Source organism: Saccopteryx bilineata, chromosome 3 (genome assembly GCF_036850765.1).
Source record: "Saccopteryx bilineata isolate mSacBil1 chromosome 3, mSacBil1_pri_phased_curated, whole genome shotgun sequence".
Classification (NCBI taxonomy): Eukaryota; Metazoa; Chordata; class Mammalia; order Chiroptera; family Emballonuridae; genus Saccopteryx; species Saccopteryx bilineata.
The window spans coordinates 281,865,996-281,991,059 of NC_089492.1; the positions used below are offsets into that span (position 1 = coordinate 281,865,996).

Genomic DNA, 125,064 nt, shown 5'->3' on the forward strand with positions numbered 1-125,064 from the left:
CCAGAAAAGGAAATATGCGAGGTGATGGATGTGTTAACTGGATGGGGGGAACCCTCTCAGGGCACAGAGATATAATCAAATCACCCTGTCATCCACTTTAAATAGCTTACAGTTTTGTCAATTATATGTCAATAAAACTGAAAATTTTTTTAATAAACTTGGTCCTGGCCGGTTGGCTCAGCAGTAGAAAGAACATCGGCCTGGCCTGTGGAAGTCTCGGATTCGATTAGGGCACACAGGAGAAACAACCATCTGCTTCTCCACCCCTCCCGTTCCCCCTCCTCTCTCTCTCTCTCTCTTTCTCTCATCCTCCCACAGCCATGGCTCGATTGATTTGAGCATGTCAGCCCTGGTGCTGAGGATAGCTCCATGCAGCCTCTGCCTCAGGCACTAAAAATAGCTTAATTACGAGCATGGCCCCAGATGGGCAGAGCATCGGCCTAAGACAGGGGTTGCCAGGGAGGTCCTGGTTGGGCACATGTGGGAGTCTGTCTCTATCTTCCTCTTCTCACTTAAAAAAATAAATACTTAACATATATTAATTTTCAAAAAAAATATGAAAAGCATCCAACTTGCAGCAGAGCAAACACTCCATAAACTCAATTTAGCTGACTCATCTCTACTACCTACTACATGAAAGGCCTCCTGCTGCAGGCTGCAGGGGTGACCGAGGTGATTAATTCCCAGGCCTCTGGACTTGACATTTTGGCACATTTCTGGCACAACTGGCCAGGGTGAGAGATATCCTGTTCAGAGGATGGTTTTTCTGTGCAAGGCTAATGGTCTTGATTTTCAGCCCTCACGTCATATCTGGCCTCTTCCTCTTTTTGCCCAGGAAAACCCGAGATGAATTGCTGAATCTCCACTCTCTGTGTCTAGACAACCAGAATCTTGTCATGGGGTTTGTCACTAGGTAAGAAAATTCCTTTTGTTGCAAAAATTTAGTGAAATTTTTGAAAAATAGGAAAGTGTGGTAATGCTCTAGAATAAAACAATCCAAATTAGTGAGTTCTCAAGCCTTTTGCCAAGTGTATTGTGGACCCCCAAGACAGCAGCAGCCCCAGAAAGAAAGCCCCTCCCTCGGTCCTAGCCCACAGGTGACCGAAACCCAGCCCACAGACCGCCCAGCGACCACACGGTGAAAGTCACTTCCCCAAAAGTAAATTTGGACAGACAGCAGGGCCTCCCATATCCTCTGTGGTTTGGAAGGAAGCTCTCTCTGGCCTCTTGCCCAGTCAAGGTGACAGCCAGAGGGGTAGGTCCTTCCCAGACGGCTCAGAGGATGGAGCCTCTTCAATGCCAAGCAGCAGTAACAATACCAAGCATGAGGGGACCAGTCATACAATGGAGTCCCCAAGTCCCCTCTTCCATGAAGCCTCTCGCCTAGCGCCCGGACCTAAAGAAAGTAACTGGCTCAATCAGGCACCTGCCACCTTGTGTCATCCTCTCAAAAGCTCTTGTTTCACCAGCGAGGGGAGAGGCGAGGGGAGGAAAAGCGCCTTCACAAGCTGTCACAGGCAGCAAGCCACTGAGGCACACAGACCCGGTCCTGTCTTGGCAAGGCCACCTGAGCAAGCCATTGTTCTAAGGCCAGCCGTCCCGCCTGCCATGGGGTCTGGGTCCTCCTGGTTAAGTAAGTGGTCTGCCAGGGATTGGGCTAAGCCCTGGGGGAGGAAATGGGGACTCTGAGAAAGTATATTCCGCTTTTGTCCTCACTGGAAATGTCATCGGCAGGTGAAACAGTCACCTTACCTAAACCGATTGAGGCCAGTTCATGCCATTCCCCCTGCTGGTCAGCCTACTCCCCCAGCAGCCTGCCCCAGCTCAGTAAGTAGTTACACTGTCCCAAGGCTACTCAGCCCAGAACACCGGGGTGCGGCGGGGGTGCATCCTGACTCCGTGCATTCCTGTACCTCTTTACCCCAGCCATCAGCAAGTCCTGTCAATATTTACTGCTTTACCAAATGTATTTATTGGTCTTTGGTATGTACGGTCAAGGACCTCCCTGCTTCCCTTTCTGCAGTCTGTCCCCACCATTACTCTCCATCACAGCTCTGTCTCCTTCCAGATCTTTCCACAGTAGGTTATTGTGGGAGTTTTCCTCTGCTTGCCTCAGGCTGCTCCATGTGTTTTGTTCACACTCATGTTCACAGCTTTCAGAACAGTACTGAGCAGTACAGAAATTCATACTGGGTGAAGGATGATGGATTGGAACCAGTCCTGTCTTTGGTCCTCACCTGATCCTTCCCTGGTTTGCCCCGGTTCCTGGGGTCTCTGATCCATCCTCCACCCTTTGAAGTCCTTATATTACCACTAGGAAGGAGACCTGGCCCAGAGCGGGTCTGCCTAGGACCAGCCGGTAGTGTGCGGGTTCCTGAGTTCACACAGGAAAGATTTCACAAATCCAGGTGATTTTGAGATTCCATTTACTAAAGCTGGGGACAGTGAGACTAGGATGGGCTTAGGATAAAAGAAGCAGCAGGAAAGAGAGCCTGGGTGGGGCGGCTTTGGTTCTCTAGAAATGTTATAGGAAAGAAATGAGTCCTGGCCTGTGGTGGCGCAGTGAGTAAAGTGTCAACCTGGAATGCTGAGGTCACCAGTTTGAAACCCTGGGCTTGTCCGGTCAAGGCACATATGGGAATTGATGCTTCCTCCTCTTCCCCCCTTCTCTCTCTCTCCTCTCTGTAAAATCAATAAATAAAAAATCTTAAAAAGAAAAATAAGAAATAAAAGAAATGAACCTCAGAAGGGCTGCTCTGGTTCACTGGGTATCAGAAAGGCCTTGGAGACAAGAGTGTGCAGTGGGGGAAGGCCAGGATGAGCTGCTATTGCCCGTCACTCTGCTGGCTGCAAGTCTCATGTGGACCCTTACAGTTAGGAGATGCAGCCTGTCCCGGAAGATAACCGGGAAGGGAAAGGAGCCGGCATACTCCTGGGAGGCAGAGCGAGACTTGGGTCCATTGTTTTGAAGTTTTCGGAAGGAGAGCGGGACCTGGGTTTTTGGAGTTTTTTCGTTTATTTTTTCTTTTTCTTTTCTTTCTTTCTTTTTTTTTTTTTTTTTTTTTTTTTTTACAGAGACAGAGAGTCAGAGAGAGGGATAGACATGGACAGACAGACAGGAACGGAAAGAGATGAGAAGCATCAATCATCAGTTTTTCATTGCGAGACCTTAGTTGTTCATTGATTGTTTTCTCATATGTGCCTTGACCGTGGGGCTACAGCAGACTGAGTAACCCCTTGCTCGAGCCAGCGACCTTGGGTCCAAGCTGGTGAGCTTTGCTCAAACCAGATGAGCCCGCGCTCAAGCTGGTGACCTCGGGGTCTTGAACCTGGGTCCTCCGCATCCCAGTCCGACATTCTATCCACTGCGCCATCACGTGGTCAGGTTGTTTTGAAGTTTTTTAAGACTGGAAGTTTGGGGGAAATCTAAAGGGATATCTCTAGAATATTTGTCAGCTTTTCCAGGCGTACCCTTTCAGGGTTGTGTGGTCTCTACTGATTGGTCAGTGCCAGAGCAGGGGATCCTTAGTCACTGCAGCTGGTGCTGGAGTCACCCTCCTGGATTTGCTACTTTTCTGGACCTGGAGCTGAAAGACAACTGAGCCCTAGATGCAATTGCTAGGAGGTGACCTTCGGTGTCTGGCTGTAAATTGTTCAGCCGGTTTGTCCAGCTCTGTCTCACTTTCCCTGTTCCACTGACCAAGGGGTTTTCCTAGCTTCTTACTGTCCTGCCTCATTCCAGAGGCCACTGACCACGACGTCAGAGCACTGGGTCCGTGCTGTCAGGGCTACACGCATCTGTGTGTAGGTGTGTCTGTGGGTCATGCTGTGAGGCTTCCCGGGCCTGGGTTATGCCTTTGCCATTTCTCTGGCAGTTTAGAGGCTATTTGTGCATCACTGTAGAGTCTCCCTGTATCCACACATATCTCTGCGGGGCATATCTGACCACATTGCTCTGGGCAGGTGTGTCTTCCATCTTTGACATATACTAAACAGTGCCAGGCACTGTCCCAAGTGCTTTACATGCTTTTTCTTTCCCTTTTCTTTCTTTTTTTTTTTTTTAACATTTTTTTTATTCATTGATTGAGGGGGTTTTTTTTTGGTTGTTTTTTTTGTTTGTTTGTTTGTTTGTTTGTTTGTTTTACAGGGACAGAGATTGAGTCAGAGAGTGGGATAGATATGGACAGACAGACTGGAATGGAGAAAAATGAGAAGCATCAATCATCAGTTTTTTGTTGCGATACCTTAGTTGTTCTTTGATTGCTTTCTCATACGCGCCTTGACCATGGGCCTTCAGCAGACTGAGTAACCCCTTGCTCAAGCCAGCGACCTTGGGTCCAAGCTGGTGAGCTTTTGCTCAAGCCAGATGAGCCCGTGCTCAAGCTGGCGACCTTGGGGTCTTGAACCTGGGTCCTCCGCACCCCAGTCCGATGCTCTATCCACTGTGCCACCGCCTGGTCAGGGCATTGATTGAGTTTTAAGTGAGAGAGTAAGGGGGAGAGAGAGAGAGAGAGAGAGAGAGAGAGAGAGAGAGAAACAGGAACATTGATCTGTTCTTGTATGTGCCCTGACCAGGGATCAAACATATTGATGTTTTCTTTTTTTTAATATATTTATTTTATTGATTTTTTTTAGAGAAAGGGAGGGAGAGAACAGGAAAGAGACAGGAACATCTGTTCCTGTATGTGCACTGACCAGGGATTGAACTGGCAACCTCTGTACTTTTGAATGATGTTCTAACCTACTGAGCTATCCAGCCAGGGCTTAACATGCTTTTTCATATGTGATCCTCAGAACAACTCTATGAAGTAGGCATTGCTAATGTCATTGATATCCTATAGGTTAAGAAATGAGCCCTGCACCCCCATAAAAGAAAAAGAAATAATGCCCAGAGAGGTTAACTGACTTGCCCAAGGTCACACAGCCTGGAAGAGATTGAGGCCACCTTGCACCAGCATGCATAGTCTATAACCACTATGATAGACAGCTGGGGCTGACTCCAAGTGTGCAGCGTGTAGTGGGTGGGTGGGTGGGGGGTTTGCTGTATCTGTGTTTCTAAGTGTCACACCTCTTCTGTTTGTGAATTGGTATGGAGTGGGAGGCGTGTTGCGTACTTGCTTTGTGTGTCTCAGGATTTCCCTGTATGTGTCTGTATGTTCGTATGTCTGAGGGTTGTCGGGTCGGATTCCCTGAGTGTTTGTCCGAGAACTGTCGCGGCTCTGTCTCTGCGCATGCGTTGAAGGAAGCTCAGACTACAAGTCCCGGCAGCCCCGGCGGCGCGGCGGGTGGACGTGCGGCCGCAGTGGGCGGGCGGGGTTTGGTTTCTCTCAGAACTCGACTGCGGCACCTTCCCGAGCGCTCGCTGCTGCAGGTGTCTGGGCCGCTCGCCGCGCCTCAGCCGTCCGCCTCGTGCCTCCGCCGCGGGGCGTTGCGACGCCCGGGTCCAGGCCACGGGCCGCAGCTCCGGGGCCGGCGATGAGCGCGAGGAGCCAAAATGAGCGCAGGTGAGTGCGCGGCCCTGGCCAACCATAAACCGGGCGCGATCCCCGGGCCGCCCGTCGTCACAGTCGCCATTGGGGCAACATCCCACCGCGGAGTCACGAGCCAGGCGAGCGACTCCAGGGACATCCCCGTGCCCGTCAAAGGTAGTCAGCCCTGGGGCCCTTTCCACACAGGGCAGGAGCCTGGGGATGGCGCCGCGCAGAGCCGTCTCCTCCCTGTCTACCGGCAGCCCTGGGATATGAAGCTCCCGGTGCCTGTGCAAGGGTTCATTGGAGACCCGCTCCGGGACCTCGGGCTGTCTTTTCTCTTGTCTGAAATAATGAATGGGGTCGGAGAAGCCTTGGCTCCTGAATTCCTAGATCAGCGTCCTGAGGCACAAAACGCCTCTCCCGTCCCCTGCCTCAGGCCCCCAGAGGAAGCCTGTCAACACCCAGGTCCAAGAACCACACCTTTCATATTACTCAACACCGGCATGGAGACCCATCCTTTCCAGAGTCTAATTTAAATCCCTCCTGCTGAGAAGGAGGCCAATAGACCTTTCCTGTTCAGAGGGGTCTCATCTCCATGTGAGTCACGCATCCCCCATACCTCAGCAAAAGGCCCACCAGGGCTTGAGCACCCTCTCTGCAGCTGCAGACCCTTGGGTTCAGGTCTCTCCTTCCCCATCATCTGCCCCCTCAGTCCCCATCCCCAAAGTCGAGTGCAGTGGTACCCAACCCCCCGGGGCCGTGGACCTCTATCGGTCCGCAGAGAAAGGATAAATAACTTACATTATTATCGTTTTATTTATATTTAAGTCTGGATGATGTTTTATTTTTTTTTATATATATATATTTTTTTGCATTTTTCTGAAGCTGGAAACAGGGAGAGACAGTCAGACAGACTCCCGCATGCGCCCGACCAGGATCCACCCGGCACGCCCACCAGGGGGCGACGCTCTGCCCATCCTGGGCGTCGCCATGTTGCGACCAGAGCCACTCTAGCGCCTGGGGCAGAGGCCACAGAGCCATCCCTGGCCATCTTTGCTCCAATGGAGCCTTGGCTGCGGGAGGGGAAGAGAGAGACAGAGAGGAAGGCGCGGCGGAGGGGTGGAGAAGCAAATGGGCGCTTCTCCTGTGTGCCCTGGCCGGGAATCGAACCCGGGTCCTCCTCACGCTAGGCCGACGCTCTACCACTGAGCCAACCGGCCAGGGCCGATGTTTTATTTTAAAAAAATGACCAGATTCCCTCGTTACATCCATCTAAGACTCACTCTTGACGCTTGTCTCATAAGTTCGACAATTATATTTTAAAATACCACAGTTTTTACGCCGGTCGCATAATTTTATTTTATGCATTTATCTGTCCCACCCTAAAGGCCGGTCCGTGAAAATATTTTCTGACATTAAACCGGTCCGTGGCCCAAAAAAGGTTGGGGACCACTGGTCTACTGTGCACCCACCATGAGGGAGGGGAAAGGCTGAGGAAAGATGGCCCCTGGCCTCCAGATCCAAGGATGGGGCGCTACTGACTGATTATCCCTCATCCTCCTAGCCTAGCAGAGGAGAGGAGCCCCTGGCTTAGGGGAACCACCGCGAGGGAGGAGGCAGCACTGCCTCCCTGGGCAGCTGCTAGGTCACCAGCGGAAGCTGGGGGCTTCCGCAGGAAACAAGAGGTTCCCAGATGGCTTTGCCTCCAGCCTCTGTTCTACAGTGCCAGTAGCATTGCCCCGGAGCTGTGGAGTCAAGCTGGGTTCAAGTCCAGTCTCAGCTGCAAAAAGCTGTGTGGCTTTGGACATGTAAATCAACCTGTTTGGGCCTCATTTTAAATGGGGATTCTAATCCATGCTTTTCACGGGTGGCTGTGAAGAAAGTGTTCATTCAGACCCACTCATTTCCAGCTTCTCCCATTTCAAGGTGCCTGACCCTGGACAAGGGACATGGAAGCTTTTGTTCCTCAGTTCTGTCAGCTCTGAAATGGGGATAGTAGTCCTTTCCTCGGAGGGTTGTGCACGCAGAGCAGTTGCTTTTATTCAGAAGAGCAATATAATCATCACGAAAGTATTCTCGTTCCACTCAGCCTGCGTGAACCTGCTCGGGGCTTGCCTGAACTGGCCATACCAGAGAGATCAGACACTGCTCTGCCCATCCTGTGACATCCTTGGGGACACTGAGATGTGAAGAGAGATAAATAAGCACATCAGAGTGTTTGTGTCATACAGGAGAGAATGCCCTGGGCTTGACTTTGTGGGGGACTAGGGTGTCCCACAGATGTGACTTCCTCCTCCTAGCTCCTCTCCTTTCCTGGTTCCCAAGGTTGACTGGGAGAGCATCCATGTAAAATGACAATGGCTGCTGTGTGATAGATCCTGGGGGCAGTGAGCAAGTGAGGGTGGCACAGGATGGTCACCGGCAGAGCCCTGAAGGCCTGACCCAGAGGCAGGAGATGGACATAGTGATGCCTAGTCCCATCACATCCGTGCTGTTGTGTCAGTGAGATAGATGTGCAGGAATTTATTCACTCATCCAGCAAGTGGTTCCAGAGCCCCAGCCATGTGTCGGGCACGCTGAGCAGGGTGGCCAGTTACACCCATGCAAGCCTGATGTTGCTGGGTTAGATCAGATCAGCGCCAGCAAAGTGACAGTTCGGGTCGGCCCAGCATGCTGCCGATGTCCTCTTCCCCAGTGAGCTAGCTCTGTCTGGTCTGAGGGCTTTGAGGCGTTGGGTGCACATGGGAACAGTGGCCCAGCTGTGAGTTTTCAGGCTGAGTGACAGGAAAGTGGAGGGGAGCCTGAGAAATGGGTCAGAGCAGAGTTACGCCTCCCTGGCAGGGGAACTGGCAGCCAGCAGCCTGTGTATGCCCAGGCATCCAGAATCTCCTATGCCCCGGGTGGCTCACACTTCCTCCTGTGCCAGCTGCTTCCGGATTATGATCCTAGACTTGGGAAGTGGAAGCCCAGAGAGACTAAGGCACTTACCTTGCAAAAAAACAAACAAACAAAAAAACTACAGCTTACTTGTAAGAGAGCCAGGAGCCTAATTACTATGTAGATCAGGGGTCCCCAAACTACAGCCCGTGGGCCACATGCAGCCCCCTAAGGCCATTTATCCGGCCCGCAGCACTTCTGGAAGTGACCTCTTTCATTGGTGGTCAGTGAGAGGAGCATAGTTCCCATTGAAATACTGGTCAGTTTGTTGATTTAAATTTACTTGTTCTTTATTTTAAATATTGTATTTGTTCCCGTTTTGTTTTTTAACTTTAAAATAAGATAAGTGCAGGCCCTGGCCGGTTGGCTCAGCGGTAGAGCGTCGGCCTGGCGTGCGGGGAACCCAGGTTCGATTCCCGGCCAGGGCACACAGGAGAAGCGCCCATTTGCTTCTCCACCCCCACCCCCTCTTTCCTCTCTGTCTCTCTTTCTTCCCCTCCCGCAGCCAAGGCTCCATTGGAGCAAAGATGGCCCGGGCGCTGGGGATGGCTCCTTGGCCTCTGCCCCAGGCGCTAGAGTGGCTCTGGTCGCGGCAGAGCGACGCTCCGGAGGGGCAGAGCATCGCCCCCTGGTGGGCTTTGCCCCTGGTGGGCGTGCTGGGTTGATCCCAGTCGGGCTCATGCGGGAGTCTGTCTGACTGTCTTTCCCCATTTCCAGCTTCAGAAAAGTACAAAAAAAAAAAATAATAATAAGATAAGTGCAGTGTGCATAGGAATTTGTTCATAGTTTTTTTTTTACAGGCCGGCCCTCCAGTGGTCTGAGGGGCAGTGAACTGGCCCCCTGTGTAAAAAGTTTGGGGACCCCTGATGTAGATGATGACGTGATGGAGGAACTCTGGTTAGGAGCATGGACCCTGGAGTCAGTCACACTGCCTAGCTCCAAATCCCACCACTTGCTGGCTGCATGGCCTTTGGGCCACTTACTGCACCTCCCTGGGTCTCAGTTTCCTAGTTTGTAAAATAGGGATAAAATTAGTACCTGCTTCAGGGGAATAAATGAATTAACAGCTATAAAGCCCTTGGAGCAGGGCCTAGGGCCAGGCGTCCCCAAACTACGGCCTGCACATGCAGCCCCCTGAGGCCGTTTTTCCAGTCCCCATCGCACATCTAGAAGGGGCACCTCTTTCATTGGTGGTCAGTGAGAGGAGCACTGTATGTGGCGGCCCTCCAACGGTCTGAGGGACAGTGAACTGGCCCCTTGTGTAAAAGTTTGGGGACCCCTGGCCTAGGCTATGTCAGCCCCTTATAACCTGAGGAGCTCTTTCCCCCTGTACTCCAGAAACATCCAGACAACAGCTGCAGGGCATGAGAAATTACCCATCCTGCCCCACTCAGAGAGCTGGTCTCCAGGGTGGGTGAGGGACTCTGGCACAAAAGACAGAAAGGACTCCAGGAGCAGATGGGGCTGCACCTTTGAAGTGAGGCAAGAAAAGGGCTGTGGCTTGTTGGTGGCCAAGGACCTGAGAATTCAGGTTGCCAGAAATACTGTGTCAGTTGTCCTGAATGTCTGCTCCTCTGCGTCTGGGCCAGGAGCCAGTCTGAGTCCCCTCTCCGCTCCTGGGCTACACCAGGGGGTAAGGAGCCTCAGCTCTTGGCTATGTGCTGTCCTCAGCAAAGGAGGGAAATGAAGCCTCAGCAAGCTTCACTCGCAGGCTGGACTTGGCCAGGTCTAGAGATGGAAAGGGACCACCGCAGCTACCCGGGCTGGGTACTCAGTGAGCCCCAGGGAAGAAGAGCCTCTGGCTTTGAGCGTTGCAGGCTGTGTGTGTGCATACACGTGTCTGTGTCTCTGTCTTTCTAGAGCTGGTGTCTCCATTTCTTTTCTGAGTCACCTAAGTGGACAGAGCAGTGATGGGCTGTAGGTGGGGCTTGGGCTAATTTGGTTTTTGAGTTACCAGGGTGAGAGAGGTTTCAGGGGGTATAGGGCATGTGTACTCTTCTCTGAAAGTACCCACATGGGCCCCAAAAGCACAGGATCCTGGGCTCCAAGTTCCTGGCTTCACGAGATACTTATAGGTCTTTGTGTCTCTGAGCCTCAGCTCCTGCATTTGTATAATGGGAAAAATGAGCCCTATCACCATGTTCCAGAGGCTTAAAAGAGTTACTTTGTGTGCAGGCTTAGAGTGGCTCTCATCACCTGGGAAGTGCTTAATGGATGTTGGCTGCTCTTATTATGGTCATTACCATAGTAATTATTATCACCATCATGAGGCAAGGAGATGTGGGGAGCTGGGATAGGAGACAACTACTTGGGGATGCATGACCCCAATCCTCAAGGTATTCCCAGGTGGTAAAGCAGAGGGATTAAAACCCTCCCTGGAGTCTGCCTACCAGGGTTGGCATCTCTGCACTACTGTGTATTTGTTGTGTGATCTTGGGCAAGTTACTTGACCTCTCCAAACTTCATTTTCTTCTATAAAAAGGGGATAAACCGCCTGACCTGTGGTGGCACAGTGGGATAAAGCGTCGACCTGGAAGTGCTGAGGTCGCTGGTTCGAAACCCTGGGCTTGCCTGGTCAAGGCACATATGAGAGTTGATGCTTTCAGCTCCTCCCCCCTTCTCTCTCTCTCTCTGTCTCTCCTCTCTGTCTCTCTGTCTCTGTCTCTCTCTCGTCTCTTCCTCTCCTCTCTAAAATGAATAAATAGCCCTAGCCGGTTGGCTCAGTGGTAGAGCGTCGGCCTGGCGTGTGGGGGACCCGGGTTCGATTTCCGGCCAGGGCACATAGGAGAAGCGCCCATTTGCTTCTCCACCCCCACCCCCTCCTTCCTCTCTGTCTCTCTCTTCCCCTCCCGCAGCTGAGGCTCCATTGGAGCAAAGATGGCCCGGGCGCTGGGGATGGCTCCTTGGCCTCTGCCCCAGGCGCTAGAGTGGCTCTGGTCGCGGCAGAGCGACGCTCCGGAGGGGCAGAGCATCGCCCCCTGGTGGGCAGAGCGTCGCCCCTGGTGGGCGTGCTGGGTGGATCCCGGTCAGGCGCATGCGGGATTCTGTCTGACTGTCTCTCCCCGTTTCTAGCTTCAGAAAAATTAAAAAAAAAAAAAAAAAAAAAAAAGCTCACCAGCTTGGACCAAAGGTCGCTGGCTCGAGCATGGGGTTACTTGGTCTGCTGAAGGCCCGCGGTCAAGGCACATATGAGAAAGCAATAAACAACTAAGGTGTCGCAACGAAAAACTAATGATTAATATTTCTCCTCTCTCTCCGTTCCTGTCTGTCTGTCCCTATCTATCCCTCTTTCTGACTCTCTCTCTGTCTCTGAAAAATAAAAGGGGGGATAAACCTGACCAGGCACTAGCACAGTGGATAGAGCGTTGGACTGGGATGCAGAGGACCCAGGTTCAAAACCCTGACCTCACTGGCTTGAGTGGGGGCTCATCCAGTTTGAGCACGGGGTCGCTGGCTTGAGCCCAGAGGTCACTGGCTTGAGCCCAAGGTTGCTGGCTTGAGCAAAGGGTCACTTGCTCAAGTGTAAACACCCCCACCACCCCCGTCAAGGCACATATGAGAAAGCAATCGATAAACAACTAAGAAACTGCAGCAAAGAATTGATGCTTCTCATCTCTCTCCCTTCCTGCCAGTCTGTCCCTATCTGTCCCTCTCTCTCTGTCAAAAAAAAGGGGGGGGGTAATATTTATGCTTACTTGGCAGGGTTGTTGTGTTACTCATGTAAAAAGAGCCAGGAGCAGAGCTTGCACAAGCCCTCAGGAAAGGTTGACTTTTACGGGCTGCTGTTGGGCTCAGGGAAGCTGCGAAGCCCAAGTGTTTGGGAACAGAGTAGCTGAGAGGCTGGGATGTTGTGACAGTGGCAGCTGCCTGGGACACCCTGGGCTTGTTGGGTGGAAACTTTTAGGCCATTCAGGCCTCTGCAGGGCTATCTTTGGGGAAGGAGAGAGAGGGAACCCAGAAAACCAGCAAGCTGTCCCCCCGCCCAGCTGTCCTACCCCCCACCCTTCATAGTGAAATGTGCAGCACTTCGGCCATTGCTCCAGCTGGGCTGGAAGGGGAGGGTACCGTTTTGTCTAACAAGTGCTCAGGCAGTCTGAGGATCACAATTGGAGGAACCCCATCAGAGGCAGCCCAGGGGTAGGAACAGTGAGCCCAGCCCCTTCAGGTTCCCAGAACACCCACTATCGGCCACCCTGCTAGGCCACAGCTGCCCAAGCAGGGAGGCAGGAGAAAAACAAAATTTCTTCCAGCCCACCCCCAGTGGCTGGGTTCCTCCTCTCCTGGCCCATTCTACCTTTGGAGCGGGGCTGCCCTCAAAGGCAGGCCTGACATTTGATCAGTCCCAACTGGACTTCTCACCATCTCCTGGCTGCCAGGCCTGTGCTGGGCTGGAACGAGGATAAACAGTTGATCCTGCCCTCAGGGTGGGGACAGATGAACAGGTGGGACACAGAGCTCCCAGGAGGCTAACAGCTGATTGTGTGAGCATTGTGGAAGCTCAGGGTATTCTCCAGGCCCCGTTCCCCCAATTTTGCACCCACACCTGGTCAGAAATACCAGACACACAGGAAGCAGGACACTGGGAGTGAGAACAAGCAGACCAGCCAGATAAGAAGTCCAGGAAGACTGGAACTATAGGTTGTATCACACCAGCTTATAAGAGGATGGTGCTCAGCCTGACCTGTGATGGCGCAGTGGATGAAGCATCGACCTGGAACGCTGAGATCACTGGTTCAAAGCCCTAGGCTTGCTCGGTCAAGGCACATATGGGAATTGATGCTTCCTTTGCCTCCTCCCGTCCCCCCCCCCTCTTCTTTCCTCTCTAAAATAAATAAATAAAAGAAAAAGATGGGCCTGACCAGGTGGTGGCGCAGTGGATGGAGCGTCGGACTGGGATGCAGAAGGACCCAGGTTCGAGACCCCGAGGTCACCAGCTTGAGTGCAGACTCATCTGGTTTGAGCAAACAGCTCACCAGCTTGGACCCAAGGTTGCTGGCTCCAGTTGCTGGCTCCAGCAGGGGGTTGCTCGGTCTGCTGAAGGCCCACGGTCAAGGCACATGTGAGAGAGCAATCAATGAACAACTAAGAAGTCGCAACGCACAACGAGAAACTGATGATTGATGCTTCTCATCTCTCTCCGTTCCTGTCTGTCTGTCCCTGTCTATCTCTGCCTCTGAAAAAATAAATAAATAAAAAGATTTCCTTCTTTAAAAAAAAAAAAAAGGCCCTGGCCGGTTGGCTCAGCGGTAGAGCGTCGGCCTGGCGTGTGGGGGACCCGGGTTCGATTCCCGGCCAGGGCACATAGGAGAAGCACCCATTTGCTTCTCCGCCCCCCCCCCTTCCTCTCTGTCTCTCTCTTCCCCTCCCGCAGCCAAGGCTCCATTGGAGCAAGGATGGCCCGGGCGCTGGGGATGGCTCCTTGGCCTCTGCCCCGGGTGCTGGAGTGGCTCTGGTCTCAGCAGGGACGCCCCGGAGGGGCAGATCATTGCCCCCTGGTGGGCGTGCCGGGTGGATCCCGGTCGGGCGCATGCGGGAGTCTGTCTGACTGTCTCTCCCCGTTTCCAGCTTCAGAAAAATACAAAAAAAAAAAAAAAAAAAAAAAAAAAAGATGGTGCTTGTTATGTTTAAAGAAATATGAGAAGGAAGAGCCCCCTGCCCCCAAATGACCTTTTTTTCTTCTGTCCACAGACAGCAGCCCTCTCATGGGCAGCACGCCTTCCAGCTATGGGACCATGACTATAGAGACATCCATAGATCCCCTCAGCTCCTCGGTTTCATCCGTGGTATGTGAGCAAGAGGGGGGCAGTGGGACTCACACGGGAGCCCACCCAGACCCTTGGCTCCCCTCCTCACGCCGCCCCTCCCTGGGCCCTGTCTCCCCTGCATCCACAGAGGCTCAGCGGCTACTGTTGGAGTCCATGGAGAGTTATAGGCTATCACGTCGTGATCTGGATGATGGCTGGGGTCCCCTTGTTGGTCTTCCGCTGGAAGCCGGCATGGGAGGTTTGGCTGCGATTCCGGCCGTGCAGCCTGGCCCGCGCCGAAACACTCGTCATCGAAATAAGAGACAAAGAGGTGAGAGGCCCAGCCAGGGCAGCCTGGGGCTGGAGAATGGTGGTATTGATTGGCTCAGAGTTGGCAGGTGGAAGGTACTCAGGTTCTCAGGCCAGCCTAGCCGCTAATTTTCTGTGGGACCTTGCACAGCTTATTCTCTTCAGACCTCAGCTTCCCATCTGAGCAGGGAGGAGAGGGGCAGGTCGGATGGCTCCTGAGGAAGTCATCTATATTCTTGGTCCCTTCCTCCTCTGGCAGGGGCTACCTGGCTGTGGGGAGGAACCTGGGAGGGGAGGGGTATCTTCCAAGACTGAGGCCACACCTCCATGTTCCAGGATAGTTCGTGGCAGCGCTACACTGTCCGGGTGCAGACTGAGGCCATCGGCGAGGGCAGGCAAGGCAGCCCCATCGCTCCTTCCCAGAAGCCCGTTCCCGGCCTGCCACCAATGGAGGCTCTGGCCCTGGTGCCTCCCATCCCAGGGACAGAGGGTGGCTCTGTGGGGAGGGGGAGGTGCTGGGGCAGCTCCCAGAGCCCTATGGTAACTCCCATGGCCCTCTGCAGCCTGGAGCCGCCCCCACCGGCCCAGGCAGAAGACGGCCGGAGCCAGGCTGCTGTGGGGGCGGTACCAGAGGGTGCATGGAAGGACACCGCCCAGCTCTGCAGGCCTGAGGAAGCAGTGAGTGGACAGGTAGGTTCTGCCGTGGTCTTGCCCCTTTCTGGGCCTCCCTTTCACCATTCTGTATGGTGGGAGTTGGGGCGTGGGCTCCATGTTTTCCAGACACCTTTGGTTCTGTTGTCCCAAATGTCTGGGATGCTGACTGACCACCTTTACGCTCCTGTCCTGTGGCTCCTGTGACACTGGTCCCGGCCCCGCCCCACACGAGCACTCCCCTGCGTCCCCTTGAGCCCAGCCTCTCCTCTCCATCCAGCAGCGGGTTCTGCGGTACTACGTCTTCCAGGGCCAGCGCTACATCTGGATCGAGACCCAGCAGGCCTTCTGCCAAGTCAGGTAGGGGCAGAGCTGCGGCTCACGCCACCACCCACAGCGGTGCCACATCAACCTCAGGTGGTAGGGATGGCAGGAAGCTGCCCAGCCTGGGCTTCCTTTCAGCTCTGCGCCTTGGCCTCCTGTAGTCACGGGCATGTTACTGGGTCTCTGTAAACAGGGCGTGAAGAGACTCCCTGCCTCCTGGGGTTATTTCGAGGGAAGTATGTAAGCGTTGTGTAAAGCTCGGCACAGCTTCTAGCCCCGGAGGGAGCACTACGCCCTAGGCTCAGACCATCTGTTCGGGGTCTGCTCCCAGCTGCGCCACCTCCAAAGAGCCTGAGAAATGGGAGCTCACACACGATTCTGAGCCTCAAGAAGCCGACCCTTCTCAGGGACTCAAGTGCAGAGAGTTTACATGGAAAGTGATCACAGGAAACATTGGGGAAGTGAGGTGGGACAAGCAGGCTGCCAGGGTGGTGGTTTTCATTAGCACCTGGAGCTCAGCTCACTCGGGTGCCCTCGCCCACAGAGTGAGGGGCCAGGTGTGCATCACCTCCCCACCACTGTTGGCTGTGGGCTACTCCCGGGGACACGGCCTCTTCTGTGCTTTGTGGGCAGAGCGGGCTCCTGCAGCCAGGAGAAGCCACAGGTAAAGACGTGTTCGCAGCAAACCTGCGTCGTGCAGAGGCAAGGCCAGGGGATGTGTGGATGGCGCCAGCAGCCTCTGCTACATAAGAACAGCAAAAATCACTGAACTTTACACGGCTTACCTCATTTAATATACCTGTTGCCCTGTGAGATAGGCACTGTCACCATCCCCATGCTGCAGATGAGAAAACTGAGGCACAGAGAGAAGTGACTTACCTAAGCAGTGGGCAGCAAACTGCTGCTCGCGAGCCACATGCGGCTCTTTGGCCCCTTGAGTGTGGCTCTTCCACAAAATACCACGTGCGGGCGCTACCTCGATAAGGAATGTACCTACCTATATAGTTTAAGTGTAAAAAAATTGGCTCTTAAAAGAAATTTCAGTCGTAGTACTGTTGATATTTGGCTCTGGACTAATCAGTTAGCCACCACTGTGTCCTAAGGCATCATTGTGGCTGCTGTCACTATTAAATGTTATCAGCTCTCATTGTTCTCTTGCTGAGATGGTTTGGGCCCAGTCAGAGGAACCAAAGGAGAAAGTTAAGGCCAGAGTTAGTGAGGGACCTGCTTGTTCCTGGGAGCTTAGAGTGGCAAAAGTGGGCCAAAAGGGCTAAGGGGTGCAGAACTCGGGCCCCATCACCGACACACGTCCCCTTCCCACCCTTCCCAGCCTGCTGGATCACGGCCGCACATGTGACGACATCCACCACTCCCGCTCCGGCCTTGGCCTCCAGGACCAAACTGTGAGGTGTGTGCTGCCCTGGGCCGGAAGTGCCCTGAGAGCTGGGGGCGCCTGTATTGCCCCCCTCCCCGGCTGTTGCCATCTTTCAGTCACCTGCCTACTCTGGGCCTTGATTTCCTCAGCTGTGAAATGGGGAGCTCTCCAGAGGGTCCTGCTGCCACAGCCCCCTTTGTCTGATGGCTTTGCCCCTTCTCCTCCTACAGGAAGAAGATCTACGGCCCCAATGTGATCAGTGTTCCGGTCAAGTCCTACCCCCAGCTGCTGGTGGATGAGGTAGGCTGTCCCTGGGCTGCATCCCAGCTCTGGCCTGGGCTAGCTATCTCACCTTGTCTTCTCTGGGCGCTTTACAACAGCAGGCCACAGTAGTCATCCTAGACCCAGCCCCAGTCAGCTCAGAGTGAGGATTGGAGGTTCTGGTCCAGACTGGGGCCTGGGGGCCAAGAGGTGAACCCGCACGGCCTGGGCCCTGCTCTGTGCCAAGAGCCTTGTTCCAGAGTCCAGGTCCTTCCCATGCAGTGTCCCCTTCATTCTCCCACAGCCCCGTGAGTAGGGACTAGGAGTGGGGACCCTTTGTTCACATATAAGGAACCCAGGCTTCTGATGGGGTGTGGCATGGCCAAGGCCCCACAGGGATGAAGCCAGTGGCCCTGACACACCCAGAGTGAGTGCACTGTTACCATCCAGCCCTCTGAGCCACGGCGGACACTTCTGAGAAGCAGAGGGGTCTTGGAGTCTGGTCCAATATAAACCCTATCGGCCACTTGGCAACTCTGTGGTTTTAGGCAAGTGATTTAACCTTCCTGTTAAATCATCTGTACAGTTTCCTCATCTGTAAAATGGAGATGATGGTAGCATTGTCTATGGAATTGTCATCACCATTGTATAACAGTTAGATGAAATGCTTCTCAGGGCCTGGACAGTGAATGCCCGTGTCCTCTTTATTTATTTATTTATTTTTTAATTATTTTTTTTTTTTTTTTCTGAAGTTGGAAATGGGGAGGCAGTCAGACAGACTCCCGCAGACGCCCGACCAGGCTCCACCCAGCACGCCCACCAGGGGGCGATACTCTGCCCATCTGGGGCGTTGCTCTGTTGCAACCAGAGCCACTCTAGCGCCTGAGGCAGAGGCCATGGAGCCATCCTCAGCCCCCGGGCCAACTTTGCTCCAATGGAGCCTTGGCTGCGGGAGGGGAAGAGAGAGACAGAGAGGAAGGAGAGGGAGAGGGATGGAGAAGCAGATGGGTGCTTCTCCTGTGTGCCCTGGCCGGGAATCAAACCAGGGACTCCTGCACGCCAGGCCGACGCTCTACCATTGAGCTAACCGGCCAGGGCCCATGTCCTCTTTAGAGCGAAGAGGAAGGTGGGGTCTGGAGGGATGCCTGATGGGACCTCCGGGAGAAGGGCTTGGCTGTGGTCCTGTGGCCCCTGCAGGGCTCCCCGCGGCTGGGCTTCCCTGGAGACCAAGCACCCTGACACTGCCTCCTGCCCCTCCCCCAGGCACTGAACCCCTACTATGGGTTCCAGGCTTTCAGCATCGGGCTGTGGCTGGCTGACCACTACTACTGGTACGCTTTGTGCATCTTCCTCATCTCTTCCATCTCCATCTGCCTGTCGCTGTACAAGACCAGAAAGGTGGGTGCTGTGAGGTGGGGAGGGTGGGTACCCAAGGAGGCCCCCACCCACCCACTTTCTGCTCATGTCCCTGCTCACAGCAAAGCAAGACCCTGAGGGACATGGTGAAGCTGTCCGTGCGGGTGTGCGTGTGCCGGCCTGGAGGAGGTGAGAGCTGGGGAAAGGGAGCAGGGGAGGAGGCTGTGGGGCACCAGGCTGTGCTGAGGCTTCCACTTGCCCACAGAGGAGGAATGGATTGACTCCAGCGAGCTGGTGCCCGGAGACTGCCTGGTGCTGCCCAAGGAGGGCGGACTGATGCCCTGTGACGCTGCCCTGGTGACTGGCGAGTGCACAGTCAACGAGAGCTCTTTGACAGGTCAGCCCGGGCCTCTGGCCCACGGTCTCCTGCACCCTCCCTTGCACCCTCCCCTGCATCCTTCCCTACATCCTCCCCTGCATCCTTCCCTGCACCATCCCCTGCATCCTCCCCTGCATCCTTCCCTGCACCCTCCCCTGCATCCTCCCCTGCACCATCCCCTGCATCCTCCCCTGCATCCTCCCTTGTCCCCTTCCCTGCACCCCTGCATCCTCCCCTGCATCCTCCCCTGCACCATCCCCTGCATCCTCCCCTGCACCATCCCCTGCATCCTTCCCTGCATCCTCCCCTGCACCATCCCCTGCATCCTCCCTTGTCCCCTTCCCTGCACCCCTGCATCCTCCCCTGCACCATCCCCTGCATCCTCCCCTGCACCATCCCCTGCATCCTTCCCTGCATCTTCCCCTGCATCCTCCCTTGTCCCCTTCCCTGCACCCCTGCATCCTCCCCTGCATCCTCCCCTGCACCATCCCCTGCATCCTCCCCTGCATCCTTCCCTGCACCATCCCCTGCACCCTCCCCTGCATCCTCCCCTGCATCCTTCCCTGTACCATCCCCTGCACCCTCCCCTGCATCCTCCCCTGCATCCTCCCCTGCGCCCTCCCTGCACCATGACGCTCAGCTTCACACCAGAAGGTTCAGTTGAGGTTTTCTTTCCTTCTTGCTCTCAGCTCATGATCCTGGCTTCAGCACTCACTAACTGTGCACCCCTTGGGCCCTCAGTAAGAAATAGCCACTCTGCCTGGCAGCGGGCTCTGGGCTTTACAGTGGTTAAGCCCCCTCTTTTTTTTTATTATTATTATTTTTTTTTTTCTGAAGCTGGAAACGGGGAGAGATAGACAGACAGACTCCCGCATGCGCCCGACCAGGATCCACCCGGCACACCCACCAGGGGCGATGCTCTGCCCACCAGGGGGCGATGCTCTGCCCCTCCGGGGCATCACTCTGTTGCAACCAGAGCCACTCTAGCGCCTGGGGCAGAGGCCGAGGAGCCATCCAAAGCGCCCAGGCCATCTTTGCTCCAGTGGAGCCTTGGCTGCGGGAGGGGAAGAGAGAGACAGAGAGGAAGGAGAGGGGGAGGGGTGGAGAAGCAGATGGGCGCTTCTCCTGTGTGCCCTGGCCAGGAATCGAACCCGGGACTTCTGCACGCCAGGCCGACGCTCTACCACTGAGCCAACCGGCCAGGGCGTTAAGCCCCCTCTTGTCAATATCTTTATTGGTTTGAATTTAAAAATAATCCAGCTTGTTATAAGAGAATTCCAATAGGAGAAAGCTTTCTGCATCCTCTCTCCCCTTCTGTACGGCTCCTGGTGACCGAGTGGCTCGCACACACAACCTCTCAGCAGTATCTCACAGTGCCTTCTGCCTGTTCCCTCCCTGAGCCTCTGTGTCCCTCTGTAAATTGAGGGCAATGATTTCTTCACATGGCTATGAGAGTTACATGAGATCTAGGGCCGATGAAACAATACTTGGTCTTGGTGGTGGGACAGAGGTGCGTGGAGGCCCTCGTGGGCCTCACACCACGTCCCTGCCAGGGGAGAGTGTCCCAGTGCTGAAGACGGCCCTGCCGGAGGGCGCGGTGCCCTACTGCCCAGAGACCCAGCGGCGGCACACACTCTTCTGCGGGACCCTCATGTTGCAGGCCCGGGCCTTCGTCGGACCCCGTGTCCTGGCAGTGGTGACTCGGACAGGTAGGACTCAGGGAAGCAGGGAGAGCTGCCAGGCCCTGTACCTAGAAGAGAGGTGACATGGGGCAGGTTGGGACCCATCTCTGCTGCTGCCCTGCTTGGTATTGGCTGCAGTGGGCAGGGATGCAGCGGCAGGAAAGAGCCCACCTCCTGGGAAGGGAGCAGTGCTGTGCGTCAGTCCCCCCGATCCATGGTGTCAATTACCTGCAGTCAGCTGCTGTCTGAAAATGTTAAATAGAGAATTCCTGAAATAAATGGAAAATTCCAGAAGTAAACGATTCGTTAGTTTTAAATTGCATGCTGTTCTGAGTAGCATGTTAAAATCTTACACCATCCCACTCTCCCACGGGAGACCGAGTCACCCTCTGTCCAGCATGCTTGTGCCTGCATTCTCCCAGCCGTTAGACCGGCTATAGACCGGCCGTCGAGGCGGCGCCCTGCTTGTGTTCAGGTCCCTTATTTCACCTAATAATGGCCCCTACGTGCAAGAGCAGTGACGCTGGCAGTTCGGACATGCCACTGAGAAGCTGTAAAGGGCTTCCTTTAAGTGAAAAGGTGAGCACATAGAAGGGGAAACAGTAGATGTAGTGTTCAGGCTCCCTCAGGGGTCTCCGAACATGACCCCCATCGCTAAGAGGGGACGACTGTACAACTTCAGCAGGTTCTTGCCAGGTGGGAGTGGTAGCCAGTGTCACCCGATCTGACTTACGAATTGACTTTTTAATGAACTCTACGAGGGCTGGACAAGGCCTGTGGGCTATCATATGTGACCCCAAACTGGGTGATTTTTGTAAAATTTTTACTGCCTGACCTGTGGTGGTTCAGTGGATAAAGCGTTGACCTGGAATAATGAAGTCACCGGTTTGAAACTCCAGGCTTGCAGGGTCAAAGCACATGCGAGAAGCAACTACTGTAAGTTGATACTTCTTACTCCCCTCTACCCCCTCCTGTCTCTTCTCTCTAAAATCAATAAATAAACCTTTTAGAAAACTTTTATTTATTGACTTGAGAGAGAAACATCAATTTGTTCCACTTATTCTTTTTGTTGTTGTTGTTACAAGAGACAGAGGGACGGATAGGGACAGACACAAAAGGAGAGAGATGAGAAGCATTAATTCTTTGTTGCAACACCTTAGTTGTTCATTGATTGCTTTCTCATATATGCTTTGACCGGGGGGCTACAGCAGACTGAGTGACCCCTTGCTCAAGCCGGCGACCTCGGGGTTTCGAAGCTGGGTCCTCTGGGTCCCAGTCCGATGCTCTATCCACTGCGCCACCACCTGGTCAGGCTGTTGTTCCACTTATTCATTCATGCATTCACTGGTTGACTCTTGTATGTGCCCTGGCCGAGACTGAACCCGCAACTTTGGTGTGTTGGGATGACTATCCAACTGAGCTCCCTGACTAGGGCCAAGCCAGGTGATTTTTAACCATGGAGCATTATTTCTTAAAACCCCAGAGATGCAAGTGGAGTGGATAGGGGTTGGGGAGACCCATCTTGGCCTTCAGCATCCCCTGCCTCATTTTTCCCATCTTCTCACAGGGTTCTGCACAGCTAAAGGGGGGCTGGTGAGCTCCATCTTGCATCCCCGGCCTGTCAACTTCAAGTTCTACAAACACAGCATGAAGTTTGTGTCTGCTCTCTCTGTGCTGGGTGAGTGTGCACAGTACCAACTCTGCAGGGTCCCCAGGCCCCACCCGAATCTCGCTGAGTCCCTTGCTGTCTCCCCAGCTCTCCTCGGCACCATCTACAGCATCTTCATCCTCCACCGAAACCAGGTAAGGCTTGGGGGTTGTGGGGGGCTGCGGGGAGGAGCCCAGGCCCATCCAGCCCGTCCCGTGGCATTCACGGTGCACCCTACCAGGTGCCTATGAACGAGATTGTGCTCCGGGCGCTGGACCTGGTGACTGTGGTAGTCCCGCCTGCCCTGCCTGCCGCCATGACCGTGTGCACGCTCTACGCCCAAAGCAGGCTGCGGAGCCAGGGCGTCTTCTGCATACACCCGCTGCGCATCAACCTGGGGGGCAAGCTCCGGCTGATGTGCTTTGACAAGGTGGGGGCCGTGGGCGGGGCCAGTGCCACCGGGCCGTTGGGGGCGGGGCCCAGCAGCACAGCTGGGCCTCCAAACCTGCATTCTTCACTCAGCAACATGGACCGAGGGTCTACTGGATGCTAGGCCCGGTCCTGGGGCAGAAACTCTCAGAGGACTGACCCTCCCCCAGCTACCACCCATCAGGCTCACGGTCTGGCAGATAAAGTGTCTGAAGTTATTCGTTTGAGAGTCAGTGAGGGCCTACTGTGCACCCAGTACTGCTGGGGACCCATCAGTGACCCACATGGAGATGCACCCTGGGGGGGGGTGTACGCCCACCCCCACCAGAACGGGAACCAGGGAGCACAGAGCCACTGGTGCTGATGGGTTTCAGGAAGGAAGCGAACCGGGAACTTGGGGTGGCACATGGAGGTCGCTCCCTGAGACAGAGGGCAGTCAAGGAGGCCCTCTCTGAGCAAATCCCTGGGTGACCTCAGTACGGGGTAAACCACGTGGAAATGGGGCAAGACTGGGTCAGGGAAGGAACCAGTGGGGCCCTTGGAGGAGTAGACTGTGTTTTGGGCTTAAGGAGCAGTGGGGAGGAGTTTAGATGTTATTCTGAGGGCAGAGGGGGCCGTGGAGAGTTTTGAATAGAAAGGGTGGTGCATGATCTGATTCACAGAGCCCCCAAGCTAGCAAAGCAGCCAGACATCAAACATGGAAGCGTAGGAAATGCAGGCATTCTTTCATTCATTCGTGGAAGCGTAGGAAATGCAGGCATTCTTTCATTCATTCAGTATTCATCCAAAAATAACATTGAGCACGTGACCAGATGCGTGACCAGACCTCTCCCTAGCACTGCAGTGAACAAATGATAGAGTGCCAAAGAGGTCATGATGGGAGCCCAAAGCCAGCACCACCTGACTCAAAAATAGGGTTAAGGAAGACTTCCTGGAGGAAATCATTCCAGAGAAGAGAAACAGCAGGGATTGGGGAGGGCCATTTGGCAGAGGGAACGTGCAAAGGCCGAGATACAAGAGAGGACCTCTTCTGGCTCCTGAGGTTCCCGTGGGACCCACCTAGCCTGGGATGTGGGCACCCGACCCAGGAAACCACAGCTCATCCCAGGCCTCTTCACCGGCCTGCCCCCTTGCCCCCTGCAGACAGGCACCCTCACTGAGGATGGCTTGGATGTGATGGGTGTAGTGCCCCTGCAGGGGCAGGCCTTCCTGCCACTGGTCCCAGAGCCCCGCCGCCTGCCCACGGGGCCCCTGCTCCGAGCACTGGCCACCTGCCACACCCTCAGCCGGCTCCAGGACACCCCAGTGGGCGACCCTATGGACCTCAAGATGGTGGAATCTACTGGCTGGGTGAGGAGGCCAAGCAGATCAGCCCCCTGTCTCTGGCGGCTGAGCCCTAACTAAGCCCACCTGGTCTTCATTCTAGGACTTCCAGTGTGGTCTCTATTATGCCCACCGTCAGTAGTAACGATGCCAAGGCCTCATGCTCGGCACCTACCCTGTGCCAGCACGCTGTTGAGCATCTCTTGTTTCCTGTGCTCCTCCCTGTAGCCCTCAGAAGGAAGCTTAAAGCCTGCTTCACGGGGAGGAAACTGAGGCTGAGGGAGATTTATTCCGAATCTCCCTCCAAGGTCACTCAGCAGCTTAAAAGTGGCAAAGCTAGAGTTTGAACTTGGGTCCATCTGAGTCCAGAACCCACATTCTTCTCTTCTGTCCAGTCTCCCTTTAAGGAAGTCTTTCATCAGTCTAACTCAGATCTCTCCTGCTGCCTCTCTCCTTGGGCCAAGGATTGGCTGCCCCAGGCCAAGCCAGCACCTAAGCCCTCTGATGCCAGTCTTCTCTGCCTGCCTCCCAGGTCCTGGAGGAGGGGCCGGCTGCAGACTCAGCATTTGGGACCCAGGTCTTAGCAGTGATGAGACCTCCAGTTCAGGAGCCCCAGCTGCAAGGCATGGTAAGCTGAGAGTATGCCTGTGGTGGGGAGGGGAGCTCACCGGCCAGCCCCTCAGCTGCCCCTCCAACCCTGCAGGAGGAGCCCCCACGGCCAGTGAGCATCCTCGGCCGCTTCCCCTTCTCATCAGCTCTGCAGCGCATGAACGTGGTGGTGGCATGGCCAGGGGCCGCTCAGCCTGAGGCCTATGTCAAGGGCTCTCCTGAGCTGGTAGCAGGCCTCTGCAACCCTGAGACAGGTGACGCTGGGGCCCGCCCCAGGGGCCGGCAGCGTTGGCACAGAGTGGGGTGGGCCCCCGGCCTCTGTCCCTCACCCACTGTCTTGCCCCAGTGACATATGCCTCTGCCTGGCAGTGCCCGCCAACTTCACACAGATGCTGCAGAGCTACACAGCCGCTGGCTACCGCGTTGTGGCCCTCGCCGGCAGGCCGCTGCCCATCCCACCCAGCCTGGGGGCAGCTCAGCAGCTGACCAGGTGGGCCCTGGGCGCTGAGCCTCCACACGGGCACAAGGAGGCCTGTGCGCAGGCAGAGCCCAGAGCTGGGGGGAAGGGACCGTGTTCATTGAGTGACTTCGGACCCACCCTTCAGGGACACTGTGGAGCAGGAGCTCAGCCTCCTGGGGCTGCTGGTCATGAGGAATCTGCTGAAACCACAGACAACACCAGTTATCCAGGCTCTGCGGAGGACCTGCATCCGCACAGTCATGGTGACAGGTACCAGGAGGTCCCGGCAGGGCAGAGTGCCCCCTCCTGGGCAGAGTTAGGCACCTAGCAGCACTTCCCAGGGCACCTCCTCAGGCCATGTCCTTGTCAGACATGTCATGGGTCATCACAGTATCCCTCCCAGATGGTCATTGCCACCCCATCTGACGGGAAGTGAGGCTTGGGAGCAGAGTGGCCTTCAAAGAGCCCATGGGTGGTTTCGGGAAGCCTGGGCTCCAACCCGACTACTCACCTGGACCTGGACGACCTCTCTGGCGTCCAGTTTCCTCTGAGAAATGGGGAAAATTCCATCAGCCTCAAAGGTTATCACAATTCCTAGAGCAAGAAAAGAAAGATTCTATCTAGCCAGGGTGACATGGAGGAGCTGAACGGGTCTGCTTCCTCTTTGTCCTGCTCCCCCCCATCCACATACTTTCCAGCCAAGTCTGACAGCACTAAGTAGTATATGTGGGGCTCGAACCCACGCCCCCAGTTTCCAAGGCCTTTGATGCCTCAATCTGTAGATGAGAAAACTGAGACTCAGGGACGTGGATAGTCTGCCTGAGCCCTTTCAGTCATGGCAGATGGAGTCTGTCCGGCTTCCGTTTCCATCTGTAAGCGTCAGGGTGAGGACGGCTGCCTTGGATAGAGCCAGACCCTGACCTTGCCGCCTGCCTTCCAGGGGACAACCTGCAGACTGCAGTCACTGTGGCCCGGAGCTGCGGCATGGTGGGCTCCTGGGAGCGTCTGGTCATCGTCCGCGCCACTCCCCCTGATCAGGGCCAGCCTGCCTCCCTCGAGCTCCTGCCAGTGGAGTCCTCTGTGGCTGTGAATGGAGCTAAGGTGAGGCTGACCCAGAGTTCCTGCCAGAGGCACCACCAGTATCCCCACCCGTCACCTGATCCAGGCCCCAGTTCTCTCGTGTGGGCTAAGGGAGCTGAGCTTCTTGGGCCCCCAGGATCCTGACCAGGCTGCAGGCCGCACCGTGGAGCAAGACCCTCCATCCAGCCACCTGGCGCTCAGCGGGTCCACCTTTGGCGTCCTTAGGAAGCACTTCCCCAGGCTTCTGCCCAAGGTAGGGCTGCCCGGCCCCTTTGGCCACCCCACTCCTCCCCTGGCCTGCTCTCTCCTCTCAGCTCCCCACCCCCATCCTGTGGCTGCCTCAGCCCCTCCCCTGTCCCTGTGCTCCCAGGTCCTGGTCCAGGGCACCATCTTTGCCCGCATGGCTCCTGAGCAGAAGACAGAGCTGGTGTGTGAGCTGCAGAAGCTTCAGTGAGTGCATGCAGGCGAGGGCCCTGGGTGCACTGCTGTCCGGAAGTTCCTGCCTTCGACCTCAGGCATTAGAGAGCCATGACCCTCAGAGAGGACCCATGCAGGGTCTCCTGGGGCGATCATGCTAAGGTCATGGTTGCACCCATTTACTGAGTACCTGCTGTGCACCAGGCACCATGCAGGCAGTAGGGATGCAGCCAGCCCGGTTTCTATCGGCAAGCCCATGAAGTGGGTGGGCTTCCTCCCCAGATGGAGGCACCTCACAGGCTCAGAGCCAGCTCATGAATGCGGGCCATGCCTGCCCACCTCTCTTTGTCAGGTACTGTGTGGGCATGTGTGGGGACGGCGCCAACGACTGCGGGGCCCTGAAGGCAGCAGACGTGGGCATCTCACTCTCCCAGGCCGAGGCCTCAGTGGTCTCGCCCTTCACCTCGAGTGTGGCCAACATTGAATGTGTGCCCATGGTCATTAGGTGAGGCAGGCAGGGGCCCATGGGCGAGGGGTGGCCCATCAGCCAGCCTAGGCCCCCTAACATCCACACCCTGCTACCCAGGGAAGGCCGCTGTTCCCTTGACACGTCCTTCAGTGTCTTCAAGTACATGGCCCTGTACAGCCTGACGCAGTTCATCTCTGTCCTCATCCTCTACACGGTGGGTATCGCAGAGCTCCCTGCACAGTCGTGCCTGAGAGCAGGCCCGTGCCCGGCCCCGGGTGACACTCAGCATTATGGTCAGGAGCCCGCAGGCTCTGGAATAGATGGTGTGGCCTCAGACCCTGCTCTGCCACTTTGTAGCTGTATGGCTTGGGTGACTCCAGAGCCTCAGTGGCCGGGCTGCTAGGAGATGATGAGAGCCAAGGGCCTGCAGGTCCTCAGAAACAAGATCCCGGTTCTGTGCTAATGTTTGCCCCTGTCGTCCGGAGCTCCCCGTCTGCAAGGGACACTGAGACAGCGCCCAGGCCAGGGGAAGGAGGTGGAGGCGGGATTGGGACAGTCAGGACCCCTGCCCCTTTCTCTTGGATCCTGTTTCCCCACTTGGAGCATCTCACTTCACCCCGTCTCCTCAGAACACATGCCACTGGCCCCCACAGAATGCAAGTGACACCTGCAACAGTGCAGACCCTGTACAAGAGTCTGTTCTGCTTCCACCTGAAGTCTGGGGCTTCCTGTGGGCCGGAACTGTGCCTTCCATTAACCTAGGGGCTCCACAGGCAGAGCCCAAGTCTCCCGCACAGGCTGGGACTTCCCTGCAGGTGGGGGGACCCGCCCCATCACATCCGGGCCTCCCAAGGTTAGCAGCGTGCCTTCTCCCTCAGATGGAGAGAGGGGCTCCCGCAGGGTGGGGCAGGCTAGGGGCCACCTTTCCTTCTGCCCTTCCTCCCTTGCCGGCAGATCAACACCAACCTGGGCGACGTGCAGTTCTTGGCCATCGACCTGGTCATCACCACCACAGTGGCTGTGCTCATGAGCCGCACGGGGCCGGCACTGGTGCTGGGCCGGGCGAGGCCGCCAGGGGCACTGCTCAGCGTGCCTGTCCTGAGCAGCCTGCTGCTGCAGGTGGCCCTGGTGGCCAGCGTGCAGCTAGGGGGCTACTTCCTGACTGTGGTTCAGCCCTGGTGAGTCGGGAGCCCATCTCCCAACGCCACCCCTACCCTGTCCTGCACATACTCACTCCCTGACCCCCGGTCCCCGTGCCCTCAGGTTTGAGCCTCTGAACAAGACTGTGCCCGCACCAGACAACCTGCCCAACTACGAGAACACGGTGGTTTTCTCTCTGTCCAGCTTCCAGTACCTCATCCTGGCCGCAGCTGTGTCCAAGGGGGCGCCCTTCCGCCGGCCTCTGTACACCAATGGTGCTGCTGCGTGGGGGGCTGGGGGCGGGCACAGGGAGGGGAGAGGCTTCGGGGGCTGGGGCCTGCGGGGAGTCCCTCCCAGCTTGTGTGTGAGTATGTGGGGGTTCCCTGGCCTGACAGACTCCTCCACCCCCAGTGCCCTTCCTGGTGGCCCTGGCACTCTTGGGCTCCATCCTGGTGGGCCTCCTCCTGGTCCCCGGCCTCCTTCAGGGGCCGCTAGCGCTGAGGAACATCACCGACACCTGCTTCAAGCTGCTGCTGCTAGGCCTGGTCGCCTTCAACTTCGTGGGGGCCTTCATGCTGGAGGTGAGGCCCACCCCGAGTCTGGTTTGGAGGGCTCTCTGTGGGTGGGACTTGGCCATAACCACGCCCTCTGCACTGTGCCTGTTCTCTGCAGACTGTGCTGGACCAGTGCCTCCCAGACTGCCTGCGGCGGCTGCGGCCCAAACGAGCCTCCAAGAAGCGATTCAAGCAGCTGGAGCAGGAGCTGGTAGAACAGCCCTGGCCTCCGCCCACCGGGCCCTGGGGGTAGTGCACCCTGTCCAGCACTCTGGGCCCTGGATCTCCCTGCCTCTGAGCCACATACGACACCACCACCACCACTACAGCCCTGACATTGGTGGTTGTCACACTGCTGCCCCAGTCTATCCAGCCTTCCTGCCGCCACCTGGGGATGCTATTAATAGTCCCCCTTTACAGACACCCCACATGGAGACGGCAGCCACCGACCCCACTCCAAGCCGCTGTCAGTGTAGCAAATAAAGTCATTATTTTACTGGCTTGGCTGTGCCTATTCCCTATGTGGTACTGTTGATCCAGGTGCCCGGCTGGCAGCCCCGTCATGTGTCAGCTCCTGGTGGCCCCCAGATCGTGTTAGACAACCCCCCTCTCTGAGCCTCTGTGTCCTCATCTGATAGTAATATTTCTGGGTTGAGCTTTTGCCTGGTGCTCTGTTGAGCGTTTTATAGCATTTTCCATAATCCTCACAACAATGTGGATTACTGTCCCCGTTGTACAGATTCAGAAACTTGGGCTCAGAGGTCACACAAGTGGTTAGAGGTGGGACCAGATTGCTTTGACTCCGGCACCCATTCTTAGCCCTCCCACCTTCCTGTGGAACTGGAGAGGGAGGTGGCAGATACTCATTTGAAAAACCAGTGCTGGGGAACAAAGGATGCATGGAACATACAAAAGTCCCCTCTCCACAGGGGATACCCCCCAAGTGGATGCCTGAGACTGCAGATAGTACTTAACCCTATATACACTTTTTTTCTATACATAACTACGGTAAAGCTTATAAACTAGGCATAGTGAGAGATTAACAACAATAATAAGCTGGAACAATTATAACAATGTACCATAATAAGTTAGGTGAATGTGGCAATAAGTAAAATAGGCTGACGTGAACACAAGCACTCTGAGACAGTAACAGTGGGTCTGAACCCAGACGGCTGCTAGGTAAGGGCAGAGTGTGCAGCAGGAACACCACGGACAAAGGGTGGTTCTTGTTCAGCTGGATGGAGAGAGTTGATATCATGCTACTCAAATATGCAATTTTACTTATTTATTTTTTATTTTTTTTTACAGAGGCAGAGATAGACAGGGACAGACAGACAGGAACGGAGAGAGATGAGAAGCATCAATCATCAGTTTCTCGTTGCGCGTTGCGACTTCTTAGTTGTTCATTGATTGCTTTCTCACATGTGCCTTTGACCTTGGGCCTTCAGCAGACCGAGTAACCCCCTGCTGGAGCCAACGACCTTGGGTCCAAGCTGGTGAGCTTTTTGCTCAAGCCAGATGAGCCCGCGCTCAAGCTGGCGACCTCGGGGTCTCGAACCTGGGTCCTTCCACATCCCAGTCCAACGCTCTATCCACTGCGCCACCATCTGGTCAGGCTCAAATATGCAATTTTAAAGCTTAAAATTATTTCTGGAATTTTCTATTTACTATTTTCAGACCACAGTGTTCCACAGGTAACTAAAACTGTGGAAAGCAAAACCACAGATTCGGGGAGATGTTGGAGACTGCAAGCTGACAGGGTCCTTGCGGTTTAGATTTTGGGGGGACAGGTGTGGGGGACTGGCAGTAAGCTGACAAGATCTTCGCTGCCCATCCCCCCACCTCACTTGATTAAGTTATTAACAGCTAAGTTCTTCCCCATAATCTGATTGTTTAAGTTGGTAAAGGCAATTTGCATGCCCTTCACATCTCCGTGCTGGCTGTTTCTTCTTGTCATATCCCCCATATCCTTCGGAGAGACTAGAGGCAGTTTTCTTTTTACCCTTTGTTTTGTGAAGTTAAGATGTTATGCAGGCCTGACCAGGCGGTGGCGCAATGGATAGAGCGTTGGACCGGGATGCAGAGGACCCAGGTTTGAAACTGAGGTCGCCTGCTTGAGCGTGGGCTCCTCTGGTTTGAGCAAAGCTCACCAGCTTGATCCTAAAGTCACTGGCTCAAGCAAGGGATCACTCGGTCTGCTGTAGCCCCCTGGCCAAGGCACATATGAGAAATTAATCAATGAACAACTAAGGAGCCACAACGAAGAATTGATGTTTTTCATTTCTTTCCCTTCCTGTCTGTCCCTATCTGTCCCTCTCTCTGACTCTCTGTCTCTGCCACAAAAAATAAAAAAATTTTTTTAAATAGGCCTGACCTGTGGTGGCGCAGTGGATAAAGCGTCGACCTGGAAATGCTGAGGTCGCCAGTTCAAAACCCTGGGCTTGCCTGGTCAAGGCACATATGGGAGTTGATGCTTCCAGCTCCTCCCCCCGTCTCTCCTCTCTCTCTCCCTCTCTCTCTCCTCTCTAAAATGAATAAATAAAATAAAAATTTTTAAAAATAGATGTTATGCAGAGTAGAGGGTTTTCTGCACTTGGGGGAATTCTTGGTTTGCCTCAGAAATGTGACTTTGTAGCTGAGCTTTCTTTGTTTTGCTAATGACTGCTCTGCCCTATAAATAAAGCGGTTTGGGGATGAAGACTGGCTCTTGCAAGCTATTAGCGGTGCAATGGATCCTCCCTATCCCATCGTTTTTCTTTCTGTGTTTATTTTCTAATCTTCCACCCTTCCCACCCGAGACCTGCACAGTTATTTGCTGCTTGGGTTTGCAACAGGGAGACTGCTGCGTTTAGTCACTAATAGGATTTAGTCTTTAAAGGGCAGGTGGTTGTGGGGAGCATGGTGGGGTCAGGCAATCAATCTTATGATGAGGGTCTGAACCAAGGGACATCCCAGCTGGAGCCCCCTCCTCAGGCTCCTATGACTCAGCAGGGCTAGGACTGCCCTGAAGGCAGGGGAACTGCACCACCAACCCAACCAGTCTCTGAGGAGAATTAAGTGTACAGTCATTCATTCCACAAATATTCACTGAAGAGCTGCTGAGCCCGGCACTGCGCCTAATGAGCAGAAATCATGGATGAGCAAAAACAGACCATGTCCCTGTCTTCATGTGGTTGACAGGCTCAGCAAATGGTCCCACAGACAGGGCAACATGACAGCTGCGAGCAGTAAAGCAGAGGTGCTTTGGGGCATGACAGGGAGAAAGGGAAGGCTGCTCTGAGGAAGAGAGGGTTTGCTCTATAACCAGAAAGAGGTGGACCTCACCAGTGTTCCCGGGTAAGAAAAGCTTGAGCAAAGGCCCTGTGGCCGCTGAGAAAGGAGTTTAGTGAGAGATTGCCAAAAGTTCATGTGGCTGGAGGAAAAGCAGGCAGGAAATGAAGAGGCAGAGCCAGACCAGGATGAAGGGGTAGGGCCCTTGGGTGCCAAAGGGAAGCTTAGTCTTTTTGTCTTTTTTTTTTTTTTTTTTTTACAATTTTACTTTTATTATTTTGATTGATTGATTTTAGAGAAAGAAGAAGGGCCTGACCTGGAGTGGCACAGTGGATAAAGCATCGACCTAGAATGGTGAGGGTGCCGATTTGAAATCCCAGGCTTGCCTGGTCAAGGCACATATGGGAATTGATGCTTCCTGCTCCTCCCCTCTTCTCCCTCTAAAATGAATGTTTTAAAAATCTAAAAAAAAAAAATTAAAAAAAAATTTTTTTTAGAGAGGAAGGGAGAAACATCAATTTGTTGTTCCCTTTATTTATGCATTCATTAGTTAACTCTTGTCAACCTTGTCAACCAATCCCAATGACTGTGGGATCGAACCTGCAACCTTGGTGTATCGGACAACACTCTAACCAACTGAGCTATCCGGCCAGGGTGGAAGCTTAGCTTTTATCCTAGGTACCATGGAAAAAGAGCAAAGGCTTTAGGTAGAAGGGGGCCAAGGTCTGAGGCAGGTGGGGGAGGGGAGGGCCCACTTGAGAAAGCCCAAATTGGACGTTTACAGAGTTCAGGCAAGAGATGGTGGTGGCTTACACCCCGGGGAGGCAGTGAACACTCAAAAGGATCTTTTGGACGCAGAATTAGTGGCTGGGTGCTGGATCAGATGCGGGGGCTGATGGCAGGAGAAGCCTGAGTAATGAAAGGGTGGGGGTGGGGGCACTCCCTGAAAGGGAACACCTTCCAAGCCCAGGTCTTGGGCAGGGGCAGGGGTCCTGAATTTGGACCTGGGTCCTTGTTGAATTTGATAAGCCTTGGGGACGTTGGTGGGGCCTGCCAGGCGTAGTATGCCGGAGCCGCTGGGCTGAAAGAAGTGCTGGCTATGGAAGCTAGTCCTAGCCCACGGATGATTAAGAAGTCCCAGAAAGCACGGCCAGGGAGGCAGGAGGCAAATCAGCGCAGGGAGGGTGTTCTCCAAGCTGGGAGAAGTCAGGAGCGCAAGGCGTCCTTCCATCTGAGAGGCTCTGGGTGAATCACCTTTCTGAGCCTTGGTTTCCTCCTCTGTAAAATGGGGTAATGCGCCCACCTCACCATGATTGCGGTCCAGGTCACCAATGATTGCTGCCCAGGTGTGATGGGGAGATAAGGAGAAAGCGGTCTGCACCGTATGAGTGTTGAACAGACTTCCGATGGCTCCGCGGGCGCTTCCTCCTCCCCAGGTCCGCCCCTAGAAGCGGGTTGAAGACCCGAGGGCGCCGCGGCCGGCACGGCGGCTCTCGCGTTAGGACCCAGCAGATCCGGGGCTGGAGGGCGGGCGCCGGCCCGTCGGGGGCCCGATCGGGGCTCGCAGCGGGCAAAGGGGCGGTTCTGGCGGGCAGACTCGGAGCGGGCAGTGGAGTGACCCGGCCAGGTAAGCGCGGGCCTGGCTGCGGGACTCGGCCAGGAGCTCTGGGGGGGAACCCGGGTCGCGGGTAGGGGGTGGTGGTGCGGGGCTCTGCGTGTCCCTTATCCTGGGAGCGGCTGCCAGCGTCCTTGAACCCCGGCCGTCTGAGCAGATGCTAAGAGGCCACTTGGAAAGTTTGGGATCGCTTTGAGGGGAGGACGCGAGTTGGGAAGGGAGGGGAACCCTAGTTTGGGGGGAGCCAGAAGTGGGGGTATCAGGGGTGGGGACGGCTTTTGTTCTCCGTGGGAGGTTGGAATGTGGCGGGTGGGGTGGGGGTGTGCAGCGGGAGCCCGGGGACGCAGAGAGACAAAGGGAGATCAGAGACGGGGGCAGCGCGCTGTGGCTGATTGTTCCCAGCTGTGCGGGCTGCAACATCTGGTTCCCGCCAGCCCGACCCCAGCCTGGCCTCCAGAGCAGGCAGGGCTTCCCTCTGAGTGAGTGTGTGGCAGGAGGCTCTAGATAGGCCCCACTTGTCCCCTTCCTCCAAAAAACGCAGAGGGGAGGGGAGTGCAGCTGTGGAAGGGGTGGGCAGCCTCCTAGGCAGATCCTGGTCTCCCCCACACCCCCAAAACCCAAAGTCTAGAAGTACACGGAGATGACCTCTTGGACAATTCATTACTCCCACAGGACTCCCCTGGGCCTGGGTGCGAGCCCTTCTGGGGAGGAAGACTCTATGTACCGGCTGGGAGACCAAGGAAGGGCTTGGGACAGACAGAGGCCACCCCACACATACACCTCCTAAGGCCCCTTGCTCCCCAACTCAGGACCTCCCTCCTGAGTGGTGACAGCTCCAATGAGCGAGGCTGCCACCAGCCTAGGAGGACAGGATGGGATAGTGCAGCTCTGTAGGGAGTCCCAAGGAAGGAGGTCCAGGTCCTTCAGTCCCCCTCACCAGGAGGAGGCCACAGGCCTTCAGAACAGGGGTGTGGGCCTCTGGGGCAACTTGAGTCACCGGTCCCCTCTCCTCCCACCTCAGGGTCCTCGCCCACCTCACCCGACAGCAGTGAGGATTAAGGAAGGGAGAGAGATATGGAATACATGAAATGGGCAGGGGGTCACAGAAGTCTCAGGATGGGGAAGGAGGAGTACAAGATGCTGTTTCTGTCCCTTCTCTTCCCCTCTCCCTAGATTCCCCGGGGTTGGGTGGGGGGTATGGCAGTTAGGTTTCCAGTTAGCTGTCTGAAGGAACTCCCTTTTTGTGGCAGGGAGGGGGCCCTGGATAAAGGAGCCGGGCTCTCTCCCAGCCCTCCCAGTGGAGGCTGACAGTCTGAGGCTGCCCTCCACTGAGCTGAGACTGAGGTGGGGGACTCTGCCAGTCCACTGTGGGGCCAAAGACTGGAAGCTGGACTCAACCAGGAGTTCTTCAACTTCAAGAGCCTAATGAAAGCTATGGATCACTGCTCTGTTTCTCCCCTCAAATTACACACACAACACTTGTCATCCAGTGTCAGGGGGTCCAGCACCCCTAGGCTGGGTGACATCATGGTCCCCTCCAGTGCTGCCTTTCTAGGAGCCAGGGAAGCCCTCCTCAGCCTCCACCCTAAGTGTTTCCTGCTGCCCCAGACAAACAGACCACAGTCTCGTGAGTCTGATGCACAGCCAGGTCTTGGGAGGCCTGGCAGGAGAGGAATCTTCTGGGGGTAGGAGTCCTGCCCAGGCCTGGCTGCCTAGGGCCCCTGGGGCCATGTATGTATATGGTTTCCTGCTGAGAAAGATGCTCAGAGTCTGGGGGGGCTAATTGGGAGCAGGTGGTCGGTTTGGCAAATGCTCCTGGGTGGGTTGTGATGTTGGTGGGACAGGGCTGGGGTCCCAAGGATGGGCCCAGGGGTCATAGATTCACATGATCAGTGCATTAGACCCCTGGGGAGGTGCTGAACCAGTGAGTGGGCACGGTAGTGGGCAGGGAGGGCAGGGTCAAGGCTGGTGGGGGATTAGAAATGTCCCCTAACTGATCAGGGCAGGTTAGGGTCTGTTCCTTTGTCAAGATCAGCCCTCGGCCCTGGCTGGTTGGCTCAGCGGTAGAGCGTCGGCCTGGCGTGTGGGGGACCCGGGTTCGATTCCCGGCCAGGGCACATAGGAGAAGCGCCCATCTGCTTCTCCACCCCCCCCTCCTTCCTCTCTGTCTCTCTCTTCCCCTCCCGCAGCCAAGGCTCCATTGGAGCAAAGATGGCCCGGGCGCTGGGAATGGCTCCTTGGCCTCTGCCCCAGGCGCTAGAGTGGCTCTGGTCGTGGCAGAGCATCGCCCCCTGGTGGGCAGAGCATCGCCCCCTGGTGGGCGTGCCAGGTGGATCCTGGTCGGGCGCATGCGGGAGTCTGTCTGACTCTCTCCCCGTTTCCAGCTTCAGAAAAATACAAAAAAAAAAAAAAAAAAAAAGATCAGCCCTGGAGCCAAGTTGGAGGCCTTGTCCCTTAGGATATGAATACCTGGTAGGCCATCAAGGTCAGCAGATATCCCTCAGTTTCTCCTCTGGGCCCTTCATATGCCCTACTTCTATTCTTTTTTTTTTTTTTTTTTTTTTTTTTTGTATTTTTCTGAAGTTGGAAACGGGGAGGCAGTCAGACAGACTCCCGCATGCCCCGGACAGAGATGCCCGACAGGGATCCACCCGGCACACCCACCAGGGGATGATGCTCTGCCCACCTGGGGCGTTGCTCTGTTGCAACCAGAGCCATTCTAGTGCCTGAGGCAGAGGCCATGGAGCCATCCCCAGCGCCCAGCCATCTTTGCTCCAATGGAGCCTTGGCTGCGGGAGGGGAAGAGAGAGACAGAGAGGAAGGAGAGGGGGAGGGGTGGAGAAGCAGATGGGCGCTTCTCCTGTGTGCCCTGGCCGGGAATCGAACCCTGGACTCCTGCACACCAGGCCAACACTCTACCACTGAGCCAACCAGCCAGGGCCTGCTCTACTTCTATTCTGAGTGCCTCCTTCTCCAGGCTGAATTCAGGGGAGCAGGAGTAGGTTCAGTAATCCTGGGTTAAGGGCCTGGGATGCAGTTTGCCCCCTCCTCTTCCTCCAGTTGTCCTCTGACACCAGCCCAGCCCTCCTCACTAAGTAGCCATGAGAGCTGCCTACCTCTTCCTGCTATTCCTGCCTGGTAAGTGACTTCTGGAAATGGGTTGGGGAACTCCCCTATGTGGGTGATAGTAAGGTATGTGGAGAAGGGAGATGGCAGTCTTTGTTGTACCCTATGGCCAGAACTCAGCTCCCTGGCCCAGGGCCTCCTGCCTCCTGGACCACGGACTAAACTGGCTGACACCTCCCAAAGTCTGAGGCGTTTCCTGGGCCCTCACCCCAACTGTTCACAGCAGCAGCAGGAGGAATTCTGGAGAATGGGCACCTCCCGGGCATCAGAAGTCCATACTTTTCTTCTTACTGACCCTCCTGGGAGTTGGTGTGCAGGAGTTGGGAGTACCCAAGGCAGGGAGTCTAGACCCATTTGGGGCTCAACCACCTTATACAATTTTGATCTTAAAGGGATCCCTATTGGTCTAGTAAGAAGTTATCAGTGGAGATCAAAAGTCCCTGCCAGGTCTGTCTAACACACATTCACTTAACATATTTGTTGAGCACCTACTATGTGCTAGGCACTGGACGAGGCCTTCGGGATACAATGATGAACTAGGCAGACAAATCTCTGCCTTTGCAATACTGCCTGTCCAGGGAAGGGAGAGCTATATTATCAAGTAGATGTGATAAATGTCCAATTGTATTGAGTGCTATGATGGAAATAAACAGAAGAATGAGATAGAGGAGGTGGGTGGGCCAGCAACAGCCTCTTAGCAGAGCTGAAATTTTATTTGAGACCTGAAGGAGAAGGTGACCAGGATCACAGGAGTAGGGAGAGTCAAGTGCAAAGGCCCTGGGGCAGGCAGGAGAGTGCTCAGTTCCAGGAACAGCCAGGAGGCCAGCATGCAAGAGATGAGCAGAATGAGGTCCATGAGGTCACACAGGACCAGGGAGCATAAGGGCCTTAATGGCTGAGGAAGGAGTTTGGATCCTGTGGGTCTAAGAGTCTGGTTGTAGGAGCTTAGGGTGTTACATGCTTGCTGGACCTCCACCACACTCTCCAGAAGTGCCTCAGGTCCCCTGCTGTCCTCTGTGAGGCACCCCCTCATGCTTTGCCTCCCCACAGCAGGCCTGCTGGCTCAGGGGCAATATGACCTGGACCCACTGCCACCATTCCCAGACCACGTACAGTACACCCATTACGGTGACCAGATTGGTAAGGTCTTGACACCCCCCGCCCCGGTCCCCCAATCCGGTCATGTCATCAAGACCTGGTTCCCTGGATGTGCAAGGCTCAGCCCGGGACCTGGTGGGGTTAGGTGATGGGAGTCGGGGTGGGGGGTAGACGGGATGGCCCTTGCTCAACTGTGACTTCCTTTGCCCCTGAGACTGGGAGCTAGCCTGACCCATACCAACTCCACATTCACCTTTGTTTTCAGACAACCCAGACTACTATGATTATCAAGGTAAAGGGTAGGGGGCTGGAGAGGATGGGTGGGCATCTGGGGTGGGGGAAGGGGCAGACCTCCTTATCAGGATCTGTTGCAGAGGCCACCCCTCGGCCCTCGGAGGAGCAGTTCCAGTTCCAGTCTCAGCAGCAAGTCCAACAGGAAGTCATCCCAGCCCCCACCTTTGGTAGGCCACAAGCTCCTTTCGACCCTGGGAGTGAGTGTGTGTGTAGGGGGTATTTGCAGAGGGTCTTGGCCCGGGGTGGGTGGGAGGGTGGAGGCTGGGCGTGCTGGGAGAGGTGACCTAACTCTGCCCTGAATAGACCTCTCTCAGTGATCTCTGCCTGCCCTTCTCCCAACACCAGAGCCAGGAAATGCAGAGACGGAGCCCACGGAGCCTGGGCCTCTTGGTAAGAGCCTTCTTGACAGCGGCACCCGAAGTCGTGGTGAAGCGGGTTGGGGCGCTGATAGGACAGAGACCGCCAGGCCTGTGCTCTGGCCTGGGTAGGTGGTGGGGGGTGCTTGCAGACATGCCCCTGCTTTAGGCCGCTAACCCCAGGACTTCAGGGCAGCTCCGGGAAACCCCTCCCCCCTGGGCCTGGCTGGCTGGAGGCTGAGGTGGCTGCAGCCCAGGGAGTCCTCTGCTCCCAGGCGCTGGGGAGAGGCAAGGAGCAAACTGGGGCCTTCCCGGCAGTGGTGGCGCTCTGGCACGCAGGTGAGGAGGAGGCAGGAAGTGCAGGCTGGCTTAGCAGGCCCCATGCTGCCCCAGCCAAGAGCCTGAGAGAGCAAGGCTGAGGGTTCCCTTCTGACCCTTGTGAGCTCAGTGTGGTAGTGCGTGTTCCTGTGAGGTTGGTGTGGACTTTGTGTGTGTGCTGTAGATTTGTGCTTGAATTTATGTATGTTTGAATATATGCTTCTAAGTGAGGTTGTGATTTGCCTATGTACAAAACTGGGCAGCCTCAGAAGGTCCAACTCTGCCTATGCCTGTAATTGCATGCGTGTTTGCATGCATGCTTATGTGCATGCGTGGCAGGGAGTGGGTCTGGGCTGGGCCAGGGGGTGTAGGGTGTAGCTAGATCCTGAGATGAGAGCCAGTCTCTGGTGGGCAACGTTGGGGGCTTCCCCGCCCCCAGTCCTGGCCCCTAAGCCGCAGCCTCCCAGTCTGATCCCGCCTGTCACCCAGACTGCCGGGAGGAGCAGTACCCGTGCACCCGCCTCTACTCCATACACAAGCCCTGCAAACAGTGTCTCAACGAGGTCTGCTTCTACAGGTGAGCACAGATAGCGCATGTGCGGGGCAGGGAGCAGAAGGGGAGAGCTCCAGCCCACCCAGGTGGAGTCTGGGGAAAGATAAGTGAATCCTGATGGTGAGCTCAGCTCTGGCTGAGCCCTAGACTGGGAGCTGGGACTCCCGGGCTCCAATTCCAGGTCCTGTCCAGGCTCTCCCAGTGGGGCTGGGTGAAGGTGGGGCTGACACCTCCCCTGGCCCAATCTCCCCAGCCTCCGCCGAATGTACGTCATCAATAAGGAGATCTGTGTCCGCACGGTCTGTGCCCACGAGGAGCTCCTCCGAGGTAGGCAGCCTCCACCCCTAGACCTCTCCCTGCCCCGGCCCTCTCATTAGCCACCCACCTGATGCTTATTAAACACGTGTTCTGTGCGGGGACCACTTCTGGGGGATTCTGGTCAGGAGTGGGGAGCAGTTCCCATCACCCAGCCCCACCCTGACCCCAACTCCTCTCTGCCCCCTTCCCAACAGCTGACCTATGTCGGGACAAGTTCTCCAAATGTGGTGTGATGGCCAGCAGTGGCCTGTGCCAATCTGTGGCGGCCTCCTGTGCTCGGAGCTGCGGGGGCTGCTAGGGTGCTGGCCCCCAGCCCTGCCCCGCCTCACATCCAGGGGCCTCACTTCCAGGGCCCTCCCTCGAGGAAGGGCCTCACCTGGTGCTTTCCTTCCCGGCTGACATTCCTTTTATTCCGTAAAAAGTTAGAGGACTGCGGCCCAGGGGGTTGTCTCAGGACCCTCCTCAGCCTGTGGCCACCCTTGAGGCACAATGGGGGCTTCCCACTGCCCAGTTGGGGGCATCCCACCTGGGGGCATCCCAGGCCTCTCACTGGGACCTGGGCCTCAGCGTGCCTTCTCAGTTCCTCTGGGGACAGTCCCCCCAGCCCCCTGAGGTAGGCTATGCCCTTCACCCCAGCTGGTCTGCTTGGATTTCCTACAGTCCCCGGGCATAGACCACCTGTTTCATACAAAATTAAAAACAAGTTTTTACAAAAGATTCAGTCATTTTTCAGAGAACACAAACTGGGTGGCCAGGTACTTCCAACACTACCTGCCCTAAAAGGCTATACGGCCCCTTCAGAAGGGACTGTGCAGGCGACCTGTGGCTTTGTCTGCTGTCCCAGCCCTGCCTCCTCACCCACTGACTTCAGCTCGGACCTGCCAGAAAGATGGGCCATGTCCACTGCCCGCCAGGGTTACACCATAGCAAGAAGGTTCAGGGTTACAGCTTTCTTGTCAGGGCCCGAGCCCCCGTGATCAGAGCAATGCAAGCCAAGACAGGCCACCAGAATAGAAGCATGAGGGAGAGGGTATAAGGCAGGAGGTCAAGGTAGGTGTGTGTGTGTGTGTGTGTGTGTGTGTGTGTCTGTGCGCGCGTGCGCAGATGCAGTTCAGAGGGCAGAAACAGGGCAGGCCAATACAGCACCCTCTGACCTGCAGGGGGGACTAGGCTCTGCATGAGTGCTCAGCCCCGTCCTATTTAACCCTCCAAACAAGCCTATGTGGTGGGTACAATTAACATCCACATCTTATAGACAGGGAAACTAAGCCCAGACGCATTAACCCACCCAAGGGTCCACAGCTAGAGGTAGCAGAGCTGGGCAGAACCTGGTTCGGTTGGACTCCACAGTCTGACACGTTTAAGCTCCTTTGCCCAAGCTCGCTCAGTGGGGCAACGGCAAGACCCCCCGTTCACCCCCAAGCCTGCACTTGCTCACCATGCTGCCTGGCAGGCCTGTCACTCTCCAGAGGGTGGGGTCCACCCTGAGAAGGGGCCAGAGAAGGGTGAGAAAGCTTGGGCTGGAAAGTCAAGCTGCTTAGGTTGGGTCACATCTCAGCAGCCTCATCTGTTAAATGGGGTGGGTGCCACTGGATCCTGGAGGCCTCCCCACCCCAACATCCTGAGGTTGGTAAGTTCCACATGCCTTTCTAGAGCTTCCCCACTCCCCGAGTCCCTCACTGGGGCACTTGGGAAAACAGCTGTTAGGCTTGCTCACCTGTCCTTTGCCTATCAGTGCATGAGCACGGGGCAGCACCACGTGAGGGTAGTCTATATAAGGCTGCAGGTGCTTGTCCTCAGTGCGGCTTGCCTGCTTGCCACTCTGAGGGGCCATTTTGCTGTTTGTTGGCCTGAGAAGCGGCAATCTGCCTGTTTGCTCATCTGCTGTTGCGAGACTATTAAATGGGAATGGCTGATTTCTGGCTCTGTAGTTTCTCTACCGTCTGCCCGAGTCCAGTGTGGACCTGCCTGGCCTCGGCCACCGGCGTTACAGGCCCAGGCCCTCCCTGTCTCCCCTCCCATCTACCAAGCTAGACAAGGCATTCTGATAGCAAAGAGAGACATCTGTACAAAGCTGTTTTTAGAAAATGTGGTCTTATCATAAAAAACAAACAGTTCTGAACATTTAACATTATAAAAAGGTATAAAAATACAGGGACTCTGAACTCTGAGGAATTTCCTGACAAACATTCTGAACTAAGGAAGAGAGCTCTGGGAAGCCGGGGCAGGGCCTGGGGCTCTGACCCCTGCCCTAGGCCTGAGCAGCCATCCTTCTGTGACCCCATGCTCCAGGGCCGGCTGGAGACAAGAGGGTCTCCCTGAGACCTGGCTTCAGCCCCCCTACTCAGCAGGAGCTTGTACAACAGGGCGTGGCTCCTCCGGGGCAGGAGGCTGGACTGAGTGGGCCCTCCGAGGTGATGCAGGGGAGCCCCTGCTGGGGCCGGCCCCTCCTCAGCCAGTTTGGGCTCCAGTGGCCCCGACAGGCCCAGGCTCTTGGCTGGACTGTGCTGGAAAGGAGGCTCCTCTCCTGCCCTGGCAGCCAGCCAGCAAGGAGCTCATTTCTCCGGGGTCCCGGAGGCCGGGAAGAAGGACGCCGAGCTCCTCCGAAGCTCCTGATGCAACTGTCCCTTCAGTGAGGACACCTGGAGAAGAGAGAGAAGGTAGAACCAGCCCAGCCAGCCCAGGTCCTCAGCCTGATTTCAGGGAAAGGGGTGGGGAGGGGTGACTGCATCTGGGACCCCAGCAGGAACCAGTGCTGCCCGTCTCAGGAAAAAAACAAGTTTAAGAACCGGGGTGTGTTCTCCCTTTCTCATTCCATTCCATGGTGGAGTCAGGTGTCCGCTGACTGCTCAGCATCTCTTTAGGGGCCAGCCCACCCCCACTCTCATCCCCAGCCTTGCCCTGTAGACAGTTAGGGCAGGGATGGCCGGGAAGGGGTCTGGGATTGACGCTGCTCGATGAGGACCATCCCTGGGACTTCAAGGGTTGCTCTCAGGAAAAAAGACCCCTCCCCCAACTCTTCTCTGAGACTAGGGGTAGCTGGGATAACCCAGGCGGGGGCTATGGATGCGGTCTGTGCCGCTCAGGGAGAGGGCCTACCCAGAGCCAGAGGGCAGAGCCGTGGCAGGGGACTGAGTTCTAGGGACATCACTTAAGCCCGTGTTCAGCCATGGTTGACACCACCAGACCATGTCAGTTTCCGGAGCCCCAGACTGCTTATCCCGGAGAAGTCACACCCAGGCCTCACCCCTTCCCTTCTTCGTCCTTCTCCACCTCCACACTCCTATCCTGGCCCAGCTCCCCAGGGGGTAGTCCTGCTGGCTCTGCAGCCCCCAGGGGTAGAGGCCGAGCCCTGTCAGGCCTGAGTACCTGCTCCTCCAGCCCACGCACCCTCTGCCGGTGGGCCCGCTCTCGCGCCTCCAGGGTGCGTTCTGTCTGCACCTGGGCACTGCGCAGGCGCTCCACCTCCTGCTGCAGCTCCAGCTGTTCCTGCTCCTCCGCCTCCAGACGGGCTGTACTACGGTCCTGCTCCAGCACCACCACCTGGGCCTACAGGAGAGGCAGCTAGTCAGAAGCCTTGTCCTGTGTGTACACGAACGCGCATATGTCTGCGGATGTGGAAGAAGGTATCAGGCACCTCCCCGGGCAGGAGCCTGAAGGCCCCTTGTGGCAAAGCCAGTGCAGAAGGGGATGCAGAACAGATCCTTGAGATCCTTGTTTGTTCCCAGGCTCGCAATTAGGATACCTAGTGATCCCTACTCAGACAGACACACACATACACAGATGTACTCAAACACAAGCTCATATACAGCCACAAAAGCATGTAAATACCCATGTTCAAATGGGTGTATACATATGTGCAAAAGACTAGTATTCCTATATACATGAAGTCATCTGTACCTAAACATGCCACACCCCTGTACATTCCTGCCTCTCATGTCCACAACATACATGAACACACAGGCTCAGGTGCTAACTGGCTGTTAGCATCTTCTATTCTCTCCACTTTGAGGAGGACCCCTCCCTCTTGGACCTGGCTCAGAGCCCCACCCATCCTCAAGGCCTGGGCTCCTGGGTTGTGAGCTGAGGGCTGGCTAAGCTATCAGCAACTCCTGGGACCGCCTGGCACTCAGACTGGGGCGGGGTTGGGGGCGGGGTTGTGGGTTCCGGGGAGAGAGAGGGATACGTGGGCGGGACCTCCAGCAGCTGGATCTGCCTCTGGGCCTCAGCCAGTTCCAGCTCCGCCCCCGTGAGTGTGCGGTCCAGGCGGCCCTGCTCCGCACTCAGCCTCACTGTGTCCTCATGGCTGCGAAGCTTCTCTCGCTCTACCTGGGTGGGGAAAGCAGGAGGGGAGCGGGCTGCCGGGATGGAGGGAGGTCCGGGAGGGAAGGGTGTCCGGGAGGGGTGTCAGGTTAGAGGCGGAAGGGCCAGGGACCGAGAGAAACCCAAGGCCCCCAGGACCTAGTGACATGCAGATGGGGCCCACAGGGCTAGGACCCAGAGGACGTGAGGGAAGGGTCCAGGGAAGCAGCCCACTTTGTCCAGCATCTTCTTGAGGGCCACCTGGTCCTTCTCTAGCTGCAAGGCTGACCGCTCCACCTCCCGCTTCTCAGCTTCCAGCTGAGCCAGAGCACGCTGCAGGCCGCCCAGCCGCTCCTGCAGCAGCCGCCGCTCATCTTGCAGCTTCTGGACCTTGTGCAGGGCTGCAACCTCGGCCTCCTGACGCTGCCGCAGCACCTGCAGCAGGGGCCAGCAAGTCCCTGGTTCCTCTGGGTCTCAGTGTGTGTGTCTGAGGCCTGGGGAGGACAGTGCCAGCCTGCCATGCCCACTCACTCTGCAAGGTAACTGAGGCAAGAGCCAGGGAGCTGTCACCCAAGGCCAGACAGCTATCCTCTCTGGGCCTCAGTTTCTCCATCTCTACAATGGGAATACCATGCTTCATTCCTGGGTTCATGGGTAGTGGGGGTTCCTCCTCCCAGGAGGCTGGGCCTGGGTTTGGGCTGAGGTGGAGATAGGTGGTAAGGTGTCCACCCTGTGCTGGGGACAGAAGGGTCCACCACGGCCCTCACCTCCTGCAGCTGTTGCAGCTGGCCTTCGGCCTCCGCCCGCTGCAGCTCCAGGTCTGCCATGTCGCCCCGCATCGTCTGCAGCTGCTCGCCCAGGGAGCTGCTCTGCTTCCGGGCCTCGGATAGTGCCTGCCGAGCGGCCTCCAGCCGTTCCTTGGGAACAGGGGATGATGGTGCCAGGCTGGAACACACCCTCTACTCTGTATGTCAGGTCAGTTTCACAGCCCATAATACAGGTAGTCATCTCACCTGGCAGGTGAGCCAGAGAGCAGGCCTGGCCCACAGCCTATCCACTGACCTGTACAGACACGGACTCCTCAGACCCTAATGCTTTCCCCATTAACCCTGCATCTGGGTCCCTCCAAGTCTGTACCAGCAGGCTAGTCTCATTGCTCAGCTAGAGCCTCCTCTCACTGGCTGATGCTCTTATTAGGTCCATCCTTTCCTCTCACCGATTGGCTCCTTGGGGTTTCCAACCGGCTCTCTACCAGAACCTTGCAAGTCTGCCCTATTGGCTAACTCTCTGAGTCCGTCCCCAGCCACACCCAGGAATCCCTGTACCTGGAGCACTTGGCGGTCATGTTCGCAGGCTGTCAAGGCCTTCTGCAGTTGCAGATTCTTGTCCTGGGTGCTGGTGAGGCTGGCACTGTTTTGGGCCAGGGCGTCTGTCAGGCTCTGCACTTTGTCACGCAGGGCCCCCTCGCTGTCCTCCACCTTGGCCAGGGCCCCACTCAGCCGCTCCACTGTCAGCTGCAGAGTCCCTGCCTTCACCTCGCTGTCTGCCACCTGGCAGGAGAGACAAGGTGGCAAAGTGGTTCTGCTCTCACTGTGGCCTCCAGAAGAAAGGGCCGAGCCAAGCCAAGCCCTTCCTCCCTGGGCCTTCATCACTACACTCCTAGTTCCCATGTGCTCCTACTCACCCATTCCACTGCCTCCCAGGCCAAGTCCACTGCTGGTGACTACCCTCACCCAGAATGCCTTCAACCTGATTGCCTCAGACCCAGGGGGTCTCCTGCCTGTTCTCATCCCCCTTTCCTGTTATGGAGGAGAAAGCGTATCTACCACAACCCTGGAATTTTTTTGTGTTCTTGCCTTTGCTGGGTGATTGTGCGGGGCTAGCCGAATTACTGAACAGTCCACTTACAGATGAGCTTCCTAGCAGCCAAGGCAAAACAGGAAATAGTGAAACCTACTTCTCTAATTTGTCCAGAATGCTTCCTATGAGTACAAATTGTCATCGATCGGTCCTAAATTCTAATTTTGGCTCTGCCTCTTTATTAGCTATGTAATCTTGGGGGATGACACCGCCTCCCTGGGCCTCTGCTCACCTATCTCTGAAACGGGGATGGTGATTATACCTCACAGGGTTAATCACCATTAACCTGTGGGGAGCATTACGTAGTCTCCGTAAAGCACTCAGCACTGGGCATGCAGATGATGAGCCTGGAAGTGAGGGAGGGGACCCACCTGTCTCTGCAGGGAGTCCACCCGGTCCTGGAGGACCTGGGCCTGGGCCTCGCGGTCACTCAGGCCCAGGCGGCTGCGCTGCAGCTCCCCCTCCAGTGAGCGCCGCTGCAGCTCCAGCTTGATGGTGCGGCTCTCAGAGGCGTCCAGCACCTCCTTCAGGCGCCGCTTGTCACTCTCCAGCTTCACCTCGTTGGCCTTCATCTTGCTGATCTTCTCCTAGGGGCGGAGGAGGGCTCAGCCCCAGCTGTCCAGCCCGGCCGCACCTGCCACACCCCTCAGGACGCTCTGGAGAGAGCGGCTGGTGGCCCGAACTGCATGTGTGGCCCGAGCTGAGTGGAGCAGGAGCTCTGGGCCCCACCGGGTTTCTGGGGATGATGCTCCTCCTTCCCCCAAGTGGGTTCAAACGGTAAAGGAGGCTTGGGGAGTGGGGACAGGACAGGAAGGCAGACCAGGTCCTTCCATACCTGGTGACAGGGCGAGTTAGGGGAGGTTCTTACAACCACAACCCCCAGGCCCAGGCCTGGCCCCTCTCCCGCCCTACTTGGAGCCCTAACCCAGCCATGTCTACACCCGGCCATGTCTACACCCGGCAGCCCACTCTGGCTTCTGCCCAGCTTTGTTTCTGGACTCCTCCTGCGGCCCCTGCGGCTGGGCCCAAGGCCAGGGCCAGAGCCCCAGCCGCAGACACAACAACTCAGCTCCTCGGCCTCGAGCCAGCCAGAGGCAGGGGGTGGGCTGGGGGGCAATAATAGAGGGCCAGGAGAGGGGAAGGGGGAGGGTGGAGAGAGGAGGGGATCTGCAGCTGTGAGAAGGGCTCAAGTCTTCGGCAGCCTATTTGTCACCGCCAGGGCCTGTGTTTCCTGCCCCAGAAACAGCCCCCCCACACACACAGATGTCCGCCAAACACACATGAAAACACCAGACCACTCACATGGCTCTAAAGAGAGGAAGGAAACAGAGGGCCTGAGTACCACCTATGTGTGAGGAGCCCATGGACAGTTATCGGTCCCCCCTTGTGCAGATGAGGACAATGAGATTCAGGCAGGTTATAAGCAGCGCAGCTATGCTTGAACCCAAGGTATGTCAAGTTCAAATGCCCAGCTTTCTTCTACAGCCTTGTGATCTCAACACAGAACAAGGTGATGGACTCTGAATGCGCTTTTGGAAAAAGAGTCACAGGCCGGTCACTTCAGTGGGTCCCGAGACCCAGGCAGACAGAAACAGGGATGCGCACAGGACCTACAACCACCAGCTCAGGCACGCAGCCCCTGCCCTCGCCCCGGCCGGCCCCCAGCGCCCGCCTACCTGGCTGGCCCGGAGCTCACTCTCAGTGGCCTGCAGGCTCCTCTCCAGGGCAGCCACCTGGTCGAGTGCGGCCCGGCGCTCCCGCTCGCTACGTCGCACACTCTCCTCCTGCAGTGCCAGGTCTGCCTGGGCCCCGCTCAGCCGCCCGTCCACGCTGCGCCGGGCTGTGGGCCCCAACCCAGGGGGTCAGGCCTGGCCAGGTACAGCCCTGATGCCTGAACCAGGTCACAAAATGCCCGGCCTGCCCTCCACCCACCATGCGACCTGCCTCTCTGAGTCTTTGTGGACCTGGGAGTCTGGACATGGGGTAGGGCTAACCAGGGAGGGTCCCCCAAAAGAGGCAGTCCCAACTCAGGTCACAGTGGCCAAGGCAAGGACACAAGAGCCCCCGAAGACAATCCCACTGCCTCCCACCTCCACTGCTAAGAGCACAAGAGAGCAAAGCAAGGACCTGGGAAGGTGGGGGAGGGGGGTCAGACTCACCTTCCTCACTCTGGGCCATAGCTTTCTGCAGCTGCCTTGCTCGTGAGGCTGCGCTGTCCCTCTCGGCCTCCATCTCAACCAGCTGGCGACTCAGGGCACTCGTCTGGGCCCGAAGCTCATCCTGCAGTCCCAGCGTCAGGGGAAAGGAAAGACCCCTGCTCTGACAACCTGCAGCCCCTCACAGAGTCCTCAGCCAATTCCCTAGCTAGCCAGTCACAGCGGCCTCACCCGTTCTCTCTGGGCGCTCCGAAGCTCCTGCAGGAAATCCCGGAGAGCACCGCGCACGACCTCCGGGTCCAGGTCTGGAGATGTTGGGGAGGCAGCGGGTCCTGGGGACGGTGGCTCAGACCCAGGGCTGCGTTCCAAGGGGCTGGGGCTGCTGGGCCCTTCCCCACCTCCTAGAGAAGGAGACATGCTCAGGGATGCAGGAACCACTGGCCTCTCCTGCCAGGACGGTGTCTATAGGCTCATGAGGCATCTCCCCCGTCCTCGCTGTGCGCAGCTGCCCACGAGTGTCAGCGCCAATCGGGTCCCTTCACCCTCCTGCTCACCCTGCACCAGTCCCACGGCCCTCAGAGCCAAGCCCAACTTCCATGCCCTCACTCGGAGGCCCTGCTGCTCATCCCAGCAGGAGCCTCTCACCCTTCACAAGCTGGCCACGGCCCATCGCCCTCAGCTCCCATGTTCTGGGAGATTCCTGCTTGTAGCACTAGGGCCTTCGTACATGCTTTTCCCTCCTCTCCCCACGACTTCTCTTTGCCTGGCCCAGCTTGAGGGTGCAGCCCATTCCTTCAGGTCCGAATGTAAAGCTCACTCCCCAGAGGCCTCCCTGATCCCAGACTATGTTGAAGTGAGTTCATCCCACCCTGGTGGAACTCTGAGGTCTGCTTCCCACCCAGGCCACAAGCATCTCGAGGGCTGCATCTGCAGGGCCCAGTCCAAGGGTGGACATTCCATCACCTTGACATCTCCCTGTACTGAGCATGGCACTGGGCCAATGCTCCCCCTACATCACCTTCTTTCATCCTCATAATAATTCCCTGAGAGGTAAGGACCAATTCCCCCCTTCACGGGCTGTGCAGGCTCAAAGCGGTTAACTGATTTGCTTGGCCCCAGAGCTGGGAAGATGATGGGCAACAGACAGGAGAGGCCAATGAACAGACAGGACGGCACCTACAGGCCAACATCGGAATTGCAGGATGGGGTTCAGCCTGTTAGCATCCTCCAGCCTCTGCCAAGGGACACCCAAACCTCCCTACAGCTCCATCAGCACCCGAAGGACCCACAGCAGGACATGTTACCCATTGCCCCCTGGGCCTCCATCCTCTGAGTAAAAGCCAACACTCTGGTAGTGTCCTGTAAGGACTACTTGAGCACGTACTTTGTCCCCATGTCCTCACCTCCCACTCCAGCTGCTGGCACCCGTGTTCACAGGACAGAAGCCCTTCCACTTGTCCTCAGAGTCTCTCCTCCCATTCTCCCCTTACCTATCACCTCCTCAGTGCGGTTCTCTTTGTCTCCCTAACAAGCACCTCTAGCACCTACCCTTGCCTTATCTTTTAAAAAAACTTATTGTGATAAAATATATATATAAGGTCTTTCTAACTATCTTTAAGTATTCCCTTTAGTGGCATTAATTATATCCATTGTTATGTGACAATCAACACTATCTGTTTCCAAATCTTTTCCATCACCCTTAGTACAGGTTGAATAGTATCTCCCCAAAATTCCTATGTTGATGTCCTAACTGCTGGTACCTCAGAATGTGACCTTGTGTGTTTTTAGGGTCATTGCAGATGTCATTAGTTAAGATGAAGCCTTACTAGGAGTAGGGTGGGGGTGGGCCCTATTCCAACATGATTGGTGTTCTTATAAAAAGAGGCAGTTTGCCTGACCAGGTGGTGGCACAATGGATAGAGCGTCGGACTGGGATGCAGAAGACCCAGGTTCAAGACCCCAAGGTCGTCAGCTTGAGAGCGGGCTCATCTGGTTTGCGCAAAAGCTTACCAGCTTGAGCCCAAGGTCGCTGGCTCAAGCAAGGGGTCACTATGTCTGCTGAAGGCCCGCGGTCAAGGCACATATGAGAAAGCAATCAATGAACAACTAAAGTGCCGCAATGAAGAACTCTCTTCCTTCCTGTCTGTCCCTAACTGTCCCTCTCTGTCTCCAAAAAAAACAGACTGAATACTATTCCTGTGTATGGACACACCCACATTTTTGTTTATCTACTCATCTTTCTATGAACACTGGTTGTTTCCACCTTTTGGCTATCGTGGATAATGCTGCTATGACACGGGTGTACACGTATCTGTTCGAGTCCCTGTTTTCAATTCTTTTGGGTATATAGGGGTGGAATTGTTAGGTCATATGATAATTCTAAGTTTAGCTTTTTGAGTAATTGTCAAAACTGTTTTCTACAGTGGCTATAACACTTGACATTCTCACCAGCAATGTGCCTTGACTTATTTTTCTTTCTTTCTTTCCTTTTTTTTTAAAGTTTATTTATTGACTTTACAGAGGAGATGGGGGGGGGGTATGTGCGCAGGAGGGAGAGAAGAGCAGGAAGCATCAACTCATAGTGGTTGCTTCTCGTATGTGCCTTGACAGGGCAAGTCCAGGGTTTCAAACCAGCGACCTCAGCATTCCAGGTCGACGATCTATCCACTGGGCCACCAAAGGTCAGGCGACTTATTTTTCCTTACCTATCTTCCAGCCCTTACCACCAACCGATACATTCTGTATTTTATTTCTATAATACATTGCTTGTCTGCTATTCCCATGCCTAGACTGCAAATGCCATAAGCAGAAATGCTTGTCAGTTTTGTTTCCTGCTCCAACCCTAGTGCTTAAATTGTATTTGGCACATAGTAGGTGCTTAGTAGATACTGAGTAGCTGAATGAACAAATGTGATCCTGGGGCTAAATCTGTGGATTTGATAAGGCAATGGTTCATTATCCCATAGTGCATTCCGAGAGTGCTAAGGTTCTAGTCTGAGCCCTAGGAAACAAGATGAGATTGTGTCAGACTGAGACAAGATGAGTGCTCCCTAAAGGGATGCTCACACATCCTGAAGCACAGGGCTGATTTTCCCAGCGTCTCCTACTGGGCTTTAGGAGCAGGTAGGGCCAGGAGGATTTCTGAAGGAGTTTCTGGAAGGGATCTTGGCTGAGTGTGTATCTGTCTGAGGGAGATGTTGGGGTCACAGGCTTGATGAGGAGGGCTGTGGAGCTAGGGAGGAAAGACTGAAGAGGATGGGGTGCTGATGGAGGGAGAGCAAGGGTCAGTAATAGAGGATGGAGGCTCAAAAACTCAGAGGAGTTAGGGGCAGCAAGAAGGAGCGACCTCCACCTCCTAGAAAAACTATATCAGGAAAGGGAAGGAGTCAGGTGAGAGGGTGGGCCCAGACCCAGCTTCAAAAGAGGGGCGTGGACGCACGAAGAGATGTGCAGGGGCTTAAGACCCCCGGCGGCCTCCAAGATGGGCGGTTCTCAGCCAGGAATCAGGGACTAGCTAAGGGGCGGAGCTTGAGAATGTATTCAAAGGAGGAGCGGGCCCAGCCAAGAGCGCGCTCTTAGAACAGAACTAGTCGTGGGGGCGGGGACCAGGGGCGCGGCCTCCTCAAGACCTGCCTCCCCGCCCCGCTTCGTTCTCCACCCCGGGCTCTGGGGCTTAGCTCACCTCCCGCGGGTGCACCGTGGCCTGGGGAGCCCGGCGCCGGCCGCGGGGCGGGACTGGGCGCGCGGCCGAGACCCAGGCCCCGGCGCAGGGCCGATCGCAGGCCGCCCAGCTGGGTCTCCGCCGCGCGCCGCTGGGCCTCCACGCGGGCCAGCTCGGCCTCCAGGCCCTGCGCCCGGCCCTCGGCCGCGCTCAGCCGCAGCCCCAGCTCCGCAGCCTCAGCCCGCGCCAACTCCAGCTTCAGCTCCAGGCTGCGGGCACGGTCCAGCTGCTGCTTCTCGGCGCCGTGAGCCTCCTCCAGGTTGCCCATCAGGCCTCGTTCGCGGGCCCGGAACTCGCCCTCTTGCTCCTGCAGCTTCCGCTGGGCTCTCTGGAGCTGGGGCAGGGGTGAAGCCCGGAGTTGAGGGTCAACAAGGCCGCCTCCCAACCCGACGCCCTGACTCCCAGGCCCACCTAGAGCCCAGCACTCAAAAGCGGCATGCACAACACCTGTTCCTTTGGTGGTCTCCATCCAAGCAGCAGAGAACCATCCACAGGTGTGGGAGGAAACTTAGAATGTATCTCTTTTGTGTATATGCCTTGTAGTGTACCTGATTTATTAGTAATAAACAGCTACTACTTACATTCAGAGGACTTATCCTCAATGCCAGGCAGTAAGTACTTTCCAAAAAAATACCAACTCTATCACTGTGAATCATCTCTATTCTACAAATGAGGAAACTGAGGCATAAAGCAGTTATATAACTTGCTCAAGGCCAACAACTAGTAAGCCGAAAGCTAAGATTCAAAGCCAGGCACTCTGGCTCTAAGGGCTGTCCTCTTAACCACTAGACTATACTACCTCTTAGAACATGTAATTTATCAATAAATCACACAGTGGACCTGTGGTGGCGCAGTGGATCAAGCGTCAACCTGGAACTTGGAGATCACCAGTTCGAAACCCTGGGCTTGCCTGGTCAAGGCACATATGGGAGTTGATGCTTCCTGCTCCTCCCCCCTTTTCTCTCTCTCTCTCTCTTCTCTAAAATGAATAAATAAATAAAAATAAAAAAATAAATCACATAGTGAAGGCATGGACTAAAATATTACTTACTAATGGAGTTCATGTTCTCTCATACAGACAGACAGACAGATACACACACACACCCTTCTGGTTAAGAAATTGAGTCAAGTTCTCCCAGTCATCAGTTTCACTGCTCCTGAGCACCACCTGGATGCCAGGATCTGTGTGCAGGCCCTGTCTACCTCCCCTGCTGTGCTAGGCCCTATCCCACGAGTGCTCTGAAGCAGAGAGGTTAATTGACTTAGTCGAGGTCACAAAGTAGATTCCATGTAGTGAAATAGCCAGAAAAGACCGCATGGAGACCTAGGATTCACAGACCTACATGGCTATCACCTTGGGTAGATCCCTTATCTCTTTGAGCCTCAGTGTTGCTGTAAAATGGGGCTAACTGAGCCTACCTCATGAGGCTGCTGGGATAACCAAACGAGGTTATATCACCCCACCACACCCCTGCTACACAGTTCTTGCAGTTGTTGTTATTATTACTATTATATTTGGGGAAGATTCTCAAGGAGTAGTGGACAGGGACAAGTGCTAGGTCTCAGAATGACTCCAGCATTAGAGTCCCTGCCTGTTTCTCCCAGGAGGGAGGGAGGAGAGAGGCACAGAGAAGCTGACTGCCTGCTAGGACCCGCCCCCTCCAGGCAGCCTGCCCACCCACCCACTCACCTCCTGTCTCAAGGCTTCCTGGCTGGCCTCCCCCTTCAGCAGCTTCTGTCGAAGGCTCAGAGCTTCCCGTCGGCCCTCCTTTTCTGCCCGCTCGCCCAATGCCAGGCGGCCCTGCAGCTCCACCAGCTCCCGACCCAGCCTGGCATTCTCACTGTCCAGCATCTTCATCTGGCAGAGAGTGGACGTAGGTAAGACCTAGGACCCCTTCTCAGCACCCACAGCCCCTTCCAGCCCAGGGTCTGGGTGAGTGTTTGAAGGTTCCAATAGCATCCTGATCAGTTCTGCTTCTATACCCTGCCTAGTCTAGGCCTAGCACAAGGGGGCACTCGGACTCACTGCTCTAGAGACATGTACCTTGAATACCACCCAAATCCACTGGCAGCTTGCCCTAGATATCTCCCCTGAGCTTGAGCCATGCCAAGCACCTGAGCACCGATGACCTCAGTTTACCACCTAATCATAACTATCTATCATGGGGAGAGGGGGAGGGAGTGCTAAGCTCCTCAGGTGTTCTACAGGCAGGAACCACAGCTTCCTGGGTCACCTTTCACCTGCACAATGCCTAACTATTAGGGAGCACTCACCATGTGCCCAGCCCTGTTCTAAGCACTTCATTCATATTAACTCATTTAACCTTCATACATCTCTATATAGTGTAGGTACTGACACTACCCTTATTTGAAAGGTGAGAAAACTGAAGCTCAGAGAGGTGAAGTGATTTGCTCAAAGTTACACAGCCCCCAAGAAGGAGACTGGGATTTGATCTTAGACAAGTGGAATGCTAAAGGTGTGCTTTAAGCCCTTATTTCCTCATAGGAGTAGGGGTAAGGCCTGACCTACCCCAAGGGGCTACGTGAGGGGATGTGAGAGCATGCTGTGGCACGCAAAGCACCCAGCAAGAGCCTGGCACATAAATTTCAGGGGCTCCTGTAGTTTTCAGGGCTTCAGCCCAATAGGAAGGTCCTGGGCAGAGGGGACCACAGTGGGAGGTAGAAAGGGTTTGTATTAAGGCTGTGATCTCTAGGGAAGGGAGAGCCTAGAGGCCAAATGGGCCTGTTTCTGGTATTGGGAGTCTTCCAGAGTAGCAAAGCCGAAGCCCATGGTGCCCAGGGCAGCGCCCAGTATACGGAAGCACTCGTTAAATGCTTGCTCTTGTTGATGAGTTTGGAGATCATCTAGTTCATGGCTCAGCAAAGTATAGGCCAAATTCCACCAGCTGCCTGCTTCTAAATGACCTTGAGCTAAGGAGTGCTTTTATATTTTTAAATAGTTGGAAATGGTTTAATTTTAAAATCTTTTAAAAAATATTTTTAATGTCTTTATTTTATTGATTTTTTAGAGAGAGGAAGGGAGAGAGCAGGAGAGAGAGATGGGAACATCTGTTTCTGAATGTGCCTGATTGGGGATCAAACTGGCAACCTCTGCGCTACAGAATCTGCTCTAATCAACTGAGCTAAACGGCAAGGGTGAAGTAGTTCACTGTTAAATAGTTAAAAGAAAAGAACAGTATTGTAATACACATGAAAATTACATAAAATTCAAAGTTCATTGTCCCTACATTCCCACTCATTCACATACTGTCTAGGACTGCATTCTCAATGTGACAACAGAGCCAAGTAGTTGCAACAGGGACCGTAAAATGACCTGTAAAACTGATAATATTTACTGCTGGGCTCTTTACTAAAATAAAAAAGTTTGCCAGCTTCTAATCTACTTCACAGGATCTGCACCACTTGTTCAGATTTCACTGAGAATGTACAAGAGCTCCAGACCCTCTTCTTAGATGTGAATGAGTGTGTACACAAATGTATACAGAGACACACACTTTTACACATAGTTTCAGGGGTTCAAGGACTCCCCAAAGCCCATCCATTAATACCAATGTCAGTTAAGGAGCCCTGTTACAGTTCAAGCCCCTTGTTTTACATGTGGAGGGCCCTCAGCTCCAGGAAGGGGGTGCTGCTGGCCCAGGGGCACACAGCAGTGCCCAGGGAGGGTGCCGCGCTGGGGAGGGTACCTGCCGCCGGAGCTCCTGCAGCTCCCTCCGGGCCTCCAGGCGCGAGCGCTCCACCTCCTGCAGCCCAGCCCGCAGCTCCCCGGCCTCCTTGCCCATGGCCACTCGAGCCTCTTCAAGGAGCATCAGCTTCTGCTCCTTGTCCTCATTGGCAAGCTTCAGGCTGAAAAGGGCAGGGGCAGAAGTCAGATGCAGGCCCGGGTCCTAGGAAGAGTATAGTGTGTGGCTCTCCACAAAAGTCCCCCCGTGTAATTCCTGGAATGGGTCCGACTGCCTCTTGGCCTGAAAGTACCCAAGCGCTGCTTGCCCCTGTGGTCCCGCCCTGAGCTGAGCCCTGCAGGGCTGGGGCTGGGGACACATACTAGAGTCCAGGGTGATGCCACCAGGTAGGGTCAGAGTCTGGACCCCACCCAGCCTGCTACCACTCTTCCCCTTCCTCCCGATAGGAAAATCACCTAACCCAACCCACGTGCCAAGCTTGGTTTAAGGGCAGAGACTCCCCATCTGTGCCATTTCCCCTGAACCTTGGAGGACAAGTTAGCTTCCAGGGACAAAACTCAGTGCGAGGACAGGGCTCCGTGAAGGCTCTGGGCCGGTCCCCCCTGCCGCCCCACCTGATCCGCTCGCTCTCGGCCTTCTTCACCGCAGCCCGCAGCTCCTCGTTGGAGCGCCGCAGGGCCTCGCGCTCCTTGGCACCCTCACTCAGGCTGCGCCGCAGCTCGCCTGCCTCCTGCCGCTGGGCCGCGCGGTCATCCTGGCTCTCTCGTACTCTGCGCTGTGCCTCCAGCAGCTCCCGCCGCAGCCCATCACGGGCGTCCTCCAGCAGGCGCAGCTGAGTCCGAAGCTCTTCTGCCTGGAGGACGGTGGCTTGTCACTGGACGGGGTCAGGCCCCACTCAAGCTGGGCCTTGGTGGAAACCAGCCCATCCCCGTGTCCCGGGCCATGGGGTACCTGCCCCAGCGCTCTGCATAGACTCAGAGCACAAGCATGAGTTATAATTTGGGGCAAAGCGAGCTGGAGTCAGTGGTGGTTTTTTCTGAAATAATCAATTAAGACCACCAGCCCCTCCTTCAGTGTCCCAACTCCCACATGTTCGTGACAAGTATTTAATAAATACTTGCTCTTTTCTCACGTGGCCGTTCCTTTATCCTTGAATACAGGGATGAACCTTACATTTCTCTGGGCCCCCACCAAGCCAGGCCCCCAGCAGGATTCAGGGGCACTGCCTGGAACAATGAGGGGTAGATGGCTCACCTCACGCACGCAGGATTCCCGCTGCCGGCCCAGGTCTCGGGCCTGCTCCTGCAGCCTCTTCAGCTCTTGAGCATGGGCTGCGGCAGCGTCCTCAAGCTGGGCCCGCAGGTCCCGCAGCTCGGACGTCAGGGTGTTCACGGTGCTCTAGGACAGATGGGCTCCTCAGACAGTGCTGTGCCTGCTTCCCCAGCCCACCCCCTGCCTCAGTGCTGCCCACTGGGCCAGCTGAACCGTCCACTTCCAGCTCCAAACACGGCCCCTCCCACTGGTTTGTCAGGTACTCTATGGTCCCTGGTGCCTAGAGAATGCTGTTTATATAGCTCATCTCTCCCCCAGACTAGGGGGTTCACCAGGACTGAGCTGCGCCACCTCCCCCAGATGGGGAATCCGAGGGAAGGGCTGAAGCTCCCCTCACAGCCCAGAGGCTTCCCCAGGGCTCAGCCACGCCCTCCTGTCAGACAGGGGGCTCCTCCAGGCTGGGCAGTGTCTCCCAGCTCAGATGGAGGCCTACCGGCCTGGCCTGCCTACCCGATCCTGCTCCTGCCGGCTCTGGGCATCTCGCTTCTGTCGCTCCATCTCCAGGGAGATGGCGGTCAGGCTGTGCTGTGTACCCATCAGTTTCTCTGACAGCGCCGTCTTCTCGGACTCCTTCAGCGACAGGGCCTGGCAGAGGGCACAGGGCCCTGGGGGTTGGCTGGTCTTGGGGGCATACTCAGGCCCTTCCTCTACCCTGCCCTGGGAAATGTGCCCACTGTGGACTTGGGGCATGCCTGGACCACCACAGGTGGACCCAGGCAAGAGGTACAGGCTCACCCCTCCTGAAGCCCCAGGAAAGGGTCCCAGAGTAACAGTAACTCTGGACATGCATACAGTGATATCTGCCACAACAACCCTGAGGCAGGGCCCTTCCTTATTTCCACTTCCAGATGAGGAAACTGAGGCTCAAAGGGGTAAAGTGACTTGCCCAGGGTGACAGAGCTGGTGAAGAGAAAGATGCAGTGTGCCCTGTCTCCATGACATTATGGGAAACTCAGGCCTTAGTTCTTTTTAAGGAGGGTCAGCTGCTACACGTGGGCACTGTGGGACGGCCAGAAGGCAGGCTTGGGGACGCCACGCCCAGCCTGGGGTAGGAAGAGGGATGGGAGAACGTGGGTCGGCCTTCCTGGAACCGGTGCTCCTGGTGTCACGACTGCGGCTACCGCTCAGCAAGCACCTTCTGTGTTCCAGGCATGGCTTAGCAACTCCTAGCTCCTAACTGCTCGGTGGCTGAGCAGATAGCAGCCTAGATCCCCGGCCCCTTGGGCAGAAGTGGGGGCCACACCGGGGCTCACGCACCTGCTGCTTCTCACTCTCAGCCAGCAGGAGGCCCTCATCGCGCTCTTGCTGCAGGGCCGCAATCTCTTCACTCAGCTCTTCCTTCTCAGCCTCCAGCCGGGCCAGCAGCTCCTCCCGCTCCCGCTGCAGCTGCCCCTGCAGCTGAGCCCGCTCCACCTCCAGCTCCCGCCACGCCGCCTCCTGGGGCCAAGCCCACACACATGTGACCTACAAGGCTGGTCCCAGGCAGCCCTCCCCACCCGGGGGCAACCTCAGGGCAGCCAGGGCCACCTGCCCCCCGAGACCCCGAGAGACAGGTAACCAGGAAACTGCAAGGTGGAGTGGATGATGAGGGACACCCCAGGGCTGGGCCCCTAGGAGCAGCAGCCCTGGTCTTGGGGGCAGAGAATGTTTCCAGGAGGCGACAAGCAGCAGTCAACCAGGAAAAAAGCCCCAGGCCCAGAGTACAAGCCCAGAGATGGCCAGGAGGGAGCAGGAAGCGCAACATGCAGGGAAATCATAACACAGAAGGGTCACTGGAGCTGGGGCTCCAAGGGGATGTGGTGAGCAATGGGGCCAGGGCCACGGCAGCCCAGGCCTTGTGGGCTGTGGAGGGTGGGCCTGACTCGGGACAGTCAGGACAACCGAGAGCCTTAACCCAGAGTGATGGGGAGCAATGGGGGGGGGGTTCAGGAACTGAGAAAGAGGGACGAGGACTGTGGGTGGTGGCTGAGGGGAGCTGGCCTGGCTGTGAGGAATGAAGGGGGTCTGGGGACAAGGGGTGGCAGACTAGCAGGAGAGAGTACAGATTTGGTGACATGAAGAGCCAAGTCAGGGGCGGGGGAGGAAGAGTAAAGACAGCACAGGAGTTTGCTCCTGGGGGACTGGGTAGGTAGAACCTACAGGCAAACAGCGGCCCACCTGGGGTCTAAGGGCAGTGCCTGGCATCTCTGAGAAACTGCCACCCGCTGGACAAGTGTGATACTCTCTACCCAAGTCCAAGACGACTACTGCGTAAATGGCGCCCCCGAACACATGCAGCGATAGCCTGAACCTCTGACAGAGGCAGCCAAGATGGGGGACACAGGTCCCCTGTCCTGAGGTCTATCCTAGTACCATAATAATAATAACCAGCATGTATGGAACATTTACAAAGTTCCAGGCATGATACTAAGCCCTTTTCATGGATTATATCACCTCATCCTCACAATACTCTATCCTAGCCTTATCCCCATTGGGGAAGGCACAGAGACCATAGGTAATATAACCATAATGTGGCCTAGATCAGGTACAAACCCAGGTAATATAACTCCAGAGTCAGTGTTCTTAGCTCTGTTCTGTATTCTAGTGACCCGGCCCTTCACCTTTCTTACTATGTGCTCAAGTCCTAGAGTGATTCTTCATAGGTAAACAGCACTTCTTAGCAAATGAAAGTGCTTTCTTGAATCAAGATCACCAGGGTTGGACCAGATTTGGGGCCTGGCAATCTATATGGTTCATAAGGAGTCTCTTATATTTATTTCTTCCCAGCTGCCCTCAGGGACCCCAGAACAGAGCTGAGGTCCCTTTCACAGAGGTGGAGACTGAGGCACAGTGAGAAGGATGACTCGTTGAGATCACGGAGGGGACAGTGGCTCAGAGGCCCGCCCGCCCGCCCTGACCCAGCTGCCCGAACCTTCTCTCGCTGGAGTCGCTGCATGTCCTCCTCATGGGCTGCCCGCTGCTCCCGCAGAGAGGCTTGGGCCTCCCGCTCAGCCTGCACCAGCTTTTGGGCCATCAGCTCCTTGTCCAGAGCTGCCTTCTCCTCTGCAGTTGTCATCTGCTGCCGCAGGCCTGCCAGTTCTCCTACACAGGAGGGATCGGGGCGAGGGTTCAGGCGTGGGTCAGAGCCTCCCAATGGGTCAGCAGACTCAGGCCAGGTGAGTCATGTAGGCAGAATCCCCGAGGAGAGGGGGCCCACTCAGTACCTAAGCTGGTTTCCCTTGGAGAACATTTTAGCTCTCTGGGCCTCAGTTTTCCTATCTGCTGCCTGAGTCCACTGACCTTGTCCGCCTCCCTTCCTGTGGAATCGCATCAAAGGGATGAAATGACTGATGAGGAGGCTCCCACAAATGGGGGAACAATCCTCCTTACTGACTGAGTGCTTACGACGGGTCAGATACCTAGTTGAACACTTGACAGGTCTAATCTCATCACAGCTTCATAACACGCTAAGGTAGCTTATATCATCCCTAATTTACAGATGAGGAAACAGAGGCTCAGGGGAGATACGTAATTTCCCAAAGCTGCACAGCTTTCTATGAGGCATCTCCTTTGTGGACTAATTGCCGTCGACATACTTGCTGGGCTCTTAGCTGTCAGCACTAATGGAGGGGACTGTGGGGAGGGTACACCCCACTGTGGACAATCTAAAATCCATTTCCTGGGTTGGAAACCCTCCAGGGACTTTCAGAATTTCCTTTCCTGTTTCTGTCTGGCTTGGGTGGACGTGGACAGGAAAGTTAACTTTCACAGTCCAAGTAGGTGCTTAGTAAATGTCTGTGGAGTGAGAACCCCTGAGTTCAGACCCCGGGGGGGGCATGTGGAGAGAGGTGGAGCTGGGACTGTGGAGCCGAGGGAGTCATTCGGGAAAGCGGCAACAGCCCCGCGGGGAACTCGGAACCCTCCAAGCACCCTGATGACGCTGAGCAGTAGGTACCATGGGCTGAGCCAGGCACTGTGCCAGGCCTTCACGTGCTTGCCTCACTCCGTCCTGGCAACAGCCTTGGAAGGCAGGCAGTATCCCCTCTAATTGTCAGACAAGAAACCTGTGGCCCAGACAGGGAAAGGGCTTGCTCGAGAAAGCTCAGATCCAAGTGGCGGCAGCAGGACTGGAACCCAGGTCAGCTAGATTCCAAAGCCAGTGCTCCCAATTTCCACGGGACCCCAGAACTTGACAGGTTACAGTCTGGGCTGGAGCCTGGTATCCCTCACCCACCCTCCTGGCCCCCCCATACCAGTCAGGGTCTCCTTGGCCAGCAGCAGGGCCTGCCCATCGGCTTCCAGCTGCTCCCGGCGGGCCTCGAGCTGGGTCAGCTGCCGCTGCACCTCAAACAGACTGCTCTCCAGGGCTTCCTTCTCCAAGCTGCAGCACACACAATCCCTCAGGCCTCAGGCCTCAGCCTTCTGGGCCCCAGGAAACTATGGATCGCAGGGTGTGGCCAGCTATGGGCCAGGTGCCAACTTACCTGCCCAGCCAGGCCCACGCTCCCTGGGGAAACCTGAGCCATAGCCAGGATGCGTTGGCAAGCCCGGCTCCTCAGTAACCATGTCTGTGGGCCAGTGTCAGGGAGTAGCTGGTAAAAGAATGGCCCCAGGCAGACCCTAAAGAGCTGGCTGGGCAGAGCCCAGAGCCTTACCGCAGGCGTGTGGCCTCCTCCGTCAGGGTCCGGCCTTCCCGCTCGGCGGCCGCCAGCTGCACAGCCAGGCCGGCCCGCTCCTTGGCCAGCGCCTCCTTCTCCCGGGCTGCCCGCTCCAGCGCCTCCACCTGCCGCTGGGTCTCCCGCCGGGCCTGCTCCAGCTCCTGTTCCTGCCCGCTCAGCTGCCGGGAGAGCTGGCACCCACCCAGGCACTGTGAGCACCACCCCCAAAATGCCCAGCCTGCTCATGCAGCACCCCAACCCTGGGCCTGACTCAGCCTTCGCCCAACGGGCAGGAGAGCCAGGTTCAAGCTCAGTCTCCACGCTGATGTGATGTGTGTACTTGGACATATCACAGACTTCTCTGACCCTGCAATATACACTATACACAACCAGGGTCCTCGCTCAGTTTGGGTCGTAACAGAACCCTTTCTGTACCCCCAAGCTTCCAGAGAAGCCGAATATACATATGAAACAGACCAACAGAATGCTGCTTTGCAGGCCTCAGAATGGGAACATGGAGCCTTGTTCCCTACACCCATGGCCATCTCCTACGGCCTCCCAGGAATCCGGGCCCTCCAGGACAGACACCATACACATATAAAGGTCCTTGGATCCCTATAACCCTAAGGTCCTTTCCAGCTATGATGTCCCAAGAAGTCTAAGACTCCAATTCTAAAATTCTCTACCTATGCTCATATCAGTAATTGTTACTGAGTGGTGATTAGCTGCCAAGTGCTTACACAAGTGTCCTCTTCAAAACAACCCTTTGTGATAAGAATAATTAGCCCCATATTACAGACAGTGCAACTGAGGCATGGGGAGGTTGATTAGCTTGCCCAAGACCCCCAGCTGGCAGAGCTGGGGCTAGACTTCAACCCAGCTTCAGTCTCCTGAGCCCGTGAGTTACCCAGGACAGGGTGCAGGAGGTTGGGGGCCTAGAGCCCTTGCCCCACCTCTTGCCCGTCCCCCCATCACCCACCTGGGCCAGCTGTTCCTGCATCCGGCAGCGCTCCTGGCGCAGTGTGGGGACCTGGTGCTCCAGGGCCTCCCGGGCCTGCTCTGCCACCCGCAGGGAGCCCTCCAGGCCCTGCCGGTCCACCTCCTGCTCTAGCCGCAGCTGTTCTAGCCGCTCCTGCTCCTCGCGCGCCAAGGAGGCCTCCTGCTCCACCCGCCGCTGCTGGCCCTGCAGGGCTGCCTTTTCCTCCTCCAGCTGTGGGGGCCCGGTGGGGGTGGAAGCGAGTGAGCACATCAGCTCAGCCCTTCTACCTGGGAAAGGGGGACCCACCCAGGACCAAGGGCCACCCACCTACCTACCCATCACAGACAGCCCAAGGAGGCTCCCTGAAGGAAGGGGCGGTGCCCTTGGGCATGTGGACGCTGGGAGAAGGGAGGAGGGCCCATGGAGCTTTTTTCCTCTTAGACCATGAGAGAGAGGATAGACAAACAGATGGAGTCAGAGACAGAAGGACAGAAACAGAAAGAGGCAGGGAGCAAGACAGACAAGTACAGGGACAGAAGTGTACAAGGAGATGCACAGTGAGCATGATGTGGGACAAGGCTGGGCCTGGGACCCCTAATGGGGTCTCTGGGTGGGGAACACAGGCAAGTGAGGCAGGTGGGCCCACTGGCACACAGCGTACCTGAGCGACGAGGTGGTTCAGACTCAGTTTGTCCTGGGCAAGGCTCTCGTTGAGAGCACTCAGCTTGGACAAGGAGTCCCGCAGAGAGGCCTCCTCTGCCCTCAGCTTGGTCATTGAGAGCTCGAGGTCCACGCGGCCAGCCTCTGCCTGTAGGGTCAGAATGACAGGGTGGCCAGAGATGGTCAGGCAGGGAGAGGAGGAGACGGGGAGAGATGGGAAGAGATGGGCAGAGACGTGGCGAGATGGGGAGAAGCAAAAGGGTGGGAGAGACAAGAAGAGAGAAAGAACGCTCAGTGATGGGAGACACAAGTTGAGACAGAAAATCACTGCAGGAGGCCTGCTGTCTAAGAAGCTAATTAAAAGAAGCTGCATACGACAGAGCTGTGCAGAGGAGGACCAGAGGGTCTCCCAGAGTGGGGTCCGGGGTGGCACTGCTCAGAGCCTGCGAGAACTGTGCCCCAACTCTCGCAGACCCCAGCTCGGTGTCCAGAGATGGGAGTAGATGACCTGACCTACAGGCACTGCCCAGGAACATCTGGAAAAGCAGGGATATGGGCACTAACAGAGGTGAATTCACTTATGTCTGGGATCAGAGGTCAATTTGTGGCCTGGGTCCAAGGTTAACCTGAGTCCAGAAGGAAGGGATCTGTGACCAGAGTTCGAGGTCAGCCTGAACGAGGGGTCAGCGTGTGGCCAGAGTAAGAAGGTCGGGGGCCTCAGGGAGAGGTAGGTTTGTGGTTGCGGGGCACAGAGGGACACACCTTGGCCAGCGCCTCGGCCACCTCCGCCTTCTCAGCCTGTAGCATGTCACGCTGCAGCGCGGCACAGCTCAGTGCCTCCTTCACCTCCACCAGCTCCTTCGCCAGCTCTGAGCGCTTCCCTTCCAGCTGCTCTAGTTGTCTCATGCTGTAGGACAGAGGGTGGGGGGTGCCTCATGTCACTGCCCTGCCCCAAGTCTCCCAGACAATCCGGAGTAGGATGGGGGTCAGGCCTGAGGCAGGAGCCTGGGAGGCAAGAGCCTCACCACAAAGACATCATTTTAAGTGCCACTGCCTTTTGGCTCCGTGATGCTAGGCCTCAGTTTTCACATCTACAAAATGGGCAGCCCCGCCTCCTGAGATTGTTATAAGGATACATGACTTAGTTAAGGCTATCATGGAACACTTGAAATAGTGACTGACAGAGCTCCCCAAGGGCCTTTTGGAACAAGAATAATGTCCATTGCCACAATGTACTGAACATCACTGTGACTTATATCTCGGAGAAGTAAACAGTGTAGTGGTTAAGAGGTTCACTCTTCAGAGTGAAATGCAGAATGCAAGGGTTCAAGTCCTAGTTCTTTTACTAGCTGTGACCTTGGGGAAGTTACACAAGCTCTCTGTGCCTCAGTTTCACCATCCATAAAATGGGGCTAATAATAGCTCCTACATCAGAGTCATCATAAGGGTTAAATAAGATAGTCTAATTGCTTAAAATGATGTCTAACACTTAGCAATATTAGCATTAATGTTATTACTATAATTTTAATTTTTTAAAATATTAATATTACTACTGTTATTTTAATTATTGTTATTATCACCCACACACTCTACCTCCTACCAGTTCTTAGATCTGAGGTAAGTGACTATATCTCCCTGAGCCTGTTTACCAACACAGGGCTGATGAGAAGACCCTCCACCAGAGGGGTGCCATGAAGACTTCTCAAGATGGTACGAGGACCAGGACACAGCAGGTGCTTTCTAGCCTCCAGGAACACTGTCAGAGCCCCAGGGCCCATTCAAGCGGTCCTGGCAAGAAGGCAGAAGCTACTGACCTACGCTCGAGCTCCCTGCGTGCCCGCACACTGTCCTGCACAGTGTCCTCCCGCTCTTCCTCCAGCTGGTCCCGCTGGCGCCGCAGCTCCTCCTGTGTCACCTGCAGCTTCTCCCTCTCCTGCCGCAGCTCCTCAGCCTGCTGCTGGGCCGCCTGCAGGCTGTGGACGAGGCTGTTCTTCTCCCTGCAGGCCCAGGGGAGGGGGAGATGAAGGGGATGCAAGGGCTACTCCCCATGGGAAGATGGCTGTCCTGCTGTCCTAGGTGTGAGCCACATCCTTCATCCTCTAAGGCACCTGCTTCCAGGAAGCCTTCCCTGACTATGCCCAAGGCCAGCTCATTTCATCTACATCTCCCTAAGCTGAAACTTCCTGACAGAGGTAACCTGGCTTTCCTTCTTTCCACAACTGCATACTTGGGGACCCAGGGGAACAGACGGAAGCAGAGGCATTATCTCCCAGTATGTCACCAGGCTGAAGAGGTTAGGCTCCTGAGACATGTGGGCAATTTTGCTGCCAACTTGCTAATTCATATGACCAGGAAATACCCCCATCATCCTTCAATTCTAGAAGGCCCAGGAGAGCTGGGTCCGTCCAAATCTCACGGAGTCCTACTGCACAGGCCAACAGAACATGGTAGCCAGGGCAGGACAGGGGGCACAAGCAACTGGGAACTTGACAATTTGTGGAGCGTTGCCATTTTCCCAACTCCAGAAGTTGCAAGCAGTGTGAGGGGCTCTCCTTCTGAGCCAGCTATAGTTTCCAGCTCAGGATTAGGGCTGATGGTTGTCACGTCCTTCACTGTCCCACCTCGTCACTTGAAGTAGCCACCCTTAAGCACTGTAGATACAAAGGCTGGCAGTAGGTGGGAAAAAATGTACAACATGCTATTAAGTAAAAATAGCAGAATGAGGTGTTCACTGGGACTAACTACAAAATATCAAAAGCCCTCCTCCTTTCAAGGCGTGGGAAGCACTGGTTTCGCTACCAGTTCCAATTCCTATCCCCGGCCACATCACTGCATCGCTGTATGAACTTGGACAAGCCTCTCAACCTCAGGAGAGTAAGGGTTCTGAACTGCATGAGTTTGGCAGGAAGACTAATTGAAGATAACACATAAAGTGCTTGGCAATGGGCCAGCACACAGTAGGTGTACAGGTGATATGCACTACCTCACTGCAGAGAAACATACACGCATGGCTAGTTATGACCATATGTCTACATGCTTACAGGCCTGGGCTGTCATTAGGCCCAGACACTGATTTACTCTCCAAGGCCCCCACTACCTCCCAGGCACCTGCTCAGGAGGTCGATGGCAGTCCGCAGACGCTGGGCCTCGCGCTGGGCATCCTCCTGGGCCTGGGTGGCCCCATCAGCTTTGTCCCGCACACGCTGCAGCTGTTCCTCCAGAGCACGGCGCTCACCCTCGCTGTCACTAAGCTGCTTCCGCAGCGTGCCCAGGAGGTCCTGGCTGGCCTCATAGCGCCCACGCATGTCCTGTAACATGGCAACCACTGAGTCTGGGGGAGCCCTAAAAAGCCCTCAGCCCCCCTGCTACTCTCTGCTGGTTCCAGGGATATATACCAGCCTATTCTGTGGCCCAGGCCTGCGACAGAAGAGTGGGGCCAACCCCCAGACTAGGTTTCCAGTTCCCTTCACTGTGCCCTCGCCACCTCTTTGAGCCCTCCACCAGGGCTCTGAGCCTCCGTCTCCCTGAGGTCCCCAGCAACCCTGACATAAGTCCCCAGGATGCCAGGCAAACCATCAAGCACACCTCTCCCAGGTTCTGACTAGACTAACCCAGGGCTCCTCCCTTTTGTATCATGGTCCTGACTCTACCCCCAGGCACCTCTCTGCCTCAAGTTCCCAAGCTCCTCTCATCCGAGGCAGAATCCTCCTCCCTGGCCTTTACCCAGGGTCCTAGCTCTACCTGTCCTATTAGGCAATTTCATCCCTCTTTCGATACCAGGCTCCTCCCTCCTCAGACTCCGCCTCCAGCTATCCAAGCCCCTCCCACTCTGGGCTCAAATTCTATCCCAGAGCTCTCGGCAATCTCTATGGATCCTGACTCAGGTGTCCTTTCTGGGCTCTGACTCCACCTTGTGAAGCTCAGATTCGGCCCTGTACCAGTGGTTCATCCCTGGGCTGCCTAAGGCCCTCACCAGGACTTGGGCTCCAATGCAGGATGCTCAGGCCCCACCCCCAGGCTGGCCCCTCCCCTAGGATGCTCAGGCCCCTTCCTACCTGGACTTGTAGCTGGCGCTTGTGCAGAGCAGAGTGGATCAGAGCCAGCATGGAGGAGTCAGAGCAGGCTGGGGACGGGCCTCGGCGTGGGGAGCGGCCGCGGCCGGGGGAGGAGCGCCGCTGCGGGGATGGAGTTCGGAGGCCCGAGAGCCCCCGCAGACTGCCATCCGATGCATCCGCAGTGTGCTCAGAGCCACTTAGCTGGACGCCACTCTCCATGTCAGACAGGACGGCCTGTGGGGTGCGGGACAGCGGCAGAGGGAAGAGGGAAGCAGTGAGGTTAGCTGGGCAAAGAAGCCCAGGTGGGGCAGCAGGGCCAAAGGGGACGCAGGGGCCGTGTGTCCACTTTCACCCCAAAGTCTGCAGCACATCCTAAGCTCCCTTCCTACAAGTCTTCCTGACTCCACGGCCACTAGCTCACAGCCCTCAGCCCGCCAGGTATGGTTTCCCATGTATTGCAAAGGCATCATTCAGCCCTTCCCACAGGTGGGCCTGAGCCTGCCTTGCTTCTCACAGAAGGGGTCCCCAGGTTCCACAACCACTTGCAGTTCAGTTCAGGGCCACCAGAGGGTGTGATAGCTCTGGCTGTCTGGCCTTGCCACGCCCAGGGCTCCCACCCCTCTGGCCTCTCAGGGACCCTTCCGCCTCACACCTGTGCCAGGTCCCTCAAGGTCTGCTGCAGCCCCTCTCCCTCCTCCGTCTCCAGGGCCGCCTGCTCCTGGAGCTGCAGGGACTCCTGGAGTGGTGTTGATGAGACAAGGAAAGGGTGGTCAGGGTCTCTGCCCTAATCTGAAACCCACTCACGTCCCTCCCTGGCTCCCCACCCACCAGGTAGCCTCTAAGGCCATGACCACAGTCCAGCTGCCTGGTCGACCTCCAAGAATCCCCAAGGTCCTGAACAGACTAGGTCAGAAAAGTGGTGTCCCACCTCAAGTCACAGCCTACTGGGGGAGAGCTGGACATAGATCTGAGCCTGGACCCACACGGAAGGTGACCAACCCAGGCAGTACCCTTGAGGGGTGTCCTGGTGGGGAGGCAGCTGAGTCCCAAGAAAAGAGCCCTAGGCTAGCAGGACACAAGCATGGGCTCAAATCCTATCTCCCCAGTTTCCTGGCTCTGAGACGCTGGGCAAGAATTTCCCCTTGGGCCTCGGGTTCCTCATCTGTATAATGGGGATAATGCTGCAAGGCCGCTGAGAGGGTGAAATGGGATAAAGGAGGTGAATGTGCTCACACTAAGTGCTCAATTAATGAGGGGTGACACAGTCTGAGTGGGTGCTCCAGGCTGGCCCGTGTGGCCCAGCCCTCAGCCTGCGTCCACAGATCTGGTCGGTGCCCCATCCTGCCCGGCCACAGCTCCAGGGCAGCTACGTCTTACCAGGGCCTCCAGCTTCTCAGTGAGGGCCTTGTTGACCCGATCCTTCTCCAGGTTCTGGTTCTGAAGGCGCTCCACTGTCAGGGCCAGCTCTGCCACTCTGGGGATGGGAGAGCAACAGAGGTGAATGGGAGAACCACCCCAGCTGGTCCTCAAACCCTCCAGCTCTGTCCTGCATGCTTCCCCAAACCTGAGGCAGGGACCCCTAGGATTCGCCTCCCTAGCTGTATGACCTTGAGCACGACACTGCTCTCTGAGTCTCAGACTTCTCCTCTGTAATTGAGAATGAGGTTGCCACCCACTTTGTCCCCCAGAAGAAGCACTCTGGGACTTGTCTAGGTTGCCGGAACTGGGAGCAGATTTGGGGTCAGAGTTGAACTGCTTGTGATGTGTCCTAGGCCAGAGCCCTCTGGACCTCAGTCTCCCACTCTGCCAAACGGCGTACCTGAGAAGACTGGCTGAGCTCAAGCAGGGGAAGGGCCTGCTCCCAGTGACTAGAACTCCTCCTCCCCTGCCTCGCGTGGTACCCACCAGGCACCCACCTGGCATTGAGGTCGGCCTTGTCCAGGTTGCTTTGCATCTGTAGCTGGGCCAGGCCCTCCTCCTGGAACGCCTTGTTGCGTAGCTGCTCCTCCAGCTGAGCCTGCAGCAGCACCTGCTTCTCCAGGGCGGCCTCGGCCCGGCTCTCCGCCAGCCGCAGGCCCACACTCAGCCCCAGGCCCGCTTCCTGGACAGCTCGTGAGGTCCGGGCCAGCTCCCCTCCCAGCTGCAGCAGGTCTCTAGTGGAGAGAACACGCGGCAGGGATGGGATGGGGGTGGACTCCCAATGTCAATTAAAACTACATGGGATGCCATTTGTCACTATCAGATTGGGAAAAAGAAGTCACATAACACATGGTGTGGGCAAGGCTGTGGGGAAACAAGCCTTCTTTCTGGCTGTACTCTCTGCCTGGAGCGTTCCGGCTCTGCCAGTTAAAACCCTACCCATCTGAGGCCAGTGCCATTTCCACCTCCTCTAGGGAGCATTTCTCTGACCTCTCACCCCTTCCATCCTTCTGAGCAACCGGGACATTCTCTCTCTTCTACTTTCATGTCACTGACCACTTATTTCCCCAGTCTAGAATTTTAAGGGTCTATTTTTTTTTCAGCACTAGAGGTGGTAAGGGTCCTCAGGAGCAGAAGCTGAATACTCTAGTGAATTAAAAATAGAAGCTGTAAATCCTGATTCAGACACTTACTGCTATGTGACCTGGGGAAGGTCTCTCTACCTCTCTGAGCCTTACTATCCTTATCTGTAAAATGGGAACGATTACAGTTCCTACCTGACAGAGGTGCTGTGGCTATGAGATGAAATGAAACGTACAAAGAGCCGAGCTCAGAGGAGACTCCTAGTAAAAGCTGACCACTACGACTGTGGTAAGAGTTCATTATTACTAGTTGCTTCTGCATCTCCAAAGGCCTGGCACACAGTAGGGATGTGGAGAAGGACTGATGTTCAACTGAGTTGAGTTGAATTCAATTTAAAAAGTGAGGTTGCCTCCCAGCTGCTGCTGCATCTCCCTAAGCCACCCCCTCCTCCGGCCAGGCCTCACCTCTCGGTGGACATCTTCACCTCGCTGACCAGCCGCCGGACGCCCACAACCTGCCTCCAGAGGAGGAGCAGGCGGCTGTGCTCGTTGCTGAAGTAGGCATTGAAGGACTAGAGGGAAGACGGGCTGAGTGAGGGGCTGGAGGGAGGGCCACCCACTTCCTCCCCAGCTCTGACCATCCTTGGAGACACGGCTGCCCAGGGAGGGGGTCTTCCTGTGGCCCAGGTCTGCACCTGCACACAGGGCTGTGTCAAAGCTGTCACCCTCAGACTCCCAAGCCTCCTTCCGGCACAGGGAAATGAGTTCCCATGCCTCTAACAGCTGCAAGAGGCAACACTAAAGGGTAAAAAGTGCCGGCACCTAGGTCTGCACCCCAGCTGCCTGGCTGGGCAGGTTACTTAGCCTCTCTTTACAGTGAGGACATCTACCACATTTGGTTGTTATGAGAAATGGGAAATGAACACATGGGACATGCTAATCAAGGCCAACTGTCACTATGACAACTATTTACCTCTCCTAAAGGGCTCACCTGGCCAGCAGGGCCATCGCGCTCCTTGTTCCTAAGCCTGAGTCCTCACCACTCTACACAGGCCCTTCCCCTGGGGTCAGGCTAGACCAGTGGTTCTCAACCTTTCTAATGCCGTGACCCCGCAATACAGTTCCTCATGTTGCGGTGACCCCAAACCAAAAAATAATTTTGGTGGCTACTTCATAACTGTAATTTTGCTACAGTTATGATTCGGAATGTAAATACCTGATATGCATTATGTATTTTCCGATGGCTTTAGGCAACCCCGCCGGGGTCGTGACCCACAGGCTGAGAACCGCTGGGCTAGACCCAAGAGGCCCCACTGGCCTCCAAGCACTCCCGTACCCACCTCCTCCTCGCGCCTCCACGCCGCCTCCCGCTGCTCCAGCTCCTTGCGGCTGCGTGTCCAGTCACTGGTCACCTTGCGTATGTCCTCAGTCAGGGCCTGATTGGCTGAGCTTGCCTGGTCCAGCTGCTCTCGAAGCATAGCATTCACCTGGGCCAGGCTGCTGCTCCTGGGTGGCACAGAGAGGGACCAGTAGGCCCCTGACCGCCTGCCCTGCCGGCCATGCCCTTTCCCCGCAGTGCCTCACCTCTGCTGCTCCTCCTCCAGGCGGATGAGGGTGCTCTCCAGGTCTTGGCTGTGCTCTGCATCCTGGGAGGGAGAAGAAGGCATCAGGTTGGACCCGTGGATGGAAGGGTCTTCCCCGCTCTGCGACCCGCCCTGCCCTGGTACCCACCCTCAGCCGCTGCTGCTCCAGCTCCGTGGATCTCTCCAACAGCTGCTGCTCCAGCTCTGAGCACTTCTTCTTGTACTGGAGAATCTGGGGATGAGTGGGAGCCCATGGTTAGCCCCAGGGGCTGGGGGCAGGGCAAAGCGAGCACATGGGTAGGCAGGAGCAGGGGTGGGCAGCCCTGACCTTGGCCTGCAGCCGCTGCACAAGCTGGGCCTGCCGCTGCTGGCCCTCCTGGTAGGCCTGCAGCTTTCGCCGGTAGGAGGCCTGCTCCTCCTGCAGCTGCCTCCGCAGCTCCACGCTCTGCTGCGCCAGCCCCCTGGGCTCCTGCGTTTCGAGCTCCCCAGACTCCAGCCGCATAGCCTGCTCCAGCTGCAGGGAAGGGCCCTGGGTGAGAGTCCTGGGCCTTCAGGGAAGGCAGACACAGGCCTCTGCAGGGGGCACCAGGCTGGGCCCAGACTTAGAATACTTTGCAGACACATTTGGGCAGGCCCAGGATGCAATGGACATATGCATGGGCTATTGCAGCTGTGTATGGACAGGCAGACAGGACGTGCATGGACACGCAGACAGGATGTGCATGGACACATTCGGGTGGACCCATAAATGTGTGCATGCACGTGGGGGTAAACCTTAGAGCCCTGCGTGCACTGTGAGCCTCTCCTCCAAAACAACTAACCCCACTGTGGTTGATGATTATTAGATCCACGCCCATGTCTCCCCACCCCCACCCCAAATGAGCTCAGGAAAGCCCGGATTTTTGTTCCCTTTTGTTTCTCAGACCTAGAACAGTGTTAGTGGCGTGTTCGTTGAAATCATGAATTAATGGCATAAGCACATATGAACACATTCAAACATAACCATCAACATACGCATGCATATTGCACTTAGAGACATGCACATACATAGGCACAAAGGGGTGTCAAACATTCCCAGGGTGACACGAGTGAACTTCCCTGCTCCCCTACTCCCCATACACACTCATATTTGAAAGAGGTGGCGTAACACACCACGTGGGCTTATTAATGCCCTGAGCCCCAGCCCAGCCTCAGGCTGCCACCTCTCCCAACCTCATGGGAAGCCTCTGCTGTCAGCGCCCTTCCTCCACGCCCAGGCAGCTTGCAGCCCCTTCACCATCAGGCCCTGTGGGCACAGGAAGGGTGCCTGCCTGGCTCTGGCTGCCCCCACTAGCCTTGGGACTCCCGAGTCTCCTTAGGCACCTGCTGGTCCCAGGGGGCCCCTCAGCCTCCTCCACCTGTTGGGAGGCAACTGAGGATGAGTTAAACTAACAGAGGAGTGACAGTGCCCAGAGAGAGCCAACGGGATGACAGCCCAGCCCAGGGGACTCTGACACCAGCCCACACTCACCATCTACAGCCCAGACAGGGCATTCACACGTCCACCCACGTCCAGTCCTGGGGAAGCTAACAGCAAAGATGGCTACTCTCACCCACACTAATAACGGGCCAGGCCAGGTTAGTGACAAGTGCCGGTCCCCTCCTCTTGTTCCCTGCACTGACTCAGTATGCCCAGGAGATGCTCCGTGAGCCACTGAGAAAGCTAAAAGCAACTTTATCAGCACGTGGAAGGGTGACTGTGGCCACTGCGGTGCCACCCACAGGGAGGGGCTGGTGGGGGCTACTTGGGGGCTTCACTTCAAGTGAGAGGAACACAGTCTGAAGATGTGGGAGATGGTACACAAGAGGGCTCTGCCTGGGGGATGGGCACAGGCCCGCGACAAGTCCACCTAAGTCAGGTGACAGGCAGTGTCCCCATCTGAGGTGCTGGCAGCGGCACCAAAATGCTGTGTGTGTCATGCATCGATACAGGTGTAGCTCGCAGGTGTGAGTGGGGAGTGTTTTGTCATTTGTTTCCACCTGGGACCCTGTGTGACTCTGTATCTGGGCCTTCATGGGGACCTGGGAGAAGTGGGGTCTGCGGTTGCAGGTCTAGGCTGTGGTGCAGGTGTGGGTGCATCTGTGTGTACCCGTGTTCGTGTGTCTGTAGGTCTGCGTGCACAACTCTAAGTGGGTGAGTTCGGAGAGCGTGTCTGGACTCTGTGTCTGTGGTGTGTGTAACAGCGACTCAATGCTTTGCTCTTTGTGCATACCTTTGGCAGTGTGTGTCCACAAGATGTGAGACAATGTGTTGTGTTGTCTACAGAATGGGTGTATCCAGTGATGTGACTGTGTATCTGACTGACATGGTCCACATCTGGGTGGGACTGTGTGGTGTCTGGCCGCAGTGCAGCTCCAGCTGTGGTGAGTTTGCGTTTCTGTGTGGTGTGTTTTGTACATTTGTGCGTGTCTGTGTAGGGTCTGACTGTGGCCTGTGTTGTGTGTGTTTTACACAGCTGTCTGGACCAGCTGCTGTTTGCCTCTAGGATATAGAGGGGTCCAGGCAGTTGTGGGGTACTCCACTCACAGCCAGGCCCAGACCACTCGGGGCCACACCTCACCCCTTTCCACAGACTTCACCCTTCACAAAACAGCCTTTCAATTTACTTGTAATTCAAAAGGAAAGGAGGGTGTCACCAAGCCAGGGATGAAAGAAGTTTACAGTCTCCCCTAGCAACTGCTGCCCTAGTACCATTATTATTAGTCGAGTCACTCTGTCCAGGTTGCCATGGACACAGGGAGCGCAGGAGGTCCATTCTGTGGAGCCCAGGGGGGCGTGGCCACTCCCTCCTGCCCATCCTAGCTGCTTCACCCAACACCTGCTCCTCAGGGACAGGAAGGAGGGGGGGGGTTGGGGGCTCCACGGGGAACCTAAGGGCCTCCTGCCTCAGTTTCCTTACATGCAATCAGCAGGACACAGATCCCGACCCTGCTTCCACTCTTTCCCCAGGGATGCTGTGGGGTTTAAAGAGTCGGAACAAACACACTGATTGTCCCCAACCTAGCCCGCATGCAACAGTTATGGCCACAGGGCAGGCCCTGCCACCTGCAGTGTGGGAACAAGTGGGCAACAGGGAGAGGTAGAGCCACAGGACCTAAGAGCCCAGACCAGGCGCCTCATGCCAGCTCCACCACGGCCTGGACCGTGGGCCTATCACGCCCATCTCTGGGCCTGTTTCCCATCGCAATAAGGTGAGCTCCAGGCTCTGATGTTCCCAGTGGGCTCACAATCCAGGAAAGGCCTGGAGGTCATTCTCCTCCAATCCTGCCTCCAGGTGGGGCTGCAATGATACCATCTCCGATAGAGACCACTCAAGCACCAGGCTCGCTCTACAAGTTACTGAGGGACTTCCCTGGCCACGTGATGGAATTTTCTAGACTTAGCAGACCCCCTTCTCCCGTGCTGTGGCCCCAGCTGCTGTGTCCTAGCAGAAAAAGGACCTGTCACCTGCCACTTCTTCCCTTCTCCTGCTAGCCAGTGGGGCAGTGCTGGCTTCATTGTCAGTCAGAAGCTGGGATTTAAGAGGTGGCCGCCTGTGAGCCTGGCACTGTGCCAGGGGGCAAAGATGACAGGCCTAAACTGGGAGGGGGTTGGCTCAGGGCCCCATCACCACTGACAATGTGGAACTGGAGCCAGTCCGCCTTCTACACCCCCTGCAAACCCTGGGAAAACTAGCTCTAAGCTATCCTTAGTCCTGGGGGCCACTGTGAGCCCCCCACCATTTCTCTTCAAGACCCAACAAGTCAGGGGCTTGTCTGGGCAGACACATACCAGGACCCAGGCACAGCCTACAACCACACTCGGAAATGCATATTCCCCTCCCAAAAGGGGTATGCAAGCCTCTTCGTGTACGGGTTGCTCAGGGGTCCCAGTACCACATAGGGGACCCTAGGCCAGCTTCAGTCTCCCATCTGCAACATCAGAGCACATGTCTGAGGTCCTGCCCCGTGGAACTCCCAGCCCAAGTGTCTCTTCTCATACCCAAGAACCAAAACTGTAATGCAGAGCCCTGGGCTGGGAGTCGAGAGATTAGATTAATTGGCTGTGTGACCCTGAAGCACTCACTGTGCTTTCCCTCTCTAAGCCTCTGTTATCTCCTCTGTTAAATGAGCATATCAATCATTCTCACTTTTTTTTTTACAGAGAAAGAGAGTCAGAGAGAGGGATACACAGGGACAGACAGACAGGAACAGAGAGAGATAAGAAGCATCAATCATCAGTTTTTCATTGCGACATCTTAGTTGTTCATTGATTGCTTTCTCATATGTGCCTTGACCGTAGCCTTCAGCAGACCGAGTAACCCCTTGCTCAAGCCAGCGAACCTTGGGTCCAAGCTGGTGAGCTCTATTCAAACCAGATGAGCCCGCGCCCAAGCTGACGACCTCGGGGTCTTGAACCTGGGTCCTCCACATCCCACTCCGACGCTCTATTCACTGTGTCACTGCCTGGTCAGGCACAATCATCCCAACTTTAAATGTAAAGCACCCAGCACCTGTCTGGCAAGTAGTAGGCACTCAATAAACCGAAGCTACTATGATGACTATTATTAATATGCACACACCTTCCATCTACATATATTCCCTTGCCTTGTGCAACTCTCTCACCACTTTCAGCCACTATCAACTTTCCAGGGTTACCTCCTACAAGCCTGGAGTTCCAAAGAAGACGGTATACAGAGAAGAACCTGTACCACTGGCCCTGGCTCACAGACCTCCTGGCCCAGGCCCTGGGACCCCTGCAAGCCTGCAGCTTCTTCCCAGGGCATGTGAATCCCATCTGGACATGAAGACAGGCCTGGCTTTTCCTTCCATAGCTGGGCCGCACTCCCATGGAAAGCGGCAGCAGGTCTGTGGCTGCCTATGCTTACCCCAGTCTGCCCCAGAGCCCAGCTACTATTGGGTGAACCCCAAGGCCGAAGTATATGGGAGCACAGAGGGATGCCCAGAGACTCAAGGGGTGGCAGGGACCTCTAGGGGTCTTATTCTCTATGTCCCCCACACCCAAGCAGGCCTGGGACAGACAGGAAAGAAATACTCCTGGTGCTGGGCACTTTATTCTATTAACTCATTGATTCCTCAAAACTCCATTTTGTATTACCATCCCCACTACAGAAAACAGACTTGGAGAGCGGCATTTTGCTCAAGGCCATTCAAGTTAACAGAGCCAAAATTCGAATCCAGGCTGGCCTGAGTCCAGGCCCACCCTTGGCCCAGTATGCAGGCCTGCCCTGGCCGTCTCCATAACCTCACAGCGAGGGAGCCCCTGGGCTAGCTCTCAGCCCCCCGGGCAGTACCCACCCTCTCGCTGACTGCGTTGTACTTGATGGCCAGCTCATCGCGCTCCGCACGGCTCTGGGCCAGCAGGTCCTCCACTCGGGACAGCTCCTGCTGCAGCAGCTGGTTCTCTTCCTGCAGTGACAGCATGGATGCCATCTCTGTGGCCGACAGTGGGTCTGGAGAAGGACAGCAGGCATATGATTGGCTTCCACCTGGGTCCAGGGGGACACCTTTCCCCTGCAGATACCCTTCCCATCAGTTGGGGCAGGAAGATGGACCAGAACCCAGGGAAGGAGTGGATGTAGCACCAGGCTGCACAAACAGAGCTGAAGAACAGGAAGGTAGGCAAAGCGACAGGCCTAGGAATAGACTTAGAGTGGACAAGCTGAAGTATGTCCCCAGCAGGCTGGGAGGGACAGGAGGGAGGCTTGGTAGGAGTCTGCAGACTTGGCCCCAAGTTCTAGCTCCCTCCTCCAATTACTACTATTCACTGGACCTCAGTTTTGTGGACCTGTAAAATGGGTGGAATGGTAACCAGACCATGCCAGGATAGCAGGAAAGCCTGACTTAAGGGACAGGCTTCATGTAACTTCTGAGGCCAGGACTCAAGAGAGTGTAGGTCAGGTTGGGAGGAGGAGGAGGAAGAAGAGGAAAAAAAGGAAGGCCGGAGGGTCATGGAACCCCACCCTGTGGCTTCCCTTCCATGGTGCAACTGGACATAATCCATGGGCCTCTATGCTCTTCCAGCCTGGGTGAGGGCTCTCTAGGACCCTGTCTGTGGCTCTAGGGGCCCCAACGTCTCTGCTCCCAAGGAAGCTGAGGGTGGACAAGAATCATGGCAGGAACGCCAGAAACACCACCAAGGGGAGCTATCAACACTTCAGCGTGACTGAGTGTACCCCTCCCAGACGCTCAACCCCCATATTTGGTTGTGAGTGTCGCCCACCAAGAGGAACAGGGCCCCATCATCTTTCCTGGGGGCAGGGAAGAGTGGACAGTACCACCTCTTGGACTTCTGCAAAGCCCTGAGATAAACTGAACTGCTCTCCCCTTATAATCTCTGGGTCAGCCAGCTCACACCTTCCCTGGGAGATAATATGGTATTTGGGTCTAAGTCTTTACAGCAAGGAGGGACTCCTTCTAGCAGCAATACATGGGGAACACGTCTAGGCAAATTATACCTCTGAGCCTCCATTTCCTCATCTGTAAAACGGGTCCTTCCATCATAGGGGTGTACCTGCCCCCCAGCAAGGAGACATGGAAGCTGCAATCACCATCATTATCATGACTACTGAGGAGGGATGTGAGAAGAGGAAAGCTGTGCACAGGGTCTGTGCAGGGGAGTGGGAGGGTGGGGTGGTACCTGAGCTCTCAGGCTGGGAGAAGTTTCGGGTGACAATCTCCCTGATGCGGGCAGGCAGGTGGGCAGGATGACAGTCCCAGGCTGGGTCCTGCACACTTGGGCTCCTCTCTTGGCCCGGCCCTAGGACGCTGCTCTCCAGTATCTGCGGGGAAAGAGAGAGGGTACTTTGACCTGGGCACTTTGACCTGGGTGGGAAGAAGCAAAGTCCTGTCGCCCAAGATGTGGGTGCCCAGGAAATCACCCAAATGGAAGGAAGTCTGGGAGTCAGACAAAAACGCCCCATGGAAGGACACTCCAGAAAACCAAACCCCACTGCGGCAGCACAGAGTATTGGACTGGGAGCTCGGATCCAGTTCCAAACTAGATGAGTGAGGACCGCTCTGTGCCAACACTAAAGTCAGGGAGGAAGGCCCCTCTACCCTCCACAGAGCACTGGGACATGGGAGCCACAGCAGTTAAGCCCTGCACACCCCTCTACCTCTAGTCATCAGGCTGGGAGCTATAAACTGGACCCCCAAGATGCACCCACTCCTCATGGACTCCATCTAGACAGACTAGATGTGGTGGGCACAGCCCTCAGGACTCACCTGGATAACCGTCTCCAGGGCCAGCTGGACCTCCAATGACCTCTCCAGCCCCAAACTCATGGGGGGAGGCTGTGGGCACCCCTTTCCAGGCCCTTATCCAGGGTCCCAGACTAGCTTAGTCCATCCAGCCCACCCCACAGCCAGACTGCTGTTCTGAGCACTGGGCAGATTAGGCTTAAATCCTCCACTCCCATGTGACCACAGGGGTGGGAGGGGCCGAACTGAGGGTGGAGGAAGGGATGGGAAAGCAGAGGGGAGAAAAGCCAGGCAGAGGGGAACAGAAGACTTAGGATATGGAGGGGGAGGGGATTAGAGAGAGGAAGAGGTGGCGGAGAAAGGGAAGGATAGAGAGGGGGAGGGGAGGGGAGGGACTAGGAAAAAAGGCTTTTCAACACACACACACCCATTCTCCCCACCCTCCTGAACTGCTGGGTCCTAGAGACCCCCAAGCTCAGGGGACAGGGTCAGCATCCAGGAAAGGGGAAAGGCCAGAATCTTCGAGAAAGTTTGTTAAGAATGTACAGGTGTGGGCAAAAGTAGGTCTACAGTTGCGAGTACACGAAACAGAGTTTATTCTTGTGTTATTTATTGCATTTTTGTCCCTATGAACAAAAGCCTACTTTTGCCCAGCTCTGTTATTTACAAGGTGCTAGGTGACTTTTCCCACATCAGTGCAGGGCAGATAACACAGGTTGTGGAATCACCCCAACCAGGCAAGGAGCTGAACCCCCTCACCTCCTTTCCCCCTTCCCCACCCACAGTGGTGTGTCTCTCTGAGACCTCGGGGTCTTAGTGGCAGATGTGGATCTCATGGAACTGTCTAGGGATTAAACAAACTATCACGTGTGCATAGAGCATGTGACTCAGTGCCGAATTCCCAGAGAACATTCAATAAATACTGGTTCTGTTCATGCAAAAACCGGAAACATACAGGCCTTGTACCCCAGGGCTCTGGGGCTCAGCTGTCCATGTACCGCCTCCCATTGTTCTTTCCCTGTGGCCAGGAGGCTGGAGAGACTATTTGTTCGGCTCACAGCTCTGGAGTCCTGTGAGCCGGGGTCAGATCTGGGGTCACATCAAAGTCCACTCTATCACTTGACAGTCTGATCTTGTACAAATCACCTCTCTGAGCCTCAGTTTCCTCATTTCTTCTTCTTCTTTTTTTAATGTTTATTTTATTGATTTTAGAGACGGGAAGGGCACACGTGAGAGAGAGAAACAGGACCACTGACCTGAGCTTGTATGTGCCCTGACCAGGAATTGAACCAGCAACCTCTGTGCTTCAGGACGATGCCCTAACCAACTGACCTATCCAGCCAGGGTTCCTCATGTCTAAAATGGGGCCTACAGCACCTGCCATATAGAGTTGCTGGGAGATGACATGGATTGAAAGGTATAGGGGTTTAGAGCCATCGCTGGCCATGTGGTCAGTAGTTAGTGAATGGCAGCTGCTGTCTCCATGGGTCATTAGCATCATGTGTCTGAGCTCCTGTTGCCTCTGGGCCCTCAGCCTCAGGGAACCCTCTAAACGCTGTGTCCCATACCAGTCATGTTTGCATTATCTTATTAAATCTTCATCTCAACCCACTTCCAGATGAGAAAATCAAGGTTCAGAGAGGTGAGGCTTTGACTTATTCAAGGTGGTAAGTCTATAACTCATTCCACTTAGGCAGGCAGCCTCCCCATAGTGCCTTAGGGCAAAGCCCGGGCCCTTGCTCCTCAAGGCTCCACTACTGCGTCTAGGTCAGACCCAGGTATGCAGCAGGTGCTGCATAAATGCACATCAGTCCAGCCTGGACCCCTCACCCCCAACCAGGGAATCTGTTCTGTAGATGGAAAACCAGGAGAAACCAGGTAAAAAAGATAAGTGCCACCAACTTGCCTTGGCAACCAAGGCCAGATTTAGGCAAAATTAAACTCAGCCAAAGGGAGAGCAATGCCACTACAAAACCCTGGGACTCTCTTTTTCCCACCTCTTGACAGCCCCCAGAAACACCCCTACAGGCTGTACACCCGTAACCAGAGCAGGGGTGGGCCACAGACACCCCAATGCCAGGTTCTCCATCCCGGCCTGCCCAGCTTGGCAGAGAGGGTGCCCCTGATGTGCTTGGTGAACTGAATTATTCTGTGCCCTCCTCCAGCCAGTGTCCTAAGGGAAGTGGGGGGAGGGAGCAGGATGACAGAACCATGGGTACCGGGAGAAACCAACCTGTTGGCTCTACCCACAAAGTTCTCCCCTAGAACCTAGAGACCTATTGGGTTCTGTGAGTCCCAAGAAATCATAGTTAAACCTTCTGTGTATGTACAGTTCTCCAACGCCTGCAGCTTCCACCCAATTCTCAAAACAATGATGGAATTCCTCACGGGAAAGGGCTGGATGTTATAGCTTCAGCCTCTGACTGCCAGGATTCCAATCTTGGCTATGCCTCCCCACCAGATGTGTGACCATGAGCCAGTGACTTTGCCTCTCTGATTCTCTGTTTCCTTATCCCTGAAATGGGATAATAACGGTGCCTGCTTCTATCAAGAGAATTAAATAAGATGCTTGCTTAGTGTGTGACTAAATTCAGTGTGACTAAGCCACTATGTGTTCACCAAAACACGTTTCTGATTCTTCTTAGGATAAATGCTAGAAGCCATTCCCCAGACTCTGTTGTAGTCAGATGTGGCCATGTGATCAAGTTCTGGCCAGTATAATTAAGAGAGAAAGAATGTGTGCCACTTTAGACTTGGCCCAGAAAAACCTCCCGTGAGGAATTATCTCCTTGCCTGTCCACTAGCCGTAAGGAAACAATGCCAAGGTCCTGGGGCCAGAGCCAAAGCTGGAAGGGGTCTGGGTCACCAGGTAGAAAGCCACCTACCAAACACCAACAAGGCTTTTCATGAATAAACTTCTACTGGGTTAAGCCTCTGAGATTTCTGGGTTTCACTATCAGTGAGTATTATCTTACTCACTACACACTGTTAAACAGTGGATAAGTGTTAGCTATGATTTGTGTTATCATTACTATCACAAGTATTATTGTCTCCCCTGTACTCAATCTAGAACCCTGTGCCCAGTACACCATCATTGTTTGCAGATCAAAAATTTCTTCAGCCTGACCTGTGGTGGCACAGTGGCTAAAGCATTGACCTGGAACGCTAAGGTCGCTGGTTCAAAACCCTGGGCTTGCCTGGTCAAGGCACATACGGGAGTTGATGCTTCCTGTTCCCCGCCTCCCCACCCCCCCACCCCCGTCTCTCTGTCTCTCTCTCCTCTCTAAAATGAATAAATAAAATCTTTAAAAAAGAAAATTCTTCAGATTGCTTGTGTTTCAAACATACTCGACACTTTTGCCCACTCGTCTCTTCTTTATTCTCCAGTTACTCACTAGAAATTAAAACAAAAATACTGTACCAACCAACAGCCAGAACTTGTACAAATACAAAAACTTTCTATTTGTATACTTTATCTCTTTTAACCTTCTTGGCAGCCCAGTGATGCGGTACAATTCTACCCATTTTATAGATGACAACATTAAGGCTCAGTGAAGTTAAATAACTTGCACAAAGTCACCCATGAAGGGCTGAAGCCACAGGTGAGACCCTGGCATGCCTGGTTCCACAATGTAGTGCTTGCTGTGTGCCAGACACCATCCTAGGCCTCTGGTGTGCATTATATAAAGCCACTGTACATGTATCCTACATGCCATCTCTTGCTTGGACTGCTGAGATGGCTCCTCATAGGTCTCCCTGATTGCCCTCTTGTCCCCTACCCCAGTCTATTCTCACACAGTCGAGATCACATCCCTCTCCTGTTCAACCCTCCCACCCCCGCCCCGCCACTTCATCCTACTGCCCCCTATCACACTCAAAATAAAACTCCAAGTCCTGCCACAGCTAACAAGGCCTGGCTAATCTGGTCCGGGCCCACCTCTCCCATAGCGTCTCCCTCCCTCTCCCCCTTGCTCATCCTACTCCAGCACTTGCTGGCTTTCTTAATGCTTAAGCACAGCCCACAGGCTCCCACAGGTTCCCACCTCAGGACCTTTGCACCTGCCACTTTTGCTGCCTGGAATGCTCTTCCCCCTTTCTTTCATGGCTGTCTCCTGCTTGTCAACCAGATCTTGGCTCAAAAATGTCACCTCTGAAAGAGCAAGCCCTGACCTCCCAGCTAAAGCAGTCCCTGCCAGTGGTCATTCACTGTTTTCTCCAACATGTATGAGGTGTCTCCTCTACTAGTAGGGACCAAGTTGGCCTTGTTTACTGCCGTTTCCACAGTGCCTTAGGCCCAAAGCTCCATGAACAGCTTCTGAGCAAATGAATGAAGGCTAAGAGATAAATAATAATATAAGAAGCTGTGAAAAATATAGTAAAGAAACAATCCCCCTGGACTTCAGCAGGGTCACACACTGAGCAAGCCTTGGCCAGGCGTGACATTGTCCACAGCCTGGGACCCGGGAAGGACTCCCAGTGAATACATACATATCCAGCACCTGCTGCATCCCAGGAGTTCAGGGTAAAAACTGGGTAGTGCCACCTCTGTAGGGCTCCTGGGTGGGAGGGGTGCCCATCCCCTGGGCTTAAGAGAAATATGGGAGAGGAGCTAAGTCAGAGAAACCCCCAGGAGCTAAGGGTTTTGATTCCTGAGGTCTTTCTTGACCCGTGCTCCTTACTGAAGAGCATAGTCTACCCTTAATCTCCAGTCTGCTCCTGGTTTATTTATTAAGCAACTGCTGTGAGCTCAGCCAAGGAAAAGAAGAAATCTCAGATGAAAACCATCATAAGATACTCTCCTGAAACCCTCCCCCAGTGTCCCATTTCTCCAGATAAATCCTGGCTTCAGAGGAAGCTGGGAGACTGGCCACCACACGGTCAGAAATCGGCCCAGAGTACTTGGGTTTGCATAAAAATCACGATTAGCCTGTTCAAAATGCCAATCACAGAGACTCAGGCCCTATTCTGAGAAACCCAAGGAGCGGAGGGTCCAAATCCCTGAACAGGTTGTGTCAGCTCGGGCAACTGAATTGACCGCTCTGGGCCTTAGTGTCCTCATCCCTAAAATGGAACTACTTTCAACTCCTAAGCCTACACTGAAGGTGAAACGCCATCCCACACGGTGCCCGGCCCACGGAAGCCGCAGTAAGGGGTCTGTTCGTGGTGACAGTCGGGAAGGGCCTCCTACCGCAGCTCAGCCAGGTAGAGCGAGGAGAACCCCGGAGCGGAGGGGCGCTCCTTGGGCGCCTGCAGGCCGCCGCGTCCGAGTAGGCCCCCGCCTCTTCCCGCCCACCCCGGCCCGAGCCCCGGGCAGGACGGGAACAGGACGCAGCAGGATGTCCGCAGATCCCGTGGGCGCGCGCTCCGGCAGCCGGGCCCGGCGGCGGGAAACCCGCGAGTGAGCCTGGAGCGCCCCCAGGGCCCGGGACGCCGCTCCAGCCCGCCTCTGCGCGCGCTCGCCTTCCCGCCCTCTGCGCACCGCAACCTCAGCCCAGCGGCCCCGCCCGCGCGGCACGCCACCTCCTGTCGCCCGAGCGCACGTTGCGTGCCCGAGACTCTGGCCCGCGGGAACGCGCGCCGTCGGCCCCCTACCTTCGCGCGTTGCCGCCGCTGCCGAGGCCGAGCGGGGCCAGGGGCGGGGCCAGGGGCGGGGCCCGATCCCGTCCCGCCCATCTCCCCGCGTGCCCGGGCCCGAGGGCGCGCTCCGGGGATGGGGCAGGGCGGGGTGGGGCCGCGGTAGGCGTGCGGTAGGCGTGCGGTAGGCGTGCGGTAGGCGTGCGGTAGGCGTGCGGTAGGCGTGCGGTAGGCGTGCGGTAGGCGTGCGGTAGGCGTGCTGCAGCCAGGTCTATGGAGCGCTCACTTCGGACAGGCACTGGTTGGAGGTTCTTCATAGATCGCATTTACTTCTTCGGACAACTCAGCAAACAGAGATTATTAGCTCCTTTTGCATAAATGGGAAATTGAAGATTAAGCAAATCGGGCCAGGTCTCGCAGGGGCAAATTGGCAGATCAGAATCAGAACCTAGAGCCAGCTGCATAGTCTCACCGCAATCTCGGCTCCTGCTTCCTGGCCTCAAAGGTCTAGAACTCCTAAACTCTGCCTCAACCCATCGCCCAACCAGCCTGAAGGAGCATTCCTGCCTGCCCCCTCGGAGCCTTGTAGCAATACTGAGGCTTCAATGACTTGACCTGTTGGAAGAATGTCTTTGTTTTTCTAATTGACCAGCAACCTTGGATGAGATCCTCTGGCCTCATTTTGTTTATCCATAAAATGGTGGAACCCCATCCACTGCCAGTTCCTTCTCACAAGCTCATGTGCCTCCCCCTACTGGGTAAAACCAAAGAGGAAGCCATGGGTTAGAAACTAAACAATGACGTCATTTCTATTGTAATAGTACATTAGTCTCCCTGTCCCTCTCCATTCTTGAAGGCATTGGACCAAATTGTTCATTTCCAAGGGGTAGGTTGGTCTGAATTTCTAGGGCTGAGGCAAGGGTGTGCTTTGTTTGAAAAAGCATGTTGCATTTTATGATTTTAATTTGGAAAATAGTAGATACCCAGAAGGTCAGTAGCAAACCTGTAGCTGATGGTTCTGCCTTTCTCCATGGTGGGAGGGGGATAAGTGGGAGTTCATCTTTGTCAAAGAGGAGCTGGCTTTTTACATCTGAGAAACCGCACTAGGGGCTGCCAATGTGCCCTTTGGGCTCTGTGACCTAGGGATGGCACTGGTAAGGCTGTGACCTGGGCCAGGGCTGAGCACTATTCATCAGAGAGAGTCGGGTCAATCCTTGAGACTTGGGGTATGGAGGGGTGCAAGGTTAGGAGGAGAAGGGCACAGCCCAGCTTAGGGAGGGCTGACTGACCTCTGCCAGTACACCCACTGGCCCCCAGGTGTCCCAGCATGGCCCAGGTCTGTGTCACTCTGTTTGGTGTTCCCAGATTGCTAAATCCCCTATCTAGGCCCTGGTGGGCTCATGACCTCACCCAGTCCACTTCTGTTCTTGCCTGTCCCTGCAGAGCCCTCATATGGCCAGGAATCCATCCTTGTCCCACCCTCCAGGAGACCTGCCTGATGCCTGGGCCTACCCAGGCCCCTCTCCCCCCAGGCTCCCTTAGTGAGCGGTCCCTGCCCATCACAGGCTGCCTGCACTGACTGCGCACCACACTGCACTGGTTGCTTCCTCTTGGTGTTTCTCATTCTGTCCTCGGACCCTCTGAACTCTTCTATGAAGCAAGACCTAGGCTGCAAAACAGATTCTAGGATTATTTCCAGGTTATAGGTGAAGAGACTGAGACTCAGAAAGGTGCCAAAGTCACTTGCCCAAGGACACACAACAGAAAGCTCAGTGGCTTCTAAGCAGTGCTCTTTCCTATACACCATGCTGAGTCATGTGAGATTTTGAGAGTGCAGCAGACTGAGCTTTCTTTCTCCTTGACCCTCCCTTTTACCTCTGGAGTCCAAGGGGCCTCCTGCAGGGAGGCAAATATTTTTACCAGCCTCCTCCGGAAGGCCTCTGGCTTCCATCTCTGTGATGAGGCTGGGTCCCCTGCTATGCTAACTCATGGCTCAGCTCAGCCTGCCCTTCAGTTATTTGAATCCCCAGGCTGCTGTCTACTGGTAACCCTGCCCCATAACCAGATGGTACCCAGTCCAGCGACCCCGGGACCAACAACAGGAGGGAGCTGTGCTAGGTGCTTACCTGCTCACTGCAGAGGATTCTAAATCTGTAACTCAGGAAACTGGGAAACAAGTGACAGTTACCTCCCTCAGGTTGCTAGGGCCAAGCGCCTGCCTAACCCAGATGCTAGGCTGGGTTGGACTCTGCTCACCACCAGTAAAATCACATTAACCAGGAGGCTTAGAGTTCGGGTGTTCCGGTTAACTGGATTTGATGGACAGATGTCTTAAGGTTAACTTGCAAAGTCTTTCTATAATGCCTGACTTTAATAGCAAAAAATCTGAAAGCTCGGGCCTGACTGGGCGATGGCGCAGTGGATAGAGCATCGGACTGGGATGCGGAAGACCCAGGTTCGAGACCCTGAGGTCGCCAGCTTGAGCGCGGGCTCATCTGGTTTGAGCAAGGCTCACCAGCTTGGACCCAAGGTCGCTGGCTCGAGCAAGGGGTTACTTGGTCTGCTGAAGGCCCACGGTCAAGGCACATATGAGAAAGCAATCAATGAACAATTAAAGTGTTGCAGTGCGCAATGAAAAACTAATGATTGATGCTTCTCGTCTCTCCATTCCTGTCTATCCCTCTCTCTGACTCTCTCTCTGACTCTGTTAAAAAAAAAAAAAAAAAAAATCTGAAAGCTTGAAATGTCCAGCAATGGAGTACTTTCCTATATAAGTCATGGTTGTTCATTTAATGGAATATTATGAAGTCACTCCAAATATTACAAAGGAACATTCAGTGACTGGAGAAATGGTTACAAGATAGTAGATGAAAGGATTCAGAACAGTAGGACAGAACCAGCTCATATTTGCACAAGAAAAATGAAATATTTATTCCTTATATCTAGATATAATAGGAAAAAGATGAGAAGACACAAAATTTTTTTTTTTTTTTTGCATTTTCTTTTGCATTTTTCTGAAGCTGGAAACAGGGAGAGACAGTCAGACAGACTCCCACATGCGCCCGACCGGGATCCACCCGGCACGCCCACCATGGGGCGCCGCTCTGCCCACCAGGGGGCGATGCTCTGCCCACCCTGGGCGTCGCCATGTTGCAACCAGAGCCACTCTAGCGCCTGAGGCAGAGGCCACAGAGCCATCCCCAGCGCCCGGGCCATTTTTGCTCCAATGGAGCCTTGGCTGCGGGAGGGGAAGAGAGAGACAGAGAGGAAGGTGCGGCGGAGGGGTGGAGAAGCAAATGAGCGCTTCTCCTGTGTGCCCTGGCCAGGAATCGAACCCGGGTCCTCCGCACGCTAGCCGACGCTCTACCGCTGAGCCAACCGGCCAGGGCAGACACAAAAATTTTGACCGTGCTCTATATCTTTGGGTGTTGGTATGACTGATGACCTTTTTTTAAAATTTTATTTTTTTATATTTTTCTGAAGTGAGAAGCAGGGAGACAGAGAGACAGACTCCTGCATGTGCCCGACCGGGATCCACCCGGCATTCCCCCCAGGGGGTGATGCTCTGCCCATCTGGGGCGTTGCTCCGTTGCACCTGGAGCCATTCTAGCACCTGAGGCGGAGGCCATGGAGCCATCCTCAGTGCCCAGGGCCAACTGTGCTCCAATGGAGCCTTAGCTGCAAGAGGAGAAGAGAGAGATAGAGAGAATGGTAGGGAAGCAGATGGACACTTCTCCTGTGTGCCCTGACCGGGAATCGAACCCATAACTTCCACACACTGGGCCAACACTCTACCACTGATCCAACCAGCAGGGCCGATTGATGATCCTTTCATTTTCTTTTCTTTTTTTTTTTTTTTTACAGAGACAGAGAGAGTCAGAGAGAGGGATAGACAGGGACAGACAGACAGGAACGGAGAGGTGAAAAGCATCAATCATTAGTTTTTTGTTGCACATTGCGACACCTTAGTTGTTCATTGATTGCTTTCTCATACATGCCTTGACCACGGGCCTTCAGCAGACCAAGTAACCCCTTGCTCGAGCCAGCGACCTTGGGTCCAAGCTGGTGAGCTTTTGCTCAAACCAGATGAGCCCGCGCTCAAGCTGGCGACCTCGGGGTCTTGAACCTGGGTCCTCCGCATCCCAGTCTGATGCTCTATCCACTGCGCCACCACCTGGTCAGGCTGATGACCTTTTAAATATAGATTTTCTTTCATTCTTTGAAAAGATAATACATGTACATGGTTTGAATTCAAATAGTATGAAAGGTTAAAAGTATCTTTCCTATCCTTGTCTCCTAATCACACAGAGATATTTTATGCACACAAACTATGTATTTTTCCCTTTCCATTTTTCTATGCAAAAGAGTGTTTTATATCTACCTTATTCTATACCTTGCTACCTGTCCTTGATATAGCTTGGCGACTATTCCTTATCAACAATATAAAGAGCTTTTCATTCTTTGTTTTGCTTTTTTTTATTTAGAAACTAAATTTAATGGGGTGACATTAGTCAATAAGAATACATAGGCCCTGGCCAGTTGGCTCAGTGGTAGAGCGTCGGCCTGGCATGCAGAAGTCCCGGGTTCAATTCCCGGCCAGGGCACACAGGAGAAGTGCCCGTCTGCTTCTCCACCCCTCCCCCTCTCCTTCCTCTCAGTCTCTCTCTTCCCCTCCCGCAGCCGAGGCTCCACTGGAGCAAAGATGGCCTGGGCGCTGGGGATGGCTCCTCAGCCTCTGCCCCAGGCGCTAGAGTGGCTCTGGTCACAACAGAGTGACGCCCAGGAGGGGCAGAGCATCGCCCCCTGGTGGGCAGAACATTACCCTCTGGTGGGCGTGCCAGGTGGATCCCGGTTGGGCGCATGCGGGAGTCTGTCTGACTGTCTCTCCCCGTTTCCAGCTTCAGAAAAACACAGGAAAAAAAAAAAAAAAAAAAAAGAATACATAGGTATTTTCCCCCCAAGGATCTAGTTAGTATTGCACTTTAAGGATATACCGGCCTGACCCATGGTGGCACAGTGGATAAAGTGTAGACCTGGAAATGCTGAGGTCGCCGGTTCGAAACCTTGGGCTTGCTTGGTCAAGGCACATATGGGAGTTGATTCTTCCAGCTCCTCCCCCCTTCTCTCTCTCTGTCTCTCCTCTCTCTCTCTCTCTCTCTGTCTCTCCCTCTCTTCTCTAAAAAAAAATGAATAAATTAAAAAAAAAAAAGGATATACCTAAACTTATATACACAATTATCCCTTATGTATAACTGATGGGCATTGTACTGGGTAGACTGTAGTGAGTCATACTGTGTCTCCCCCAAAAGATATGTTCAAGTCCTAACCCTCAATGCCTGGGAATATGACCTCATTTGGAAACAGAGCCTTTGCAGATGTAATTAGTTAAGGATTTTGAGATGAAACCAGTTAGGTTCCACCTGAATTTGGGAACGGGCCGTTATTCCAATGCTGGGTGTCCTTACAAGAAGAGGAGAGGACACACAGAGAAGGCCATGTGAAGACTGAGGCAGAGATTGGACTTATGTTCCTATAAGCCAAGGAATGCTTAGAAGGAGCATGGTCCCGCTGACATCTTGATTTCAGACTTCTAAAAAGCCTCCAGAACTGGGAGAGAATAAATTTCTGTTGTTTTAAGCTGCCCAGTTTGTGGTGATTTTTTACATCAGCCCTTAATATGTAAGTAGAGTCTATGGCCATACCACCCGGAACGCGCCCGATCTCGTCTGATCTCGGAAATATGTAAGTAGACTTTTTATTTTTTATTTATTCACTTTTAGAGAGAGAGGAGAGAAAGAGAGAGAGAGAGAAGGGAGGAGGAGCAGGAAGCATCAACTCCTATATGTGCCTTGACCAGGCAAGCCCAGGGTTTTGAACCAGTGACCTCTGCATTCCAGGTTGACGCTTTATCCACTGCACCACCACAGGTCAGGCGTAAGTAGACTTCTAAGATGACCCTGGATGATCCTGCCTCCTGGTATTCATACCTCGTGTAGTCCCTCCCTGCCCCTCTCCGAATGTGGGGCAGGACCTGGAACTTGCTTCTACCCATAGAATCTAGTTAAGGTAATGGGCTGTCACTTCTCAGATGAAGACTGTGATTGCCGTCTGCTGGCACTCTTGCCCGCTCACTTTGATGAAGGTAACTGCCAAGCTGTGAAGTATGGAAAGGCCACGTGACAAGAAAAGGAGTGACTGCTGTCCAACAGCCAACAAGGAATGGAATCCCCTATGAGCTTGACACTCTGACAGAGGACCCAGCTGCGCCTCACCTGGATTCCTGCCCTACAGAAACCACGGGGCAATCAATGTGTGGTTTTAAGCTTCTGTGTTCGTTACACAGCAATAGAAAACTGATGTGGACATACAGGCTATTTCCAACCTTTTCCTATGACAATATTACAGAAATTGTTAATACTCTTTGTTTTTTTTGTTGTTGTTGTGTTTTTTTTGTTTTTTGTTTTTTTTTTATATTTTATTGATTGATTTTTTTAGAGAGAGAGAAGTGAGAGAGAGAGAAGGGGGAGGAGCAGGAAGCATCAACTCCCATATGTGCCTTGACCAGGCAAGCCCAAGGTTTTGAACCGGCAACCTCAGTGTTCCAGGTTGACGCTTTATCCCACTGCGCCACCACAGGTCAGGCCTGTTTTCTTTTTTGTATTTTTCCGAAGCTGGAAACGGGGAGAGACAGTCAGACAGACTCCCGCATGTGCCCGACCAGGATCCACCCGGCACGCCCACCAGGGGCGAGGCTCTGCCCACCAGGGGGCGATGCTCTGCCCCTCCGGGGCATCGCTCTGCCGCGACCAGAGCCACTCTAGCGCCTGGGACAGAGGCCAAGGAGCCATCCCCAGCGCCCGGGCCATCTTTGCTCCAATGGAGCCTTGGCTGCGGGAGGGGAAGAAAGAGAGACAGAGAGGAAGGAGGGGGGGGTGGAGAAGCAAATGGGCGCTTCTCCTATGTGCCCTGGCCGGGAATCGAACCCGGGTCCCCCGCATGCCAGACTTTCCAAGGCCACACAGCCATTAATCTGTCCAGATTCCTTTCTCACACTGACTTCTACCTCAAATACCCTTTGCTCACCTCCTGTATCAGTTATCTATTGAAGCAGAAAAGTACCACAAACAGCAGCTTCAAAAAACTCATTTACTCTATTTCTATAGCTCAGGATGCTGGGCACAGCTTAGCTGGGTTCACTGCACAGTTACAGTCAAGGTGCTGGCCAGGGCTGAGGCTCACCTGAAGGATCAACTGTGAAAAGATCGGTTTCAAGCTCACAAGGTTTTGTCAGCATTCGGTTCCTTGCCTACTGCTGAACTAAGAGCTTCAGCTTCTGGCTGGTTGTCAGCCTGCTCTTGTCACCTTGATGCTCCAACTAGGGCAGCTCACACATGGCAGATTGCTTCTTTAAAGACAGCAAGACAGATATTGCAATCTTGTGTCACGTAATCACACAATCTTGTCATCTTTGCCCTATTCTATTGGTTAGAAGTCATAGCCTGACCAGTGTTGGTGCAATGGATAGAACATCAACCTGGAATGCTGAGGTCCCAAGTTCGAAACCCTGAGTTTGCCAGCTTGAGTGTGGGCTCATCTAGCTTGAGCACAGGGTCGCTGGCTTGAACATGAGTTCACTGACATGATCCCATGGTCACGTGATCCCTTGGGCTTGAAGCCCGAGGTTGCTGGCTTGAGCAAGGGGTCACTGGCTTGGCTTGAGCTGCCCCCATCCCCTGGTCAAGACACATATGAGAAGCAATCAATAAACAATTAATGTGATGCAACTACAAGTTGATGCTTTTCATCTCCTTCCCTTCTTGTCTTTGTCTCTCCCGCTGGGGTGGGGGGGAATGTTACCGGTCTAGCCTGCCTACACTCAAAGGAGATTACATAAGGGTATGAACACCAGGAGGTGGGAATGGTGGGGGCCACCTTTGTCTGTCTGCCACACCTGTGTATCCAAATCTTCCCACTGTATTGAGAGAACATTTTGGGCCTCACAAACCTCAACCAATGCCCACCTCCCACCACCATTTTAACCAAACTGGAAACTGCCGTCAGGGGTATAATTAAAGAATGCTAGGTTTGGTACAGGGGATGTTTCCTGAGGATCCTGGTCCCACAGCAGCAGTTTTTTCACTTGGGATTCCATTTGGTGACAGAGAGTTTCAATGTCCCTTGCCCCCGCCCCCATCCCTCAAGGTGCTTTTAGGTTTGATTTTCTTTTTTAAGATTTAGTGATTTTAGAAGAGGTTGAGAGAAGGGAAGGGGAAAAGCAGGAAGCATCAACTCATAATTGCTGCTTTGCATGTGCCCTGACCAAGCAAGCCTGGGGTTTTGAACCAGAAACCTGAGCGTTCCAGGTGGACATTATCCACTGCACCACCACAGGTCAGGCGCAGGTTTGATCCTTGACCCGTTTCCTCTCAGGTGCCACATCATCACCATCTGGGAAACAGTACTGGGTATGTTACCCGATTCTAGATAAAGGGGATTAAGGTCAAACTATAGGATGGGCACTTGCTGTGCACTTTATTTTTTATTTTTATTTAATTTATTCATTTTAGAGAGGAGAGAGAGAGAGACAGAGAGACGGGGGAGGAGCTGGAAGCATCAACTCCCATATGTGCCTTGACCAGGCAAGCCCAGGGTTTCGAACCGGCGACCTCAGCATTTCCAGGTCGACGCTTTATCCACTGCACCACCACAGGTCAGGCCCTTGCTGTGCACTTTATATGCTTCATTTGAGTGACACCAGGGTTAAAGAAGGAGCCTGTGGTTACACATCTAACCAGGAGAGAGCATAGACCCAAAGCCCAGGTCTGCCTCCAGAATCCAAGTGTTACCTTCGATGGTCTATATATACTTATAATGAAGGGATGTCTCTAGGTCTAAGCCTCCAAGCACTGAGAACGATAGGAAGTAACAGGAAACAGAGAGAAAAGCTTTCTCCTCCTGAGAGTCCTTTGATGCAATTTCCTTACGCTTATTCAATGGGCACAAGCAACCTCAGTTCTAATTTTGTCTTCCCTATAACCAAGTGGCTATTTCCATAATCGAAAACTCTTTCTTACAAAACTCTCAGGCAGAACCATGGCCTTTTTATTTTTATTATTTTTATTTTACTTTCTTTTTTCCTGAAGTTGGAAACGGGGAGGCAGTCAGACAGACTCCCGCATGCACCCGACCGGGATCCACCCGGCACGCCCACCAGGGGGCGATGCTCTGCCCATCTAGGGCGTCGCTCTGTTGTGACCAGAGCCATTCTAGCGCCTGAGGCAGAGGCCACAGAGCCATCCTCAGAGCCCAGGCCAACTTTGCTCCAATGGAGCCTCGGCTGCAGGAGGGGAAAAAGAGAGAGAGGAAGGAGAGGGGGAGAGGTGGAGAAGCAGATGGGCGCTTCTCCTGTGTGCCCTGGCCGGGAATCGAACCCAGGACTCCCGCATGCCAGGCCGACGCTCTACCACTGAGCCAACCTGCCAGGGCCCTGTGGCCTTTTTAAATTTTACCTTTTGCCTTCTGTGTGCCTGTATGCCCTTAGTATTTAGGGAGACACACCAACAGGGAAGTCTTGGTAGGAGGCAGGGGCCCCCTCCCACATTAGAAGGCAAGGAGACCAGAATGTCCCACAATGACAAAAAGACTATACTCTTTTTAGATACATAGGAGAGAAGTTATTGGTTGCCTTAGGGCAATAGGGCCAAATTCTCTCATTTTGACCAACTGGACACCCTGGCCCAGACGTGAAATCCGTATACGTGATCAACGTGAGAGGAGGTTGTGAGCTAGTTGTAGCATCCTGGAAGGTTTAGAGGCCATGCCGCCAAAAACATGTGTGTCTCTGACATACACTGACAGAAGTCAAATATTTATTTTTTTGATTTTAGAAATCTGGTCCCACAAAAAAACCCCAATACTTTTTTCAGTTCATCTCTGTGACCCTTCAAAAGAGGAATCTTTCAATTAAGAGGTAAAGTATGTTGATAAAAGCAATTTTAGAGGTGTGCTCAGATAAAATGATTTCTTCTAAACCAGCAATACAGGCAACCCTGGACTTCAGTCAGAGCTCTTCTGCCTGTCATGTACAGTCCCTGAAGGAGGAAAGAAAGAGATTGTCTGCAAATAAGGCACTTCACAAACCACCAAGAAAAAAAAGTCCAGGCTACCAGGAACTGTACCATGAGCCTGCAACCCCAGAGCTGCCAGTGGACAGGAGGCCAAACTCCCACCTCCAAAAGCACAGCTTCCACTTCCTGCCCAAACGCTGTTCCACCTGGCTTCCGGCACCTGCCTCGGCCTGCATCGCCTACCTGGCCTGGCAGAGGGAAGCCAGGCCGCCTGGCCGATGCACACTGCTTCCTGAGGCTCAGAGCAGTGCCTGGCCTGCAGTGAGGAATGCTTTCCGAGGCCCTTGCTGAGGCATATTGCAGGAATGGTCCCTTCTGCAAAGGTAACAAGTTAGTGCGCATTAGCACGGGAGCAAAGCAAGTATTAAAAATTTTAGAAAGCTGGTTAACTCTCCCAATTTCCCCTCTGATTGTCTGTTCAAGCTACAGCCAATAAACCTGCTAGAAAGCAGGAAGGAAGCCCTCCTCTGAAGGTGCCCGACAGAAGTGTCTGTAGCCAATGGGAGTGCAGAAAGCTGCCCTCGCAAACTGGGATCCCGCGACACCCGTAATTCCTGAGATGAGCTGATCTGAATCCAGGCAGCACACTCAACCCCTTCTTTTGCTTTTGGGGGCTTGTGTTTATTACGGGTCATTGTGATGGAAGAAGCAGTCTCAGTCTCTCATGCCAAGAGGACAGGCAGGGATAAGGATCCTGGAGTTTTTCTTCTCTGGTGTTTTGTTGCATATTTGAGTCCCAGGAAACAGTGTGACATGGTGGCAATTGACTGCCTAACATGCCCAGTCTGTCAAAAGAGTCAGGCAAGGAGGAGGTGAGAGTCATGCTCCGAACAGAAGCTTGCCAGGGAGTGCTTTGTCCTCCTTCCTGTGGCCCAAAGGAGGCAGCTCCTTTCCGGAATATGGATGAGGATCAAGAGTTGCGCTCAGGTCAGAACTGGACCCAGCCTGTGCCTGGCTGAGTCTGGTTGGAAGTCGCCCTGTAAAGGGAAGATAGGGATGGGTGGGACAGTTTAGATGTTTGAAAAGACAAAGCAGCTAAAAAAGGCTTCTCTCTGGACAAAAAGAGCCCCAAGAAGTCAGCCCCTGAATATTCTAGAGCAGAGGTCAACAAACTATAGCTCAGGGACCAAGTCTAATCCCTTAATTTTACAAATAGTTTTACAGGAACATAGCCAAATCCATTAATTTACATATTGTCTGTGGCTGCTTTTGAGACAGAAAAGCAGAACTGAATGGATGGAACAGAGACCATATGGCCAGCAAAGCCTAAACTCTGTGCTATCTGATCCTTCACAGAAAAGGTGTGCTGACTTCTGTCCTAGAGCCCGGCCATACGAACAGTGGTGCAGCAGGATGTTAGCATCCTTTCGCTCTGAAGGATGAAGGCCTGAAATTTTATGGGGTCAGAGAAGGCAAGAGACCTTGCCTCAGAGGTCCCATGAGGATGGGCCGAGGCTGGAACCCAGGCTAACTCTCACCCAGTGTTCTGGGGTAGCTGGGGGCAGGAGAGGGGAGGTGGGGACTGGGTACCAGCCAAAGCACTTGATGAGGTGGTTTAAAGACCAGAGTTGCACAAGGTGGCTCCAGCCACCTAGCAGTGGAGAACAATGACATGCCTTCATGGATGTACAGAAATATGTTGTAGAACTGGGCTGCTGAAACCTGTATCATTTTGTTAACCAGTGTCACCCCAATACATTTTTTAAAAAAACAGGCCACCCAAGGGGGTGCTCTGGGGCTCAGTCCTCTGGCTGGCCTAAAAATGTTCAAATCAGAGCTGATGCTCGTGACCTCAGAAGGAGAGCATCTGGAGCGATCCCAGGTTTTCAGAGAACCAGTCCTGGTCAAGTCCCACTGCAGAGAACGTGACCCTCCTTACCCTGTGGATTTTGTGAAGTCTCCCCAGATGTCGGCGGTGGCAGCAGTGGCAGGCTTGGGCTGCGGCCAGGACACAGTGGCACCACCTAATGATGTCCCCAAGTCCAATGGGTAGGAAGAGAAGAGGAGACTGGAGTCAGAGGTCTTTTTGGTTATCTCAGTGGCCCTGAAGTCATCCTCATAATTCCAGCTGGCTGAGAGATGCACTCAGAGATGTGCTTTTGGGCAGCACAACACCAACAAGTTGCCACATTCCCACAACCTTCCCACACCCGAGCCCTTGAGGACCCCTGGAGAAAAAGCAGGAAGCGCACCGGAGGGGAGGGGTGCCAGCTAGGCGAGTCACACATCATCTGCCACACGTACCTGCAACTGACCCTGTTTTTAATGGTTTATGCTGAAAATCTGTCTAAAAATTTACCATCTCCTGCCCTGGCTTCTTGAATAGAAAATACCTATCCAAACTGCAAAGTCATCTTCAAATAAAGCTCAGTCCAGTGTCTGGATCAACCAGCTAAGAAAATCGTATGTCAGCCTGACCTGTGGTGGCCCAGTGGATAGAGTATCGACCTGGAATGCTGAAGGTCACTGGTTTGAAATCCTGGCTTGCCTGGTCAAGGAACATACTATAAGCAAGTACGAGTTGATGCTTCCCGCTCCTTGCCCCACCACCCCACTTTCTCTCTAAAATCAATTAAAAAAAGAGCCTGACTAGGCGGTGGTGCAGTGGACAGAGCATCGGACTAGGACGTGGAAGACCCAGGTTCGAGACCCTGAGGTCACCAGCTTGAGCCCGGGCTCATTGGGTTTGAGCAAGGCTCACCAGCTCGAGCCCAAGGTCGCTGGCTCGAGCAAGGGGTCACTTGGTCTGCTGTAGCCCCCTGGTCAAGGCACATATGAGAAATCAATCAATGAACAACTAAGGAACCTCAATGAAGAATTTTTTTGGGGTTTTTTTTTGTTGTTTTTTTTTTTTTTTTTTTTTTTACAGAGACAGAGTGAGTTAGAGAAAGGGATAGACAGGGAGAGACAGACAGGAATGGAGAGAGATAAGAAGTATCAATCATCAGTTTTTCATCGTGACACCTTAGTTGTTCATTGATTGCTTTCTCATATATGCCTTAACCATGGGGCTATAGCAGACCGAGTGACCCCTTGCTTGAGCCAGTGACCTTGGGTCCAAGCTGGTGAGCTTTTGCTCAAACCAGATGAGCCCATGCTCAAGCTGGCGACCTCGGGGTCTTGAACTGGGTCCTCGGCATCCCAGTCCAACGCTCTATCCACTGCGCCACCGCCTGGTCAGGCTGCAATGAAGAATTGATGTTTCTCATCTCTCTCCCTTCCTGTCTGTTTGTCCTTCTCTCTGACTCTATCTCTGCCACAAAGAAAAAAAAATTATATATATATATATATAAAAATATCAATTAAAAAAAAAAAAAAGGCCTGACCTGTGGTGGCGCAGTGGATAAAGCGTCAATCTGGAACACTGAGGTTGCCGGTTCAAAACCCTCGGCTTGCCTGGTCAAGGCACATATGGGAGTTGATGCTTCCTGCTCCTCCCCCTTCTCTCTCTCTCTCTCTCTCTCTCTCTCCCCTCTCTATAATGAATAAATAAAATCTTTTAAACCCCCCCCCCAAAAAAAAGAAAACTGTGTATTAGACATGTGCCAAGTCCTGCGAGCCCAACTGGTTAGGGGTCAGGGAGAGCTGTCTAGGAAAGGTACCACAGAAGCTGCTATCTGCGTACCAAGCAGGGTGGTATGGTGCGGTCCCAGTGCCTCCTTCTGTGCTTTGTTGGCACCCCCCCCTGCACTGCCAACTGTCCCTGTGCCTGCCATCCTCTGCCTTCCTGCCAGTTTGCTATTTCCAATCTGCTCTGGGCTGGGAGACCAGATAAAACTCAAGCCCACAATGGCTCAGTTTCATAGTTTACCAAGCTTCACGTCCATTATCTCAAAGGAACCTCCGCACAGTCCCTGGGGGGAAGACATACCAGAACCAGCTGTGTGACCTTACACAGGTCCCTTAACACTCAGTTTCCTTATGCCTAAAGCGGAGATAAGAACGGTGACTACTTAATAGGATGGTCTAAGGATTAAGTGAGTGAGTTTACATGGAATGCTCAGAACAGGCACAGCACACTGATGATATAATGACAGTATTAATCAAATGAGGGCGAACAAATGTGATCCCTTACAACGTTCATAACGGCTGTAATGGCCTATCACATTTGGTCCCTACAAGAGACCTATGCTGTACGGATCATTACTACCCCATCCTACAGACAAGAAAGCTGAGGCACAGAGAAGTGGCAATTTTCTGAATATCACACGACTAGTAGGCTAGAATTTGAACTCAGCCAGCCTGGTTTTGGAGCATATACAGTACTTGTAGTAAGTCAATAACGTTCAATAAATGTCTGCTAGTCATGACGCCTGTTATCCCATACCATTTAGTTTGTAGAGACGCAACTGCCCGTCTTCCATATCCGCACATTTTAAGCACTTTTGAGCAGGGACTTGGTGTTATGCTTAAAGCATCCCCAGAGCCTAAAATGCTGCCTGGCACATAGCAGGTTCTCCATATTATCTGTTTAAAATGCACCAGCAACCAAAGGAAAGCTTTCAGACCTTAGTCAGCACACAAGTACCATTAAAAGGACAGATTCCTGCCTGATCAAGCGGTGGCGCAGTGGATAAAGCGTTGGACTGGGATGTGGAAGACCCAGGTTTGAGACCCCGAGATCACCAGCTTGAGTGCGGGCTCATCTGGTTTGAGCAAAGCTCACCAGCTTGGACCCAAGGTCACTGGCTCAAGCAAGGGGGTCACTCGGTCTGCTGAAGGCCCGCGGTCAGGGCACATATGAGAAAGCAATCAATGAACAACTACTGGTGTCGCAACGAGAAACTGATGATTGATGCTTCTCATCTCTCTCTGTTCCTGTCTGTCTGTCCCTATCTACTCCTCTCTCTGTCTCTCTCTCTGTCCTTGAAAGGATGAATTAAAAAAAAAGATTCCTGCCCCTGCCCCAAGCAATGCCCAGGCAGGTGGTCCTGTGACCTCACTGAGAACCAATGCTTAAAGAATAATCCCCGTGGCAGGGGCGAAGGGTTCATTGCCCGCTACTCCCACTCCTCTCTGGGGCTGGGTATTCCCCATAGGGCTGAAGTTGGAAGCCTGACCCCAGAAAGGGGAGCCAGTGCCCATGAGCCTTAAATGGAAAGAAATCAGGCTCCTGCCCGGATCTTATCTCCAAGAAGCTGGTGAGCACTGTGCAGAGCAAGTGGGCCGGTACCACTCACACAGCCTGGGGAAGGCTAAAGGTATCACACTGGGCTGGGAAGGGAGGGGGCGAGGGCAAGGGAGGAGGCTGGCATCCAGCTTTATCAGAGGCCAGCACTAGGCATTAACTTCTGGAATTCCAGCGTCTCTAGAAGGCATTGCTTACATCCTGGAAAAAGCACCACTCGGCTTGCTGGCGGTGCTACCTCGGATTCTCAGCACCTCAACGGCTTTACCAAGGGCTTGCTCCAAACTAAATCTCCAATTTTATTTCTCATCACTCACCTTGGTGGTTTTTTTAATTTATTAATCGATATTTTAGCAAGAGAGGAAGATAAGGGTGAGACAAATAGGAACATCGATCTGTTCCTGTATGTGCCCTGACTGGGGATTGAACCAGCAACCTCTGTGCTTCGGGATGATGCTCTAACCAACAGAGCTATCCAGCCAGCGTGACACCTTGGTGTTCTTATGCTGCATCCATCTTCCTCAATATATCAGGTGTTTGTTTATTTTATTTTATTTTTTCAGAGACAGAGAGAGGGATAGGAACAGACAGACAGGAACGGAGAGAAATGAGAAGCATCAATCATCAGTTTTTCGTTGTGACACCTTAGTTGTTCATTGATTGCCTTCTCTTATGTGCCTTGATCGTAGGGCTGCAGCAGACTGAGTAACCCCTTGCTGGAGCCAGCGACCTTGGGTCCAAGCTGGTGAGCTTTGCTCAAACCAGATAAGCCCGCGCTCAAGCTAGCGACCTCGGGGTCTTGAATGGGTCCTCTGCATCCCAGTCCAATGCTCTATCCACTGCACCACCACCTGGTCAGGCTGTATCAGGTGTTTAAGTCAGCTCTTCTCTCTGTCTGCAACCCCAAGTGCTCCCTGCCCAATCTCCTTCCTTCAGGGCCCAGCTCAATGCCACCTCTTTCATGAAGCCTCCCCCAGGCATGATGGATGGCAGTGAGTCTGGTCCCCAGTCTTTGTGCCTGTGACTCCAGTCTCCTACTAGACACAAGCACCCTGGGAGCACAGACTGTGTCTCCATTACCCACTCACTCAGCACCCACTGAGCAGCCTCTGAGAACCAGGAACCCACGATCTTCAATAGCAACCAATGAGCTGAAGTCCCTGCCCAGCAGGGGAGGACAGACACCGTGAAGGGGTAAGTGGTGGGTATGAGGGTAAGAGAGGAGCCTTTACCCGGTGTGGGCAGGACTTGGTTCCCGGTGCTCACCTTCCAGCTGGTCACACACAGCTACTGAACGACAGACCAATGAGCGGCGGAGGGATAGCCACGGGCCCCAGCTGCCGGCAGGAGGAGGAACCCACAGGTAAGGACTTAGTAGCAAGCACAGTCACCACCAGCACTGACCTGAACCAGGAGCACCTGCTGGCTGGATGAAGGACCCCCCGGCAGACAACTGTTCCCCGGGGGGCGGGATCAGGGTGGAGGTCTTCCCCCCAGGGGGAGGTGGAAGCAGGCTCAGCCCTCCTGTGCTGGCGGGCCGGGCTCGGGGAGTCCCGGCTACTCCTTCCTTCTTCTTCATGTTCTGAAGGGAGGAGAGGAATGTGGGCCAGTCAGTTCTGCTGGAAAACACCACAGGGAGGGCCAAGGTGACCGAAGGCCCCAAATGTGTATAGAACTAACAGATGGTCAAGATCTACCCAGCACTTTGTTGTTGTTTTTTTTTAATTTAATTTTTAAATTATTTATTTATTTATTCATTTTTTAGAGAGGAGAGGGAGAGACAGAGAGAGAGAGAGAGAGGAGAGACAGAGAGAGAGAAGGGGGGGAGGAGCTGGAAGCATCAACTCCCATATGTGCCTTGACCAGGCAAGCCCAGGGTTTCGAACTGGCGACCTCAGCATTTCCAGGTCAACACTTTATCCACTGCGCCACCACAGGTCAGGCCATTGTTACAAGATGTATTCAATGCCTCACCATTCTAAAGCTATCACAAACACATTTCATTTTAAAACCCAGCACCCGAATTTATTAATCATATGGGGAATGCAAATCAAACCTACCATGATACAGCACTATGTACCCGCCAGAATGGCTAAACCATAGAACATCAAGTGCTGACAAGGGTAGGGAGCACCCAGAACACTCCTATACTGCTGGTGCAAGTGTCAACTGGGTAAACTCCTTTAAAAAACTGTAAAAAGCTGGACATCTAAACGGATGGCCCTGCAATCCCCCCCCCCCCCCAGATACAGACCCAACAGAAACACATACATTTCTGCACCAAGACCTGCACGAGAACATTCTCAGCAGCACTACTTGTAACAGCCCCAAACTAGAAGCTACCCAAACGTCCACCATCGGTTAGGGGGGTAAATCACTGGATACACCCTCATATGGGATATGCCTCCACAATGAGAATGAACTAACTGCATGTAACAATATGGAGGCTCTCACAGATACCATCAGGAAAAGGAAGAAGTCACACAAGGGAGTACAAAGTGTATGAGTCAATTAATAAAAGGTGAAAACAAAATCTAGGGTATTCAGGCAAGAGAGAGTTTACTCAAGGTGGGCAGTTACTGGAAGGGACAGGAGAGGGGCTTCCAGAGTGCTGATAATCTGCTTCTCGATCTGGTAGCTGGTCTGTGTGGGTAAATTCAGTTTTTATAAATCAGAGTTCTGCATTTATAATTTGTGCACTTTTCTGTATGCATACCATACTTCATTAAAACACTGAGGCAAAGGGGGACTGAGCACCAAGCGTGAGCCAGAAACCAGCATGAGTTACAAAGATGAAGATGGCCTGGATCCCTACTTGTAAGGAAAGCAGCAGTTTAATCAAACGCTAAGACCACGGCCCCAAGTGAAGTCCTCCAAAAGCTTAGTGAGTCTGGCTGTGCTGGCTGTTTCTAGCTCTATGGCCCTGGGCAAACCTCTCCAAGCCTCAAGTTTCTTGCTGTAAAAAGGGAGAATGTTTAATTCGTATGAGAAAGTGCCTGAAAACACTACCTGGCACACAGCAGCTCAGTAAATGTTAGTTTCCTCACAGCAAGAGAAAGAATCACATCCCAACCAGTCCACTGGATTGGACCTGCATTTTCTCTTAAGGGCCAGCTGGCCAACTTCAAGGTCCCAAATCATCACTAGCATGAAGCAGAAAAGAGGAGAAAGAGATAGTAAGTAAAGAGGAAGAGCATTATTTTAGGATTACAAAGTTTCTTCAAAAATCAAACCCCTTTGGTCCTTTCTTCAAAAATCAAACCCCAAATCATTCCAACTCCACCCCTGAAGTAGATCAAGGCCAAACCTTGGCAACCTAGGAGCTAAGGGGGGAAAGCCAGATGCAGGGCAGCTCAGGACAAAGACACAGGGAGCCAAGACAACACCACCAGCAGAAGGTGCCCATGACACCCCACACCCATCTTGATGCCTTCCTGCCCAGAGCACCCCCAAGCTTCCTTGCTCAAGATGCAAGGCCAGGACGCAGCCTGGAATGGATACACTGACTCCCCACTCTTGACCTGCCTGTCTCAGCTCAACTCTGAGAGGGCAGCAGAGACCCCTCATTCCCCTGCCGTGTAGAACCTGGCACAAGGTAGCTGCTCAATAAACATCTGCTGAGCTGATGGGACTGAATTGTGAGAAAGAGCGCTGGGCTCTGGGCTGGGCTGGGCTCTGTGTGGTAGCCACAAGTATCATCTGATCATGGGCAGTACAACCAAGCAAGGTGGACTCACCGCAATGTTGAGCTTGATGGTCTGGCCCTCCTTGAAGCCCAGGTCCAGTTTGGGGCCTTGGTCAGGGTTCTGGGCCTGCTTTGCAAATTCACACTGCTGCTTCACCCACCTGGGGAGAGAAAGAGACAAAAGTAAGGAAGACACTAGCTGCCCTGCCTTCACACGCACTCCACTACAACCTCCGCTGGTCCAGGACGAGGCTTTTACTGCAGCAGGTGGTAGAGGAGCACAGGCTTGGGAGTTAGGCCGGAATTCAAATCCTGCCGTGACACTTAATAGCTGCACATATATCCGTTTCCCCATCAGAAGGGGCTGACAAGTCCAAGTATCTTAAAGCCCACTATGAAAATTCAATGAGATCACTTATGTAGAGGGTCCTAAGGCTGGTCTTCAGCAAATCTGAGAATCTCTACTCCCAAGCACTTGGCATGAGAACTAAGATAAGGATTCCACCACCCCCCCCCACCCCAGGGCTCATAAGGTAGATGGTAAGACAAGATAGATGCTTAGGAGGAGAGAGCACCACAAAGGTCCTCAAATTCCACAGGACACCCAGTCCACAGCCACTCAGGACAGGGGCGCCAGCACGGGAAGAGCCAGAGGCCTCCATGTGGGCAGTCACACACTCCCCATTTGCTGGAAGCCAGAGGTGAGGGCCTGCAGATGGCAGAGGAGCAATCTTTCCTGCCTTGCCTTTTAGCTTCAGAAAGGCCCACCGGGGCACCTCTTGAGTGGCCTGGGAATCCAGGCACCACTTATCATAGCACAGAGAAACAAGCCCAGAAAAGCAGGCCCAGAAAAGCCACAGGAGCCGGACCAGGCCTCTGGCTGCTAAGGGGCCTGGCAGGGGAAGGAAAGTCTCGGCCAGCTGACTGGGGGTAACAGAGACGGGCCACAGGAAAAGGAGATGACATCAAAGTGGAGACGAGGCCTGGCAAGATGCAGAGAAGCCGGCCTGCCCCAAACGAGAAGCGAGTTTTCCTGAGGTTCTGCTTGAAGACAGACCACACACCACCACCTGGGTACCTAACCTGGGAAATCATTCTGTCCAGGGAAAGGAAGGAGGAGGCATGAGCACATGCATCCCGGCCTTACTTACTTGAAATGGTCCTGCAATGCAACATTGAAGTCAAAGGCATCACCTCGGTCCCCAAAGCCAATTCCAATAAATGCCCGTCGCCCTAGAGGACAACATATGATCAGTCCCACTTTCCGGAGACAGAGAAACCTTTGTTCTCACAAGGAGAAAGCCCCGAGACCCTTGCGTACCGTTTCCATCTTCGATGCGAATAACGAAGTACCTGCTGGAATCTGTCACGCTCTCCACAGCTGTGCCAGGAAACTGATCCACTGGCGCCTGAGCAAAGAGCTCCCCTGAAAGTACAAGTTAGGAGAGCCCTGAGCCTGCGACAGCCTGTTCTTTCGATTTTCCCACTGGGGCCCTTTTCCTGGGAGGCACACCACAAACCTTACTCTGGGATTCTAATCAAATCAATTCTGGCTGAATGGAAGACACAGGAACATAACCAACAAAAAGTTTAAGTCAGTGGTGGCTTAGTTTTACTATTTTTCATGTAATTGCCAAACACACTGCAAAATAAAATTACACATAAAATAATCTGATTTCTGGCTTCTCTTCAAATCAAAAGCTGTGACAATGTTGGCCTCCATTCCCATAAGAATGATGGCCTGGAGCTGCTGGCCACCCATTCCATCCTGGGTGAGTCTCAGCCTAAGCAGTGGCTGTTACACGAGGTGGACACCAGGTGGTCAGTACCCAAGGCCCCCAGAGAACAGGTGTCGCCATTCCCTTGTGACACCACCTAGGACATCCCAGAACATCTCACAGCCAGAGTTCTCTGGCCTAGCCATGGCAGCTATCTCTTCTAGCTGCTCTACAGACAATACTCACCCTGCCAACCCCATGCTGCAGAACAAATCAATGCTTTGGGTCACCTTGCAGTTCACAAAGCAATTGGATGGGTTTCCAAAAACCTGGTGAAGTAGGAACTAATGTGATGGCCATTTCAACAAAAAGGAGGCCAAGGTGCCAGAGGTCATGTGATTCGCCCAAGGTCCCACAGCTCAGACACAAATGACACAGTTCTGAAAATTTACTTGCCTATAAATCTTTGTACTTTGTTCCATCCCACAAAGGAAAATTTCTACATATTAGAAAAACAGATGACCTAATGCCAAGGCACCTGACCGAGCAGGTACTGTGCCCGATCGCTGCTCTAAGGGCTGGGCTACTCTAGCCCTTAGGGGGCTGCCGCCCCAGGCCCTCTGAGAAACTGGTGGCACAGGACTTCCAGAGATCTCCCCCAAAGTGTCATCTGCCCACTAACCCCAACACCGCTCAGCTTGGCTTGTCCTCTCACCACAGAAAGAGTGAAGGAGGCACTTTCCAGCTCTTTCAGTTAATGGGCGTGGTCGGTCTGGGGAGTTACCATTTAGTCTATAAACAGAATTCTGAGAACCAGAGCTCAGCAGCAGAGGGCTGTGCATCTTCACCCAGCTTGTCTCAAGGCAACCTCTGGGGCTTCCCACTTGGGACCAACCTATAGGTATTCTCAACTTGGGCTCCAAAATTACTATTTTCTCAAGGACCACCAGATAAAACAGGTGCTTGGCAAGAAATACTCCCTTTAATACCTGTGGGCAGTGGTTACTACAACTAAAGGTAAGGGAATGGAGGAGGTTTAAAAGTACACTCGGGTCTTCATCCAGGACAGGTTCCCCTGACCCCAGAGAGGCCCAATAAGGCCTGGGCTGCCTCTCCCTTCACAGTGGGAAGCATGGCACCTCAGCCCCAAGCAGGCCTCCCTTGCCTTTACCTGAGGTCCTGTCCTCCAGCTTGATGTAGGCCATCGGCCCTTTTGCAGTGATCCGCAGCCGGCCACTCCATGATGGCTGGTCCAGTTGCCACTCCGCAGCCCTGAGGGGACAAAAACTATTGAGCCTCTGTCAGAGGATCCCACTCCATCACTCCAATGCTGGGGGTGGGGATGGGAAGGGCATGTGGGCTGTTTGCTCTAGACTAGGGGTTGGGGAACTTTCTCTGCAAAGTGCCACACAATCTCTGTCACAACTACTCTGCCGCTGTACAGGGAGAAGAGTCATACATAGTACGTGACCTACTGGCACTTTAAGGTCCGAGTGTGCCTGTATTTTAGCAAAACTTTAAAAACACTGAAATCTGAATTTCATATGTAATTTTCACATCATAAAATAGTCTTCTTTAAATATCCCCAACTATTTAAAAATGTAAAAACCATTCTTAGCCTGTGAGCCATACAAAAACACAGCAGGCTGTAGTTTGCTGACCTAAATTCTGGATTATAGAGACCTTCCCTGAAGCAGGATTCCTGGTTTTCCTTCTGTGGAAGAAGTACCATATTTCCCCATGTATAAGATACACCTTAATTTTGGGGCTTGAAATTTGAAGAAAAAAAAACAACCCACCATATTACATAAAGTTATTGAACTCAAGTTTTATTCACCATAAAATTCATACAACTCATCACTGTCACAACTCCATCCATTAGCTTGTCCTCATCTGTGTCTGATGACGAATCAGTCTTCACATATCTACAATAAGCGCAGAAATAAGCGCAAAAAAGTGGGAAATGTAAGTTAAAAAATCTACAACCCCTGTATAAGATGCACCCAGTTTTTAGACTCCAAATTTTTCAGAAAAGGTGTGTCTTATACATGGGGAAATACGGTAGTTCCTGGAGCCTGTTTAAGACATTGCTAGACCAGGTGGTCAGAGTGACCACTTGGGTTCACTGAGACCATCTTGGAGGAAAAGTAGAGAACAAGCAATCATTGGTGGAGGAAAGGAGAGCAAGAATACACTTGAGAAAATGAATGGATGTTGAAGAAACATTCTCAAAGGCATCCTAGGCAGAAAGAAACCCAGAAAACCGTGGACCTGTTGCAACAGCCTTGTTTGGCTTTTAAAGCAGTTAAGTTCACATTTTAGTTTTAAAAAGCAGCTCTGTAAAACCCCCAAATAGCAAGAACCTTGGGTGTTTCCATGAGGCTTTACTTGGAAGTCCCTAAGCATATGCCAGGACTCTGAGAGGCACCGCAACTGTGGACACAGGTTGTTTGGAAGGCCACACAAATGCAAGCTCTCTATTCACAAGTCAGCTGACTCAGTTTCAGTTCCTCTTACTAGGCAACAGGTCTCAGATTCATGCAGAGCAGAGCTCTGAAGCTGAAGTGCAATGACTGACAGTTCCCTCTATGTCAACCAGCCAGCCCTGACACTTGGTATCCTCCCTTTCTGGGGGTCCAAAAGGGGCCAAATCTATCCTACTGAAAGGGATAGGGGTCGACGACAATCCCTGGTTTGGTGGCCCATCTCCAGTTTGATGATAGAAAGCAAATGTGTTTTTATAACTATTATTATTGTTGCTTTCATACCATTTTAAAGCTATGTCATGGCTGTAATAAGTCAGGGGTTGGGAACCTTTTTGGCTGAGAGCCATGAACGCCACATGTTTTAAAACGTTAATTCTGTGAAAGCCATACAATGACCTGTGTACCTTACGCATTATCCAATAAAAATTTGATGTTGTCGCCTGACCAGGCAGCGGCACAGTGGATAGAGTGTCGGACTGGGATGCGGAAGGACTCAGGTTCGAGACCCTGAGGTTGCCAGCTTGAGTGCAGGCTCATCTGGCTTGAGCAAAAAAAAAGGCTCACCAGCTTGGACCCAAGGTCACTGGCTTGAGCAAGGGATTACTTACTCAGTCTGCTGAAGGCCCACAGTCATGGCACATGAGAAAGCAATCAATGAACAACTAAGGTGTCGCAACGAAAAACTGATGATTGATGCTTCTCATCTCTCTCTGTTCCTGTCTGTCTGTCCCTATCTATCCCTCTATCTGACTCTCTAAAAAAATTTAGTGTTGTCCCGGAGGACAGCTGTGATTGGCTCCAGCCACCCGCAATCATGAACATGAGCAATAGGAAATGAATGGATTGTAATACATGAGAATGTTTTATATTTTTAACGTTTTTTTTTTATTATTAAAGATTTGTCTGCGAGCCAGATGCAGCCATCAAAAGAGCCACATCTGCCTCACGAGCCATAGGTTCCCGACCCCTGTAATAGGTGCTCAATAAAATATTTGTTCACTACAAAATCAGCTATAAGCCCGTGCTAACACAATCAGAAATTAACAAGGAGCCAGATCTGTCCACACACCACCCTTCCTGTGGTGCCAGCCAATCCTGTATTCCCTATTTCCAAATGAGGAACAAACATTGCCTTCAAGAGCCCCCACCCCCACCCCCAGTGGTACAAAATAGCCATAAATCAGGTTGTCTGTATCAGGTACATCGTTTTTTCTTTTAATATTTTTCCTTTTCTTTTGGTAGATAACACGATGCAAACAGTACAAAAAGGTATATACAGTGAAAGGAAACGCCTTTCAACCCCCCCCCCCCCACACACACACACACCCCATTCCCCTCCCGTGGGGCAGTTCCCTTCCAGATACTCTACAAGTACATGTGTGTTTATTCGTCTCAGGAACACTTCACCAGAGAAGTGCCGTTGGATTCCTTCCAACTGCCACCGGCTGTGATAAGGCCTTAAGTTCACGTGAAGGGAGCCGGACAGGGAGGGGTCCCTGGGCTTCTGCCATCAGCTTAAAGCTGCTATCAGCAAAAAGACCCGGGGCCGATCCTTTTGGCCAGTTCTGCGCTCCCTTCCTTCCCCTTCGGGATTTCCGCCCGTGAAGGGTCCCCTCCCCCTTAAGGCTTTTCAAGGATCCCTTTGAGGCCATCAGTTAGCTTTGAAAGAAAAAGGTTTGTGACACTAGCAGTCCCGATCACTTTTGGAGTACCTGAAAGTCCACCGGATCCCTAGGCGCTAGACAAAGCTTTAACGCCTTCCCCGCCACTGAGAGCCAGGAGCGTCCCATCGAGACGGTCGAAAGCCTGGGCTCGCCTCCCTGCTGTGGCCACGAACATGGGGACACCTCAGCATCACCTCTCCCCCGCCCCTAAACTGGTCGGGGCCGTATCGGCTCCCACAGTGGGCGTGTCGGGCGGCGGGGAACGGGTTAAATCGGGGTTAGCCTGGCCCGGCGGCGGGCGGTCACCTGTAGCCACGGTTGGTGGCCCTCGGCGGGATGCGATAGACGTGGACCTCCGGCTTGACACACAGCACCGACTCGTACTCGCCCGTCTCCATCTCGATGCCCGCAGCCCGCTAGACTTCCGGCTCCTTCCCAACCCCGCGGCCGGAAGCGGCACGACTCTATGACCCGTGTCAGGCTAGAGAGACGGGTCGCGGGCCTCCGCGCCTGAGCTCCTGCACGTCCCCTGCTGGAAGACCTGGCTCAAGTCCTGTGGAGGTGGGACCCAGGAATAATACAGTTGATGGGTTCTCTGGGGACTTCCCCTCCCACGAGGCCTCCTGGGCGGCAGAGAAAACGTCAATACAGATTACACTATTGTGTGGTTGTGGGTCATCCCTATCGCCTCAACACATCTGGGGCCCAGCTGGCTAAGATTCAAAACGGTAGCGACTTACACAGCTCGCCACGAAAACTCTTTCAGCCTTTGCCGCCTCCTTCTGACTGTAAGACTAGACTGAGGCTTCTCCTCCTAAAGGAATCCTTACCTGCCCCATCATGCTCAGTGGGATGCCCCTACCCCGCCACTCTTATTTTAGCCCACCATGTGTCCAGGGCCTCCTGTGGCCTAGACTCAACAAAGAGTTTTATTCAAAGAAGCAAAGTCTAGTAACATTAAGTGTTACTAAACTTTGGAAGGAGGCCAGAAGAAGGAGCTCTCCTGCATTACCATTCTATCTCATTTATGCACACCCACAGACAGAAGCCACCTTGCATTCCCAGTGAGGGTCTCTGCTGCCCCAGTAGGAGGAAGATTATTTTCTCCTTGCTCAGCAACAAGTCCAGACAATGAGAAGCCATCATCCCCCTAAACTTTCACTTTCCTCCAATGGACTTTCCTTCAAATCACTGCTTCCCAACTTCCTCCTTTTTCTCCATAAGGTAAATTTCTTCTCCTTTGTTTGCTGGACTTGCCTATAGTTTTTTGCTGTAGCATACTTGTCCTGAATAAACCCATTTTTTTGGTGGTAAAAATAACTGGAAGTTTTATTTTTAAATTTTTTTTTTAATTTTATTTATTCATTTTAGAGAGGAGAGACAGAGAGAGAGAAGGGGGAGAGGAGCTGGAAGCATCAACTCCCATATGTGCCTTGACCAGGCAAGCCCAGGGTTTCAAACCGGCGACCTCAGCATTTCCAGGTCGACAGTTTATCCACTGTGCCACCACAGGTCAGGCACTGGAAGTTTTATTTTTAAAGTACCATAAGTTATTAAAAAAGAATCCCATTCTTTTTTTGGTGGGGGTAACAGAGACACAGAGAGAGAGACAGACAGGAAGGGAGAGAGATGACAAGCATCAATTCTTCATTGTGGCACCTTAGTTGTTCATTAATTGCTTTCTCATATGTGCCTTGATGGCGGGGGCAGGGTAGGGGCTCCAGCAGAGCGAGTGACCCCTTGCTCAAGCCAGCAACCTTGGACTCAAGCCAGTGACCTTGGGCTTCAAGCCAGTGACCTTTGGGCTCAAGCCAGCAACCATGGGGTCATGTCTATGATCCCACGCTCAAGTCAGCGACCTCAGGATTTGGAACCTGGGTCCTCCACATCCCAGTCCAACGCTCTATACCAGGGGTCGGGAACTTATGGCTCGTGAGCCAGATGTGGCTCTTTTGATGGCTGCATCTGGCTCGCAGACAAATCTTTAATAAAAAAAAATAATAATGTTAAAAATATAAAACAGTCTCATGTATTACAATCCATTCATTTCCTACCCCTCATGTTCATGGTTGCAGGTGGCTGGAGCCGCAGCTGTCCTCTGGGACAACACCAAATTTTTATTGGATAATGCATAACATACACGGTTCGTTGTATGGCTCTCACAGAATTACATTTTAAAATATGTAGCGTTCATGGCTCTCTCTGCCAAAAAGGTTCCCGACCCCTACTCTATACAATGTGCCACTGCCTGGTCAGGCAAAAGAATCCATGTCTTAACTTGGATTATAGGGGATATTATATTACAGAATATTATAGGGGATGCAAAGTCTAACCCTGGTCAGATTCTCAAAATCCCTTCTCCTCCTCTACCATTCTCTCACTCAGTAAATATTCCACAAATATTTACTGAGTGCTTACAATGTGCCAGGTCTTATGTGCGACACCATTGATCCAAATCTCTGATTCACTGAACACTCTCAAACTTTCTCCACCCCCTTCTACCCTCTTTTCTTTCTCTCTCTCTCTCTCTCTTTCTTTTTTTTTCTCTCCCTCTCCTTTTACTCACTCTGTATAAGCTTTTCATTATAGGAACGATCTAACCTCTTACATTTTTTTTACTGTGGTAAAATATACGTAAATGTCATCATTTTAACCATTTTTAAATGTACAATACAGTGAAATTAATAAGTACATTCACAATATAGTATAACTATCACCACTATCTATTTTCAGAATTTTTCATCATCCCAAACAGAAAAACTATACCCATTAAGGAATAACATCACATTTCCCACTCCTCCAGCCCCTAGTAACCTCTATACCCCTATTCTACTTTGTGTCTATGCATTTACGTATTCTAGATACCTTGTATAAATGGAATCAGACAGTGTTTGTCCTTTGTGTCTGGCTTATTTCACTTAGTATTTATATAATGGTTTCAAAGTTCATCCATGTCATAGCAAGCATCAGAATTTCATTTCTTTTAATGGCTGACTGGTATCCCATCGTATAGATACACCACATTTTGTTTACTCATTCATCTGTTGATGGACATTTGGGTTGTTTCTATCTTTTGACTATTGTGAATAATGCAGCTATGAACATTGTTGCAAAGTACCTGTTTGAGTCCTTGTTTTCAGTTCTCTTGAGTATATACCATGTCCGTAAAGTCATGGTGCACTTTTGACCAGTCACAGGAAAGCAACAAAAGATGATAGAAATGTGAAATCTGTACCAAATAAAAGGAAAATCCTCCCAGTTTCATACCTATTCAGTGCAGTTCGATGTGGGCTCCATTTGTTGCCCTACACACATCCAAACGTTAGTGAAGTTCTTGCCACACACGGGTAAGGACGTCTGGTGTAACAGAGTGAATAACGTCTGTGATTCTCTGTTCTAAGTGATTAATGTCGTTGATACGTTCAATGTACACATGTTGCTTCACATAACCTCAAAAGTAAAAGTCTAAGGGCGTCAGATCCGGGGATCGTGGTGGCCATGGCTTGACAGAACCCCTGCCTCTCCACCACAGGGGGTAATGTTCTATCCAGAAACTCAAGAACAATGGTGGCGTAGTGTGGAGGAGCGCCATCCTATTGAAAGATGACACCTTCTGGAAATTATGGCACTGCATACAATTGTTGTGGACCGTAAATGGCAAAAAGCCTTTGTAGATTCGAAGCTTAGCAAGAGGCTGAGTTCTCCCTCCTCCACCTCCATATTGGCTATGAAGCTGAGTATTTGCACCCACCTCACTTGCTTCCTTAACTTGCTGGAAGCAATTTACATGCCCTTCCTCTTACTCTTTGTTTGTTCAGATGTTGGTTGATTTCACTTATGCATGGTGGGGGGATTCCTGTTTTTGCCTTGGGAGAGTTCCTGCTTTAGCCTCAGATGTGTAACTTTGTAACAAGAACTTCCTTGATTTGCATATGGCTATATAATAAAGCAAATTGGGGCTATGGTACACTTGGATATTGCCATCTGCATTTGAAGAGTCCTCCCGGTCCCATTTTTTCTTGATGAATATGTTTCCTTAATTCCGCACTGTTATTAGGAGCTGTGCTGGTCTGCAGCATACAATTCCAACATGTCAAGATAGGATTTTGCCGTCACAGACTGCTCTGCGAAAAAATATGGGCCTATCACCTTATCATGCATCAGGCCACACCACACATTCACTTTAGGGGTGTTACGTTCGTACTCAACGTAGGCATGAGGATGTTCAGCAGGTCATATTCGGACGAACATGTCCACAGATATGGAAGGTCTCCTCATCGCTAAACACAATCTTCTGCAAAAATCTTGCATCATTGTCGATCTCATGAAGCATATCTGTAGCAAACACGCATCGTGTGGGTCTATCCGCCAGTTTGATAGCGGGCAACAGCCGCAATTTGTACCTCGTAAAACAGACATTTCTTTAATACCTTATGAACTGTAGTCTTGCTTAGGTGTAATTGTCGAGCACACACAGACACAGATTTTTTTAGTGCTCCTTAGGTAGCTATCCCGTATAGCCTCTACAGCAGGGGTCCCCAAACTTTTTACACAGGGAGCCAGTTCATTGTCCCTCAGACCGTTGGAGGGCCGGACTATAAAAAAAACTATGAACAAATCCCTATGCACACTGCACATATCTTATTTTAAAGTAAAAAAACAAAATGAGAACAAATACAATATTTAAAATAAAGAACAAGTAAATTTAAATCAACAAACTGACCAGTATTTCAATGGGAACTATGGGCCTGCTTTTGCCTAATGAGATGGTCAATGTCTGGTTCCATATTTGTCACTGCTAGCTGTAACAAGTGATGCAAGTGTGCATCAGTTAGTCTAGAACTGGTTGGAGATTGCAGATGTTTCATTCTGGAAAAAGTCTGTTCACAGACATAAGTGCTGCCAAAGATGGTTGCCATTTTGAGTGCATGGTTCCTGAAATTAGGATATGTCTCAGAGGGGAGAGATGCATAGAAATTAGGCAAGCTGCTTGACTTGAATGTGTCTTTCAGAGAGTCACAGCGGTGAGCCTCTTCTGTGGGAAGCCCACTACTGCATGTTTCCTCTATTATAAGACACCTCCTAAAAATAAGACAGCCCCCGTCTTTTGGGGGTAAAATTAATATAAGACGGGGTCTTATAATAGGGGAAACATGGTGTGTAGTAGTGTGGGGGGAGACTTTTGGGCAAAGGGAGGTTATCCAGGCCATTATGTTGTTGTACATTTGGGGGAGTATGGGGGCCATTGTACTGTGTAGTAATGGTTATAGTGCTTTGCCCTTCTTCCTACTTCTGCTGTTATTTCACACTGCTTCTGGTGATGTGGGGCACTGCAGCCGCAGACCGGATGTGCATCATACGATGTGCTTCCGGAGCCATGACGCATGTGTCCTGCATCACGGGAAGTAGTATTGTACATGGGCGACACTGCACTTTGCGGCACCGCCACATACAGTACTCCAGGACCACCATATACAGTACTCCTCTCACTGACCACCAATGAAAGAGGTGCCCCCTCCGGAAGTGCGGCGGGGGCCGGATAAATGGCCTCAGGGGGCCGCATACAGCCCACAGGCCATAGTTTGAGGACCCCTGCTCTACAGACTCGTCACTGACTGATGGCCTACCAAAACGGGGTTTCTCCACCAAACTGCCGGTTTCCTTCAACTGCTTATCCCACCGAGTAATGTTATTCCTATGTGGTGGCGTTTCATTATAAACGCACTGATATTCACGTTGCACTTTGGTCACAGATTCGAATTTAGAGAGCCACAGAACACACTGAACTTGCTCTGTACCATCCACATCTCGACTGGCATGGCCATGGGCTGCTCTGCTGTATACATGGTGTTACGTCATCATCTGCGCATGCGCACATGCTGCCACATCATCCTATAGAAACTGGGTTTTCCTTTTTTTTTTTTTTGTTTTTTTTTTTTTTTTTGTTTTTTTTTGCATTCTTCTGAAGCTGGAAACGGGGAGAGACAGTCAGACAGACTCCCACATGTGCCCGACCGGGATCCACCCGGCACGGCCACCAGGGGCGACGCTCTGCCCACCAGGGGGCGACGCTCTGCCCCTCCGGGGCGTCGCTCCGCCACGAACAGAGCCACTCCAGCGCCTGGGGCAGAGGCCAAGGAGCCATCCCCAGCGCCCGGGCCATCCTTGCTCCAACGGAGCCCTGGCTGCGGGAGGGGAAGAGAGAGACAGAGAGGAAGGAGGGGGGTGGGGGTGGAGAAGCAAATGGGCGCCTCTACTGTGTGCCCTGGCCGGGAATCGAACCCAGGTCCCCCGCACGCCAGGCCGACGCTCTACCGCTGAGCCAACCGGCCAGGGCCGGGAGGGTTTTCCTTTTATTTGGCTAAGATTTCACATTTCTATCATCTTTTGTTGCTTTCCTGTGACCAGTCAAAAGTGCACCATGACTTTACAGACACACTAATATAGAAGTAGACTTGCAGAGCCATATGATAATTCCATGTTTCACTTTCTGAGAAACCACCAAACTGTTCTCCAGAGTGGCGCATGATTTTAAATTCTCACCAGCAGCAAACAACGGTTTCAGTTTTCCTCATCTTCGTCAATACTTGCTAGTTCTCATTTTCTTTGATAATAGCCATCTTGGAAGGTGTGAAGTTAAGCTCTCTTTATGTGAACTGACTTAACTTTTAGTATCAACTTCACATTACCCTGATTCTCCACAGCAAAGAACTTGAGAAATGACCCAGAAAATGAAATTTCTCAACTCATTGTTCACTTAGTTGATCCACATAGTGTACATTCATTGGTTGTTTCTCACATGTGCCCTGACAGGGGATCAAACTCACAACCTTGGCACATCAAGACAATACTCTATCCCCTGAGCCACCCAGCCAGGCCCTACCTAGACTGTGAGCTTCTTGAATGTAGAACCTTGTCCCTGCCACCTGTGGACTCCTGACAGCAGTAAAGGGCCTGGCACAGAATAAGTGTTCAGGAATGAATGAGTAAATATGAGAGAGAGAGAGAGAGAGAGAGAGAGAGAGAGAGAGAGAGAGAGAATGTGTGTGTATTCAATTGGATGCATCCCAAAGCCAGGCGGCACTTTGGGGATGGGCTTCCATGTTTTCTCTTTCACACTCTGACTCCTTGCATCAGTATGTGCCAAACAACACAGGGGAAAATAGGAAAATAGGGTATCCCAGGAGTAAAGCACCTGGACCCGCTGAGTCAGAGACAATTCCAGCTATGAAAACATCTAGATCCAGCTGTTAAGAGCTGAACTTTTGGATAATGTCTGCCATTGCACCAAGTTCTATCACTTCCACTCTGGAAGCCAGCTAGTGTGAAGGTGACCCACAGTGACCATTTTGAGCCTTGCCAGGTGGCTGCCACATAACCTTCCTCTCATAAACTTCAATGAGAGTTACCACTCTGTGCCAGGGGCAGCCAAGTCTTTTTTTTGTGTGTGTATTTTTCCGAAGCTGGAAACGGGGAGGCAGTCAGACAGACTCCTGCATGCGCCTGACCGGGACCCACCCGGCACGCCCACCAGGGGTCGATGCTCTGCCCATCCTGGGGCATCACTCTGCAGCAATCAGAGCCACTCCAGCACCTGAGCCAGAAGCCACAGAGCCAGCCTCAGTGCCCAGGCAAACTTTGCTCCAGTGGAGCCCCGGCTGCGGGAGGGGAAGAGAGAGACAGAGAGGAAGGAGAGGGGGAGGGGTGGAGAAGCAGATGGGCGCTTCTCCTGTGTGCCCTTGCCGGGAATCGAACCCGGGACTCCTACACACCAGGCCGACGCTCTACCACTGAGCTAACCGGCCAGGGCCCAGCCAAGTCTTACAACGTGTTCAGAGCACATTCAGTTCAGTTCAGTCTTAACAGAGACGAGCATTGCACACCTGTCAGACGCCAGGTGCTTGGCGATGGGGCCACAGAAATGAGGCCCACCCCGTTTCTACCTTCACAGAGCTCACAGACTAGAGGAGACCAAAGAGGAAAATTCATTTGCTATGTAGAGTGAAAGTGCTATAATGGAGGAAACTCTCAGGGCCTGAGAAGAGAGGAGGGACCCCATGCAGCCTGGGGGCAGTCAGGGAAGGCTCTCTGGAAGAGGTTGTTCTGACACAATAATCCCTGTGAGGTAGGCAGTGCAAGGATTGTTATCCTCATTGTGTAATGGAGGCCACTGAGGCAGTGACAAGCCCAGGGAAATGGCACTGCCCTCTAGTTAGAGGAGCTCAGTCCCTCGCCTTATTCTCAAGCCACACCCAGACAGCTGGACGTTTGTGAAATATGTTCCTAAACCTCTGCTGCTGAGAACAATTGGACCTACCGTCTACTCACAGGTTAACAGTATTTACCAAACAAATTCAATTCAACCCAAGAGGCAGAGTCTAGGCTCAGACACAGCCCATCCCATTTGTGAGGAGGAGGGCAAGGGTGTAAAATCTCACTGTGATTCATGCGACTGCTTTCTGGTAGGTACAGGGCCCCGGTGGGGGTTTATGTGAACAGCTTTCCTTGGTGTTCACATAATATATATTATAGGTCACTTACCATCTTTCTCTGTTGTATTTTCTTATCATCACATAGACATTTCTTAGAGAAATTCCCCCATTTCTCAGATGGGTAAAAACACTTACAAAAGGATGCTCAAGATCAAAACAATCTTGAAAAAGAACAGAGTTTTGAAAAAAAAACAAACCCAGCAAGGTTGATGTGTGGAATCTAAAAAACAAAACAAACAAATGAAACAGATTTCTTTTCTTTTCTTTTTTTTTTTTTTTTTGCAAGAGGGAGTGAGACAGGAAGGGAGAGAGATGAGAAGCATCAGCTCATAGTTACGTCACTTTAGTTGTTCATTGATTGCTTCCCATATGTGCCTTGATGATGGGGAGTGGGAGGCAGGATTCCAGCCGAGCCAGTGACCTTTGCTCAAGCCAGTGACCTTAGGCTCAAGCCAGAGACCATGGGATCATGTCAATGATCCCACACTCAAGCTGGCAACTCCAGGGTTTTGAACTTGGGACCTCAGTATCCCAGGTTGACTCTCTATCCACTGCACCATCACCCCTCAGGTGAAACAGAATTCTTAGATCTGATATTAAAAGCACAAGCAACAAAAGAAAAATAGATAAATGGGACTTCAACAAAATTTAAAACTGTTGTGCTTGAAAGGACAAAAAAGTGAAAATAGGCCTGACCTGTGGTGGCGCAGTGGATAAAGTGTGAACCTGGAACACTGAGGTCGCCGGTTTGAAACCATGGGCTTTCCCGGTCAAGGCACATATGGCAGTTGATGCTTTTGGATCCTCCCTCCTTCTCTCTCTCTGTCTTTCTCTCCTTTCTAAAAATGAATAAATAAAGTCTTTTAAAAATTAATTAATTTGGCCTGACCTGTGGTGGCGCAGTGGATAAAGCGTCGACCTGGAAATGCTGAGGTCGCCGGTTCGAAACCCTGGACTTGCCTGGTCAAGGCACATATGGGAGTTGATGCTTCTAGCTCCTCCTCCCCTTCTCTCTCTGTCTCTCCTTTCTCTCTCCCTGTCTCTCCCTCTCCTCTCTGAAAAAATGAATAAATAAAAAAAAATGTTAAAAAAAAAAAAAAAGACTAAGCCTTTCCCATCCTTTAAAAAAAAAAAAAAAAATTAATTAATTTGGCCTTGGCCGGTTGGCTAAATGTTAAGAGTGTTGTCCTGGAGTGCAGGAGTCCCGGGTTTGATTCCCGGCCAGGGCACACAGGAGAAGCGCCCTCTCTGTCTCTCTCTTCCCCTCCCGCAGCCGAGGCTCCATTGGAACAAAGTTGGCCCGGGCGCTGAGGATGGCTTTATGGCCTCTGCCTCAGGCACTAGAATGGCTCTGGTCGCAACAGAGCAACGCCCCAGATGGGCAGAGCATCACCCCCTGGTGGGCATGTCGGGTGGATCTCGGTCAGGCGCATGCGGGAGCCTGACTGCTTTCCGGTTTCCAACTTCAGAAAAATACAAAAAAAAAAAAAAAATTTAATTAATTTAAAAAAAGTTAAAATACAATTCATATAATGTGAGGAAAAATTTGCAAATTATATATCTGACAAGAGACTTGCATTGAGAATATAGAGAATTCATACCATTCAATAATAAAAAGACAAATAACCAAATATATAAATGGGCAATGTACCTGAATAGACATGTTTCTGAAGAAGATATACAGATGGCCAATAACCACATGAGAAGATGCTCACCATCACTAACCATCAGGGAAATGCAAATCAAAACCATAGTAAGAGGCCCTGGCCGGTTGGCTCAGCGGTAGAGCGTCGGCCTGGAGTGCGGGAGACCTGGGTTCGATTCCAGCCAGGGCACATAGGAGAAGCGCTCATTTGCTTCTCCACCACCCCCTTCCTCTGTCTCTCTCTTCCCCTCCCACAGCCAAGGCTCCACTGGAGCAAAGATGGTCCGGGCGCTGGGGATGGCTCCTTGGCCGCTGCCCCAGGCGCTAGAGTGGCTCTGGTCGCGGCAGAGCAACGCCCTGGAGGGGCAGAGCATCGCCCCCTGGTGGGCAGAGCGTCGCCCCTGGTGGGCGTGCCTGGTGGATCCCGGTCGGGCGCATGCGGGAGTCTGTCTGACTGTCTCTCCCCGTTTCCAGCTTCAGAAAAATACCAAAAAAAAAGAAAAACAAAAAAAAACCCTATAGTAAGATACCACTTCACACCCACCCCCATCAGGATGGCTAAAATTTTCTTTTTTTTTTTTTTGTATTTTTCTGAAGCTGGAAACGGGGAGAGACAGTCAGACAGACTCCCGCATGCGCCCGACCGGGATCCACCAGGCACGCCCACCAGGGGCGACGCTCTGCCCACCAGGGGGCGATGCTCTGCCGCGACCAGAGCCACTCTAGCGCCTGGGGCAGCGGCCAAGGAGCCATCCCCAGCGCCCGGACCATCTTTGCTCCAATGGAGCCTTGGCTGCGGGAGGGGAAGAGAGAGACAGAGAGGAAGGGGGTGGGGTGGGAGTGGAGAAGCAAATGGGTGCTTCTCCTGTGTGCCCTGGCCGGGAATCGAACCCGGGTCCCCCGCACGCCAGGCCGACGCTCTACCGCTGAGCCAACCGGCCAGGGCCTAAAATTTTTTTAAAAAGATAATAACAAGTGTTTGTGAGTCTGTGGAAAAATTGGAACCCTCAGACACTGCTGGTGGGATTGTAAAATGATGCAACCACTTAGGAAAAAATGTCTGGCAATTACTCAAGAGGCTAAACAGAGAGCTACCTTCTGATCTTGCAGTTTCGTTCCTAGGTTTATACCCATGAGGAATGGAAACATTTTCACATAAACATTTGTACACGAGTGTTTATAGCAGCATTGCTCACAATAGCCAAAACGTGGAAGAAACCCAAATGTCTATCAACCATGAATGGATATATAAAATGTGGTATATTGCCCATACAAAGGATTGAAGTACTGGGACACACTATATGCTATGGCACAGATGAACCTTGAAAGCATTACGCTGGGCGAAAGAAGTCAGACATCAGGACCACATATTGTATGACTCTGTTCATAGGAAAGGTCCAGACTAGGCAAATTGCTAGAGACCGAAAGCAGATTAGAAGCAGTGTCGGGCTGAGGGTGGGGTGTGAGGGTGGAGGTGATGGCCAAAGGGTGTGGCTTTTCTTTTGGGGATAACAAAAATGTTCTAAGGGTGATGATTGCACAGTTCTGTGAATATACTAAAAGCCATTAAACTGTACACTTTATTTTATTCTTTTTAATTTTTTTTTTAATTTTTTATTTATTCGTTTTAGAGAGGAGAGGGAGAGACAGAGAGAGAAGGGGGGAGGAGCTGGAAGCATCAACTCCCATATGTGCCTTGAGCAGGCAAGCCCAGGGTTTCGAACCGGCGACCTCAGCATTTCCAGGTCGATGCTTTATCCACTGCGCCACCACAGGTCAGGCTGAACTCTATGCTTTGAGTGAACGAGTTGTATGGTGTATGAATTAAACCTCAATATAGCTGTGAAAGAAAAACAACGTACTAAGTGCCCTGAAAGGGGGGCACAGTCTATATTTGTCACCCACCCTTCTCGATTCTGTCTTTAGATTCCATGCCTTTCTGCCTGGGCTGGAAGCTTCCCTTCTTGTCTAGACTTTCGGTCTGTAAGCCCCTGACAGGGAGCGCAAAGGGGGCTGGATGCCCTTTGGAGCCTCTGCCCACTTAAAAAAACTTCAGCTTGTAGAATCTTGAGGCCCGAGAGTTCCGAGCCTGAGACTGTGCTTTCTGAGGTGGAGAGAGTGGACAATAGGGGGGGTGTTTGAGGGGTCTGGCCGGGGGCAGGGGAGAGGTTTCCCCCCAGTTGAGGCATCTACTCCTGAGCAGGAATGCTTAGGGAACCCTACTAGAAGAGAGGCTGGAAGGAGAGAAGAACTCCAAGGGAAGAGAGAAGGACTTGGTCACAGTGCTGACTTCTTCGTGCCAAGTGCGAGCTAGGGGCCTTTGGGATATCGGAATTGCCATCTGGGGCGTGGGGTCACCTGGGGTATTGTTTGCATTGTGGGGGTGCAAGCCTAAATGCAGGAAGGACCAGAGGGCAGAAAAGGTCAGGAGGAAAGGAGGAGGAAGGGGGGGGTTTGGTCAACAGCTGTTAGGGGCTCCCCCTTTGTGCCCCTGGTAAAATTGTGAGCCACCAGAATACCTTAGTGTATCCCTAAAGCCCGACACTGTGCCTAGCATGGACACGTCTGTTAAACAATTGTTGATTGCACAGGTGTGAGGCAACCTAACATAGTAAGATAAGCAGTCTTGGGCATCACACGGTCCTGAGTTTGAATCCAGTTCCTCTGCGGGCCGGCCATGAGGTATTGAACAAGACACTGAGCTACTCTAAGCCTCGGTTTCCTTATCTTTAAAACAGGGCCAAGCCCACTGACCTCACCAGTTAGGAGAAAACCATCTGCAAACCTGATCCGCAACTAGAAGGTTCCTCCAGGGATGTTGGCTGGCCTGCTGTGATTTCAGGTGGAAGAATCTCCATCAAGAGCTTCAAAGTCACATGGTCTCACTGAGGGTAAGATTTAGCCCTAGAAACTAGTTAACCATGAAAAGGGGTCCATGGTGTACCCATAGAAATGCTGTTGGTGTTGCCTCAAAGACATTCAGAGGCTGGAGAGAGGGCTGAGGTGATTGGAAGCTTGGAAAATAGGTGGGAGCATGAAGGATGAGGTGGGTGTGGGGGTGTTGCAGAGACAGAGAAGTAGGAGGCAGGCACAGAGGCCGGGAAGTCCGTGGAATGAGGATTTCAGGAGCCTGCCCAGATTAAAGCAGTGTTTGTGTAAAGGGTGGGGTAGGGCAGAATATGATGTTAGATTGGAGAGGCAGTAAAGACACTCAGAAAGGCTTTAGAAAGGGATGCGTCCAGGGCAGGGTGGGGGTGCTTTGGTGAACTACACACTGCCATTGGAGAACTTAGGGTCACCCACAGAAAGATGTCCCCAACTCCTGTTCCTTAACCACAAGAAGAGCTTGGAGTCTTCATCCACAGCAGCAGCCACAGTGATGTTTTTGGGCTCTCTTTATTTTTTATTTTTATTAAAAAATTTTTTTTTAATTTATTTATTTTTTACAGAGACAGAGTGAGTTAGAGAGAGGGATAGACAGGGACAGAGAGAGATGAGAAGCATCAATCACTAGCTTTTATTTATTTTACAGAGACAGAGAGTCAGAGAGAGGGATAGACAGGGACAGACAGGCAGGAACAGAGAGATGAGAAGCATCAATTATTAGTTTTTTCGTTGCGACACCTTAGTTGTTCATCGATTGCCTTCTCATATGTGCCTTGACCGTGGGCCTTCAGCAGACCGAGCAACCCATTGCTTGAGCCAGCGACATTGGGTCCAAGCTGGTGAGCTTTGCTCAAACCAGATGAGCCCGCGCTCAAGCTGGAGACCTCAGGGTCTCGAACCTGGGTCCTTCCACATCCCAGTCCGATGCTCTACACACTGCGCCACCGCCTGGTCAGGCTTTTTGGGCTCTCTTTAAAATGCATGCTAGTATGTTAAAGGCTCAGAAGTCCTGCAGGACGAAGCCTGTTTACTTTTAACTCAGCACACTCCTAACACGTTTGGCATATAAGAACCCTTTTCTTGAAGTACAACCTCGTGCAACTCATATCCCAAAGAGCTGCAATTAGGAAATGCTACTATATTACCTGACCCGTGGTGGCGCAATGAACAGAGCATTGACCTGGAATGCTGAGGTTGCCGGTTCGAAACCCTGGACTTGCCTGGTCAAGGCACATACGGGAAGCAACTACTATGAGTTGATGCTTCCTGCTTCTCCCCCCATCTCCTTCTATCTCTCTCTCCTCTATCTAAAAATAAATAAATAAATAATTTAAAAATATATATTAAAAATACAAAAGGAAAGACTACTATAGGGTAACGTGCATGGGTTTGGGGATCCAACAGGCTCTGGTTCAATTCCTGCTGTGGGACCTAGTCAAGTGTGGGACCTTGGGCAAGTCACTTCGCTTCCCACAGCCTCCTTTTCCTCAGTCATGGTGAGAATTAGGAAAGAATCGGTGGGCGCATTGCACATGGTTAGCTCTCTGGTTTTGCTGAATGCCTGTCATGTGGCAGGCCTGGCACTGCCTCTTCTCCTGAGCCAGGATCCCTACATTACAGGCTCCACGTGGACTCCTGGACAGGTGTGTAAGCAGTGGGCTTGGTGGCACTCTGATTGGACTTCTCCGGTAGTACCCTCATTGGCCTTGGTACAGTGGACAACAGAAACGCCCAGATGTCCACAGAGGGTGGTGTGAAGTCTCCAGGGGCCCAGCCAAGTTCTGGCCTGAGGAGTGCCGGAAACAGTGCTGGTGTTGAGCCTGCCGTATCAGGAGTCAGCCAGGTAGGGACTTTAATGTCACGTTCCGACCTTTTCACACCCAGAGACAACTTTCCCTTCTCCTGTCCAGCATTCCTCCTTGACTCTTTTAATTAAGACTCGGTTATATGTGACAGAAAACCCAATTCAAACTGGAGTAGGCAGGAAGGAGAACGCATCAGCTTGGGCCATTGACAAAGGTACCTGTAGACTTCAGGTATGGCTGGATCAGGGTGCTACACAAGTGTCTCTTGGCCCTGCCTTTCTCTGCGCCATTCCCAGGCATGCTCTCCCTGAAAGTTGGCAAGGGTTGCCCTGGACACTCCAGGTATACATCTCCCTAGCTTACATCCTTGAATTTCTCCCCAGGAGAAAGAGAGACTCTTTGCAATAGTTGAAGAAAGTTTGGTATTACCTGTCATTGGCCCAGAGGATGTTCACATGTTTATCTCTGAACCAGTCACTGTGGCAAAGTAGAGTGGCCTGGATCTCTTGGTATAATGGAGCCAGAGGTGGTACTCCATTGGCTCCACTGAGCCCCATGGGCCAAGAAGAGCAGGAAAAGTCCCCATAAAAAGAATGCTGGCTTCGCCTGACCTGTGGTGGCGCAGTGGATAAAACGTCGACCTGGAAATGCTGAGGTTGCCGGTTCGAAACCCTGGGCTTGCCTGGTCAAGGCACATATGGGAGTTGATGCTTCCAGCTCCTCCCCCTTCTCTCTCTCTCTCTCTCTCAGTCTCTCCCTCTCCTCTCTAAAATGAATTTTAAAAAAAGAATGCTGGCTTCTGTTACCAGAGAGATGCTGCAAACAAGAATTGCCTACTTATTCTACTAGGTGCCCTCCATGACCTCCAGCTCCCCTATAACTTTTATTCCCCTGCCAACTGCTCGAGGCTTCCACCCGTGCGCCTTCCCAGCCCCCAGCCTGCGTCCTAAACCTTCATTGTACCTCACAAACATTTTTCATCAATTTTTTAAAAAGTGTCAAATGGCATAAACTGAGAGCACAGAGAAGAGTCTCCTCCCTATCTAGTTTCCTCAGAGCCCAAAATGTCACCATAGAAAAACTCAACATTCCCTTGGATTAAGTATGGCCCTCTCTCTATAGCAGGGGTCCCCAAACTACGGCCCGTGGGCCGCATGCGGCCCCCTGAGGCCATTTATCCGGCCCCCACCGCATTTCCAGAAGAGGCACCTCTTTCCTCGGTGGTCAGTGAGAGGAGCATAGTTCCCATTGAAATCCTGGTCAGTTTGTTGATTTAAATTTACTTGTTCTTTATTTTAAATATTGTATTTGTTCCCGTTTTGTTTCTGCACTGTTATGTGCAGTGTGCAGAGGGATGTTCATAGTTTTTTTTATAGTCTGGCCCTCCAACGGTCTGAGGGACAGTGAACTGGCTCCCTGTGTAAAAAGTTTGGGGACCCCTGCTCTATAGCCTCTGATATAGACCATGGCTTCCCCTGAGAGCAGGAAGAGGGCCTGAAAGGGGTGGGGTATTGAGAGGAGGCTAAAGCAAACATTCAGGGCTTCCTTCACCCACC

The 125,064-nt window shown here is 53.4% G+C and overlaps 4 protein-coding genes across 16 annotated transcripts; 2 read left to right on the plus strand and 2 right to left on the minus strand.

Moving 5' to 3' along the window:
* Nucleotides 1–5,321: 5,321 nt before the first annotated feature.
* ATP13A2 (ATPase cation transporting 13A2) lies at nt 5,322–29,119 on the plus strand. 6 transcript variants are annotated; one of them, XM_066270320.1, is made up of 29 exons: nt 5,322–5,504; nt 14,097–14,191; nt 14,301–14,483; nt 14,798–14,856; nt 15,025–15,151; nt 15,393–15,472; nt 16,767–16,844; nt 17,042–17,111; nt 18,336–18,470; nt 18,551–18,617; nt 18,694–18,825; nt 20,361–20,516; nt 22,057–22,167; nt 22,246–22,292; nt 22,379–22,567; nt 23,710–23,916; nt 24,422–24,517; nt 24,593–24,752; nt 24,868–24,988; nt 25,104–25,228; nt 25,899–26,059; nt 26,175–26,291; nt 26,409–26,488; nt 26,808–26,960; nt 27,042–27,138; nt 27,879–28,102; nt 28,188–28,339; nt 28,476–28,645; nt 28,737–29,119. In XM_066270320.1, exons 1-29 carry the CDS (start codon nt 5,495–5,497, stop codon nt 28,869–28,871), a joined length of 3,537 nt encoding a protein of 1,178 aa, XP_066126417.1. In that variant the 5' UTR covers nt 5,322–5,494; the 3' UTR covers nt 28,872–29,119. The 6 variants fall into 6 exon arrangements, with proteins under 6 accessions (XP_066126417.1, XP_066126419.1, XP_066126418.1 ...); XM_066270322.1 differs by having other exon boundaries at nt 18,363–18,470; XM_066270321.1 differs by having other exon boundaries at nt 15,396–15,472.
* A 4,324-nt stretch (nt 29,120–33,443) lies between these two features.
* Nucleotides 33,444–40,259, plus strand: MFAP2 (microfibril associated protein 2). Of its 2 annotated transcripts, none has more exons than XM_066265165.1 (9): nt 33,444–33,515; nt 36,564–36,641; nt 37,680–37,769; nt 37,993–38,019; nt 38,102–38,188; nt 38,367–38,411; nt 39,185–39,272; nt 39,502–39,575; nt 39,761–40,259. In XM_066265165.1, exons 2-9 carry the CDS (start codon nt 36,605–36,607, stop codon nt 39,862–39,864), a joined length of 552 nt encoding a protein of 183 aa, XP_066121262.1. In that variant the 5' UTR covers nt 33,444–33,515; nt 36,564–36,604; the 3' UTR covers nt 39,865–40,259. The 2 variants fall into 2 exon arrangements, with proteins under 2 accessions (XP_066121262.1, XP_066121263.1); XM_066265166.1 differs by having other exon boundaries at nt 37,683–37,769.
* A 1,727-nt stretch (nt 40,260–41,986) lies between these two features.
* On the minus strand, nt 41,987–83,750 carry CROCC (ciliary rootlet coiled-coil, rootletin). 6 transcript variants are annotated; one of them, XM_066270331.1, is made up of 37 exons: nt 83,487–83,750; nt 77,736–77,877; nt 76,394–76,548; nt 71,385–71,570; nt 71,205–71,288; nt 71,058–71,119; nt 70,814–70,979; nt 69,939–70,045; nt 68,889–69,125; nt 68,350–68,446; nt 67,625–67,708; nt 66,973–67,206; nt 66,026–66,225; nt 64,732–64,914; nt 63,680–63,824; nt 62,919–63,065; nt 62,258–62,488; nt 61,276–61,469; nt 60,874–61,001; nt 59,553–59,722; nt 57,899–58,078; nt 57,092–57,226; nt 56,564–56,707; nt 55,924–56,162; nt 55,313–55,472; nt 53,296–53,463; nt 51,567–51,939; nt 48,116–48,285; nt 47,888–48,008; nt 47,405–47,568; nt 46,100–46,315; nt 45,194–45,418; nt 44,636–44,785; nt 44,103–44,303; nt 43,764–43,895; nt 42,936–43,115; nt 41,987–42,208 (listed from the first exon to the last, which is right to left on the minus strand). In XM_066270331.1, exons 3-37 carry the CDS (start codon nt 76,526–76,528, stop codon nt 42,122–42,124), a joined length of 5,835 nt encoding a protein of 1,944 aa, XP_066126428.1. In that variant the 5' UTR covers nt 76,529–76,548; nt 77,736–77,877; nt 83,487–83,750; the 3' UTR covers nt 41,987–42,121. The 6 variants fall into 6 exon arrangements, with proteins under 6 accessions (XP_066126428.1, XP_066126425.1, XP_066126424.1 ...); XM_066270328.1 differs by lacking the exon at nt 83,487–83,750 and adding an exon at nt 78,323–78,447 and having other exon boundaries at nt 42,957–43,115; XM_066270327.1 differs by lacking the exon at nt 83,487–83,750 and adding an exon at nt 78,323–78,447.
* Nucleotides 83,751–93,719: 9,969 nt separating this feature from the next.
* NECAP2 (NECAP endocytosis associated 2) lies at nt 93,720–109,120 on the minus strand. 2 transcript variants are annotated; one of them, XM_066270333.1, is made up of 8 exons: nt 108,987–109,120; nt 105,702–105,802; nt 104,134–104,238; nt 103,964–104,045; nt 102,865–102,973; nt 100,532–100,709; nt 95,879–95,963; nt 93,720–94,976 (listed from the first exon to the last, which is right to left on the minus strand). In XM_066270333.1, exons 1-8 carry the CDS (start codon nt 109,076–109,078, stop codon nt 94,928–94,930), a joined length of 801 nt encoding a protein of 266 aa, XP_066126430.1. In that variant the 5' UTR covers nt 109,079–109,120; the 3' UTR covers nt 93,720–94,927. The 2 variants fall into 2 exon arrangements, with proteins under 2 accessions (XP_066126430.1, XP_066126431.1); XM_066270334.1 differs by lacking the exon at nt 95,879–95,963.
* Nucleotides 109,121–125,064: the final 15,944 nt, after the last annotated feature.

Bases quoted from the DNA above. Each gene is read 5' to 3' on its own strand.
- ATP13A2 (XM_066270320.1), top strand. The intron at 15,473-16,766 runs GTAGGGGCAGAG...CACCCTTCCCAG, and splicing joins CAGGCCTTCTGCCAAGTCAG to CCTGCTGGATCACGGCCGCA. The intron at 26,060-26,174 runs GTGAGGCTGACC...TTGGGCCCCCAG, and splicing joins TGGCTGTGAATGGAGCTAAG to GATCCTGACCAGGCTGCAGG.
- MFAP2 (XM_066265165.1), top strand. From the start codon at position 36,605: ATGAGAGCTGCCTACCTCTTCCTGCTATTCCTGCCTG. The intron at 38,020-38,101 runs GTAAAGGGTAGG...GATCTGTTGCAG, and splicing joins AGACTACTATGATTATCAAG to AGGCCACCCCTCGGCCCTCG. The intron at 38,189-38,366 runs GTAGGCCACAAG...TCCCAACACCAG, and splicing joins CATCCCAGCCCCCACCTTTG to AGCCAGGAAATGCAGAGACG.
- CROCC (XM_066270327.1), bottom strand. From the start codon at position 78,382: ATGAGTTTGGGGCTGGAGAGGTCATTGGAGGTCCAGCTGGCCCTGGAG. The intron at 77,878-78,322 runs GTGAGTCCTGAG...CTTTCCCCGCAG, and splicing joins CCCTGGAGACGGTTATCCAG to ATACTGGAGAGCAGCGTCCT. The intron at 76,549-77,735 runs GTACCACCCCAC...GTCCTTCTCCAG, and splicing joins CTCCCAGCCTGAGAGCTCAG to ACCCACTGTCGGCCACAGAG.
- NECAP2 (XM_066270334.1), bottom strand. From the start codon at position 109,078: ATGGAGACGGGCGAGTACGAGTCGGTGCTGTGTGTCAAGCCGGAGGTC. The intron at 104,239-105,701 runs GTAAAGGCAAGG...TTGTACTTTCAG, and splicing joins GCTGGAGGACAGGACCTCAG to GGGAGCTCTTTGCTCAGGCG. The intron at 94,977-100,531 runs GTCAGTGCTGGT...TTCCCTTTACAG, and splicing joins AGCAGGTGCTCCTGGTTCAG to GGCGACTTCCAACCAGACTC.